This window comes from Thermobia domestica, chromosome 15, assembly GCF_964235325.1.
Source record: "Thermobia domestica chromosome 15, izTheDome1.hap1.1, whole genome shotgun sequence".
Taxonomy (NCBI): Eukaryota; Metazoa; Arthropoda; class Insecta; order Zygentoma; family Lepismatidae; genus Thermobia; species Thermobia domestica.
Window position 1 is genome coordinate 24,794,536 of NC_137468.1, and position 121,896 is coordinate 24,916,431.

Below are 121,896 nucleotides of genomic sequence, written 5' to 3' on the forward strand. Positions count from 1 at the left end.
AAGTGATAGCAGAATTACAAAATAAGAAAGAAAATATGTAGTAGAGCAGAAAACAAATGAAAGTAGACCCGCATTTATAAGTTAATTCTTATCTTATATAGATAATGAAGGTTTCTTCTACAGTAATTTGTGAACCAAATATTAATAAGTCAATATGTAGAATCCCCCCCCTCTTTGGATAGTATTTTAGTATATACATATTTCTTTTATAAAATAAGTATATTTTATATTCTTGATAAAAGTGTATGGTGGGGAACGCCACATTGAATTTGGGGCTAGTTAGCAATGCTCAGAGGCGTAACCACGAGGGGGGGTCCACCGGGTTCGGACCTCCCAAAAATTTCGAAACTTCACTAACATTTGTAGACTTTCCTAACGAACTATACTTGTTTAACAGGGAAATGATTGACGTAGGCTAAATATTTTATTTTACGTCTCATCATGTACTCTTTCTTTTCTTATAAAAATAATCGTTCTATCATTTTTTTTCTAAAAATATAGGTGACAGTAATTAAGAATTACTTATCTTTTCGGGTACAGTATAAGACAGGTTCGATATTACGTAGACGTATTGGACCTCCCTCAAATACTTCGGATCCCTCCCAGCTAACATGCTGTTCCTACATCTGGCGGGTTTCAGGGTTGCTTTCCAGAACGTATAACATAGATAAACATTGTTTCGCCTCATGTGGAAGTATATTGTGTTCATCGTGCATTGCGTAACAACTAAGACGGATGATTTGGAATGTATTTTTTCTTTTACGCACATGAATAGGGCTGCCAACTCTGTAAAATAAAAACATAAAAAAACTAGCACTTCCTTAAAATTCCCTATGATATATGTCTAAGCGTGAAGTATCTCTGGAACTATCCATGGAAAGGAAATGTACGATCGTGAACAAAAGTGCACTAACACATATATTCTGTATATCCTTAGAGCATACACTAATAAGCTTAATAGATACACTGTGCTATAAATGAGAAACTGAAATTGATCAATCGGCATTGATTAATTATTTATTGTATTTATCAGTAACTACCATTTCTTTAAAATTATCAAAATAGATGAACAAAAGTATAATAAACTTTACGTGACAATTTTGGATTTGAAAAATGAAACTCACTCTTTAAACATATAGCCTTCACTTCAACTATAGGAAATTGCTTTAAGAAGTCGTTTCCCACTGTCGCATACATGAGGAATTCACCGGTTCTGTTTAATATAATGCGCAAACGCGTTTTGTTAAATAACTGAACTTATTTTTTCCTCGCAACTAAAGAGCACAAAGGTTTAATATTGCCAACTGTCTTATATGCAAGGCATATTTCAAGACCTAAACGCAAAAAGTGCAATTCATCCTGGAAAAGAAAAACACAAGAAAATATCCAATAGCTTCCACACATCACATTCACTTATGTGCACTGCACAATTTAACCTTATCTAATAAAAAGAGTAATTTCTTGCAATAATCAAAAGAGCCTTTAAATTTCAAACAATTTATTATAATTTATCAAAGTTATTATTTTGCAGGAGGAGAGAAAACTTCTTGTAAGGTGAATTATCTTTCAGAAACAAAAAACTTAATGTAGTAATATATCAAATTGCAAATGGTAAAGTTCCACTGTTATCGTGCTTGAAATTCCAAAAATATCAACTTTAACAATCTTTAGTTCGGAATTCATTCACTCAGTTTTTAATTTTTAAGATACTTTATCGTTTAATTTATAATCTCTCTCATTCAACATTCAGTGCAGTGTACATCCAAACTAATATCTACTAAAATTTTATAAAAATCAATACTTACCAAAACTCAGCAGTTACGTACTTACTTCCGTGTTATAGAAGAAATGGATTGCCAAATTTGACTCAACTCACATACAACTCTTTCACACAATTATTTATGTATATCTTTTAAATCAGAAGTTTCAAAGCAATTAATTAATTTTAAGGAACTATTGTGCACGACTCATTTTAATTAAGTCAAATGAACCGGATTTAATTTGCATCTGGATTTTAAGTAAATTTTATGTTTCACAACCAGTTTATAATTTCTAACCCAAACAACAAAACCTAATTTTAATTTCCCCCTGTATTTGAAGAAATTACTTCTTGTATTTTCTAACCGTTTTTAACTACAATCAATTACTCCCTTCTTTACCATTTTTACCGTTTTTTTGAAGTTTTTAGTTCTATATTTAATCTGGTTTTAATCAAAAGACGTATTAGTTTTAAGGAATAATAATTCACTTTTTAAAAATCTTAAACAGCTTTGAAAAATTTTTACGCACAAAATTGCAAAAAGAGAATGAAAACAACAAAGTTTAACAAGAAAATACTCGTTCTTCAACGTGAGTCGAATAACATTACCTACGTCTTTATCTTTCTATTATCCTTATCAATTTTTCCTAATAGTTTATAACGACAAATTTAAGCACCTGATTTTTAAATCTCGAATATTTAAATTGAATTAATTTCACTAAACAAGTTTCATTCTAGGACAAAAATCATCCTTTTAAATCGGTCTTGTCAATTTAATCCCTTTGTTTAACCTAAATGAAGAAAGCCATTTAAAGAATTTTTTGTTAAAAAGAAGTAATTTCAACGTATTCAGTTTCAAGCTAATTTAGATTTTTAGTTACGTGTTACAAATTTATGCACTCCATTTTTCTTCTTTCCGTTTTAACTTAACACTCACACACACACCATGACGGAAGCCAAAATCACACTTCGTGTAACGAAAAACACGTAACAGAAGACCCATCTGCTCTTATCCGATGTTACTTTCCCTTATGAACAAACAACAGGAACGGCACTCGAAAGCCGCGGGGAAGAGAAGGCGTGGTCAAGCACACCAAGCAGTGAGACTACTACTGCTGCCATCTCTTATTGAATAGGCAAAACATTACCACTTGCAATAAGATTCACAAACTTTTTTTTAATTTCCACTTTTTAATGTGACTACACGTCACAACCTCTCTCCTGCCCAATAAAAATTTTTATATATGTAACAAGAAAAATTTTTATAACAATAACAACTTCAAGATAAACATTTCAAATATATATATATATATATATATATATATATATATATATATATATATATATATATATATATAACTTTTAATATCTGAAAGTCTCTGTCTTATTTTTTTTCTAGTTTAATTCTTAAAGATTCAATTTTCAAACTAATTTTGATAATTTTTGAAGTCGACTTCATTCTCAAATCCTTGAATCTTCATCCTTGGTACCAAGTTTAACAAAACATTCCACAGGACAACCAATAAAATCAGGCGCATGCAATTCTGCATCAGCTCCAAATTAACAGGCACATGAAAAACAAACAGGAAATGAATACATGACTAGGACACACACACCTCATCAAGGACCAGCCTCTGTGAAAATATTAAGAAACAATGTAATAAAAATATTTACAAAACATATATACATTATTATACACATAAACTTAACTTTATTGGATAGGTCGGATATGAGAATTATAAACATTTTTACTACCAATACTATAAGAATCAAACTTAACCTTTTATTCTTTATTCCTTACCCTTTACATAATTTGTATCAGTCAATAATTAACTGGTTGCTAACCTAGCACAAGAAACCCAAATTTAATAGTAATTTTACAAATCTGTGCACAACTCAATTCTGATTTCTTCTAGGAAAGAACTTTTTTACGTCAGATACATGGACCCTTCTTTTTATGTTTACATCAGAAACATCTTCAACTAACAAAGTGTTAGTTGTAAGAAAACGAATTATCTTAAATGGGCCCACCCATACATAAGAAAGACTCTTGGCAAATTTATCCTTTAAGGAAGATTTTGCATGATTTTTAATCAAAACTAGATCTCCAATTTCAAGATTTATTTCCTTTCTATTTTTCTCAAATAATATTCTACGTTTCTCCCAACTCTTTCTCATGTTCTCCATAGCTTTCATCTAAACCTCTTTCTGATTTCCCCCATCAATGTTTGAATCTGATATTTTCCATCTAGCTTCTAATGGACTAAGGAGAGAACGACCTAAAAATATTTCTGAACTAACAGCCTTCATTCCTTCATGTTCGCACAAATTCATACTGAACTGTAATTCTTCCAAAAAATAACTCCATTTGTCTTGACATTCAGCGAAATATGATTTCATACTCACTTTCAAAGTTTTCACATAACGTTCAGCAATATTCGCCTCCGGGTGATACGGACTCAATTTAATGTGTTTCATCCCCAAACGGAAGCAGAATCTTTCAAATAGTTCCGATGTAAAGACAGAAGCGTTATCCGTTGAAATAGTTTCAATAAATCCATACTTAATGAACAAAGAATAAAGGCGATCACAGATTAATTTTGAATTTAATTTTCTTAACTTTTCAAGCATAACAAAACGCGAACAATTATCAACTACAATTAGTATAAATGAAAACCCATTAGACTTAGGTAGGGGCCTTATAAGATCTATCATCCAATTAGCATTTACCCTTGTTTCAACTACTGAACCTAAGCGTCCCATTTTTGCTACATTAGAAGGTTTAGATTTTTGACAAATCTCACAAGATCTAACATAGTTTTTTACATCATCTACTACCTAGTCCCAAGTAAACCTTTTTAGGATCTTCCTTAACGTTCTCTGCATCCCAGAATGTCCCCCCGTTAATTTTTCTTGGTGAAAATATTCTAAAATATATGACTTTAATGCAGAAGGAACAACAATCTTCATAGGTACTCTTGCAGCTCGTGTTTTTTTTAACAAAAAACCATTATGGAAATCATAACCTTCAACAGGATTACCTTCTTCAAAACTTTCTATTATATGCTGTAATTGCGGATCCTTACGTTGATAGTTTTGAAGTGGTTCCTTAAGGTATGGCAAATTCCAAATATTTATACAAGAGATATATTTATTCAGAAGATGCAGTCCAACTATCTCCTTTTGCATTTCAAAATTATAAGGGTCATACACCCTTGAAAGGACGTCAGCTACAAGGTTCTCCTTGGTTCCAATATGATGAATCTTAAAGGAGAATTGAGACAATTGTTCAACCATTGAGCCGTATTTTAGGAGTCTCTTAGGATTATTAGTTATCCAAGATAACGCCCTATTATCAGTATAAATATCAAATTCTCGAAAAAGATAATGTTTGAAACGTAGAATAGTTTTAACTAGACTTATAAATTCTAGTTCATAAATCGACCTATGTCGGTCAGCTTCCGAAAGCCTTTTAGAGAAAAACCCAACAGGTTTTAATTCATTATTTTCAGTATATTGTGAAATTACCCCTCCAATTCCACGAGTTGAAGAATCTATATGAATAACAAACCTTTTATTTAAATCTGGACTTTTTAGGACAACATTTTCTGAAAACAATCTTTTTAATTCATCAAAGGCATCTTGCTGTAACTTACCCCAAACAAAAGGTTTCTTTACAGATCTAAGTTCTGAAATAGGAGCAATAATATCTTGAAAACCAGATATAAATCGAGCATAAAATTGCATTAACCCACATTTTTTTGAACTCCTTTTCTAGTTTTAGGAGGTGGTAATTTTTTTATTGCATCAATCCTACTCTGATCCATTTGAATTTCATTTCCATCAACAATAAACCCTAAATACATTAATTTCTTTTTAAAGAAAAAAGATTTAGTTGGAGAGATAGTAAGACCAACTTTTCGCAAACGATCAAGAACTAACCTTATCATTTTCATATGTTATTCCTTTGTTTCGTGGGCAAGCAAGACGTCATCAAAGTAAGAGTAAACGCCCTTATCCTCTAAATCCCCCAGAACATCTCTCATACATTTGGCCAAAACACTCGAGCCAATTTTTATTCCAGCGGGTAATTTGCAATATTGATAAGATCCAAAAGGAGTAACTATTGTAGTGAGGTCTCTGCTGTCCTCATCTACCTCAATTTGAAAATATGCCTTAGATAAATCTATTTTACTAAAGAATTTACACCCTGTAACATTTCCTAAACATTCCTCCATGTTAGGAATAGGATATAAGTAATCTGCCAAGATATTATTAAGTTTTATGTAATTAGCAACTAAACGAAAAGATCCATCTCTATTCTTAACAATAAAGCAAGTACTGCCATAATTTGAATGGTCTACTTCTTTTAGAACACCCTGTTCAACCAACTCTTTAATAACCTTAACAAAATTTTCACGCTTATCACGAGGTACTGGAAAAGGATTCTCTTTTATAAATTTGTTTTCCCTCAAATATAATTTACATTTATAACCTTTAAGACACCCAATTCTTTTACTAATAATATCAGCATATTCAGATTTTATTTCATTTATAAAATCTCTAACATCAGCTTCAATCCAATCGGTCTCATCCGAATACTCGTCTTCTTTCTTTAAAGACTCTTGCTTTAATTCAATAGGAGTTTCCGACGATGTTGGTAATTCTCCACGTAACTGTCCAGTAAGTCTATTAAAACGAAGTTCAAACTCCTCCTCAAAACTATCTGTCCACTCACTCAGATGATTATTTCCACCACTCGACGTAACATATGCCATCGATGAATCATTCACAGTTTGAGAAGACACACTACGTTTATTTTCAATTCTATCTACCAAACCCTTTGATCCAGACGATGTTGCACCATGATAATGTACCTCCTCACTACTATCACCAACTCCCAATTTAAATGAATTCTCAGGTCTATTCAAAATTTCAAATACAGGAGAGGTAGTCCCACAAAGCTTCTCCGGTAAAATACTCTTAATTTGAGTATTTAAACCAGAAGGACAAGATCTTCCACGCAGATATACGCACACCAAGTTTGACGGATGCACCACCTTATCTTTCGATGTTACAGTCTCTCGAACCTCTGGATCATCTATTCAACACAAACTAGCGGATCTCCCAGTATCTTTGTAAATTAATTTTTCATCGCACAAATCAATTATGGCATTGACCACAGTTAAATATGGCACCCCTAATAGAATGTCACATGGTAAACTATCCACCACAATGAATGACACAGTATTTCTCATCCCTGCTATTTCGACTTGAAGAGTAATCACGTGGTTACTAATAAGTTGTTTCCCATTTGCCAAGTCCACTTTAACTGGTTCACATTGCTGACTTACAACTCCCCTATTACTAAGATTCTTGTCCAAAAACTCTTTACTGGACAAATTTAATGATGATCCTGAATCTACACAAAGGGCTACACGAAGACCATTCACTTTGCCAAAAACAAATGATGCGGATTTTCCTTGAATATTGGCAGGCACCACTCTTCTATTTGACCGTTTATTGAAATCTGAGTCAGAGGTTTTATAACTATTATAATTATAACCTTGTTTTGAATTTCCATTATCCAAATTTAATTTTTTACCATCATTCCTAAACTGTTGTTTCGAAGGACAAAAGTTACCAAATTTTTGAAAATTTCTATCGCCATTAATCTTATTCCCTTTATTTCCAGCATAATTTCCATTCATCGAAGAATTTCTAAGATAATTTCCCTGATTTGAACTTGACTTCCTAACATCAGGTCGAAACTCGAACCCGGAACCACCTTGAGTTGACATGGTCAACATATTACTACCTTTATTTCCAGAAAAAATCTGTTTCTCATTTCTTGATTTAGAATTAAATTTCAAAAATTCTAATTTAGAACGTTTATACAGATTATATGTTTCAACTCGTTGTTCTAATTCATGTAATGTCCTAGGCCAATTATTACCAAAACATTTAAATCGATAACTAGGATGTATACCATGTAAGATTATAGAAACGATATCAAACTCAGTTGAACCAACTCCCAAAACTTTAGCTGAATGAGAGATACTATTAATAAATACCATAACATCTTCATTTAATCTCATACACCTGTATACTCTTTCCGAAATAAGCTTTGACCTAGCATTCATAGACACAAATCTGTAAAAGATTTTATTTCTAACATCATTCCATCCCAACTGAAGGCGAATACATGACCTAATTTCTTCCAACAGAAGACCTCTAGTTTTAGTTGTAATTGCAAATAATATTAATCTCAAGGGAAATTCATAATTTTCTATCAACTCGTTTAAAGTTACCAGAAGCTCAAACACAAGGACACTATCTGAGCCATCAATGTTTTTTAAATGACCAATCCTTTCGTTTAAATTCTGGGTAATTTTGTCAAAAATAAATTTATCTATTAATTTATTCGGTACACCAAATCCACCAGTTACCTCGAAATTCTGAACAGGGTTCTGAATATTTGAAGCATAACCTACGTTTGACTTAAAGGGCTGATTTATTTTAGTTTCAGCCTGGCCATATTTAGAATCACATCTTACTTTCGACAAATTTTGATTTAATGTTGTTTGAACCTGGCTACTATTAGTTGCTAAACTTTGTCCACCATTTTGGAACCTTCCTATAGTTGGGATTTTAAAATCAACTTCTTTAACTACTGTTTCATGATCCTTAAGAGCACTAGAAAGGGACAAGTTAGTACCTATACCGGACGATCTAAAAGGAATTTTTAAGTTACAGGCATTTCCTTGATCATACTTCACAAAAGGATTACCTTTCATTGGAGACATTAAAATTTCGGATTTCACCCTCCGTAATTCATGATTACTAGTTAAATTCCTATTTGTATTGAGTTGACTTGATCCTTTATGCCTATAAGCACTCATTAAACTAACTCTATTAGGATCAGAGTAAGGCACATGACTTGACACCCCGAGACCGCCACTACACCTCGAAACAGCATTAGCTACTTCCGAATTATTTCTAACAGTTAAGTAACTTTGCTGTAACTCATTCGAATCAGAATCAGAATCATAACTAGGAATAGTATTATATAAATAAGCCGTCTCATTTAATCTAGCTGAGCTAAAAGGCATTCTAGAAGAACTAGACGCACTATCTGAAGTAATTAAAGGTTCGACTTCCCCCGTCCTATCAAGAGTATAGAAGGTTTCAGGTTCTAAACTCATATTGCTGCGCGAAAAAGACGAATACTCAGCCATTTAATTTTTTTTAAAGGAATCAGGAAAGGGATTACAATGCAAAAATTTATAAATATGCAACCAGAATATAATAGTACTAATCTACTTCTAACTACTCTCTCACACATACAATCACACAGTTCATAAATATCAAAATTAACTATAAATAATGTCTAACAATCAAGATTACCAAACAATTTATAATCAATTTTATTATTTTATTATTAACACAAAATATAATATTGCTGCTGCTCCACACCAGACTCCAACATGTAGACGTCACGCATGAGAGACCATTTAACCAGCCTTACTCAATTTGTTTTTTTTTTACGGAAACCCAGTTACTAAATCTAAGGGCAGGAATAAAGTTACAGACCAAATTTCTTGTACTTCAATGGGATATAAACGAAGTTCTATTCCAACAGTCATTTAACCAATTTTTTTCTATATTCTCTGAGCAAGGCAATAGCATATACTGCATAGATGGTTAATCTAAACAACATTCAAAGCCGCAAATTTAATAGAACCTCAAAACTTAATGCTAATCGCAATTACCAAACGATACAATCAATTTAATGATTATTCCAACTTCTAAATATCCAAACAATACTCCGACCTATTCAACAATTCTTATTTGCTGATCAATTTCTTATAAATGTATTTAACTTGAGCACTATACCCTTGAAAATTGTAGTTCTAATCAAAACTAATATTTACTTTACTTTAAATTACTCAAACTTGCAAAATAGATATCTACTGCTATGACACCCTGTATATTATTCATTCAAATTCCGTTGGCGTTCATAAGGGAAAGTAACACCTATTAATTGTCGCATACATGAGGAATTCACCGGTTCTGTTTAATATAATGCGCAAACGCGTTTTGTTAAATAACTGAACTTATTTTTCCTCGCAACTAAAGAGCACAAAGGTTTAATATTGCCAACTGTCTTATATGCAAGGCATATTTCAAGACCTAAACGCAAAAAGTGCAATTCATCCTGGAAAAGAAAAACACAAGAAAATATCCAATAGCTTCCACACATCACATTCACTTATGTGCACTGCACAATTTAACCTTATCTAATAAAAAGAGTAATTTCTTGCAATAATCAAAAGAGCCTTTAAATTTCAAACAATTTATTATAATTTATCAAAGTTATTATTTTGCAGGAGGAGAGAAAACTTCTTGTAAGGTGAATTATCTTTCAGAAACAAAAAACTTAATGTAGTAATATATCAAATTGCAAATGGTAAAGTTCCACTGTTATCGTGCTTGAAATTCCAAAAATATCAACTTTAACAATCTTTAGTTCGGAATTCATTCACTCAGTTTTTAATTTTTAAGATACTTTATCGTTTAATTTATAATCTCTCTCATTCAACATTCAGTGCAGTGTACATCCAAACTAATATCTACTAAAATTTTATAAAAATCAATACTTACCAAAACTCAGCAGTTACGTACTTACTTCCGTGTTATAGAAGAAATGGATTGCCAAATTTGACTCAACTCACATACAACTCTTTCACACAATTATTTATGTATATCTTTTAAATCAGAAGTTTCAAAGCAATTAATTAATTTTAAGGAACTATTGTGCACGACTCATTTTAATTAAGTCAAATGAACCGGATTTAATTTGCATCTCGATTTTAAGTAAATTTTATGTTTCACAGCCAGTTTATAATTTCTAACCCAAACAACAAAACCTAATTTTAATTTCCCCCTGTATTTGAAGAAATTACTTCTTGTATTTTCTAACCGTTTTTAACTACAATCAATTACTCCCTTCTTTACCATTTTTACCGTTTTTTTGAAGTTTTTAGTTCTATATTTAATCTGGTTTTAATCAAAAGACGTATTAGTTTTAAGGAATAATAATTCACTTTTTAAAAATCTTAAACAGCTTTGAAAAATTTTTACGCACAAAATTGCAAAAAGAGAATGAAAACAACAAAGTTTAACAAGAAAATACTCGTTCTTCAACGTGAGTCGAATAACATTACCTACGTCTTTATCTTTCTATTATCCTTATCAATTTTTCCTAATAGTTTATAACGACAAATTTAAGCACCTGATTTTTAAATCTCGAATATTTAAATTGAATTAATTTCACTAAACAAGTTTCATTCTAGGACAAAAATCATCCTTTTAAATCGGTCTTGTCAATTTAATCCCTTTGTTTAACCTAAATGAAGAAAGCCATTTAAAGAATTTTTTGTTAAAAAGAAGTAATTTCAACGTATTCAGTTTCAAGCTAATTTAGATTTTTAGTTACGTGTTACAAATTTATGCACTCCATTTTTCTTCTTTCCGTTTTAACTTAACACTCACACACACACCATGACGGAAGCCAAAATCACACTTCGTGTAACGAAAAACACGTAACAGAAGACCCATCTGCTCTTATCCGATGTTACTTTCCCTTATGAACAAACAACAGGAACGGCACTCGAAAGCCGCGGGGAAGAGAAGGCGTGGTCAAGCACACCAAGCAGTGAGACTACTACTGCTGCCATCTCTTATTGAATAAGCAAAACATTACCATTTGCAATAAGATTCACAAACTTTTTTTTTAATTTCCACTTTTTAATGTGACTACACGTCACACCACTCTTAATAAATGTATAAAATCCCTTGAAAGTAAATTTCAAAATTTCCCTGATACAGTCCCTGAAATCTCATCTCTCTAAAATTATCTAAACAGGTGAACAAAATATATTAATCGTTGATACATGGTGAAAGATAACAGTTACGGGGTTACAGAATGACAGCTACTTTTCAATATCTATACTTCGAACTAGATAAAAATTTGAAAAAAAACGGTCATAAAAAGGCTGGTGAGAAGTTTGTACCCGTCACCGGCTTTAATCAAAACAACAGCAGTTTTTCCGAGCAGGCCAATGAAAAGCCGGCCAGTTGGCAGCCCTATGTATGAATATGTAATATTCAAAATTCATATACCAGTACCTCTTTTGTATCAGCAGTTTTGGTTATTAGTTATTAGATTTAATTTTATTGTGTGAGCTTTAATTCTGTACATAACCTACAAATTCTGAATGAATTACATATCATGATTTCTGTAAATAACTTACAAAAAAAGTGCCCAGCTTTTAACTGAGGAAAAACTTGAAATTAAGGCTTAGACAAAACAAGCAAAGTGCAATTCAGGATAGTGTTCGAAAAAAAAAGAACGGTTTAAATTTAAAGGACATTTTATGGCAGTAATGTTGTATGCACTAAATACATTTCCACAATTTATTTTAAATTTTCCTAGATAGATTATGAATAAAGCGTGTTCAATGTAGGTATTTTTATAACACTAATCTCTGCTACGAACTCTCTTCAGTCTACACTGAAGAGGAATTCGGATCACTGTCAGGGACTGAGTTTGCTAGAATGAATTGTTCGCAATAATCTAGAAAAATTATTTAATGAATCTACAAAGCTTTTGAAATTAATATTAACTGTACCTATGGCGTCAGCAAAAGAAGAAAAGTTTTTTTTCGCATCAAAAAGAATTGACTGAATGTCCCAAGAAAGGTTATCACCATTGGTTATGATATCCATTGAAACAGACCTGACAATAAGAATACTAGAGTTCAATCAGCATATATTATGCAGATTTGTTCCAATCGAAGAGAGAAGAATGAACTTACTAATTAAATAAGGTGATTAATCGGATTAAATGTTCTGCATTTTTTATTTTAAAAAAAACAATTTTATTTAATTTAACATGTCACATAGCATTTGCATCTAAATTTATGCTGATTAGTCAATGAGTCCACTTTATATCTCATATCTCCGATCGTTCGTACTGCAACACCCGAAACCACAATCCACCGGCCGCCACTGATATCGAATGGAAATCAACATGGAAAAGTCGAAAGTCATGAGAACATTCCGTGGAAACACACTCTTATGGATCAAAGTAGTACAGAGAGAACTTGAAGAGCGATAATTTCAAGTATCTGGGAAGTATTTTGACGAGACACTGCAACAAAAAGATCAGGTCAAGAATTGCCATAGCTAAAGAAGCATTCAACAAGAAAAGATCACTCTTAATTATCAGGTTCAATATTGGACTTAAGAAGTTGGTCAAGTGCTACATATGGAGCATTGGACTGTATAGTTCAGGGACTTGGACATCACGGAAGTTAGAAAAGAAATATTTGCAGAGCTTCGAAATGTGGCGATGGAGGAAAATGGAGAAGATAAAATGGACAGAGAGACAGAGAGAGAGAGTAATACACCAAGATGTTTTAAAACGGATAGGAGAGGAAAGGACACTTTTATCCAGCGTCCTTCGTAGGAAGGCAAATTGGATTGGACATATCTTGCGAAGAAATTGTCTTCTTCACACCGCCATAGAAGGAAAGATAGAAGGAATGCGAGAAATAGGAAGAACACAGCTGTTCGATGATTTGAGAAATAGAACAAAATATTGGGAGTTAAAAGAGGAAGGTGAAGATCGAGAAACGTAGAAGAAACATTTCCAGGCCCAAATCTAAAATTCAGAAAAAATTCTCAGTAGTCCTAGGATCTGCCGAAAGACAGAATACTTAATAATAAAAAATAGCGTGAAATAGGTTAGACGCCGGGTTCAGTTCTGTACGGTAGGCTTACTGAGAGTAGCTGTTCTTAAAATTTGTACATCACAGCAACTTGATCCTTCGCTGCGTCCCACGGCAAAGGATCAGTTGACGCAATTGGTGGGACTGTTAAAAGATCAGTTTGAAATGCTGTTTGTTCAAAAAAGTACAATGTTGATGACGCAAATTATTTTATTGCATATGCCAATGAACTAATCAGAGATGTTTGCTGCATTCTGGTTGCGAAGGAAGAAATTCAGGCATGCAAGCCGATACTCAACGAAGACTGGAAGAATTTGCACCCAATCGAAGGTTTGAAGTCGCTCTAAGTGTTCTATACCAATGACAAAACCTCCCTTACTGTAGGAGGAATTATCAGTTCTCCACCAAAAACCCTTGTTTTTTTCTCGTTCTTCCATCAGGAATGTGTCGTCTTTTGACCTCGCAGATGTCTACTCAGATTCTAACGAGTCAAGTGATGAAGTAGAATCCTGTTCCTTAAGGTACTGAAATAAGTGAAGAGGATTTGCAGACAGGGAAATTCATGATGGTGGAATTGTGTAGTGACAAACCTAACACAAAGAAAAAATATGTTTGCACTTGCCAGTTGGGCGTGTCTGAAACGAAAATGATGAAAGTGATATTTCATGAACCTTTTGGAGGGTCGCATTCGGAATACACAGCTGGTAATAAAGAGTGGGTGATTTCTTTAAATGAAATTAGAAAAATAATTTCTCCTCCGCAAATTAAAATGCAAGGCATACAGAGTGGTGTATACTTTTACGGAAGTTCCTATGTAAAATACTGTTACAAAACACACAGAAACTGCAATTTTTGTGATACTAGTGTACATTGTGACACAATAATTATTTAAGATTACACTGTACGACAAGTTCAATATTTAGTCATTTTTCTACGAATAAGTGCATAAACTAGTTAAATTTAAGGTGCTTAATTAGTTACTATTTAAAATGTTTTTAATAATATAGAAGTCAAATTCACTGAAAAGTAGCTTCAGTTTATTGAAGAGATGTTTCCTTTAGTAGGTAGTTTTTAATAATAATATTTAAGTTTATTACAAGTTTAATCGTTTTTCTAAAAATAAGCTGATAAATTAGTGAAATTTAAGGTGGTTAATTAGTTAATATTTAAAATATGTTTTTAATAATATAAAAGTCAAACTCACTGAAAAGTAGCTTCAGTTTATTGAAGAGCTGTTTTCTATACTAGGTAGTTTCTAACAATAATATTTAAGTTTAATATATAAGTTTAATATTTAATCATTTTTCTAGGATTAAGTTGATAAACTAGTTAAAATTAAGGTGCTTAATTAGTTAATATTTTACATGAGTTTTTTAATAATATAAAAGTCAAATTCACTGAAAAGTAGCTTCAGTTTATTGAAGGGTTGTTTTCTATATTAAGTAATTTTTAACAATAATATTTAAGTTTAATATAAGTTTAATATTTAATCATTTTTCTAGGATTAAGTTGATAAACTAGTTAAAATTAAGGTGCTTAATTAGTTAATATTTTACATGTGTTTTTTAATAATATAAAAGTCAAATTCACTGAAAAGTAGCTTCAGTTTATTGAAGAGTTGTTTTCTATATTAAGTAATTTTTAACAATAATATTTAAGTTTAATACAAGTTTATTATTTAATAATTTTTCTAGGAATAAGATGATAAATTAGTTAAATTTAAGGTACTTAATTAGTTAATATTTAAAATGTGTTTTTAATGATATAAAAGTCAAATTCACTGAAAAGTAGCTTCAGTTTATTGAAGAGTTTTTTTCTTTACTAGGTAGTTTTTAATAATAATATTTAAGTTAAATACAAGTTTAATATTTATTCATCTTTTTATGAATAAGCTGATAAATTAGTGAAATTTAAGGTGCTTAATTAGTCAATATTTAAAATGTGTTTTTTAAATAATATGAAAGTCAAAATCACTGAAAAGTAGCTTCAGTTTATTGAAGAGTTGTTTTCTAAACTAGGTAGTTTTAAAGTCTTATGTGTATTTCAAATTCGGTGTTAAAAGAAGGCTATGTATAACCTCCTTTTAAACCGTTTGCTCAAACTCGTAGGTAAGTAGGAAACAGAGTTAACTTTTAAGGTCTTCTCAGAGGTCATACCCGGAACCTTTTTCTAATTTTTTAAGAGGAAAACGTAAGCATGCTTTCTCGAATATAAATGCATCGTATGAAAGCTTGAAATCTCCTTATTGCTCTAAAGTGTTTGATTGATTTGTAAAGTGTGAATATTTACAGATTTTTGCGATTGAAGAATGGTAATCATGGTTTGACTGCAAGTGTGCGTTACACCCGGAACGCAAATTATTATTGAGTTATAAGAGATTAAATCTGAGATGAAAACCGATATTTTGAAGATAATAGAATACAAATATTTTGTCATTGTAATACCAACAAAAACTAGCCTAAGAGCCCTTGATTTTTAAAATATTTAGCTTTGTAGTGTCAGATTGCACGGGCCCGCAACCAGACACAGAAGTTTGGGGGGCATGAATAAGGTAGGGGCAAATCATTAAAAATTCTCTTACAAATATCTAAATTGTGATTTTTTTAATTAACAATAGCATTTTGTAGTGAGGTCTGGAGGGTCCATGAAAAGTGTAGGGAGAGTCAGGCCCCCTTGGTCCCCTGTAGTTGCGGGCCTGGATTGTCACAACTGGAACTCCTGGATTGGCCGTTTTATTTCGTAGTAGATGGTAATTCGTAATGTAAGTTATTTGGAACTGTTATCCCTTAAAAATATGAATGTATGTAATTCTATTAAACTTCGAATCAATAATGTAAACAATCCCGGATCCCTGCACCATTTTATATAACGGTAATTTCGTTATATATATTTTTCCCCCAAGTCCACTATTTTATAACACTCAACGTGACAACACAGTTTGAGATTTAATTAGTTCATTTATTTAATATTTCTTCTCTAAACATATGTAAATTAGATTAATAATTTAGATATTACATTTGTTTTTACATATCATTCAATTTCAATAATTAGTCTATATTTATACAAAATATATTTGTTCATCTTCTAACTACATAAATAATATGGCACTTATATACGGGCATTACTTTTCGTTATATTCCATACGGAACCTTCATGTGGTTCGGATTCCACGTTAATCAGTAGGTCCACGTCTCATATAGCCTCGCTGCTGAAAGGGACGCTAAACTAAAATCAACTCAACTCCATACGGAACCTCCGTGGCGGCTTGATAGCATGGGGAGCGAACTAAAAGGAAAAACATCACAGCTGGGGAAATCAGAAGACAAAGGGAACGGATTGGAAAAGGAAAATAAAAGACGGAAAGAAGAATTAAAGAAACTAGATTTCGTGGTAAAAAGCACGGAGATGAACTCATTACGACAAATTTCCATTTTAGAAGAAAAATTGGGAAATACAAATCTATACGAGGAACTAAGGGAAATAGCAAATAATAATAATAATAATAATAATAATAATAATAATAATAATAATAATAATAATAATAATAATAATAATAATAAAATCGACAAGGGCTCACCGACATCAGATGACAAAGGCGAAATCCTAGATGTTATTCTACAAAATGGTCTAAAGGTTATAAATAAAGGTAATAGACCAACATTCGTAGGGCTGAGAGGGAAGTCCTTCATTGATGTAACTATAAGCACTACTGAATTAGAAAAACAAATAGTAAATTGGACAGTCCAAGACAATGTAACAAAAAGGGACCATGAAGTAATAACATTTAACATAAGATACTACCCTTGGAACAAAAGGTGAAAATTATACCATACGAAAAATAGATTGGGAACTTTTCGAGAAAAGCCTGTGTTTACCACAAATTGATGACATCGATCTAGATAAACTAGTAACAGAGATAGAAAATAAAAAAATCTATAAGGAATCAATTTCGGAAACCACGACAAGGAAAAAATGTAACGACTTTTGGTCCCCAAAACTAGAAAAACTAAAAAAGATAGCAAAACCAAAAAGAAAAAGCTACCAATCTACAATAATTGCTATGCTTAAAGAATGAAGACTAGAAAACCATAGGCTAGCGATACAAAATTATATAGAGGAATTATTAGCTTCCCAAAAGAAGAGTTGCTAACAATTTCTTAAAAATAATATAGAACTGGATCAGTGGGGGCTTCCCTACAAACTAATCATGCAGAAGATTAACAACATAACGCTAACTACACTAAAGTATAATAATAATTCATATACAAAAATCAGAAATGAAATGAAATCTTTGAGTTTTACGTCCCACAGTTATGCCGGTGAGGCTAAAGGAGACGGTGAAGATGAGAGATGAGTGAAATGGTGGAATGAAGAAAGTGGGAGGAAACGGGAGAACCCCGAGAAAACCCACGATACAAAAATCAGAGAAGAAACTATGCTTAAACTGTCAAATAAATTCTTTCCAAGGGATGACGTAAATGAAGAAACAGATCAACAACGAAAATTAAGGGAAGACTACAACCAAATTATTAAAAAAAAAAAAAAAAAAACACGAATACCAAATAGACCTAGTAACAAATGAGGAAATTGAACAAATAATAAGGAAATTGAAATCAGGAAGAGCCCCTGGATTAAACGGAGTAAAATTGAAATTTATAAAAAGAAAAATATGGATACCCTATCTAGCTAAATTATGTAATACTCTACTAAGGAAGGGGACATTTCCGCTCCCTTCGAAGAAATCAAAATTAATAATATTAATGAAAAGTGAAGATAGAGACCCAATAGATGTGAGCTCCTACAAACCGATATACCTCCTCCGAAATATTTCCATTTTTTTTTAAACGATAGCTTTCAGATCACACAAATATAGAAATATTGAAGGAGATAACTTGTAATACAGCTTCAGAAGGAGGAAATCAACTGGGAACGATCTAAATGCTTTTGTGTAGAAAATGTTGGATCGCAGGAGGGCAAAAAGTACGTATTGACCTTGTTTGTAGACATAAAAGGGGCTTTCGACTATCTGTGGATCTCCTCGCTGGTACGAAGACTGAAAGAGCTAAAAAAAAAAAAAAAAAAAAAAAAAAAAAAAACAGAATATCTAGTAAACACAATAAAAGATTATTTTGAAGACAGCAAAAGAATAATAAAAGAAGAGAATGGAGATATAAGCATTAATACACAAAAAGGATACCCACAGGGATTTATTTTAGGTCCATTGATGTGGGACATTGAATTCCACCCATGCTTGGAAGCATTAAATAAAAGCAATTACGTAGATCGAGTAATAGCCTTTGCAGATGACCTGGCAGTAATATCAGCAAACACAAGAAGGAAAATAGAAGAAAATTGAAAAGAAATAATACGAATATTGCCAGATTGGTTAGAAAGTAAGCTAAAATTATTCAAGAAAAAACAAATATATGATTTTCAGAACAAAATTGGCAAGGGACCAAATCATCAAAATTGGAGAAGAAAAATAAAAAGAGTTAGCGAATTCAAATATCTTGGCACTCAGGTGAACGATAAACTAAATTTTGGACATGACAAATTATATTAGTGATAAAGGATAGAACATTACCAAAAAACTAATAAATATAGCAAATAATAAATATAAGCTTCCTAGCAAAATAATAAAAATACATCACGACTCAATTTTAGGGGCAACTATGAACTATGCTGCCAGCGTTTGGGCTCACAGGTTGTTAGAAAACAATACGCTAAATCAGAAAGTATAAAGACCTCAAAGAAATACAATGTTCAGACTAAGCGTGGCATTTGGCACTACACCCTACAATGCACTAGCTGTATTGTTGGGATTAAAATCAATGCATTTCTTAATAATCCAATGGGCGGCAATGTACTGGATTTAAAAAGGAAACAAAAGTAGGGTACAGGACTTAAATGGCAATGAAATACATAACATACAAGACATAGAACAGGTAATATAAAAAAAATGGCAACAAGCTTGGAATAACTCAGAAAAGGTCAGAAGAACATAAACTAATCCCAAACATAAGTGAAAAACTAAAATGGAACCATTTTGAACCATCTGCAGGTCTTGTCCACTTCCTCATGGGACATGGGCTTTATGGTCAATATTTTCAAAGGTTTGGCTTAAAAGAAGAAGACTGTGGTTGTGGTGAGTTTGGAACCCCAGAACACTTTGTAATGTGTTTCCCCTGCAAAAAAACCGAATGAACGAGAGGAACAATATAAGAAAAGGAAAAAGAAGATATTATCACCGAAGAAAACGACTTTAAAGTGCTGAATAGAATTACGGCTGAATTTTCCGAACGTAGCAAAAAACAACATAAAGAAAGAAATATAGCAAACAGAAACCAATAAGAAATTAACAGATATATAAATGAATTAGATTGAATGTGTGAACGTGTGTGTGGGTCGTTCCTTTCGGACCGGAGGTCTCCTCCAGGATTGCTGGTATTCCGCATGCCCAGAAGAAAGCGCTGGAGTGAAAGTGGGCTGGACACATCCCCAGGACAGACCGGATCGGAACTCCGAATGCGTCGGGCCAGAGTAAATTTCATGTTTCGGTGGTGGGTTGTAGTGCATTTTAAGATACAACATAGTAATCTCATGCAACTAATAAGACAAATTAGCTTAACTAGCAAAGTGTAAAATAAAACAGTGACTGTCCGCGATCTTGTTGCGTACGCGCCACTTCCAGTACAGTCACGACTGCTTTCGTGCCTCGCACAAAATTGTCAAATGGGAGCTCTGTGCACACTGTTTGAATCTCATCCCAAACTGTGTCCATATTGCATGGTTTACGAATACACCTCATCTTTTACTGTGACCCGTAAGAAAAATCATCGAGCGGTAAGGTTTGAAGAGTGTGCAGAAAACCTAGTTGGCTCCCTACGTCCTGCACTAACCTGGTACACTTGACCCAAGTTGCTCGCACATTCATATGATAGTGCGACGAGGCGCTATCTTGTTGGTAGTAAAATCTATAATTACTGTAGATCGCACAAATGGTAGGGTAAATGGAATAAACAAGCATTTTTAGATACTTTTCTCCAGCTATACTGTCAAAACGGAAAGGCCCAATGAGTTCCTACGAAACACACATTTACCCAGATAAACTCGGAGCCGGGTCATTGTTACTTGGATGTGGCACCAGCCTTGGAATGTACACACGCAACTTACCTTTCTTCTATAGTTACACCGCTCTCACGTGACCATTGCCTTCAAAATTTTTGCTCTGAACACTGAAACAGTTTCAGCAGTGCAACCACGGATTATGCTCTTGCGGCCATGTGAGATCGGCCTTTATGCACATCACATAATGTTCCAATTTATCTCGCAGGCGTGTAATTGTTATCCTTGAACGTGGATCAGTCCCATACTGACGTATCCGCTTTCTCTGAACCGCAGCAACGTTCTCAAACACCCAGTAACACTTAGGTAATAATCTATTCCGACTCTTCAATGCTCAAACGTCCGACTGCCATAATTACTCTCTCAGGTTGCGCAGCTAGAACGGCCATTTTGCTGCTACTTGTGCAGGAAACAAAACTTTATTTTTTCCTAGAAATTTTGACCTTGTAGGTTGATTAATACATTTTCTATTACAGTTCAAGGTGTGTACACTTTTATTTATATCCGCACTCGGCATATCCGCAATATCTCTATCAGCATCATTGGATGATGAAAATATGTTTAACAACATTTATTTTAAATAATTTTGTCAATGTATTCTTTTAGTTTCGTGATTCCTGCGTAATTTCAATCAAGTTCAAGCTAATCATTAGATACAATCTCTTCCATTTTAAATGTAATTACCATAAATAAAACGCAGTGAAATTCGTCCAGACACAAATCACTAAATTAATAACAAAAAAATACTATTTCCTTAAGGTCCTCTCGTACTTATTTCTAGTAAGTTAGTAAAACCGTGGGCCCCATTCCATGATGTTTTACGTCAATGCAACGCAACTTCTTCGTTTTAGTTTGATAATTACTTATCATATTTTTTTTTTGGGGGGGGGGATGTTGCGAACCGAAACTTTTGCCAACAGCCTTACGTAAATAGTCGTTGTTTGTATCCAAAAAATTGCAGAGCACCGCTATTCTTTTCTAAAACAAATCTGATTACATGCAAAGCATGAGCTTCTTGGTTCAGAATACAGTTGAAATTACAATAATAAAGAAAAAAGGTCTTCGAGGAAGAAGGATAATCCACGTCAAACGAAGATTAAACAACGCATCATTCTTTATCAAAATGCTTTAAAATAAATTAAGAATCAAATGAAATAATGGGGAGGGTTTTTTATTATTAAATTACGTTTTTAATATTTAAATTAAAAAATAAATGTGCAACATTGATATAAAATGATCTTTGAAATACCTTTTTCCTTTTCAATATTTGGAGATATTAAGGAAAGTAATAACGTGCCAATTGACTCGAAAAACAATGTATAGCTGCACGTTATAAGTGCACCTGCTGTCGTCATCTGCCTTTGCCCACAGACACCTTGGTATGGTCCCGAATTTGATTTTCTATGGGAGAACACAAATATTTTAAGTTAATCATTATTTACTGTCAGCAATAATTTGCGCCATATACCTAAAAGGCATATTCGTAGGACGTTAAACTAATTTAATTTCATTTTTACGAAGAGGGAAGTGAACAAGAAGAATTTGTTTAAACAACCTCAAATCCATGTTAATTATTATTTCATTTAGCCATATTTATTTCGAATCTCTGTAGATCACCCTGGCTTAGTGGTAGAGCATTCACTTCTGGTGCATCGGGTCCCTAGTTCGATCCGACTTTGCACCAATTGAGCGTTGTTGTGGACAAACACATTGTGCATTTTTTTTTGGATTCTCCTGTTTCCTTCCACTCCCTTCATTCTACCACTTACTTCATTCTCTTCAACATCTTTTCCTTTAGTTTATATTAGGGCCGCGGTGGCTCAGTGGTAGAGCGTTCACCTCTGGTGCTAGGGGTCTCGGGTTCAAACCCTGCTCCCGCCAAGTGAACTTTGTGGTGGACAAACACCGCGTGCGTGGGTTTTCTCGGGGTTCTCCCGTTTCCTCCCACTCTTCATTCCACCCTTTTCATTCATTACTCATTATCGCCGTCTCCTTTAGCCTAACCGGCATAACCGTGGGACGTAAAACTCAAATATTTCATTTCATTTCATTTTTCCTTTAGTTTATACGACATAAACGTGAGACATAAAGTGAACGATTTAATTTTTTCGAATTTCTGTAGTAATAGGTGTTTAAGAACAACTCGGGTTTTGTTTGATTTCAGAATTAGGATGATTTCACAAGAATTTACGATATAACATTTTCATATATTTTAATATTAAAGCATTATAGCAAATGGTGTGAAAGCGAAATAGTGTATTTGACGCTGTACACTTTACGCACAGTGTAAACTGATCTATACAAGTAGTAATTGTGGTCTTTTGATTTAAATTATATTTTATGAAGCAAAATCTTAAAGTGAAACCCTATATAATTAGCCGTGGAAGTACCAAGCTAATTATATGATTTGTTAATATGAATGTATTAACAAATCATTCGTAATAAATTTGATTCGGCATCTCTACAGTTTGTATCTGAAATAAATGAATATTACATACAATGAGGAGATTCAATGTCTATTATAGTACAATCAAACACATACGAGGGTGGGCTGATAAGTTCTCGGCCCGACCCAGAAGGACTTGAGCTGCAAGCATGAAAGTGTGAGGCTATTCAACATAGTCCCCTCGAAGGTCAACACACTTGGCACTTCGATGTTGCAACTTCTCCAACCCCCCCCCCCCCCAAAAAAAAAGATTTCTCAAGGTCTGCAAAAAACTGTTCCGCAGCTGTTATCACCTCTTCATCACTGTGAAATTTTTGTCCTTTCAGTGCTGTTTTGAGTTTTGGAAACAGATAATAATCAGAAGGGGCAAGATCTGGCGAGTAAGGTGGGTGGTCAACGCACTGAAACCCTAGGTCCGTCAGAAAATCCATTGCTCTTCCAGCCTTGTGGACGGGAGCATTGTCCTGCAAGTACAAGACACTTCGTGTCAACTTTCCCCGAGGCCTTTCTTTAATAGCTAGGGATGGGCACGAGTCGAGTCAAAGGCAGTTTTCTCGAGTCGAGTCACTATTTTTGAGGTCGATTTTCGAGTCGAGTCGAGTTTGATAAATGGCTCGCTTGTTTAGCTCGTTTTAACTCGTTTTGAAATCATGGCATGATTAGACTGGAAAGCGAAAGCCATGAGAAATGTAAGCAGTAATGTGTTATATTTTTAATGTTGCTCATGAGAGGGAACACTGCTCGCATCTCGTCTCGTCTCGATAACGAGACAACATATTTTTATAATGAGACAGCCTCAAATGTTGTGAGCACAATGACAATACAGGGTGGCCCAAAAGTAGGTATACAGTCCAGTACTGATCGGCTCATGGCATTTTATATCATTTTCTTATTTTCCACACAGGTATTAACTTAGTTTCTTCATTGTTTGTTCTTAATGTTTTTCACTTATATCTGAAGCTTTGAACAGACCGAAGTAAATAAAAGCATTATCTTAATAAATTAAAATTTCATACTTGATCGGTGCTGACCTATATACCTACTTTTGGGCCACTCTGACTGCAATTCTTACCATCTAGGCTGTAACTTGCACGGTCGAATTTTTGAGCCCAAACCGACTAGTGATATCAACTGGATTGGAATGAGCCATCGGCTCGAGCCGGCTCGCTTGAGGTGAAGCATCGGCTCGGTAGGCGTGACATGTGGGCGGTCATTCTGATCTCAGCTCTGTGTTGAACAAACCGTAAGCCGATCCATTTAAACCAATTGCGCCATTAGAGTCGGCACAGATCATACAGCACGATCAAATGGATCGAAGTTTTTTCGCTAGAGGTCAGATATCGATTTTAGGAAATTACTATATATCCGGCTCAGTGGGTTTCTTGTATCTGGATTCTCGTTTAAAGAAATCCTTTTTTTGACTGTAAAGAAGACTATTACGAACTAAGTTTTTGTACAGTCAGGTGTAAATTTCTAACTCGATAAATTTCTTGTATAGCTATCTTGAAAACTAAACGGATAGAACCAGTGTTTAGTAGTTTTCATTGGTTCAGGTGGGTGGGGCGATGGGTGCTTGCCGCTCCTTTGGGTATAACCCTGGTACCTTAAATCGTCTCCCTAACTTTAAGTTTTCTATACATACAGAAAATCGACTAAAAGAATAATAAATTTGGTCCTACTCCTTGTTAAAACTGAGGCAAGCAATATCGCCGAGAATAAATAGACTCGGGACTGCACATATAGAAGGCAAGTATATTCGCCATTTGGCAGCGAAGAGGCAGCATTACTTGAGTGTGAATGATATCAGTAACAACTATCAACTTGTGTAATTTGCGTCATATACTGTATATAAGGAAAAGTTGATGACAAAATAACGCGTTACATTTTAAAAGTAACTTAACCAACTGATTGACTCTAGACAAGATATTTCATGTTTCTGTCAAATTATGTTTTGATATCAATGAAATATTTTATCATTTTGTTTTTAATGTGCCCATATTATTCAAAATTACCCAAATCCTAGTCAATTACCTTTATGATCATTTATGAATGTTCACGCTTACTCTGTGAAGCCTAAGAGAACCTCAGTTTGTCGTTGCTTCCCAAATTGGTACTGATTAAACGCTTTTACTGATAAATCCAACAGAACAGCAGAGTTCAATAGGAGTAAAGAAAATGTGAATTAATTGTCATTGGTATATATTTTGTCCAATGAAAATGTTAACAAGTCAAGGCACTATCTAAGGATTTAAAGACTAAAATCATAAAACAATTATTTTGCCTGTAGTGGTGTGTACGTTAATATAAGAAAGGACATTAAAAGCTTTTGAAAGCGAACTCTTGAGATCAGCTTCTGAGGGATCGAGCCGACTCGGCTGGATGAGCTGTTGGTTCTGCTCACTTCTCGGTCCCGCTAGATAGTGAGCCGAGTCGCTCGAGTCATTGACGACCCTAAACCCAAGATGATCAGTTTTGAACATTTTTGGCTGGCACCTTATAACTTATAGCAATCCTGAAAGCAAAATTAGTTCCTATAGCAAATTCAGGTTTTAATTAAATTCTCAAACACAGATTCCACTAACAGTCACAGTTCCAGGAGGTCAATTAACCTTGAGGGAGGCTTCACCCCTTGACCCCGTCTGCCAACGGGTCTGATGCTTCTCTGAAATATAAATCCGGAACAACCCGAAACCTCCTGAACGATGTCCTCGCCTCCTAGTCTTCACGACTACCGAGGTCGGTATTATTATTATTATTATTATTAATAATGATAATAATAATAATAATAATAACAATAATAATAATAATAATAATAATAATAATAATAATAATAATAATAATAATAATAATAATAATAATAATAATAATCAGTAGTAGTATTAGTAATAGTATCATTGATAATAATTATATTGTCTATATAGGACACTTGAAGAGAGAGTATTTGAAACTCCATACAGGGTATGGCTCGATTTGGCTCGTTTCGGCTCTACTCGACTCGAAACTCGACCCAAATTCGAGTCGAGTTGGAGGAAATTTTTCGAGCCGAGTTCTCGAGTCGAGCTCAAAGATGTCTGTTTCGAGTCGTGTCGAGTTTCAAAGAAGACTCGCTCGTGTCCATTCTTTATAATAGCCTCCTTAATAATAGTGTCCTTTACCTTAGCCAGCAGAGTGCAGTAATACTCTGCAGTTATGGTTTGGCCCTTTGGAAGGTAGTCCGAGAGCAAAACACCATTCTTATCCCAGAATATTGAGGCAAGCACCTTCCCTGCGGACTTTTGTGCTTTGAATTTTTTGGGCTTTGGAGATACTGAGTGGCGACACTCGCATGGCTGCTGTTTGGTTTCCGGATCAAAGTAATGCAACCACGTTTCATCCTGGGTAACAAGCCAATTCAAAAAATCGTCCTTGGAGTTCGCAAAATGCCGTAAAATCACCTGCAATGATCTCACACGTTCGCGTTTCTGATCCGCGTTCAAAGATTTCGGAATTAATTTTGCAAAAATCTTACGCATGTCCAACTGATCATGGATTATTGACCCAACACGTTCTTTGGATATGTGCACTTTGTCAGCTATCTCCTGAAGCGAAATCCGTCTGTTGCTGAAAATCAGGTCATGAATCTGGTCCACTTTTTCCGGAGTTGACGCTGACACTGGCCTGCCACACCTTTCACCATCTTCTGTTGAAAATTGACCACACTTGAAGTTCGCACACCATTTCTTCAAAGTGGAGTATGAAGGGCACTGTCCACCCAATGTGTCTAGCATGCAACCATGGATTTCCTTGGGCGACTTCTGTTGCAGAAAGAAGACCTACATTACACCTCGCAACTCCTCTTTGGTGAATTTGACATCTGGCTCCGCCATGGTTCATTCAATTACCTGTAAAATAAAAGCCGTTCATGGTAGAATAGTGAAATTTGCTACTTGAACATATAAAGGTCAACATTTCACATGACATCAATTACGTTCAGGGTAGTACATTCAGAAGGGGGTCGGGCCGAGAACTTCTCAGCCGACCCTCGTAAGTAATGGAATTATAATAGTCAGGGTTCCAGTACTTATGTGGGTGACTGTACATAATTTAAACTTGTCTCTATAATTGTGGAATTGGGAGATCAGATCATGGTGTACGCTTGTCAAACTCATTGAATTCAGTCATAGGTGCTATAATTAAAATTTTTATGGCAAGAATACCTTTTCTTTAATATAAGTGGTAGAAAAGAAATTAGTGTATGTGCAGTTTTACAAGAAATCCTCAAATTACAGAAAAGGCAAACTCCCTCTACTTGCTCCATATCCAGATAATCCCTTAGATCTCCGATAGACTGTTAAGAACCACTTACTTACTTTAATTCCACAGGAATATGGAGCGGGATCATTTTCAGTGGGCGAAGCTTAAAGGACTTTTCAAAGTTCAATTACTTCGTTATTATTCCATATATGAAGAAAATAAATATATATTTAACTATTCTATACGCTATTCTTTCGAATTCAAATAAATAAACATAATTGTGAAAATTTCCATTTAGCTCTGATAGTTACATTTCAGAAAGAGGTACTCATACTTTAATAAAAAGAAGTCAATAATAAATAAAATTTCGAAGACTAGTTACGAATTGTTTGTCATTTCTCGCATTCTCTTTTCATCCACAATCCACAAAGAAAACAAAAATATATCTGTAAATAGCAGAGCCGCATTAAGGGAGGGATTTAGGGGAGATATAGCCCCGAGCATCCAGGTGGACAAGAGTCTCTACTATGATCAAAATCCCAACTGGCTATCTAAAAAGAATAATGAAAATACAATCATCATAATAAAATAAAACATGGCCAAAAATATGAAACATATTCCCTTAACTTTCCTACTGTACTTTCACAGAAATGTATTAGGTGAAGTCAGCAGAGCCACACATTTTTTCTAGCCCCAGGCCTCCAGATGGGTTAATCCAGCTCTGATAAATAGCTATGTTGATGTGGATCCTCGCAGACTTCTAGCCACAGTCCAAAACGGAATGGTCGAAATTAGTAAGCTTGTAAATTTTTCGAAGATTATTTGTAGGTTTTATCATAGAACATTTTTGTTAGAAACTTAATGAAATATAGAAGTTCTATGTATTTCAATGCATTATTACTGTGACTTCATTTTTGGAGAACATTATTTCGCGTGTAATACGATTCATGAACGAACTCTTACAGCACGATTCATTCATATTCAATCATAAGTCACAGTCGAAGTCGAAACGAAGAAAGAAAGACATTCGATGAGTGTCTGTCGGTATTCGATAGTATGTCTGTAGAAAATTAATGGAAGAATAAATGGATTTGGAGTATGTTATTCTTACATGATCTAAATGGCTGAAGAAGCTAAAATGGGACATAACGAAGGACCTATTCTTCATGTCGTTGTGGTTGGTTTTCATCATAAAAAAGGCTGTCAGGTAAGTTTCTACCCTATACTTGACTAAACGCTTTAAACCGTACTTCACTAGGAGGTCGCATAATACCGTCTGTCAAAACAATGTGTAAGGATAAAGACTTTTAAACGAGGCCGTTTCACTGCATTAGCGATATAAAGTAATAAATGTGTACATATGCGTATATTAAAATAATATTTGGCAGCAACTAATTGAGCACAACCAACATATCAAATCTTCAAAATTTCACACCATGAGAGGGTGAAAATAAGGGTTGCTGTTATTAGCTACAAATACGAAGCTCATTGAAAACATTATTGTCATATTGCTATCAACTGTTCTACTGTCTTCGATTTTCTTCTTTTGTTTTCATCTCTTTGACGTAATTGACTCGGTCATCCCATATAATGAAATCAGTCGTACTCTAAGGTAAGAAGTAACATCAATACATTGTAGTAAATAACTCGACAAAGTTGACCTAGTGCAGTGAGACGTAGGTAGTGCTTGGATGAGGTTTCGGACAATTTGCCACCAGTTCTTTAGATAATATGGCGTACAGTTTAAGAATACGGTTTCTAGAGTTTTTTCATGATGACACTTCGTTGCTGTATCATAAACAAACACACACACTCGAAAAGGGTACTAGTGTAGTTTTGACGCAGACATTTTGGAAGATTTGCAGATAAAGTTCAACACTTTGCATGAAAAGACATGTTTATAAGGAACAGAATTAAATTCAGGCGACAGTAATACAGCTGTATTTTATGTTTACTAGTGTAAAATCATTACAAGTGCTTTACGAGAGAGAAAATAAGGCAATGTGTATGAAAGATGACTCTTAATAGGTGCTATTTTCCACCGGTTGTATATATCTGTATAGCCTAGTGTACAGGAGCTGTATTTTGTGTTTACAGGTGGAATGTTACTAGTATGAAACCATGGCAGGCGATATTGAAACTCGTGTCATTGCCAAAAACCCACTTCTTTACGCTACTCTTGATTACGCGCATAACCTCCATCGCTGACCTGCCTGGTCTCTCGATGCGTTGCCGCGTAGGCCTACCAGTTACTCCCTGCCCTGACTCGGTTAGATAGCATTCGTGCTTTGTGATCTCCTTCCATATTATCCAACTCGCAAAAGAGCTAATTATCCATTTCTTCCCAATAAATTTTCAAAATTTTGCTAGAGACTGACGACCAACTTTGGAACTTTATCCTTATTTCGCCTAATTATAGGATCACCCCAATAAAATGTAGCTGTTTTTTATACTTCGCTTTAGGCTAAGTTTCCGCTAATGGCTCCCCCGTGGTCGGACGAACAAAGATTTTTTAAACGTTATTTTCCTAATTACTTACAGCTTACGTTAATATATGTTACGTGTCAACTGCCGCAGGTAACTACCCCAAAATATAATATTTACGGTAAAATGAAGATAATCAGATGAAATGGGTCAACTTGAAGAGTAACAAAAAAGGTAAAAGTGTCACCATTGTAGGGTCATTAATTAGGGAGAAAAATTGAATTCTGGGCTAGGAGTTCGCATATTGATGCAATACAGTATTAGGTGAACAGAGAATAGAACATAATGTGACTATCTCAAACCCACTGTTTTATTAACTAATATGTGTTGCAGAAATAGAGTTAAATACGAAATGTAAAGCGGAAACTAATAAGAAGAGAGTTTGCATGTGAACCAAATGTGATAAAATGGTGCAAAATTTTGGGTACTATCCCATTTTATGGAACTATAAATTTGTAAAATATACGGAAGAAATATGTTAGGTCTACTTGATTTCACAATGGGATTGTGTGAGTAATCAAGATATATCGGGATCTTGCCCCTTACATGTATAAAAAGATAGAAATGCGAGATGGAAAGTGTGTCCTTTACCACATACTATTCCATAAGAACGACATGATGAAGTAAAGTGCTTTGTAAAAGAGGTGCACGTAGTGTTCATTGAAGTGTTGCAGTGGTGTGCCACACACAAGTCGTGATTGTATGCTATATGCAAAAATAAGTCATATTCTTGTTTTTTCACTATCCTTGTTTATCCATGCACCCACCGTTGCTGACGCGCCTGCTCTCAGTGGACCCACACTTTGGCTACTGCCCAGTTTCTCTCGCTGCTCAGCTGCCCTTACTAGGTTAGGTAGCATACGTGCTTTTTATTGGTTACCTAAAAGAAGTTGGTTTGTATTTAAAGTTGTTTCGTTGTTCATGCACTGCAGTTTTTATGAAATTTGCACACATTGTAATTATACTGTTCAAAAGTCAGTTTACACCCAATAATGTCAAACTTCTCCCTTAAGAAATACTTTCTAAAGCAGTAAAGATGATTTTCCTGTTAAGAGCAATGCATATTTCATGAATATAAATATCCCTTTTGTGTCAGCCTAGTACATTTTCGTATGCGTTTTGTAATTTTTGATGTTCCAGGGACACGTATTTGATAGGGGGATAAAAGTTTATTTACATAATACTGTGTTGCTGGTTGGAAATATGAGAACGTAAACATTTCTTCTTTCCATAATTTCTGAATAGTGTGTAATTTGCAACACAACAGTTGGAAGGTAATAATTTTGCTCAGTAATACTGTACAATACGGACGAAACATATGTAGCGAAGAGCAAAGAAAGATTGAAAATTAGAAATATTTGTGATTAACAGTGCGGAATAAACGACAAAAATGAAAGAGGAGTGATTCTAGGTAAGGTATATTAAAATAAGTAAATATAAATACAACGTTGAAAACATGTTTATGTGAATTTAATCAGGGACAGACATCTCCGTAGAATAGGCATACGGTACTCACAGTTACTCCTGTTTCGTTTCCCTACTTAAGTTGTAATGGAATCGAATATTTTTAATTTTATGATCTCTTTATTCTTTACTTACTTCATATGCATCCATATTGTATTACAGCTCAAAAGTAGTACATTTCAACTGTTTAGTGTTGCAAACTCTTACCATATTCGGAAATAACGAAAATAATCTTTCAATGGAATTACGAACTTATTTCCTTACTTTGTCACTGTGAGGGAGTATATAGCTTGGCAAAAAAAAAAAAAAAAAAAAAAAAAAAAACTACAGTGCATAAAATACGAACTGACTGTAAAAACAAACCAACTTATACTAGATAAATAGAAACTTTAAAAAAGTAGTTACAAATGCCATCTAACTAGGTCAGGACACGAGTGCAATAGGAGGACCTGCATGTGTCTATAGGGAGCAGGCGCGCAAGCGACGATGGCTGTACGCATAAACGGGGATGGTGGGGAAAACATTTCATATGACATGAAAACACATGCCTTGCTTGTGGCACAGTTTTGCTACATTTGTATAGTTACTTTGTAGACTGTCGTCATAGCATTTCACTTCATTCTGTCTTCCTTATGGAGTACTAGTGATAAGGAATGTACTTTCTGATTCGTATTTTAGTCACATTATATGTATGAGAAGTGCGAGCCCGATTTATTTTGATTATTTATGTAGTCTTATTTTGAAATCAATTCTTCTGTAGATTTTACAAACTTGTCCCCTTTAAAAAAGCATAGCTCCGAGTTTCAAGGAGCAATACGTTGTGAGGGACTATCGAGTGTTGCTAGAATCAGTTGGCACCTTTCTTTCCGCTATTGCATCATATACTTGCTAGGTTAGTTACTAAGACACTGGGTTTGAAATACTGACACATTATGCCATATTGTCAATTTTCCTTATATTGCCTCATTTCACACCTTCACCTTCCCCTACATCTTCATGTAACGGACCAGTTCTACCTATCCGCTTACATAGTAATGTATATTGAACTATTTTGTTAATTTTCATTTTTGTTTCAAATTTTAAAATGTCGACTGAATTAAATTTATTTTTTTATTTGTTATACGTCGACTTTATGTTAATCTGTGCCTGTTTGTGTTCATTTATTGTTTGTTTATTATCTTGTATTTATGAATAATGAAATTTATATTTAATCTTAGTTGTTAGTGTCTCTAGTGATACGCTATGATATTCTTATTCTCCATCTAGAATGGTGTAAATTGATTTTCTAGGAGATTTAAATAATCTTTGAAAGTTTTGTAATTAAGATTGAAACAAAATATAGCGTGATATAAATTGTGTCGTCATCGTTAAAAAGGTTAACGTCAAATTATTCTGAGACTAATCTTGTTTAATATTTTGGCTTAAGAATTTTCTTGAAAATGATGTATCTGTAAAACATATTTATCTCGGAATCCTAAAACTGACATTAGCCGTACCAAAACATATGGGATGAATTTGTCTTTTGATGTCATTAAACCAAGTAAGTTTTCATAATACTTATTGCACAAAATGAGAACTGAAGATAGCGTAATCGTCCTATGTTCTTTCTTTAACATTGGATGTAAGTAAATGTAATAAGTTACATTAAGTTTATTGGGCATATAGAACGTTTAGCCTGCAATTATGATTAATAAGTGATATTGGTATTTGACTGTTAAAGTACAGGTGTATGTATGTGTATGTTCTCCGATATCTGTTATAAATATTTTAAAGATATTGATTATCAGAGAAGTCTACGTATTATTAATTAATGGTATATTGAGTTACTAATGCGACGATTAATGGAAGTAGATATTTCACCGTGCATTTATGAAGTTTCGTCAAATGACCAATGTGCAAGTAAGTGTCAATAATTGCAGAGCTGAGATAATGTGGTTTGCAACTCGAGATAAGATATGTATTTGAAATTCATCATTAATTGCATTAATTTCCAAGTCTCATTGAATATTTTAAGACTGCTATGTATCTACAACTTACTTCAGATAAATGGGCTATGAAGCTGCTATTTACATTTGGAGATTTAAGATGTTCTTTTATTTGTATTTATACAACTTATCTATTTGTACAGTATACATCTGATTTATAGACTACATCCGATTATCCACTTCTTTCCGAGGGTCACACCATCGTAGTTTCGACTTGCAATCTTGATACAGTCTTAAATTTAAAGGAATTTCGTTTTCGCAAAAGTAGAACAGGACAGAACAATCAATTAGTTACTGGCCTTGACTTTATATTGAAACTCGTCCACGTGAGGAAGAGGAGGGTGTACAACAAAATGGCGACCGTGAACAGGATTTATCAGGTTGCTTTAAGAAGAACTTTCTGATTGAGAAACTACGGTGGGAGTTCCAACTAATTCGCTATTGTACCAATGTTTACTTAGAATTCCGGGGGTGTCTTATGAAGATAGAAAAGACGTTGAGACGTAATAGACTTTCTAGTGCTAATATGCAGGACAGTGAGTACGTGTGATCTTTCATCCTTTCATTTTCATTGTTCTAAAGATTCAAGTAAAATATCACTATTTCAGTATTCAAATAAGTATTTCAGTATTACTACTCATGTACATAACAAATAAAACAATACAAACTTCATGAAAATATCACTCACAATATTATAACATCTTCCTCCGGCAAACACAAAGGGTAAAACTACGTGCTCTCAATATCACAGTTATTATCAGTGTATGGAAGAGGCTGAAAGCTGAAGTTGATCTGTGAACTGGTTTCAAAATTACTGACACAGAAGTTCTCAAAATTTACCATAAATTGCGTAAGTGACATTGAGGCTGACCTAAAGAACGTAGAACGCTGTCATTTTAAAGCTTACGAAAATAGCTATCAAATTGTATATATCAGGATAGATTTTTTTTTAAAATGTTTTTTCCGAAGAAATCAAAACTAATTTTCTCAAATATAAATAATTTTCTAAAATATAAATAAATATTGTTAATTATTTTATGGTGAAATTCAAATGTTTATTATATTTTTCCATATGTGATGTAGATTACCTTTATTTAAGTTGAGTTTAGGTTCTTTAATCCTAGGGCTGCCAACTCTAGAAAATAATAATAATAAAAGAAAGGGCACCCCCTCAAATTCCTATGATGTAGGTCTAAGTGTGAAGTATCTCTGTTCGAACCCATCCATGGGAAGGAAATCGGAAGGAATCATGAACGAAAGTCCATTATCACCCTGTATTCTACATAAATCCTTTTCTAAGGATTTATTGTGCCACTTACATTGTGCTATAGATGAGAAACATTGTGCTGGTAGATACTTACATTGTGCTATAAATGAGAAACATTGTGCTATAAATGAGAAACTGAAATCGGCATTGATCATTTTATTGTATTTACCAGTAACTGCCACTTAAAAATTATCCAAACAGATGAGCAAAAGTATAGTCCTATATTTGACTATTTTCTATTTGGAAAATGAAATTTATTCTTTAAACGTATACTTCAGCTACAGGAAATTGCTTTAAGAAGTCCTCTTTCACTTTCAATAAATGTATGAAGTTTCTTTCAAGTAAATTTCAAATTTTCCTGATACGGTTCCTGTCATCCCTTTAAAATTACCTAGACAGATAAACAAAAATATTAATCGTTGATAGATGGTAAAAGGTGACAGTTTTGGATTTACAGAATGAAAGTTCTTTATAAATCTATACTTCGAACTAGATAAAATCTAGAAAAAAAAAAGGTCACTTTTAAAGGGGCTGGTAAGAAGTTTGTACCGGTCACCGGCTTTAATCAAAATAACAACAAAATTTCCGGCCAGGGCGATGAAAAAACCGGTCATGTGGCAACCCTGTTTAATCCTGATGAAAAACTACTCAAAAACATGTGTTTTTGTATTGTTGGAACATACGTGTAAAACCGTGATGCGTTCTATGTTATGTCCTGTATGCTACAGATGTTTCAAGAGAGTAGGAGTGGCAGGCTCTTCTTCCTTAGCGTCCTTGACACGCTCTTTAACACTGGTTGTAATGATCCTCTTTGTCATATCAAAATAGGATTCATTACACACGCACAAAATATCGAGATTCCTGAAGAAGCCAATTCATCCTTGATATAAATTTTGTATGTTGATAAGAAACTTGGTACCAGATTTTACTGAGAAGTTCATTGCAAAGGTATTGCCTATTTCTTTAACTATTCAGAAATGCATGGCAGAGGGGTAAGAAAACAACTTTTTTTTGTCAACTTTTCTGTTATTGTTTGTTTTTTTGTAATATGACAACGTGATAATTACATATACAACATTATTAATATTACAAGAACAAGAACATATATATTTTTCTTATGAAGAACTTCAATTTATGCGATTCTAAACTCCACGTTTGGAAGTGGAAACTCTTGTAACAAATGATTTCATACTGATTCCAAAATCAAAATATTGGGATACATTTATAACAGTCCAAATATTGTTTTATAACGTTTAAAAAATCAACATTTCTTTTTAGAAAATTAAACTCAAAATTTAAATTTTTTCGAAAAAAAATGTAACACTATCAGAAAACTGTTTTCATAAGCTTTAAAGTGGTACTTTAACTAACGTCCTAGATCCTTCAGATCAGAAGCTGTAAATGCTAATCGAACAAATATTACGCATTTTTTGGTAAACTTTGAGAACTTAGGAACAAGGTTGGCTGGTTTAAACCTTTGTTTAATCCATTTTTTTTTAACTGACTGGTTTAAACCAAAAAAACGAAAAATGTTTGTGAAAGTGTAAGTGTTCATAAACACACATTTGTGAGTTATCATGTTTCACTCCCGTATATTATTCGTATTATATTCAGACCTAAATTCCCCATTCATTACTCAAAGAGATTATACTACAAAAAGAATTTTTGCTTTTTATTATGAGTTTATAAATGTTTGTTTTGAGATTTTTTTTATAGTTTGTTATTATTGTTATGCAATTGAAATCAAAGAAATTCTAAATATTGTTTCCTTTTAATAATGTTTACTATTGATAAAATACATTGAAATACCGTACTTTCCTTAAGGGGGGTCATACAAACCCCAAGAGAGGCATTTATTGACATCAGAAGTGTCTTTTGTAACTATTTATGTATAAATGGGTCAGAGCCAAAGTGGACTCAAATAATTCGTATCTTTATTAAATTTTCTTACTGATATGCAAATTAAGTCGTTATATTTCTTTAACTTGGACTGATAAAAGTCGTAGTGAACTCACTTGGACTAAATTAGTTCTTCTGTACTCTGCAGTATTTGGAAATTGTCCATATGTGATTCTGTATAATGGTTTCACTTGTGCAACTGTATATCTTTTTTTCTTTCTGCAATGACTCTTAACAATTATATTAACAAGTATGTAAAGATTAGTACAATGTATTTTTATCAGGAGTCCTTTGTGAGTGAGTCGGCAGACGTATCGCATTTGTGGCCAATTAGTCCCTGTTTCGAGTTCAAATGGAGGACAATTTCTCTTGGACGTAAGCCGAGAAGCGGTTCGGATTCCACTTTAAGCTTATTTGACCGCTTCCAGCATAACCCGGTTGGTTGCATAATAACACCAAGGCGAAACAAACTTGTTTCTGTCCATATGTGGTATAAATACATGGAACAAATTATTTAAACCAAAAAACCCGTTTTTTTTTTTTTTTTTTTTGTTTTTTCAATAAAAACCATGTTTTTTGGCAAACCCTGCTTAGGAACCTGTGATTTCGAAACCAGATCCCATATCAACCTGAAATATCAGGGTTTATCATTTTCCAGTGGTACAAAATTTCATCAAAGTTTGGGAAGGTAAGGTAGAATTTGTTTCAAAATTCTGTTGATTTGACATGTCCCGAAGTGTGTAGTAACTGGATGTTAAAACATTTTCGTTGGAATGAGGGAGATAATACAGATCTATGAATAAACACCAAAACTAGCAGTTATATTGAATTGTGTATTAACTAAGCACCGAACATTCCTCAAGAAAGCAGAAGTAGGTGAAATAGCAGAAATTGATGACAAAGTAAGAGAAGACTTAAAGTTCAATTTACAAATTATTTATATAAATAAGGAATTTAACAGCTGAGGTAGTAATAATATTTCTTATATTCATAATCAGTTTGTTTTATCGTATATAGCCTAACTACAGTGCGTAAAGTAGCTTAGACATTGAGAGAGGGCCCCCTCTACTTCTGAACAAGTATACTAAGTTGAAATTACATTTTTATTCTATTCATTTAAAAAGATTTAACTACATCGAATTGTATTTAAAGTAGAAGTCACCATGTAGTTTAAATATTGAGGAGGGCAAGTCCTTCCGACCCTTCACACAGAATAAATAACAATAACATTAATATCATAGTAATTTTTAAACTATGTTTAACAGCTTGAAAATGACAACGCAACACACCGATTACCGAACTACTTTCGTGTGGATTCGCTGAAGTATGCCAAGAAAGAAACTAGACCTGAAATCCATCCGTAAAGAGGAGGCCCAGTGGTAGAGCGCCCACCTTTGATGCGTCGAGTCCATGGTTCGATTCCATCTCGGGCCAATTGGGCTTTGTGGGGGACAAACACTGCGCGTATAGATTTCTTCGAGGTTCTCCAATTTCGTACATTACCATCATCACTGTCTCCCTCAATGTTGGACGTTGAACTGAAAGAAGAAAAATCATCCATAGTGAATATTATTTGTTAGTAAAGTAATTGATTCTTCCTTTATTTCTCAGTTCTTTGAATTAAAATCATATGTGTCTTAATGAAAATTTTAATATATGTGATTTCAACCATAAATTATTTTCAGGTGGAGTACTCCTTTCCGCCCCTGATTGAGGGAGCACCATATGAATCGAATGAATGTCCAACAGCCTGGAAATATTTGCCAACTCTCGCTCTCCCGGATGGATCCCATAATTTTGAAGAAGATACAGTATATTTTCACTTACCTAGCCTCAAGGATCCAAAGCAAACAGTATTCGGAATATCCTGCTTTAGACAGATTCCAGTAGAGGTAAGATATTGTATCGAAGCTCAGTTATAAATCGGTTTACTCAGTAGTGCGAAGGGTTTCTCGTTCGACACTTAGCCATGTGAACGTTCTTTCGTGGAACAAAATATGTTCGAAGGGGTTCGGTTCTTTTATTTCTTCTTCTTGTATGTAGTTCACTAGTTGTTTTATCACCTTACTCTTGCATTTATCATTACTCTGTTTTAGCCCTGAAGCACGTAAGTGTGGGACATTAAACTGAAGATTTGACATCCTGTATGAACTTTATTCGAGTGCAGCAGTTGCATTTAATATGGACTTTATACAGAGAGGAAAAAAGATCATTCTGGTTGTCTGGTTGCTGACGTTCCTATTAAACATCGAGTAATCAGTTATTCTTTTTATTTTTAAAAGTGAACTATAATTTGTTAGGGTATTTATTTTATAAACCATTCTCTCTCTCTCTCCCTTTATATATATATATATATATATATATATATATATATATATATATATATATATATATAACCCTTAAGTGTTTAAATTGAATCTTCACGTGATAGTTTTCTCCGTTGTGACAAACAAAACTTAAAGACACTCCTGAATCCTATAACTCAAATTATCACGCTTTTAACCCATATGTGACCTTATCTTTTCTGTTTTGTATTTTGATTTAATTTGGAAAATATATGGTTTTCGACTAATTTAATGTCTTTTTTGGCTGATCTCCCATTGGCTAATTAAGATACTGGGTCGAAAACGACCCAGATGGCAAATATATATGCTTTAGCAATAACAAAATACGTAAGTAAGTCGTTTTCGATCTGGGGGCTTAAATCGATTAATTCACTCGAAAATTGCTGCGAATTATAAAAGTATTTTCTTGCACATGTCTGTGAATTATAATTTACTCAATGATAGTATTGACGCGTTCTAAATATAATTATTAAAGAGACTGATGGAATACGTACCGAAAGCTGTAGGTCTTACATCTATCATCAAAGGCGCATGGAGAAATGCATTTTCGTATATTGAATTTCCAAAATTTAAACCATATATAAAAAATTACATTCACCTTTTATATTGCTGATTGAGATATTACACCCTCCATTCCAAAAGAAACCGAACTTTTGAAAACAAATAGTACCACTAGTGCCATCTGTTGTAATATTTTACCGGTAGATGGCGTAGTCCCTCATTGACAACTGGTATAAATGTCATGACATTTGGATGCACGGCAACAAAGTTATTGCGTTTCAACTGTCAGTGTGTTGTGTACATCGGTCGGAAAATGAGTTTCAAACAATGAGCTGCAATTAAGTTTTGTGTTAAACGGTAAAACTTTTAGTGAAACGCACCAAATGCTACAAAATGCATATGGTGATGAGTGTCTATCCCGTACGCAAGTTTACGAGTGGTTCAGGCGATTCAAATCGGGTAGAGAGACGCTGGATGATGACGAAAGATCAGGCCGTCCCAGAACCGGATTATCGGAAGAAAACATCGAAAAAGTGCGTGAATTCATCAAACATAACAAAAAATCGTCGGTGAAAGTTATTGAAATGGAATTAGGCATTCCTCAAACAACCGCATACCGCATTTTGACCGAAGTTTTGGGCCTTAAGAAGGTTAATTCGCGGTTTGTACCACACAAACTCACCGAAGACCAAAAAGTTGATCGAATTGCGCATTGCAAAGACATCGTTAAAAGTGCTCGGCAGGATCGAAACTTCTTGAAATCGATTGTAACTGGTGACGAGACGTGGTGTTTTGAATATGAGCCCGAAACAAAGCGGCAAAGTGCTGAATGGAGAGCGCCAGATGAAGGAACACCCAAAAAAAGTCGCTTGGTGAAGTCAAAAGTTAAGGTGATGCTGATTTGTTTTTACGATTCAAAAGGAATTATCCACAAAGAATTTGTTCAGCCCGGCCAGACAGTCACTGGAGAGTTTTACTTGGGCGTCATGAAGCGTTTGCTGGCAAGAATTCGTCGTATTCGGCCCGAATATCGCGAAATCGGCAGTTGGACTCTTTTGGACGATAATGCACCATCACATCGTTCGCGACTTGTAACTAAATTTTTGGTCAAAAATCACATTATTCGGTTGCATCATCCGCCCTATTCACCAGATCTCGCTCCGTGCGATTTCTATCTGTTCCCGAAACTGCATTTGGCGATGAAAGGAAAGTGGCACGCATCGATTGATGCCATTGAGAAGGCGACGACCGCCGTCCTAAAGACCATTCCAATAAAGGACATGGAGAAGTCGTTTGACAACTTGTTGGAGCGTGCAAATATGTGTATCGATGCAGAAGGGGAATACATTGATTAATAAAAATGATTTGTTCCAAAATGTACATTGCTTTTTTGTTTTTTTAAAACGTTCGGTTTCTTTTGGAATGGAGGGTGTATTTACATTATATACATTATTTATGAAATAATATCACAGCGTTATAATTGGCTACATTACAAATACACTGTAGTCTTCAATATTTTTTTTTTTAATTTTTTTTTCTTTCAAAGCAAACTTACAAAGCTCCCAAATTATTAGTGTATACAGAAGAATCGTTGAATATACAGTTGTTTCATAAAGATATCGCCATGACTTTTTGTACATAAACAATCAGTTTGTGAAGCGGTTTTGTTTCAGTGTTAGGGCCCTTGCACCAAAAGTACAAAATGTGTTTATATTGATCTTCATGTAAGTGACTTAACCTTAGCCTAGTAATAAAGGCCGCATAATAAGTTGTTGAGGCCATACAGAAAAACTCGTACAGAAGCAAGGAAATTCATTTTTTCACTTATCTGTTTACGAATTTAAAAGAACTATAATTTCGTGGGAACACGAAACCCACCATTATGGGTGTATAACAACCGAATATACGTACCTGGTAGGAAATCTGGAAATGTATCTACGAGTACCTTTTTTATTATTAATGTTCAAGAATAATCAGAGTAAAATGGTGGCTTGATATTAAACTTCTTAGTTAGCTTCTTCACCAATTCTAATATTTTATTAGAATATTAAATTCCTAATATTGTAAGTTATGCCCTAATATCTTTATATATATATATATATATTAGAAAATACAAAATACACAGACGTGAGAACACAAAACCTGTAAAGGAAAGAAACTGATAAGAGAAACGAAAGATTAATAAAATGGTTTTTGGTTTCTGTTTTCACCTTTTGTTTTACGTATTTCTTCTTCTATGTGATTTCTACTTTCAAGAAAGTTTGAGAATTCCTCCTTTTTTGCAATAAGAAAATCGAACCACAATATTTCCTATTAAGGTAAATCCATATCAAGTGATCCAATGCATGTTACCTCAACAATTTTTTAAAGAAATCTGATATTTGATGTGCAGTTACCTTATCATGTCTAGTTCAAAACCATTATTTTAAGTTCAGTGACTTGAGGTTTCGAGTGGTAGCCATATTTGTTTTCGAAGGTGTGCCATTTGGTGATGTTGTTAAAGGGTTACCGAATCTGAAGTATCTCAGCCCCTAGTTGTTCTATCGATATGGAACAACAACCAAAATGATCAGCAAATTGTAAGCTACAAGACTATGTATTAGCCATTATCGTCCATGAAGTATAGCAGGATGAAAAGTAGATTTGAAGATTATAGTATTCTAAAGTACAGAGTTCTAAATTACAGTATTTTCCTGTGCGGCATCTACGTTTTAATCGTACACCGTATAAGCAGCAGTATTAGAGTATGCATGTAAGAGTAATTATTGTACAATTTTTAATCCTATCAGTGATGAAAATGCAAGGAAAAAAGTCAAACGTAAGGGAATTCGTATAGATCTGGTATCATTTTTCGGATTGTAGTCGGTATAGGTTTTTGTAACCAGAAGTGTACAAAGATATGTCTACTGGTGTTTATGTAATGTGTACCCTATAGCTTTAGTCAGTAGAAATTACCAGAAAAGTCTGCTCGCTGAATTAGAGCGTGTCACCGTCAGGTGGGAAAATTGGGTTTATAGCTATGTCCGTCAGTCAAAAGATCAAGATTTTTGTTTTAAGTTATATTGTTGAGAGTTATAGTTTGTATGATGAGTCATGTTGTTTAACCAACTATAGCTAGATTAACTCCAGTATTTCTGTATATATATATATATATATATATATATATATATATATATATATATATATATATATATATATATATATATATATGTGTGTGTGTGTGTGTGTGTAAAATACTAAAATACAATGCGTCTTTTTAATCCAGTAATTGATGTATAACTGAATACGAATATCTAGAACTTTTGCCCGCTGCGCCTAATGTAGATTTCGCACAGATTGTAAACATTTTATCCATCTGTGCATACATATACATATTTACTATATATGATTAATTTGTTATATTTGTTACATTTATTTAGTTGAAATAATGTCAGTGAGTATAATGCCTTTAAGGTACAAATGAATTTACGTAAACTAAGAAGCAATGATGATTATTTCTCTTTTTTTCCCCCACAGAAATTGACTAACAGGACGGCCGATATAACTCGTGGAACTGTTCAGAAATCGGTATGTGTACTAAGTACTCTTCCATTGTATGGTCACATACAAGTGAAGATGGCGCTGATCACGCATGCATATTTTCAAGAGGGTGATTTCAGCAAAGTGTCCCTTCTGCAAGATACTTATCATAATCTTAATAGCTGCGTGACGCAGGACATGCTGGATTCCTCTCAGTTATTTGTAGGTGAGTATACAACAAATACTAATATCTGTTTTCGTATGCACGAAATAGTATCTATCAAGAACGTACTTCAGCATTCCGTAGTTCTTTGAAGACTACCAAGATTTCTACACTATTTGTTTATCTTCTAATAGGCTAGGAAAGATAGTAGAAAAATATATTTGTGTAGCGAAAGCAGATTATGGGTCAAAATTAAAAACGAATTGAAAATTCACGTGGCATGTGCTGGGACCTCACGTACCAGAAGTGAAATCTCTACCAATGAAACATAGCTCTCCGTCAAGGAGTTAACAAGATCACGGAGAGAGGGGCCAACCATGAACATTGTGCTGGTAATTAAAAGTGGAGTTTCTGTAGAAAAGGACAATAATACAACGTTACCGCCTTCTAACACGTGTTCGGAAGTGTTCGTCAACCGACATGGAAGAAGCACAGCGGAATACTTACAACGTGGCACCAGGCCAACACGTGTTCCTCCAAATGTCAGTTTGTTTCTTATTTTGATCCGAGTATAGTTTTCTACACGTAGTTACTCTACATGGAAGTTAGAGGTAAGATTACTTATTATTATCATTATTAAAGTGGTGGCACATCTACTATGTGTTGAAAGTTATACTATATGATTGTCTTAGTAATAGATAGTTATTTGTAAATTATGGCATTCATATATATATATATAAAAAAAGTGTAGATTGCATATTGTAAAAGCCTGTCCCATATAGGTTGTAGGTAGAGCGTTAAAAAAAAGTGTGTCCGGAATCGACTCCTACTACCGGCTTTTATTATAAAATTCCACTATAAACAGTATTTTACAAAAATACTATAAAGATAATTTCTCTAAGTTTGCAAGGTTAGATATAGGTAGTCTTTGGCCGCAAGGTCGCAGACAGGATCTCCACAGAGCCTCGTAGCAGGCTAAGTGACTGAGATTAGGATTCCCGACAGAGTCCCGTTGCAGACTAGAGACCTGGGGTTAGATTACTCCTAATGTTCCCTTGCAAACAGTAGGAGGGGCACCAGAGAACTAGTACAGGTTCGCTGTCGTCCATCAAATTTATAGGAGTCCTCGGACGGCGGTGGCGCTGCTGTTCCGTTGTGGTATGCTTCGTGGGAGGAGCCAGAAGTCCGTCGTCTGTAGGCGATAGTAGATATTCATCTGGTGTGTAGAATCATCTTGTAAAACCATGTGGTGGTGTTTGTAAACATAAGCATGAAGTTGTTTGTATACAACACCACGTGGGACATTACAATATAGTAACGTTTCTCAAACTGTGGTTCTCTTTGAATGAACTTTAGTCCAAATAAAATAGGTAAAATAAAATCCAAATGAACTGGCTATCACACATTATTATCGAGAATCTCAAACGGGTCACATTACATAAATAATAGATTAGACAATTTAATAAACTAGAAGCTATAGAAACTGTAATACTTGTATAGATGTATGAGGGTATTTCTGTTAACACGACAGAAGTTTTCGGTATGACGCCAAAACTTTTGTCGCTACTGGTAATAAGGCGTTGGTGGTATATAGTCCTGTATATGGAAGAAATTGTGTATTTCTTTCAAACGCACAGAATGGAATACAGAAGCATATATTGAGGGAAAATATATTTATGGTACAAAATAAAATCTTTGCGATATGAAAGTTTTGAGTTCGAAATTTGTATGGAGCTACTTCAAAGAAAGAAGTAGCGAACGCTATATTGTAGCTCCTTCACGAACAATGTCCTTTCTTCGTTATATAATATAACGTTCGCCACTTCTTTTTTTCAAGCAGCTCAAATTTCGAATTCAAAATTGATAGTAATAATGATGATACCTTGATATTTCTTGCTATCTCTGAATACTCTGCAATCATTTTGTAGCTGTTTTGTATATACATTTTTTTTTTTTTAAAAATTTTAATCTAATCATTTGTTATTCATTCATAATATGCGTAAGATCGTTAACAGTTTCCCCTCTTGTTTCAAAAACTTAGCAAAGCTAATTTTTACTTGACGTTATTGAGCCAGTCACCAAAGTGTAAAATCCGTATTTTAAGAAGTTTAGGTTAAACAGTTTTGCGTACTGTATATTTGAATGGTTTATTTTAGTTACAAACTATAAGTAAAAATAAACCAAAATTTCACATTTGTAATAGTTGAGTAGCGCTGATGATATTTAATAACGGCTTCATATGTGTACTGTAACAGTACCTTTTTGATTTTATTCCAGGGCTCTCTCTCCGAGACTTAATTCTTCACTTTAAGCACAAAGCGTTGTTAATGTTCAAACTCATATTGCTGGAGCGAAAAGTGCTATTCTTTAAATCTCCAGTACAGCAACTGTGCACAACTATACTCTCTCTTTTATCACTACATCCTGGAATGCTGGAGAAAGGACTCAAAGAATCCGCGTGTGTCAGGTGAGTTTGTTTTTAAACTATAGTTATATTGTGCTAATCTCTTCCATGAGAGAAAATTATTTTCCGTATATTCGGTAGACAGAATTATCACATAGATAGATATAGATAGATAAGTAAACAATCTTCTCCGGGGACCAGTTTTAAACTTAAAACATCTCTGCATCTGTATCTTCCGACGATAGTGCCAATAACTATCTAGCGAGTAGATGACAAAGAACAAGGATTGCTAGCATGTGTTTAACGCTATAATGCACAAACCTACTTCGTACATGATACACCACTTACTGCTGTTCCTTCTATAGCGTCCTCCTTCTGCTGGCTACTCTTCTGGAAAGCGACATATGATGGCAGCACTCCCCAAACATCAGCAGGAAGTGTGTCCAAATGAACACAATGTGCAATAATGTCGATTAAACATTTATTTATTTATTGTCAACACAACAGGCTATAGCCCAATTACAGTGTTGTAAAATACGCAATTACATGTTCGTAACTCTTGATAACATAACTTGAATTCACAACTCTTGATAACTCATGATAATGGCATTCCGAAATTTCTTAGGCGACATATCACATATATCAAATTCATTGTTATTTGTACACATTCTATTATACAAAGCTGTTGTCCTCCAGATTGGTGATTTCATCATTATATTAGTTCTTGATTTTCTGCAGTAATAAAGACCAGTGTTTCTACGTACTTTTAATGTGGGGACATGAAAATTCAATAAAGAAACTAAGTCAGGACAATCCAAAATATTTTGCGTTACTTTTTGAATGAATAATAAATCCATCATATGTCGCCTTTGTTCTAGTGTAGGAAGATTAAAGTTAGCAAGTATGGTTTTACAGCTGTCAAATGTAGGATAAATGAGAGTTTCTTTATATGTTAGAAATTTAAAAAATTTTGTTTGTATTCTTTCTAATTGCTTGCGATGTTTTATGTGAGTCGGATTCCAAATAGTAGAGGCATACTCTAACTTTGAGCGAACATATGCATTGTACAACTTCTGTAATGTTGCACAGTTCTTAAATTCTTTTCCCGTTCTAATTATGAATCCTAATAGCTTGAATGCTTCGTTTGTTATATTTACAATATGATTGTCAAACGTTAACTTAGAATCAAACGTAACACCAAGATCTTTAACTGAGTCATGCCTATTTACTATATATTTATTAATTTCATAATTAAAGTGACGAGGAGATTTGCTCCTAGTGAATGATTATACTTTGCACTTGCTTTCATTGACCCCAAGATGATTCGAAGAGCACCAGTTACCAATATGATTTAGACCTTGCTGTAGCTTTATGTTGGCGTCCACAGAATTGATTCTAGCATATATTTTTAGATCATCGGCATATAGTAATTTTTCATGGTCAGGAATACAGTCAGGTAAATCATTAATAAACAAGAGAAATAATAATGGTCCTAAATTTGAACCCTGGGGGACTCCCGAGGATGCAATATATTCTTTAGATTTGTATGCATTAAAAAAAAAAAACGGATTGTTTACGATTAGATAGGTATGATGAGAAGAATTTAATCAGGGACGGAGAAAAGTGAAAAAGCTTTAATTTTTCTAGTAATATGTTATGATTAACTTTATCAAAAGCTTTTTCAAAGTCAATATAAATCACATCTACTTGGCTGCCTACATCTAATGAATTCGCTATAAAATCTGTAATAATTGCCAAATTTGTTATTGTGGATCTTTGTGAAATAAAGCCATGTTGTTTAATTGAGATTACCGGTTTGACGTGATTAAGGATTCGTCGATACAAGATATGCTCAAATACTTTGGCAAAAGCAGGTAATATTGCTATGGGTCGAAAGTTGGTAATATCTTGACTATTGTTGGACTTCGGAATTGGACAAATTAAAGCTGTTTTCCATTTGTCTGGAAAAGTGCTTGTTCTTAGTGATAAATTGAATGCAATTAATAGGGGATATTTAAATATATCAGCGCAACCCTTCACAATGTAGGAGGGAAGTCCGTCAGAACCAACTGCCGTTTTGGACTTAAGGTTCTTAATAGCCATTTCTATTTCATTCAAATCTATATTTTGCAAATATTTAGTGCTCCTATGCTACTATATATATCTCATCTCCCAGATCTGTGTTGGGATCAACTATCGTTTCTGAAGAGGAAACATACACTGATCTAAAATACTTCGCAAAAGTATTGGCTATTTCCTCGTTACTACAAAGATTATGACCCTGAAACTTTAATGATTTGGACGGTAGATGTCTTTTCCTATTTTTAATAAAATTCCACAATTCACTTGAATTCTTAGTAATAATATTTTCAGTATTATTTAAGAATGTTTCATAAGCTAATTTGATGTCATTTTTAACTTCTTTTCTCAAACGAGCAAATTCCATGTAATATGAGGTACTATTGCTAGTTTTTAGTTGAAATTTCCTACGATAACTTGCCTTAGCCTTCAACTTATTAATTATGTCTTTAGTGAACCAGCACGGAAATTTCGAGGCAGAGTTTTTCCTGCGAGGGGCGCAAGTATCGAATATTTCATAGATAATATCATATAGCCTACTCACTAGGTCATTAACATTATTGTATTCCCTTAGGCATTCCCAATCGACACCCATTAAACTAGTATACAATTTCATAAAATTCGCCTTTCTAAAATTGTAGCCAAAAATGTTAGAATTATAACCTACTTTTGAACGACTTTCATGATGCACATTTATTACTATAGCGGGATGATGTTGATCTTCTGGCACTAATGGTAGTAATTCCCTGATAATTTCAACAGATTCTAGTGTAGATAAAACTAGATCTAGAGTACGATTATTATTGTTTTGTATGTGATTAAAAGATTTCATATCATAAAAAACCATGAAATTATGTAAATTTTGACATTTTGCGGTACTATTTTCCAGATTAAATTCATTGTTTTCTGTTTCTCTAATGTTAAAATCACCAACCAGGAGAACAGAACAGCCTTGGGGACACTTACTTTCAATACGTTCAAAAAAACTTCTATTTTGTTAAAGTAATAGAAGCCTACGAAAACTATATCGAAATGGTTACAAATGTCTCAAAGGGTTAAAGCACGACATGGTAAGTCGGACACCCGATTTTGAGTCCGGGTCTTGTCGCATATGTTTACACTAAAAATGATTGTATCTTGACTGATAGAGAATTAGATACCGAATTGTGATCATTGGTGGGAATATAATCTTTATTTTCTATAGTGAGATAACTTGGACGTCAAACTGAAGATTCGATTTCAAGTCTTATGGTCTTATATGTGTAGTATTTTATTATTTAGAATAAATTATGCGTAATTTCAGTGTCAGATTTCTAGGATTCCCTGGTAGTAATACAATTAGGGAGTAAAACAACTGACAGGAAAATTATGCAGAGAGCCATGTGAGACTAAATATTCTACAATCACTGGCAGGTTGATACAACTTGAGATTTTATACACTTGGATCCTTGCGACCACTTCACCTTGACATAAATATTTCTCTTTTAAATACCTTCTACTTGTCGTTATATTCACATACGTTTTCCTTCCACTGTATTATCCATTAGGTCCCTAGAATACAATTCAGATAAGTTCCTGTTGAGTGCCATGTGTTTTCATGAGTTTCTGGTGCATAACACCCTGTTGGTAGGTCAATTTCTTCTTATGATAGACAGGATGGCTCAGAGGTTGAACCCTCACTACTGGTGCAAATGGTCTCCCATTCGATCCCAGTACATGTGAATTTGTGGAGGACAGCATCGTGTCCGTGTGCTTTCTCCAGTTTCCTCCCAAATTATCATTCCACTAATTATTTCAATTTCATTAATCACCTGTCTTTTGTAGATAGGCCATAAACGTTCTTCTCACTGTCTTTATTCCATCAGTTCTTTCGTCATCACGCATGTGCAGCTATGATCTATTTCTCTTAGCTTACAGTTCATAACTGCGGGCATTGAACGAAAGATTTAATTTCATTTGTGTTTTGGAAATTATGTTATGAGAGTCGGTGTTATAAGAACAGCACATCATAAGACGGTAGTTAACCCTTAACGGTTCACTATCTTTTCTGTCTGTTTCCGGCACTGCTTGCAAAATAATATATCCACAGACTACCTTCCGCGTAAAATTTACCAGACTTGTCACCAGGAGGCTATAGCTTCTCTGGATCGCGGAAAGCATGTACACAAATAACCACAAGGAACAATACCTGAAAATAATAGTCTTCAAACGCAATAGGCAAGATCAAAACATGTGTAGCCAAATGGTAACGAAAACTCGTTAAGGGTTAAGGTACTGGCTACGCGCTACGTGGAAGCAAACTGGGAGAAAGTTTAACAACTTAAACTGACGCATGACTACTAAGGCCCGGATTTGTATGTAAAAAACACTTTTTTCTTTTTTTTTTCGAAACACGTACAAGCCCAAAACAAAGTTTATTATTCCAATTAAGAGTCTGCAAGTATAAAAATAACACATAAAAATACACATTTTCTGAAAAAAGTTATGTAAATACATACTTTTAACATTTTTGTAATAAATACATATTTTAAATAATTTTCTGTTACTTTATTCTAAATTTCACAGCGAATTGTTTTTTCTTTGTCTTGAAAGAAATTATCATCGGGAAAAGAATAGGCTGCATAAATCTATCCATCGTATTTACATGCAATTTCCCACGTGCAGAAACAGCGCCGTCATAAATTATGCTTATCAGTGCTGGTGTAACTTGTGCCAAACGAAGAGCTTCTAAAGGAGCGCTGTTTACTTTCAAGCCAAAATTGAGGGGAGGACAAGTGACCGTAAGTGAAGGAGAGGTATCGAAGACACAGCACTATACTTCATATTATTAACGAAGGAGAAGGGTTTCATTGCAGTGCGTTATCATTGCCTCCACCACCATGATTTGTCAGACGTGATGATGCTAGGGCTTCCAGTCCGGCTTCAAAATCCCACCCTAATTGTTGCTCTTTTACCAGAAGCTTTTTGGTGCCAAACGTCTCTTTCCTTCGTAATATTATCGTGTTTTAGTGTAGACATTTGACCCCAGTGCCTTATAGGCTATACAGAACCACGTTGTGTGACTCTTCTTAATTGAGTCAGTGTCGTATAATGATCAAGTTCATAATGATCTGTGAGTTAACGATGCCCAAAGTATAATCCAGTACGCGTGAACATTTAGAATACTACGCATTGGAATTTAAAAATATTTTTACCGCCAACGGTACAATCTTATTTTGTCAACAGTGTTCGAAACGTGTAAGTACAGATCAACGTTCGCAGGTAGTGCAACATTTGTCAGGTAGTAAATATATCGTTGCTGCGTCACATATTTCATCACGACGGAGAACCTACTGCACCCTCATCTTCCAGCGTCACAACAAATACACAGTACTATTTAGATTTATGTAAAACATTCGTTTCTGCTTACATACCCCTGTATAAGGTAAACAATCCCGAGCTCCGAAATTTTCTTACCAAATATACGAACTTAAGTCCTTTAGATGAGTCAACGCTTCTGAAAAATTATCTACCTAAGTGTTATGAAGAAACATTAACACACATTAGATCCGTATGTAAAAACGAAAAAAAAAAAAAAAAAAAAATGGGTGAGTATTGATGAAACTAGTGATTCAGTTAGTGTTAGAAAGGTGGGAATTGTTATAGTAGTTGTACTGAAAAATGTTGAAATAATTTCCAAACATTTCTTGCTAGCCTCTAAAGAACTTTCAGTTACGAATCACGTGACAGTTGCCAGGCTGTTCAATGAATCTTTGCACATTTTGTGGCCGAATGGTATGAAATATGACAATATTTTGCTTTTTCTGACTGATGGTGCTCCTTATATCAGGAAAGCTGGTGAAGTTCTTTCTGTATGCTATCCTAATATGATTTACGTGACATATGTTGTACACGCCCTACATCGACTGTGTGAAAAAATCCGAATCCTTTATTCTAAATTGGACAAGTCAGTGTTAAATTGGAAAAAAAAAATCGTAAAATCGCCAATTAGCATTGAACTTTTCAAAGAAACATATCCCAATCCTTCATTTCCTCCAACACCGTAAACATGCGGTGGGGTATCTGGTTTAATGCAGTATTATATTATTATGCGGAGAATTTTGAAGCATTTGTATCTGTTGTAACTAACCTAAGCCGAGACGATGCTTCATCCATTGAAATTGTTCAAAATTTAGTAAGTGGCAGTGGCTTGAAATGTAACTTGGTCTTCATATTTGCCAATTTTGGTTTCTTGACTCACCCTATAAATAAACTAGAAACTACGCGAGATTTATTGAGTACTTCGGTTAAAGAAGTATAATGCATTGAAAGAAAGCTGAATGTTCTTTCTGCTTCGAAAGTTGAAGTCGTAAGAAAAAAAATTAAGGATTTATTTGAGAACAACATTAGCTATAAAATATCTGAATTATTGAAAGGCCAAAATTGATGATGTGAATATTCGTGGTGTGCCCCTTTTCAAATGCGCGACGTTAATATCGTGTGATGTAGAATGTTCCTTTTCTTAATATAAGACATTATTTCATGACAATAGGAATGGCTATACGATGGACAAGAGTTAGTTATTCGCATGGAATTTCGACATCTAATAAATAGAAGCTATTGTTGAGTATCAGTATTTTTCTTGTGCTGTGCAGTTTCCCATACTTTTCCTTGTTATTTTTTGAAAAAAAAAAAATTTTTTTAAAATTTTAGCAAATATTTATTCATTTTTTAGTACATAAAAAATAAATATTTTACAGTTTTTAGCACATAAAAACCGGTATGTGTGTGTCATTTAATGATTTCCGGAATGTTCAATTTATGTTCCCATCTTCTTCAGTTGCGTTTTCTTAAAACTAAACTGCAACACTTAATTACATCTTACGGGCTTCAGTCAGTCATTCCTCTCTCTCTCTCTCTCTCTCTCTCTATATATATATATATATATATATATATATATACTATCTACCAAAAGGTCACAGGCCAGTCTGCCAGGACATCGCTGTAAGGAATCCAGAGCAACCTGCACGACTTCAGTCATTTCTTTCGGTGCAGAAGGCATTATTGGTGATCGTGCGTCAGGCAAGGAATCAGTTGACTGAAAATGGCGCAGACAAGAACTTATAAGCGTTCAATAGGGGAGTCATCATCGGCTGTCATATCGGCGGGTTTGTCGAATCGTGCCATTAGTGCTCAATTACGCCACCCAAAATCAACGGTGGGTGATGTAATCCTGAAATAGAAACGTCACGGTGTCACAAGTGTCCCTAAACAGCCCGGACAACCCAAGAAATTGAGGACAGGGACCGTAGAGTGCTGAAACGAGTGATATCCAGCAATCGCCGTCAAACTGCATCTGCCATCCAGCACGAGTTGCACACTGCATTGAGCACATCAGTTTCACCGAACACTGTCATAACAGAACTGCATGCACTTGGTTTCCATGGTAGAGCAGCTGTCCACAAGCCACACATCACTCCAACGAACAAAGCTAGGAGATTAGCATGGTGTAAGGCTCATCGAAATTGGACCCTTGACCAATGGAAACATGTGTTATGGAGTGATGAATCACGCTACACGTGTTTCATGTCAGATGGTCGGGTGTGAATGTAGCGACAACCTGGAAACGCTTCTTACCAGACTGCATTGTGCCAACAGTGAAATTTGGTTGTGCTGATGGTGTAATGCTGTGGAGTGCATTTTGATGGTTCGGCCTAGGCCCGCTTGTTGTTGTTCCTGATAACATGACGAATGCAAATTATCTGAACTTTTTGGACAATTTAGTGCTTCCTACATTGTGGAAATTGTTTGGAATGGACGTATGTTACTATCAGGATAATAATGCCCCTTACATGAAGCTGCCAATGTTATGCCGTGGTATGACGAGAACAATGTGTAGCGACTCCAGTGGCCTGCTCAGTCGCCTAATTTGAACCCCGTGGAACATCTGTGGAATGAATTGGAGCGGCGTTTAAGTTCCAGACCAACTCGTCCAAATTTACCTGCCGCACTTGGAACCGCCTTGCAGGATAAGTGGGCTGCCATTCCGCCTGATAACTATCAGCAACTGGTGGAAAGCCTTCCTTGGAGGATACGTGCTGTGATCCGTGCCAAAGAAGGCCCTACCCGATATTAGGTACGTCATGATTTGCTTCATTCCGAAAGTTGTGGAGTGACCGGTGACTTTTTGGAAGATAGTGTATATTAGGGGGGTCCTTATTTTCACATATCTGAAATGTCAACCTCTGACCCTTTAATATTGTTCCTTTCTACGAAAAACAATTTTCTCTAAAATTTGAATCAAATTGGTTAATATTTAGAGATGTCTCAAGCGATTTAAAATTATTGCCAAGTGTGCTGCAGAGCACAATGGAAGTTGTACATGACATGCTGTCGCGTTATTATAATTATTCATTCCATCATGTATAAATTAATGATAAATAATATTAAATACAAAGGAAAGTAATAAGCAATATATTATATCGCAATGATTTTATAGGTAGAGACTAAATGACGTCCGGGCAAGTTTTTTCCCTTCACCAGTTTTATTACAAAATCGCTAATTACAAAACATCTTTGATTACAAAGAGTAAATAGTGTCTTTCCCTTTATTGACCAGGTGAAGGGATATCGATGTTTTGCCGGGTGAGTCTTGAAGGAAAACCCTCAGCCCAAGGCAGCTTCGTGGGGCGTGGTTGTAGTGAGGATCCCTAGTCCAGTGTGACATAGGGTATAGGAAAGGTGTACTCCTAGTTCAATGCGACCTCAGAGCAGGTGGTGGTTAGTTGATCAGTTGATCGACTGATGCCAGGTCCCTCCGTGGTTGCGCTTTTATTTGTCCTCCTCGAGTCCTTTCGTGAGGTCCGTCATCTTTCCGCTTCCTCCGGTGTCTTCCGTGTTGACTTCTCGTCTGCTTCATTGTTTGTAATCAATAACACGTGTTTTATTAACATGTGCTTCTGTTATGATGTGGGGATCCTTACACCCCCCCACACTGGACAAAAAATAATTGCAAGATTATTTTTGAGAAAAATACACATTTGTTATAGGTGAAAGTGAGTTGCACTATAATGCTGACACATTTGCAGACACTTTAAAAGACACTATAGAACACTATAGACACTATAATACACTGTAAAATCACTATGATACTTTGTTGTGATATTTATATATATGTAATGGTAATAACACTATGTTTCTGTCCTATCTAACCAGGATCAAAATAGTCACTATCATTTCCCTCAAAGTGGGCAGAAGTGCTATCACTGTAATTAATAAATGTATACCAGTTCATTAATGGTTAAAATTGGTATCTATGTTTATGTCACATTTGGTATTTGTAGCCTGTATTGGTTGAGTCTCAAAGTTAGTAGTAGTCGCCGGTGAGTTAAGTCTTTCTAATGGTAAAGATATGTTTAGCAAATTAGTTGAGTTTTTGTTTTGTAACGGAGCTTATAAAAGATGAGGCACAGATAAATTATTATTAGAATTAAGAAAAGGATAATTGTTGGTTTTGAATTTGGAAAATTTTCGTTAAAACAGAAGAAAATAGAGATCGTGAATTTTTTGGTTACTCTGTATAATGTTATTAAGAGCCTGATTTTATGAACATCCTGTATAAGGAGAAAAAATGGCGTAATAAGCATTCATGTACTTTCGTATTAAAGAAGCGATGCTAGAAACAAGAAAGCATTGTATTTCGACCTTGCAAGGATTAATGACTTTTTTGAACTTAAAAAAAAAGAAAAAGAAATGTTGATCTTGCATTTGCTAGAAGAACGGAAATACTGAGGTAGTGAAGTTAAATAACAGAATGAGATACAGTTTATAATTGAAATAAAGAAGTGGGATATTATGTTAGTGCTTTTTTTTTTTTTTGTTTTTTTGTTTTTTTGTTTCTTCTGTTGTTACTTCATCATCCGTTCCCGGTAAGTACTTGGAATTATGTTATATTCTTCTTGTATTTGTGCCTCTGTCTTCTTAATTTTGTGTTCCCTCTTTTTGGTCCTCGTAGAATGGCTTCCAGCGGTCCACCGCAATTTCTTGGATTCTGTTTCGAAATTTGGAAGGTAATTCCAGACGATATAAATTTGGGTTAAGCTTCTCTAAAATTCTGACTAGTCCTTTGTAATGAATAGTAAAGTGCTCAGGTAAACCGATCTTTCCTGTAGGGTAATATACTAAAACAAGGTCCCCTGGGTTATAAGTTGTCTGTTTGTGGCGTTTGTCATAGAACTTCTTTTGTTTAACATATGCCTGTTCCAGGTTAGTTTGTACTTTCTTCCTAATTGCTGTTAATTTATCCCCGTCAACTTGTATGTGTTGTTTAGATTCGAGCGTACATTCTGTCGGGATCCTAGGTTCGTATCCAAATAATGAGAAACTTGCTGAATATTTGATCCCACCTTGTATATAAGTATTAATGCCAAAGATAACGTGTGGTAGCCATTTCTCCCTATCCGTATTGTGTTCTTGTACAAAAAAATTGAAACAATTTTGTATAATTTTGTTGGTTTGCTCTACTAATCCTATCGAAGCGTGGTTATATGCTGGCAATATTTATAGGTGAAATCGTACTTCTGCGCTAAGTATTGCAAACGAGCCGCTCCATGTACTGGATGTTGGTCCCAATACAGCAATGTAAATACTCCGAATTTTAGAATATCATATTCTAAAAATTTCTATATTTTCAGCATTAATTGTGTATACTGTCTTTGTAATAACATAACATGTAGCTAATTCTTTGTCTACTAACATGTATTTATTTCGTCCCTCTTTGCTTGAGAATGGCTCCAGTTCATCATATACCCATGTTGTTGCTATATCTCCTACAGGGTGATGTAGTAATTCAGCCTGTTTCTTTTGTGGTAGCTTCTTTAGACGTTGACAGTCCTGGCACGTGCGTATTTTGTGAGTATGAGAGTTTCTGAGATGCGGCATGTAAAATTTCTTTATGGCGGTTTTATAGGATTTTGAGAAACCAAAATGAGAGTTGGTTGCTTGGCGTGGAAGGTTGTGAACCACAAGTTGGCTAACGATTTGGTTATGCATAGAAGATATAATAAACCATAATCAGGATGGTTTTGTTTCCTATATAATATGCCGTTTTTGAGACCAAAAATCTTGCTGATCTAACTGTGGAGATTTTGTCAGGTTCCTTACCCTCCAAGTCAGAAATGATGTCCTTGTAGTTGTCGTCCTTACGTTGCTCTCTTACGATGTTTGGTAGAAGGTTGTTATTTTCTACTTCTATAGTATTGACTTGAAGACTATTTGATCTAAAGGCATGATAGTCTTCGCCTTTTTATTCGCTATTTTCTTCATTCTCTTCTTCCTTCCTGATATCTTTTGTTTGTTCAAGCCTACTAACTATATCTGCTAGATGTTTGGACCCTGGTAAACACTGTATATTGAAATCATAATCGGCTAAGAATAGTTTGTATCTGGTATATTTCCCAACTTTATCGGGTTGTGTGTTCATAGTTGCTATGCACTTTGCGTCTACGTAAAGATTGAATTTTCTGTTTAGTAGAAAGTTGGGAAATTTTCGCAAGATATATATGAGCGCGTATAATTCTTTTTGCCACATACTAGCTTTCTGTTCACTTTTCGTCAGTCTTCGAGAACAATAAGCGACTACCTTCTCAGTATCAGTTTTTGGGTCATAGCAAGCGAGTATTCCAGCTATTTGCATTGCATCTGACTACTGTCGCTATACACGCGAATTTCTAGAGAGTCGTCAAAATGAGCGAGTGAAGAAGCTTTTAGTATGTCTTCTTTCAATTGTTCGAAAAGAACATCATGCTTCTCTGTCCATTTAAATTTAGATTTAGAGATTACTAATTGCTGGAAAGTCTCGATTTTTATTGTGAAATTTTTGATATGCTCTCTAAGATATGAACATAACCCGATAAAACTTTTGAGAATCCGCTTTGTAGTTGGCTTTTTTAAATTTCGTATTTCTTGGCTATCTTTGGAGATATTTTAATAGATTCTCCACTAACGAGGTGTCCTAACACATTAAGCTCTTGGTAACCTGTGTATGTCTTCTTGGGAGATGCCCAAAAATCGTGTTTTCTAAGCTTCTTAAATAGTAATTCTAAATCTTGTAACTGCTGTGGAAAGCTATAAGCGCTGGAAATAATATCATCTGCAAACTTGCAATCCTATCGGGTAGCCGTTCCAAAATCATCCTCGTTGCGACAGACAGGGATTGTGAACTTGTTTTATGTCCCATTGTGCACCTCAAAAATCCGCACGACTTTTTGTTATGATTGAGCTCGAAGATCATATATTTTCGGCTCTTAGGATGCAACAAAATTTGGAAATAAGAACTAGAAAGGTCAGTAATTGTTATGAAGGTTTTTCCCTTTATAGAGTTTAGAACATATTCTGTAGATTGAAATGGGACTGATAAATACTTGGTATAGCTGTTACACTTCTGCAAATTAAGAACTATCCTAAATTCTTGTGTGTTATGTTTCCGGAGTACCAGAAGTGGAGAACAAAATTCATTGTTGTCTGTGGGTCTAATTATTTTTGCATTGATAAGTTCTTGAATCTGTTTGTCTACCTGGTTCCTGATATATAATGAAATTGGTGGGGAACGGTCGTGAAATACAGCAGACTTAGAAATCCTAATTTTATGAGCATACCCCCTAAAATATCCGGTGTCATCAGGGGCATACGTAGAAACATCCATATACTTGAACAATAATTTATAAACTGCTTGTTTTTGCTTTTCGTCTAAATTGGGGTGACGTCAAAGAGCTCTTTATTGAAGAGTTTTTCTGTGTATTTTAAGCGTTCTTCAGTTTCTTCTTTTGTCTTAAACTGGTATGCTTTTTCTAGAAAATTTGGTTCTTGTAGGGCGTTAAAAGAAATTTCGTGCCTTTCCTCTATATCAGCCACTGGGGTATTCCTCTTTATAGTGACGGTGCTACTAAGATTTGATATTAAAATTGTCATTTTGCTTGCCTCTATCTTCTGGTCGAGAGCATTTAATTTATGTTTCTCGAGTATTCCAGGAAGAATGATATATACAAGACTCTAACACAAAACGAGCTATGGTACAATCTTCAGCACAGATATAAGGAGGAGAAGGTATATCAATCCGAGTAGAAGTGGATTTGCAGTTGGTAGAAAGTAAGACACACGTCGATTTTGTGACAAAAAGAAGCAGAAATATGTTTGCTCTTCTTGGCATCCCAGATGGTTTCCTCAGTGAAGTCCCTGATGTACAGAGTGATAGGTGTGACTTTAAAGGCCGCTAAGGCAATTGTTTGCTCATAAGCAACGACAAATGATCATACAGAGCGTGGTGTCGCCCTAAAACAAGAAGCGATTCAGTCAGAGCGCCGTAAGACTGAAGAACAGTTGCAATATGCGATGCAAGTAATCGAACATACACAAGAAAAGTTTTCTGTTGCAAGGAAATCAACTTTTCTTCAGGATCAGTGATTGCAAACCTATAAGGGGTTACTCAAATCAGAATACGTTGTTCTGTAGTAGTTCAGTGGAGACTATTCGAAACTTTTACAGTTACATTGATTTACTGTGAGTAACTGATTGTATGAAACATATAGAATACTGGAACAATTAGCATTAGGCTTTTACATGGCAGAACTTAAACATTGTTAAGCCAACTCGAAATATCAAAATTTTTACATAATATTTTACACATTTTTTCTCTATGAAAAGGAAACTTTTGAGAGGGTCAGAGAGTGAAGTTTATTTTGAAATTTCATTTTAATATATCTATCTATCTACCTATCTATATACCTAGTTACATCATAAATACTGTCACAAAGTTTGGAGTGGCGCTGTAGGCATTCGGAGTGGCACAGTGCTGCCATCTCTGTATAAAGCGGAAGATATATGTAGTGTGTGTTTGACTGTTCATGACATTCGTTGATATTGTACTGAGTTCTGACGGAGTGGGGCGATTACGAAAATCGTGTAGCAGTAATTGCACTACACAAGGTCGGGAAGACAGCAGGTGAGATTTTCAACCTCCTGAAACCCCTACAAATCAGCAAGAGGTTCGTGTATCGCGCCATACAGCGATACACCGAGACTGGAACGGCAGCTGACCACGCAACTAGTGGCAGACCACGAACGGTACGAACCCCACAGGTTCAGAAAGCAGTCGCAGCAAGAATTCGAAGAAATCCTGTTCGAACACAAAGTGTGATGGCTGCTGAGATGAACATAAATTCCATGTCTCGTGTTCTCAGGAGTGACCTACATCTACGGGCATATAAGAGGCGGACTGGTCACTTTCTGACTCAAACATTAATGTCACAGAGGGTTCTTAAATCAAAGAGACTGTTGCGGCGTTACGCCAACAATCTGCGCAGAAAGATTGCGTTCACTGACGAAAAGGTGTTCACAATTGAGCAGGCCTACAACGTCCAAAATGACCGTGTGTATGCCACGTCATCTACTGCAGCTGCTGAGGCAGCTCCAAGGGATCAGAGGGCACATCATCCTGCCTCAGTGATGGTTTGGTGGGGAGTGAGCTACTCAGGCACGACCCAGCTGCATTTTTGCAAACAAGGTGTTAAAACATCTGCCAAGGTGTATCAGGACACAGTGCTAACACCTATAGTGAAACCACTGTCTGCTACTAGGTTCCCTGGAGAAAGGTGGACCTTCCAGCAGGATTCCACTCCAGGTCACAAAGCGAAAACAACCCAGGACTGGTTGGCATGGAACGTCCCCGACTTCATTTCTACCGCTGATTGGCCTTCTAGCAGCCCGGACCTTAACCCGTTGGACTACAAACTTTGGGCAGTCCTTCAGGAAAAGGTCTGCCGTAAACGGCATCCATCTATCGACAGTCTGAAACAATCCTTAACCCAAGCAGTGAACAATTTTCTCATGGACGTGATGCGTAATGCCATTGACCAGTGGCCGGACAGACGTCGTGCCTGCATCAAGGCCAAGGGAGGACATTTCGAAAAATGATTCGTGCGTCAGGTGTACAACATATCAATGTAAAACATGACCAAAATAAGTTGCCTTGGTGTTAATACTCTCTGTGTTGTTCACATTCAAACTTGTGACAGTATTTATGATATAACTAGGTATATATATATAGATAGATAGATAGATAGATAGATAGATAGATAGATAGATAGATATCAGGGATAGCCAAACATTTTCGGATCCGGATATCCTGGACCCAATGAGATCGGGATCTCGGATCTCAGATCTAGATCCGAAATTCGAATCTCAGATCTTGATTGGTATCCAAATCTACATCTGAAATTGTGATGATAAAATTGAATATCTAAAATTCGTCAAAACATTTTTCGGATTCACTAATATAGTAGATTGCTATGCTTTCAAATGTTTCCATAACACGTTTGTGCTACCTTTGTTCTTTATTTCATTTTAACCTTGCAATATTTACGTGTTGCACTTTCTGTCGAAGTCTCTTTAGTAAAATGTTTCCAAGTTTGACTTCTTCCCATTTCAGAGTGTAGTGAATTGTCTGAAAATGATGTAAATGATAACAAATTCTTCTTTTTAGATCCTCTTCTAAACTTAATGTTAGCTTCACATTGAAAATATTTATTTTATTCTTAGAAAATAAATTTTACTATTTTCTCATATACAAATGAAATATTTTTTAGATAAGGCCCTTCTAATCGCAGGAATACTAGACAAAACAAACTCTTTATTAATTGTAATTTCTGACTTACTAGAGTCCAACAAATGTAATGATGAATATCTTTCACTTCGAAGGTACAACAAAAAATATAGACTGGTTGGCATGGAACAACGGTAGATTTTTTAAACATACATACGAGAATTTCAGGAGAGAGAAATGGTTGTGTAGTATTATTAGTATTAATAAAAGTGTTTGTTGTATGCCTTTATTACCTAACTTATGGCTTGCCCTTCTGAGATCGGGACTTTGTTGGAGTAAATAAAAAAGAGATTTCTGGTATTTTTTTTTTCTTCTCCCTCCAGGTTTCTTTAATCGTACATTGCAGGGCGTAACCAAAACATATTCATGCATCGTATCATTGAAGCGTTTTGTGTTTTGTATATTAAAGTGTTCAAAAATATTTAACATATTCGCATTTGTTCATGTGATCTCAGGTTCAATTCTCGGTGGAACATACATGAGAAAATTGAAAGCTAAAACAATATGAAAATAGTATTTAAATTCAGGAAATTGATATTAAAACTTTATTTATCTATTGGGACTGTAAGGCTGTAGTTAAATTAACCCACACGTTTCGTGAAGATGTATTATGTCGTTATTGTTTATTTACTATAAGCTACCAGATACATCCTTAGAGGCAACTTTACACTGTAGTAATCAATAGATGAAAACATTGGAAAAGGAATGGAAGGAAGGTCTCCAGAGCCTTAGATTAAGGTACTAACCTAGCATTTGCCCAGTATAACTGAGGAACAACCCTGGAAAATCTTGTCAGGATGGCTGGTCTCCGAATTCGAACCCGGTATTACCCAATTACGAAGCAAGAATCCTAACAACTATCCTAAGCTTGCTCCGTATTATTATTATTATTATTATTGAGCTAATAATTAATGTAATGTTCTGAAATTAGTGCAAATTAAACCCTACTTTCTTTATTGCTGATGTTACGGTTAAGCCTACATGAGACATCAGTCCCCCATTAAATGGGCCTTGTTCAAGAAAGAATATTAAAATTGGAATTCGGGAAGCGGGGGTGAAGAGATTAAAGAGAATGAGGAAACTATGCACGATGCAAAAACTGAGTAATTATGTCTTCATTGCAGATATATTCACTTACATGCGTCAATTAATATTTCTCTGATACTGGGCACTCTTACTTTTCTATAGTGACAGGAAAATGGCCCGCTTTTGTAAACGAATACACTAAGCACGTGCGTATAGGCGCAATGTCCGTGCAAAGAAACATAGGTAAAACTAGAAAAAATAGGGAAAACAAGGGGAAAATGATAAAACGACCTTCAACTTTTAAAAAAGCTAGAAATAACTAAACTTAGAGCTACGAAAGACGCGAGACGAATTTTATTGAAAACATTGTTTTTCTTTAGTGATTACTTGTGCTAACTATGAACATGAATTAAAAAGAAAACAAGTAGCTAGCTCTGAGTTTCGCAAACCAGTTGAAAAGAAAATATTAGATAAAATTTAATAATAAAGAAGGCATTTATGATAATTAAAACAAACTAAACTCTTGCACGACAGTCCTTTGGTTCCTACCAGCGGGCTTACGTTCAAAGTGAGGATGTGTAGTCAACGCATCGACACCCGAAGTCCGTAATGCCAGCTTTCTAGATTGGAGTCCGCTACCTCTTACTTAAGATAACTCCTCAATTGTCCTCACGATGCTCACGATGCTGGGTCAACATCGAAATTGTTGATTACCTCTCCGGAAATTGAACTCATGACCACGGGCACCGAAGGCACGCGCTAACCACTGTTTATATATATATATATATATATATATAAAGGTAACAGCTTTTTATCAGATTATTTAACCTGTTGATCGCTTTGCACGGATTACACTGTAACCATTATGACACCACACAAACATAGAAGTAAACGAGGACAGTTAAAAGCACCTATGCCCGAAGCGGGATTTCTATCCAAGACATTCACAGCAAACGATCCATAGTCTAATGCCGCAGACCACTCGACTATGGCTGTCAGGTTTTCTCGGCTAAGCCGTAGCACATTTAAGGTAACTGATTATTTTAAAAGTTGCTCCTAAATACTGTCAATCTAAGTCTTATGTACCAAACATTTTCTGCCATAATACCATACACTCTTCGTCTTCTACAGACGAAAAGCTATAGTAACCCACATTATCTAGTACAGAAATAAGTTCTGATTGTCTAATAGCTGCTGATGGTGATAGTCAAGATTCAGCGAAGCATGATCCCCAAACCCAAACTGAGATATTGATGTTACTGGTACGGCTGAAAATCATTGTGGGTAAATGAATTGCCCACTTGTCAGGATGTGAAGGGCGATGGTGATGTGAAATGCGGGGCTGTCAGAGGTACTACTTCTAATAATTGGATTTATAATTTTCTATGTTGCCGTAAACCCTCTTCTAGAAGATAACTGGTAATCTTAGCTTTGAAAATGTTACATAAGGAGTTTTATTGCTATCATTAGGTTGCATATAAATTTCTTCATTACGGAATTATCGGATTTATTTTAACGCTTAACGTTCACATCTCTTCTGATTTACGAATATTTAAATCACGATTATAAGGTCAATTAGTGATATTTTAACTCTTCTCGAACCAACTATATATATGGGTTAGTCTTGTTGTATGGGAATAATTGAGACCAGAAGCAGTCTACAGGCTAAGTCCAGAAGAATCTTGGCCTGCCTCCTGATAAACCACGTCTTTCAGCAAGGTGAATTGTGGCAGTCCGATACCCACATGAGGAAATCTTCCGGTTCAATGTGAAAGCTTCCATAAGAACCAGCACTAATCAGTGGAATGTGCTTTGCTAATTTTCCCCAATGTGAAAGTACGTATCTTTATTGTTAAAAATGAAAAGGCCTTTATTTCAAACAAGTCGCCATTACAGTTTTCGTCTTTGAACACAACATTCATGAAAAGTCATGTTAAAGCGCGACTTACCCCTAAAAAAGAATATTTATCTTTTTTAAGCTTCTCGTGTTCTCCAAAGTACATGAGGAATTAGTGCAAGTGCCTTCCGCTCCCATTACAAAGCTACAATCTTGGTATTAGCACATGTTTCGGTTTCCAGATCTCAAATATTTATCTTTCAGCCTGATTCTATGTATGAATCCGAAATTTCAAATCTAGATAAGGGACACCAAAATTCATAGTTTATTCTCGGTGCTCATATTGTGATTTACTAAATACTTATTAAATCTAATTGTAAGGTATACATTTGATATTTTGAGCATACTGAGCAAGATAAATATACGTACAAATAGTCAGTACTTGTTTTAACTGTTTATGGGCGGACCTAGATTCGACATTCGAACTCTCATCCGGATCATTTTTTTAAAGTAAGGCAAGCATTTGATCTTCAGAGTAGAATGAAAGAGACAAATAGACTTGTCAATACTCGTCTTATTATTATTATTTTTTTTTTCTTCACTGTCAGGACTTCGTGAAATTTTCTTTCGGCGAATTTTTAGATATTCAAGTTCATCACAATTTGGGTGGGATGTGGGTTTGGATAAGAATCAAGATCTGAGATCCAGATTTCGGATCCAAATCCGAATTTCGAACCCAGGTTCGAGATCCGGATATATATATATATATATATATAGATGATGATCAGAAAAATGGAAACACCTGAACGAAATTCCAACTTACCAGATTAATATGGTGTCGGGCCACCTTTCGCCTTCAGAACAGCCTTGATGCGACGTGGGATGGAGGCAAAGAGGTCGTGAATGGTAGCAAGTGGAATTTTACACCATTCCTCGTGCAGGACATCGGCCAGTTCTGTGAGAGAGGATGGAGGTGGAAATCGTCGACGGAGTCGTGTTTCCAAGACGGACCACAGATGTTCAATTATGTTGAGATCTGGGGATTGGGCGGACCAGGGGAGGTGTTGAACTTCATCCCGATGTTCCTCAAACCACGCTGCAACAACGCCAGCTCTGTGAATGGGTGCATTATCATCCTGGAAGATGGCGTCATTGTCCGGGAACATAGGATGCAACATCCGGACCATAGGATGCAAGTGGTCTCCTAAAATTGCGACATAATCGTTGGCAGTGATTCGTCCGCTAAGTGTGACCACAGAACCCAATGAAAACCATGATATGGCGGCCCACAGCATCACCGAGCCGCCGCCATGTTTCACAGTTGGGCGGAGACACTGCAGATCATAAGCTTCTTTGGGCGTTCTCCACACATAAACACGGCCCGTGGTTGGGAATAGGGTGAAGGATTACTCATCCAACCATATCACACGTTTCCAGTCCTCAACGGTCCAAGTTGCATGGTCGCGGCACCATTTCCGGCGTGCGAAAGCGTTATGGTCCCTGATGAGCGGTTTGGCCCGTGCAACACGACCCCGTAAGTTCATGTCATGTAATTCGCGACGGACTGTGATTGTCGAAACAGGGTGGGTGAGGTGCTGATTGAGTTCCTCCGTCACTTGCTCCGCAGTGGCACGACGGTTCTGCGTGACAATGCGCTTTAATACTCGGCGTGACCTGTCACTCATGATTTTCTTCCGCCCACTGTTCCGCTTCCCCGATGTGGTTTTCCCGGGTGTTGTGTAGGCCTCATCACCTTCGACACTGTCCCATGCGACACACCTAACACAGTAGCCACTGCCGTCACAATCACCAAACATAACCGCGCACCAACAATTTGCTCTCTTTGAAAATCGGAGAGGTCTCCCATTTTACACTACCTCCGTCTGCTGCAGCCACTGGACACTGCTGTTCCACTGCGCCTGACGTAGTATGGAGACCGACCTAACACACCACCATCAGCGGTCCGGCGCTGTGGGCGCCACGACACCACTGCCAACCCATACATCAGACGTGTTGCCAACTACAGATGTTTCCATTTTTCTGATCACCATCTATATATATATATATATATATATATATATATATATATATATATATATATATATATACATACACATAGGGGCGGATCCAAGGGTGGGCTGTAGGGGCTATAGCTCCCCCTTCACGCTCCGTTATACACTGGATAAAATGAGCTTCAGTCCTGCTTTACACTGGATAAAGCTGCAAACTATGGTTTAGCCCCTCCCTTGATCATGTCCTTTATCCGCCACTGTATATATATAGCCTATATGGTTACAAAAATATGTCGAAATATTTTGGGAAAAGCTCACATAAAAAAAGTGCATATTGATCTGTGCTCCAAAGTAGATCGTTTCGGAGTTATAGCGTTCCGAAAACGTGAAACAAGTGAACGTCATAGCTTCACAAATATGGAACTTATCGTAGTCAGGTCAAAACATCACTGAGGAACTGGTATGTGAGCTATCCAAATATCCATGTTTAAGAATGCTCCAGTACTTACACACCAATTTTTAGAGAGGTAGGTGGAGAGTGATCAAATACTCCCAAACAGCCTCTCTAAAAATGATTGTGCAAGTACCGGAGGTTCTGAAATATGGATTGGATAGTTCACATACTAGTTTCGCAGTGATGTCTTGACCCGACCACGATCGGTCTATAATAGTGGAACTATGGACCTTTTAAAGTCCATTTTTTCACGTTTTCGTCACCCTGTAACTAAGAACCTATGCACTTCCAACCACAGGTCCATATGAACTTTGTTTGCAAAAGTGCCTACTTCCGATCTACGTATTGTTATGTCTATAGTTGAGGAGCAGGTGAATAAATAATGATTAATTTTCGGATGCTGTGTACCTGAAGGCACAGCACAATAACAATATAACCATACAGCATATCTGGATGCTGATCTAGCGGGGACTCGAATTCCAATCGCCCATTTCTCTAACAATTGCTATGTATTATCATATATTGCTCATTGATCTATTAGGTCAATAGGTTAGAGCAGCGTTTGTCAAACTTTTTACAGATGGAGACCACATTTCTTAGTCAAAATGTTCTGAAGAGTACCCTACCCTTGTTTTCTTCGAAAGCAAATTTATCTTATTTTGCTTTGAGGCTGTACTTGTATGTATTTTTTAAATAATAATAATTAAAATTCCCTTAATAATTGTATTGATAAAATAATATATTTTTAATATTAATTGAAGGTTATCAAGAATATTTCATAACAATATATAGATGTATTGTCTGTATAACCTGTGTAGTCTTTACCTTATTAAATCATATAATCTGTTATTAATACAATAAATACCCGTTTGAGACTGACTGTCAACAATAGTGTGTGTCACTTGACTTTTTTTTTAATTATTAATATTCAGTCTAAGAGGACTACAGGGCAGAACTCGAGGATCACTTGGAGTCCGCAGATCACAATTTAAAAAAACTCTTTTTAAACCAATCACTCAGCAAACGGAGATCGCAGTTAGAAACCCCATTAATGTAGCGTAAAGATCTTTGTATGCAATACTTGAATTTCAGTGATTTTTATTCACAAAGAAAGAGAGTATGTAATCATCTGTAAGTTAGTGTAAATTACACTAGATTGACATATTAGTTTCTCAGCTGTTACTTTAAGAATATGTTTGGTGAGAATGGTGCAAGTTTATTGGTTCTTGCCACACGATAATTTGTATAGAGATGACCTGAGTCACCAGACCACATACTACGAATACTTCCATTTGTTTATAATTAAATCATTCGATTTTTTATTAATCATCGGTCAGTACTGCCATTAGTTGAATTACGTTCCTCGCACAATTACAATAACGTGCAAATAAGACGTATCTTTATATATATATATATATATATATATATATATATATATAAAATATGGGTGGGTAATGAGTATGTACAGAGCAACTCATCTGAAAAAAAAAAGTTCATATTTTCTATTTTATGATTATGCTTTCGTATTCTTAACTAACTCATCTTCAAATATAATAATGGAAGTTAAATGGTGTTGTAGAGCTCATATTCATGTGATCTTTTTTTCTTTCTCCATAACTAGAGTTAGTCAATGAACTGAATAGTTTTATCATTACTACTACAAGTGCGTACATATTAGTTAACGCATAACAGATCATATGTTGATTGTAATTGGTTTGCCATTTTTTTCTTTTTAATTTTTCCTTATGATTTTCATGATATTGAATGTGAAAATGTTTTGTTGAGCGGTGCGTGTCTGGGTGCGATAGGACGTAAAGTTTGGAATATTGTGAACAAGCCAAGAAGTAATTCAGTATAGTATCGCATATGCATACATGCGAATACGTTCTACTAACATGTAATGTTGTAATCATCCACTATCAACACGAAATAATAATAGTAAGTTACGCAGTGTACGTTGTAGTTCCTTTGGGTTAGCATTCTGTCTTAGTACTGATATGGCTTTCTTGGTATTCTGTACTTTCTATCACGTTGTAGCATTCATATGATCAATGAATTCTTATATCCTTCTCAACAAAAAGATCTCATTCTATGATGGTAGCTCACCTAAATTTGAAGATTCGAGAGGATTAGAATGGCTGTTGCAACGTTTACCGTACTTATTTAATACAATTCGTGATCGATTCATAAACGGTAATAATAATCATATGCTCATTGCTCATTCAGCCTCTCCCCACTCATCTAGTTGCTGGCTCCTGTGTCTTTGGTTAACGTGATCCCGGTGGAAAAGCACAAAAATTTAAATTCGCAATTATTCACTTTCATTGATCATTCATCTCCTTTGGCCTAAAGGCCATAACCATGGGACGTTAAATTTTTTAAAAAATCATAATGCTTTCATTTTGTTCACGCAATCATATATCATATAGAAAATAAAAGTTTTAACATCCCTTGCATTGTTTTATTTTCTTTTTGACCCAATAGTTCCCTTCCTTTACACTAGAAGCATCACCTAAGGTTAGATCTCTAAAAATATATCAAGACTCGATTAACATATTTGCCAAACTGTCTTTTTCTTTACTAGACTTCCAAACTATGCTATCTATAAGTGTCGAAAGTCTTATAGAACGGCTATGTTCGTTCGTCTGTTGACAGGTATCAGAGGAAAAACGGTAAGAAAAATCGAGAAGTGGTTTTTCGCATTGTATTTAGCTTCCCAAGAATAGGTTCCATCTTGAATGTTAACTTTTTATTTAAACCAGGAGTGATAATAAAATAATCATTTCTGGTTTCAACTCTCGTCATAAAACAAAACCGGTAATAGGTAGTGACAAGCGGATTTTTGCAATCTACTCCGCAAAACACTCCCGAAAACAGAAGTGCTTGATATTTACTACTACTTCCGGTTTCAATATTGAAGCGGATTTTTTCAATTGATTCAGCGTCTCGAGAGTAAGATTCACCTCCTCTGTTAACATTATTCATACCGGAAGTAGTAGGAATCCACCGTTTCCGGTTTTAACATTGATCGCAATGGATCAAAAAGCGGTAATAGAAAAAAAAAGCAGATTTTAGCAATCGATTCAGCGTCTGAATAGAACATACCATCACCATTCGCAACATGCTACGAAACCGGAAGTGATTGAAATTTACTGGCTGTTCCAGTTTCAATACTTAAACTTGCATAGAGCTGAAACGGTAAGTGATATAAACAAAACTGTTTTTGACACAAATTCGGCGCCCCAAGAATGAATTTAGTCTCTACTTTCATCTGTTTGTTGAAACCAAAAGTGATATAAAAATGTACGATTTTTTGATTACAATATCGATCGCATAATGGATAAAACGGAAATAATTAGCGACAGACATTTTTTTTATATGGATTCAATACAAAAAATATATTTCATCTCTGATTTTATTCTTTATTATTGCAACCGGTAGTAATAGGTATCAAGTACCACTTCTGGTTTCAATGTTAATCTCCATTGAGCAAGAAAAGTAAGCTATGGAATCAAGAGTCCGAGTAACAGAATCTTTGATCTTATTCCTATTTGCAACCAGTAATTATACAGGTACTACTACCACTGCAAGTTTAAGTATTGAATTTGCATACTTTAGAAGTTTACCGTAGTTTCATACTGGAACGAAACTCACTTGTTTAAAGATACTTCTGGTCTTTAATTTGAACCTGCAAAAATTCTTCATACTAATTAACACACTAAATTAAAAATTTATTATTTACGTCCATTACATGAAAAATATTAACTGGTAATACAAAAACAGCAATTCTTCGAACTACTACAATTGGTATTTTTGCAGTAACATTTAAGTTTACATATAATGGTCGCATATAATACATTTTTCATTTAGTCTATAAATTAATAGGAATATTTTTAGGGCGCAAATTTGAAACTAGAAGTATCCTTAAATAAGGCAGAAGGCAGTTTGGCGAGTATGTGATTGGAATATTGATAATTCTTCAGATGGTGGTTCTAGCAAAGGAAGGGAAACATTGGGTCAAAAATTAAATAAAAGAACTTAAAGTATGTCAAAACTTTTATTTTCTGTATTAAAAGAAAAAATCATTTTCCGGTACAAATCAGTGCTTAATATCATAATTTTCCAAACTTTTGTTTGTTTGTTTGTTTGTTTCCTCTTGTTGATTGTGTGCGCGTGTGTATCTGTGTTGATGGGGATGTGTATTCTTTGATGCAGGCCATCTCGACCCATGTCTCCTGTACCAGACTTCAGCGTGAATGGAGATGGTGATTCATCTAAAAATTCCCCTGTAAAGGAAGTACCTGCAGTAAACAGGTAAAGATGATTTAAAAGGTCTTTGAACTTTTTGTCGTCTTTCGTGTGTGCTTGTGGTTTGAAGTTGTGGTGGTAAAAAGTTTCTTTTATGTGGAATTAAGTATCATTGTATCATCACTTTATAATAATTATCGCTTTGTTTTTCAGAAATCCTGATCAATCACTTCCTAACCGATTTTGAGAATAAATGAATGAGGAACTATTGTGTACATAGTTTATTCGAAGCATGGATCGATTTTGATGAAACTTTCGTAATGTTGTTTAAAAGAATCTTGAGAAAGTCTTAATCTTAACATTTTAAACATAATTATTCCCGAATTTGGAGTTGTTTTAGTAAATCATTTTTGTTAGTATATTGTTATGCTATGCATCGGTTAAGTAACGTGCCTGTATACAGGGCATATTCAAAAGGACTTTACAATCTTGAAAACTTATATTGACTTATTCTTTTATCTTACAGACATGGTTTTGGTGTCATTTTATAGCAAAATACATAGAGTTTTGACTCACGTAGTACACTGGTTCAGAAAGAAGCCACCGCAAGCGCTAGCAGCAGTTGCAGCAAAGATATTAGCCCTTGCTGGTCCCGAGCGAGCTAGCTGTGTGTTTTGGTTTGAAGAATCCAAGTGTCTTTTAATCCTTGCACCATTTGTAATTTGTGTGGTTTGAGATACAACCGTTTTCTCAACACACGTCAAACTGTCATGTGTGGGACGCCCAGATGTCGAGAAGTACGCCGGATTGATTTTGTAGGACTGTTTACAAAACTTATTCGTTCTACGTTGTCTTCAGACGCACGGGGACGACCTGAAGGTTCGTTGTTTCTTACCGAACATCCAGTTTCAATAAAACATGCTCCTGATAAATAGTAGGCCTACTGGGAGGATCTTTACCATACTTTGTACGAAAATTACATTGCACAGTTGTCACAGAGTTGGATTCTTCAAAGCAAAACACACAGCTAGCACGCTTGGAACCAGTAGAGGCAGTCATCTTTGCTGCAACTGCCGCTAATGCTTTCAGTGGCTTCTTTCTGAACTAGTGTACTACGTGAGTCGAGTTTTCAAAGTTGCAAAGTCCTTTTTGATACACTCGACATCTAATATATATATATAATCTGCCTGGTGAGTGAAATATGAAAATTAAAGGTTCATGATGATTATGTACACGGGCGCCCATGTTGTGGTTTCCAGGGGGAGCAAGTATAAGCGATATTCTTTGATCGAGAATCCCAAGTACCTCAGCTATAAGCTTCACCAATCATTATTACCCAGATTCCCGATTCACTTGTTATCAAACATCAACTATTGTAACTCGACGTTTGACCGAACTTTTCGTTTTTCATCTCAAAATCGTCCCATTCAAGCTCTCCTATTCTTAAAAAGAGATGGGAACACACCGATATTTTCATTCGAGTCATTGACCTGTTAGTAATGAGCATGAAACTCAATTGACATGAATTGTTACACTCGATCCACCACGATGCTCAGCTACTCAACATTGTTAAGTGAAATCTTGCTGGGATAACTAGCCCATCTTGTCTCCAGAGAGATCACCTACAGCATCACTACCGCCCGTGTGTGGCTAACAAAAGGTCTAGATGCTATAGCCCCCGACAATAATCGGAGTATACACGTAGTCCTGTCGACATTGGGAATCCAGATTTATATAACCAGCCAACATGTTTCCAGTAGTTTACAGTCCAATAATAATGAACCCTTGTCGATTTCATTGTGCTGTCTTTGGAGTGCAGTTAACATCAACATTGAACTAGGTCTGTAGTTCACAAACCCATACGTAGAAGAGTAGATAAACTGTATGTTAGGAAATATTGAGCTGTGAGTAATCTGACAGACTGCTTTATTCAGGAAGAATGATTACTAAAATGTTGAGGTTAGAGGTGTTAACCATTTTCTACGTATGATTCTAACAACCTTTCTTTGCGTTTCAAGAAACACGGAATTTAATGTGTAAGTTTATTTTATGAAGGGAATGCTTTACTATGGATTAATACACACACAAAAAAGAATGTATCTTAGCTATGTCACTCCATTTCTTTCTTGATTTATTTATGTATTGTCATTCAATTTTTTCTTTAATTGTCAATCAACTATTAGCACAGCTATAACATAGAAGCATGATGTTCTGAGAGCATAGAAGCCCTATGGTTACAAGAGACACTGAACTCCAAAATTCATTTTTAATGGTTTCGGGAACTCCTAACTCTTCAAGAATAGTCAGTTTTCTAGTGGTCACTTTTTTCATTCCGTGTGAAGTTTAATGGTAGAGTATTGTGGATGGTATCATTTTGTTCCTTGTAAGGTAGGGAATGAGAAAAGTGACGATGGACATGTCAGACCCGCGACTGAGAAGACGGGGTGGGGGGAAATGATGAGTCATCGTTCGCTTAACCCCTTATAACTTCGCTCCTAATCATTCGATTTTTTTTTTTTTTTTTTTTTTTCAAGAAATGTCTAAGTACGTTCTACACATTATGTTATTAACATCTTTTACGTAAATGTAGCCGTTTTGCTTAAAATTTCTAAAAAGGATTTTTCTTAAGAAAAAATATTTCATTTGAAAAAATAATCATTTTTGTATTATTTATTTATGCCAAATAGCTAAATTTATAAAAAGGAACATGAAATACGAATAAATTTTTATTTTCAAAATCGTTGTTATATAAAACGTAAGGAAAAGAACAGTATACAAAATCTAATATTTCACTCAAGAGAAGCAGTTAATATTTTTCTTAATTATGATTACATCTATTCCTACAATTTATTATTATCTGATCTATATTAATATTAATTCTGTAGATGTTCATAAGTATTTTAGAAATATGTTTTAATTATCATGCAGGGGCGGATCCAGGGGGCCTCCCACAAAAAAAAAACTTATTTTATATATAAATAAAGTTAATCCCAGAGTTTGGAGCTCTTAAAAGTACCTCTAAGTAGCAGTATTACAACCCACCGCCCCCCAAAGTCCGTCCTGGATCCGCCCTTGTTATCATGAAATAAGTACTCCAGTCACATGTTTTTTATTATATTCATATACTGAAAAATAAAGGATACCCTTCTTCTGGTGTGAATATAATAAATTGTTGGAATAGGTGTAATGATAATTAAAAGAATATTAATTGCTTCTCTTGAGTGAAATATTAGATTTTGTATACTGTTCTTTTCCTCACGTTTTGTATAACAACGATTTTGAAAATAAAAATTTATTCGTGTTTCATGCTCTTCTTTATAAATTTAGATATTTGGTATAAATAAATAATACAAAAATGATTATTTTATCAAATGATTTTTTTTTTTTTTTTAAATTTTAACCGAAACTGCTACATTTACGTAAAAGATGCTAATAACATAATGTGTAGAACGTACTTAGACCTTTCTTTATTAAAAAAAAAAATAATAATAATAATAAAATCGAATGATTAGGAACGAAGTTATGAGGGGTTAAGCAAACGATGACATCATTTCCCCCACCCCCTCTCCTCCTCTCAGTCGCGGGTCCGACATGTCCATCACTTTTCTCATTCCCTACCTTATAAGGAACAAAATGACACCAGCCGCAATACTCTACCGTGAAATTGCACACGGGATACCACTAGAAGTCATATTTGACTGTTTTTACTTTTTTTTTTTACATTTGATTAGAAAAATTCCCGATATTAATGTAAAGGGTTTGCAAATAAGAACGTCAGAACTTTAAAGTGAGATAATGAAATCTACTTGCAATAATGAAATGGGGGCCGCGGTGGCTCAGTGGTAGAGCGTTCACCTATGGTGCAAGGGGTCTGTGGTTGTCGCGCCAAGTGACTTTTGTGGTGGATAAACACCATGTGCGTGGGTTTCCTCGGTGTTTTCACGTTTCCTCTCACTTTCTTCATTCCACCATTTCATTCATTTCTCATTATCACCATCTCCTTTAGCCTAGCCGGCATAACCGTGTGACTTAAAGATTTTATTTAATTTCATTTCGTAATAATTAAATATTTTTTATTTTATGATTATTGTGGAAAGCAATCATTTGAATTGTCTTTTCAAGATAACGTCGTTCAAAGGTCCTCTGCTTCGGTAGGTTTATTGGATTCTGAAGGTCTAATTTTGCACCACTTTTGCGCACATATTGTACGGCAAACTCCTAGTGATGCGTTCAGTGTTTCCTTTCAGTGAAAGAATTGTTCTGGCTTATTTTCACAGACCTAAGAAAATAAACCAGGTAGGAGAAAGAACATGACTTGGCGTCGAATTCACATAAAAAATTTTCGACTGAACACTTCCGAGAAATTCATGCAATAAGTCCAGAATAATCAATAAGTTACATCCATTGAAGCAGAGGAGGACATTTGAATGACACCCACAAAACTTAATGCCAAAAAATATGTATTTCATTATCACTTAGTTTTCATTCTATCTCAGTTTGAAACTAACCATGCCATGTTTATCAATGAGCAAACTGAGGGCATGCACCAGAAGACGCCGTGAATGATGTCCCAAACCAATTTTTGAGAGTAAAGATGGAAAAGTAAACTCAGAAATGAATATTAATATGAAATTATATATAGAAATCCAATGTTGCTAAATACGAAATTTCAAATATTAGAAAATAAATTACACTTCGTCAGAACGTAAGTAACGAAAGAAATACTTATCGCTGTCACAACTGGACTAAGCGTAACCCAGTTTTCAGAGAGTTCTGTGAATTAGTTCTGACGTTCTGAGAGTAAAGTTTTCTGGAACAGATTCTTGCCCACTGCGCCTCCTTTTCTTCTGTAACAGCGAAGTTAAACTCCTCCTCTTTCTCTCAGGCCGGCAAATGTTATTCGTTAACTAGCAACACAGTTAAAAATTTATTTTTCAAAACTTCCAATCTATGACAGAGCCGGGATATATGTGGTGGGTACTGGAAAGGAGTTCTGTTGTAGGCTTATGGGAGAAACTCCGCCCGGACCAAAACTGGAATACGACTGTTGAGGGAGGGGACGCTATGATCCGTGCCGAGAGCTCTGTTACTGCTAATAAGGATCTGATTCTGACGTTCTTATTGCTAAATCTTATACTGGCCATGTGGTATTCCTGTTTATAGGTATTACAGGATATTTAAATACTTTAAGGTATTATTGGATGTAATTTGTTACTATTATGTACACAGTGTTCACTTTCTCTTCACAGGACTGTAATTGAAGTGAAGTCTAAAGATGACTCAGAGCAGATAAATGAACAGATTAAAGAGTCTGATAATAAGACAAAAGACGTAAAGAACGAAGAAAAGGTTGAAGAGAATATGTTAATAAACGATGTAAATAATGAAACCAATTCAATAGACGAGAAAGCTCAGATAGAATTGAAGATGAAACAGAAGGAAAGTAATTCAAACCAAGAATCAATGCATGGTAGCCGAACTAGCTTGGCGTCAAGTAACTCTGGCAAAGATGTGATACCAACCTCTGACAGTCTATCCAACATCTCCTCGAAGGTGTCTTCGTTCAAAGGGAGGTTGTCGGGAGCCCTCAACTACTGGTCTGGTCGAGAGAAGTCGCCTAGTCAAGACAAATTAGATCTCTTTGAATCAGGACAGTCTGAAGAGAGAAATGTGTCCCCAACAGAAGAGGAAAAGGAGGGTAGGATAGGAGTAGAAACGCCGAAACCTCAGCCAAATTTAGTGGAGGTTGCGCAGCTAAGCTTAGAAAACAGCGGATTGCCGTTAACTGTTTTTTCCAAGGTAAAGTTTTGTACATTTTTGCTGTAGTATTAAAGTCTTTGGGGACTACGACAAAGTAATTTCTCAAAGATACAAAGGAGTGGATGGTTCAAATTATATTTGATACCAAAATTTTATTATTATAAGAAAATAAGCACCCCGGACAAAGTGGGCATTTTAGGGGCCTTGTAGAAAGTGGACTGGCATAGCAATATCCTTGTAGACCGCGAATGTAAGTATTGTATGTTATTTGTGACAGTGTGAGGGTGGTAAGACGTGCATGGTGATGCGGTATCATTTCATTACAGATTGAACCATGCACCGAAGAAGGATTTGATTGAGTGACGAAAGGGACCCATTGTCTTCGGACGTGAACATTGGCATACTCTTCGGGAGGCAATCATACATCTCTGAATCTTAAAAACTTCAAAAAATATGGCTCTACAAAACCTCTAAATGTCGTATAGAATGATCAGCTTTCTTTAATTTACAGTAGAAAAATGGTCCTTCAGTTTGTGAATTCGTTATTAAATTATTGATGTAATTGTTCAGAAGAGTTAGTCACTTCTGGGTCAATCCATGCTAAGTGGTCGAGAAAAAAGAAAAATGGCCGCTCGACCTTTCCAAAAAAATCTAATTTTTTCATGAGTGTTTATCCTATATCAGGGTACTCCAAAACCACAATTAATTATTTTTTAGAACATCCCATGGCAGCGCAGTGGCTGGCATCATTTTTCATTTTTTTTCTTCTTCGATTTTAGGCGTGTACGTTGTTTTGAATATCTCAGCATGTATTTGTCCTACGAAATTGAAAATTGCTGGACGTCTCCAACTCGTGCAGAGCTAAAACTTCGATCTCTTAACATTTTTGCCTAAAACCACTTGAAGGGGATGAAATCAGGGCCTACAGTAGCAACATTTTTGGACATTGAAGACATGTTTGGGAAGAGGAAACAACTGACGTAGAGATCTGAATTTGTGTGCGCATGTAGTCCGGGATTATAAGTTAATACACAAACATTTACAGACCTGTAGCTGCTCCCAGAGGCCTGAAAAAAATCGTAAAGTTGGGGAATTATGCCAATTTGGCATGTTTCACTGTCCAATATCTCCAATGGGGCTGGATAAAAAAATCTAAAATTTTGGGAATAGTTAGTCCTTGAATATACCATAACACACAACGAGGCGCGTTTTGTGTTTTTGAGCAGAAGGGTGTCAAAGTATTAAGTAATGACGTCATACTCTAGGAGATGTTTTGTTCACAAATTCAACTGGAAATTCGTTGTTGTGAAGTAAAATAAAGTAGGATGAATGGTTAGTAAAGTCAAGGCTCTCAAGCTCGTTTCTTTCCTCTAGTTGTAACACTGTCTTATCACACCCACAGCAGCACTGGTGAAGAATGCCGCTATCAGCAAAAGGCGAGAAAAGTCAAAATGCACACTTGACAAAAACTTCGTAAGTTCTTGTTGCTCTTGCTGCTTGCTATATCAATGATATTCAGTCATGTTTATTCTTGTTTTAACTGTTAACTCATGCAGGAGACTATTGTCCTTTGGTCTGATCTATATTTACCAGTCATTGTTTACAGCGAGTGAGTGTTCACTGACTGGGGAATGTACTATATGCCCTGACTTCATCCCTTTCAAGTGGTTTTAGCCAAAAATGTTGAGATCCAAGTTTTAGCTGTGCACAAGTTGGAGACGTCCAGCAGTTTTCAATTTGGTAGGACAAATACATGCTGAGATATTCAAAACAACGTAAACGCTTGAAATCGATAAAACGCAATATGACGGCAGCCGCTGTGTCGCCATGTGATGTAAAAAAATAATTAATTGTGGTTTTGAAGTACCCTGATATAGGATAAACATTCATGAAAAAAATAGATTTTTTGGTGGTGGTCGAGCGGCACATGCTTGATCACTTAGAATAGATTGACTTTTCTACAACTATTGGAGACACACTATATTTAAGAAGCATTTATTTTCAGGTGTTACTCTTGCTTTCACAAAGTGGGCTTTGTGGTGTGTGGTGGTTTTCTTGGAATTTTTCCGTTTCTTCTCACTTTCATCATTCCACCATTATCATCATATCATCATCACCGTTTCTCTTAGTAATCGTGGATCGTAAAAAAAAAAAAAAAAAAAAAAAAAAAAGTACCCTTAGGCGTAGTGTAATAATAACAATCCTATATGTCATTTGTACCTATTTTCTTAGCCCTTTTAGTGTTGATAAAGATTACAGGTAAGCAGTTGAAATATAAAACACTTCGGTTCTTTATTTCACTTGTATAAGTATTTCAATTTTCACCTTTATTTTCAGTAAATTTTCTTTGCACAGTATTTTGCACCAGTTTTGGTACAGAGATTACGTATAAATTCACGATATCTCACCTTAATTTCTCAAAGGGCCGCGGTGGCCCAGCGGTAGAGCGTTCACGTCTGGTGCATGGGGTCCTTGGTTCGATCCCAGCTCGCGCCAAGTGAGTTCTGTGGTAGACAAACACCGTGTGCGTGGGTTTTTTCGAGGTTCTCCCGTTTCCTCCCACTTTATTTATTCTGTCCTTTCATTCATTTCTAATCTCATCCTCCTCTCCTTTAGCCTTAGTGACATTTTACTTTTAAGTCATCAAAATGTGGCAAAAAAAAAAAAAAAAAGTGAACTTTTCGAATACTTCTTTGTTCTTCTTCGAGAATTTATTTCGGAAAGTGTGTTGTAATTGAAATAAGCATAGAATATAGACATTTACTACCCTTTAAGATCACATGTATTAAATATACCAGTTTTTTCAAACAATATATCGTCTTGTGGAATTGTAATTCGATTTTACTGTTTTCCATAGGGATACTTGTGCCATCCGTACCTCTCGTTGCCGTATTTGGATTTACTTGTAGACATTAACGTTAGGGGTTACATCATTGGAGCCACAAATGTATTATTTAAACAAAAGAGAAGATTAACCGATGTATTAGTTGAGGTAAGTGCATATGATATCGTCTTTTTAATCTTGTCTGATCACATTGATACCAGTTATTGTAGAATATTGTAGAATACCTTGAATAAAAGCATTTCTTTTTTTAAGTGAATTTTTGTAATATAGTGATAATGTTTTGTCTTCAACCGAAAGGTGAAAATATTGAGTTTTCTATGTGCTTAGTACAAATTATTTGACTTGCTCGACCAGTTTTGGGTCGTCCGAATTCGGCATCGTTGTTCAACGTTTCAGCAAATTAAAATAGACGCATCCACTGGTGTCGTGCTTGTAGGGTACATCTTAGACATTATTTCAAGAGTTCAAGATTCAGTTCGTCAGTTGAAGTTGAGAAACAGAAGTTTATATTGATAAATTCACATTATACAAGATATTTCTTCCTCTAACAGGAAGTAGATGGTGGAAGATATTCCAAAATCAAGCTGGCTCAGTTATTAGTACAAAGAACACTTAAAATCACAGAACTGGTTATAAACAGTCTTAAAAAGAATGTATCACGAAACTTAGTACAAACACTGAAAGTTATTGCTTTTATTTTTTATTTACATATTTATTTTTACTTTTTCCGTTTGGGTGTTTTTTTTTTTTTTTTTTTTTCACTACTACAATTATTACTCATATCGTACACATGAATATATAGTGTAATACCTGCATCGCACTTATCTAATAAACTCAGCACAGCTCATTCATTAAACGTTGTATTTGTTAAATTATCAATTTCTGTGTTACCAGATGCGAAAGACTGATGTTATTAACGAACAAATTGTAATAATAATAATAATAATAATAATAATAATAATAATAATAATAATTATTATTATTATTATTATTATTATTATTATTATTATTATTATTATTATTTTAGGACGAGTGGATTTACCAAATATGATTTTACTTATTTTGACGAGATTACAGAAGTGGGAAAGATTGAAATAAAATTTTGTTTCACGATTATTATTCTTAGTTTAAAAGTCAAATTTGAATTTTACTACTTCAGAGACTACTTTTAGTTTAATAATAATAATAATAATAATAATAATAATGCCTGGCGAGATCGTGCTGTTGTCCAAGTAAATTAGATAATACGGAAAATTCCCACTGTAGCATATGTTACAGACTTAAAATAAAATGGTTTACAGCTGATATTTAACTTACACTACGTTTTAAGAATAGTAAACGTAGGAGGGGAGAAAATAGAACAAGTGAATAGTTTTCGATACCTGGGTAGTGTTCTTAGTAATGACATGAAATGCGAACGTGAAATAAAAGCAAGGATAGGAATGGCGAAAGAAGCCTTTAAAAGAAAAAAAAGTCTGTTTTGTGGGACCTTGAACAAAGAGTTGAGAAAAAGACTCATAAAATGCTTCGTGTGGAGTGTTGTACTGTATGGGGCGGAAACGTGGACCTTACGTAAAGGTGACGAAAATCGACTGGAAGCCTTCGAAATGTGGGCGTGGAGAAGAATGGAAAGAATTAGTTGGGTCGAGCGCAAAACGAATGAGAGAGTGTTAGAAATGGTGGGTGAGAAAAGAACACTTTTAGAAATTTTTAGGAAGAGGAAGAGAAACTGGTTGGGACATTGCCTAAGAAGAGATTGTATCATGAGGGACGTCCTAGAGGGTATGGTGGCGGGAAAGAGAGGGAGGGGGCGAAAGAGACTACAATTAATGGATGATATTAAAACAGAAAGATCATACGCGAAGACGAAAAGGCTAGCAAGTGACCTGCCAATAAAGGCAGAATACCTATGATGATGATGATGACGTTTTAAGATAAATTGTGTATGAAAAGTCAATATGTTCAGTTAGTTGGCGAGACTGTCACACGGTTAATTAGTTTCTAAGAAATAAGCGTTGCTTTGATCAGTGATTTGTATTTCTAGTGTAAGTTATTTAGGATAGTATAGCTAATATGAACTAGTTAATAATAAATTTAAATATTGTTATGACTGTTGAACATAGTTAAAATGTTCATTTCTATATCTCACCCAAGTAATAAATACGAAAGGTTTTATGTTTCGTAATAAAACATATTGAGAAATTATAAACTCACCTTATGTTTCTTAATAAAAACCTATTTTTCGAAGGTTAATGTTTTGACCATTAAAATAATAAAAAGAATGTGGAGTGAATAAGTACCATAGACTTCATTTTCCTTCAATCTGTGGAGGTTGTGAACGAAGGATAGCGTAAGCCCAGTCTTGATGGTGTCTGGCGACATCACTGATTGTAGTACATTAAATTTCATGTGTGTATTTATTTATTTATTTATTTATTTATTTATTTATTTATTTATTTATTTATTTATGACTTCTTTTACGTGGCGAAGTTAAGGTTCTGCAGCTTCTCCGAGCACTTAACCACGTGCATACATTCTTTTTTTTTTCAAAGCACCAATACATACAAAATATTAACAATTACTAAAGAAAAGTATTGAACCACATAAAAAAAAAAGAATATACTACTTAAGTAAAAAAAATAGTTAAACACTTCAAGAACAAAAATTGAAAATAATATACAATAGAGGAAACAAAATAACATGGAGAAACCTAAATTGCATATTGCATATAGCGGTACTAGAAGTGTGAATATATAAGCAGTACGTAAGTTACCTATTGGTTGTGTGTTCTGTTGTAGATCGATGATGCGAAAATTGAGACTCAAGACAATGATCTCCGGCGCCAGCTTCATTTAACAACGGAAGACCTTCGATTTGCTGATTACGTTTTGAAGCACGTAACGGAAGAAAGGCATGACGTATTCCTTGATGGTGTTGGATGGGAAGGAGGAGATGAGTGGATAAGAGCACAGTTTAAAATATATCTTCTCTGTTTATTAAGGACATCTTTACTAGAAGGTAATATTTAACTTAAGATTATTTAAATTTGAAAACAGAAAGAAACCTGTGATAAGCGTAAAGATGAATAGTACATGCATAAAGCAGATTAGTAGAACAATGTTTCAAAGACTTCTTGACAGTATGATCTCCTAGTAAAGTGAAAACTAAGGAAAAATACCATTCTTGTTTCTAGTCCCCATTGTTGCTTCTAGGATAATTCATTGCTTGGTGTGAGTAAAGTTAACTGAACTAAGCTGAAAGAGCACAAAATAAGTTAAAATAAAATTTCACATTATGTAAATTTCGAAATTTTGGAAACCAGTACTTCCGACAATAAGGGAGACGGAATAGGTGTGCTTCGATTGTATGTGCAGAAAAGTTAAATTTTATTTTTTCTTAATTTTAGGTTGTAAAAAAATACCGTATTGATTTAGGATATTAAGATTTCCAAATACATTGTTCTCAAAGACTAAAACAAGAAGTAATGAGTGATTCCATTTCAAATCGTCCAGGGTGGTCCACACGACTATCTCAGATTTAACTTATTTTTTAAAATAAGAAACTACATACAAAATTATTAGACCCATATTTTTTCTTTTTGCTGAAAAAAATTTTTTCTTCGATATACAGCCTTCCAAAATGGCCGCCCTCCTCTCGGATTGCTCAAAAAATGGAAAAACATGTCAAATTAAAAATTTTATTGTAGAGAAACCAGTGTACTTAGTAACATAATCGCAATAGCAGGAAGAGTAAAAAGTTGTATGTTTCGTTGGAGAGTAAAAATTCATCTATTGGTCCAATAGGAATCGCGCAATTCACTCGCAATGTTGCCAACTTTGATGAAATTTTTGCTAATTTCAAACATTTTTTTTTCTGTCCTCACGAGCAATATCAACCATATGCTTGTAGCATCGAAATCTACTCCATAAGGTCTCTTGAAAATGTAAAGGACTTACGTTTCTGATTATTACATCCCACGTTATAGCATGATGAAAAGCTGAAAATTTCATTAAGACGCCATGTTTGGACGCCATTTTCTCAAAAACCCCACCTTTTAAAAATCTGAATTTTTTACATGTATTGGAAAAGTACCTAAGTATTTAATATCCGTTAACCGTTCATGCGGCTGAAGCCCCTAACATTCGCAATTAATTATTGAAATTTCGATTTTTGTACTTGCAATGTAAATATTTCCTATGGGCATTTAGGTCCTATACACAAAGCGATTTGAAAGGGAGTATGAAAATTTTGAGAGATGAATCCTGACATCAAATCCAGTAAAAAAGTTCCTATAAACATGAGTCGAATTCCGCTTCGTTTTCGAGTTACAGGGTTTCCAACTCGGGACCAAAAATCGGCTCGCGACAATGGAAAATAAAATATATATTTCGCGTTAAATCAGAAACTGCGTGCTAAAGTTATGATGAAGTTCAGAAAGTTGATTTGTATCAATATCAAAATTTTTACGTGCGTTGCAATTCGGTTGGCAGTGTTGCCAACTTGGTAGAACTTTTATTTCTTTCCAAATGACACTACGTGGTTTTTATTTGATATTTGGTATTCATTAATGATTGCAAACATCACATGAAGCACAATTTTCCCAACATCACCACAGTTTTCAAAAACTTACATGTATTTCATTAAAAGGTTTATCACATGCGTTATTGATAGTTTGTGTGATTCGGTGTCGTGAACATCGTCCTAGTGTTCTCTGGAACCATGAAAATTGTTTACACTGGTAGTATGACAATCTAGTGCACTAGTTAAGTGTTTGTGTGAATAACAATGGGGAAGTCCTATTAGAGTAAGGACCGTATTAAATGTGTTGTTTATGCTAAAAGCCGTAAGAGAATTGTGCACAGAAAGAATTCTAGAGAAAAAAATTATCTTGCGGTAAAATATATGGATTGCGTACAGCGTGTCAGCCCAAACGTACTATTAGGGGGAGGATGATTATCTGTGTCCTGTACACAAGGCGATTTGAGAGCCAGTATGAAAATTTTTGAGAGGTGAATCCTTCACCGTAGTCTAGGTTTCACCGATAACGGCCGTTTTAATGGGGACACTTTCTTGTTTAGCATGTTAACTGTCTGGTTAATGGTTTCAAAATCTACATTCAGAGGAACAAATTCTTTATCCTGCTGGTGCATAATTTTATATTTACATCTCTTTCGTGGTCACCAATATCTCACACACATTCACGTTGTTCACGGTAAATACTCAAAGCACCCTTTACACAAATAATCATCCTCTCCTAATGCTACGTTTTGGCAGACGCGCTGTACGCAATACATATATTTTACCACAAAATAAAATGTTTGTCAAGAATTCTTTCTGTACACAATTATCTTATGCCTTTCAGAATCAGCAACACATTTAATACGGTCCTTACTGTAATAGGACTTCCTCATTGTTATTCACACGAACACTGTAACTAGTGCACTACAATATCATGTTACCAGTAAAAACAATTTTCATGGTTCCAGAGAACACTAAGACGATGTTCACGACACCAAACCTCGTAATAAACTGTTTCGTGGTTTCAGCAGAACTTCTTGAACAAGTTCGAACTTGATGCGTGGAGTTATGAGAGGTTTTGCAATAATAAAGAATATTTTTTCTTCTTTTTATTATTATTATTATGATTATTACAACTTACACAGACGTAGTTTTTATTCGACATTTTGGTTTTACTAATGATGACAAACATAGAGTGAAATTCACACTTAATTTTGCAAACTATCTATAACGCACGAGATAAACCTTTTAATGAAATCCATGTAAGTTTTCGAAAACTGTGGTGATGTGGGGAAAATTGTGCTTTATGTGATGTTTGCAATCATTAATGAATACCAAATATCAAATAAAAACCACGTAGTGTCATTTGGAAAGAAATAAAAGTTCTACCAAGTTGGCAACACTGCCAACCGAATTGCAACGCACGTAAAAATTTTGATATTGATACAAATCAACTTTCTGAACTTCATCATAACTTTAGCACGCAGTTTCTGATTTAACGCGAAATATATATTTTATTTTCCATTGTCGCGAGCCGATTTTTGGTCCCGAGTTGGAAACCCTGTAACTCGAAAACGAAGCGGAATTCGACTCATGTTTATAGGAACTTTTTTACTGGATTTGATGTCAGGATTCATCTCTCAAAATTTTCATACTCCCTTTCAAATCGCCTTGTGTATAGGACCTAAATGCCCATAGGAAATATTTACATTGCAAGTACAAAAATCGAAATTTCAATAATTAATTACGAATGTTAGGGGCTTCAGCCGCATGAACGGTTAACGGATATTAAATACTTAGGTACTTTTCCAATACATGTAAAAAATTCAGATTTTTAAAAGGTGGGGTTTTTGAGAAAATGGCGTCCAAACATGGCGTCTTAATGAAATTTTCAGCTTTTCATCATGCTATAACGTGGGATGTAATAATCAGAAATGTAAGTCCTTTACATTTTCAAGAGACCTTATGCAGTAGATTTCGATGCTACAAACAGATGGTTGATATTGCTCGTGAAGACAGAAAAAAAAAATGTTTGAAGTTAGCAAAATTTTCATCAAAGTTGGCAACATTGCGAGTGAATTGCGCGATTCCTATTGGACCAATAGACGAATTTTTACCCTCCAACGAAACATACAACTTGATACTCTTCCTGCTATTGCGATTATGTTACTAAGTACATTAGTTTCTCTACAACAAAACTTTTAATTTGACATGTTTTTCAATTTTTCGAGCAATCCGAGAGGAGGGCAGCCATTTTGGAAGGCTGTATATCGAAGGAAAAATTTTTTTCAGCAAAAATAAAAAATATGGGTCTAATAATATTGCATGTAGATCCCATATACAAAAAATAAATGAAATCTGATACTATGATGGGGACCAATTGTGGTTTGCCTGGACGATTTGAAATGGAATTGTTCTAATGAATTATACTGCTAAGTGTGAATACATGCACAGCCACTGGCAAAAATAATAACTCGATTACTTACCGTACATACTCAGTTTATAGTAACTTAAAATTATAAACCAACTAACTCGGCTTATAAATTGATCAAATTTAAGTAGTTTCAAAATCATCTCAGGGCTCATAGCGAGTAACTTTTTTTTTTTTTTATAACTAAAAGTTACATTTTTTAAGTTGGTCACTAAGTTACTTTTTAAAAAAAAAAAAAAATTGTCACTAAAAGTTACTTTTTGGGGAGGCAAAGTAACTTTTCTGTGTGATGTATGTTTTGCATTGGCATTTTTCTAAGATAAATATAAATGGAAAAGGGCACAAACTTGTTACTCATTACTCTTCTGAAAGCTTCAGTACTTGCTGCCACATGTGAAACAGTCAGCTTTATTCTCACTTCAGCTTTTATTCTTTCTAAAACATAGTGGATGGTTGGTGGATGCTTAAGCTCTCAAGGTAGGGTTGAGAACCCTTCTGTGTCTATTCTTTCTTCTATCATAATAGTCTTTTAGTTTTCTCTCGTAATAGTTAACGCTCCGCTCAACGTTGTGTGTGTGGTTCATGTTCGTCTTGTGTTATGCTGCTTAAGTGTAGGTGATGAATTTGAATATTTCAAGTCCGCTTACCGTAACTACAAAACATACTTAGAAAACCTAAGAAAGGAGAAAGTTCAAAAAGAAGAAAAGATGAAACAAAACAACAAACAAAGAGAGGCGATGGAGAAATTGACAAAGGGAAAAAGGGGCATGATGAGATTTTGGTCACTTTTTCGTGCTTTTGATCCTTTTTCGTGAGCTTTTGGTCACTTTTCAACTACTTACAAGTGACCAGACCACTATGAGCTCTGTCATCTTAATGTTTTAAAAAAAAGAAAAAGCTTTGATTGGTCCATTCGTTAAAAAAGCTATTAGAAAAATATTACGCATGGGAGGAATGTATTTCTGCTAGTGGCTAGGTGAATTCTATGTATGTATAAAAGTTAAAAGTATCCTTCGAACCTCCTGGAATACACCTAAAGAACCCTTCGAATCCGCAGACCCTAGTTTAGACTCCTCTTTTAGTAAATGGATTATGTTCTAAAGCTATATCTTTCTAGCTGAGCTGTAATCTTCATTTCTTTTTGATGCTACAATTACACGAGACCATATCCCAAAGAGATTGCAAAGGATTACAGTGTATTAAAATCTGTTCATTGTGCATAGCCTTTTGAAGCCCTAGTATTTGTATTTTTTTTTTTTAAATCTAATTAAATATAACCTAATTAATATTTTAAATTTTCAGAAGGAAGCAAGGAGCTCGAACACTTCAATTCTAGTTTTATCAGCGCATGGAAATCAACGCATAATTATAAGATGTGGCAGAGTGGAGACTACAGCACAATAATGGAAATTGTACCCGGACATCCTTTCTCTGGTCAACTCTCTATGGCAGACATGAAACTTCGATTATCACAGTAAATAATCTTCGTATTTTATTATTATTATTATTATTACAATTAGATATTTCAATCTTTTTAAATTGATAATGGTTCACTAAACTAAGAGGAACAATGTTGACGCACCGGCATGGTAATCCCGAAATCTAAGTTCAATTTCGGTCCGATTGCACGTTTTGCTTCTTCAGCTCCGTAGGTGTAGTATACGCAAAAACTGGTTGACTCCTTCGTTTCTTATATTTTGTTTCCTGAAATATTGAAATGCAGATTTAAGATATTTTATAGAAACTTCGTACAATAAATAAAACAGCAGAATAGTGCTAAGAAGACGGATCCACCAAATTTAATTAAAAGCGAAAGTTTTACAGCTGGGCCGCAAGATGTCGCTACTGTCAGTAGTAACTGTGCATGGTCCAGAGCTGTAGGTCAAGTTTTATTCCAATAGAGGTGCTGGCGGCGATTGTAGCTGAAATCTGGATTGCTACCATTCGTGAGATTTGTAGTTTTGTATTCGCTGAAGAATTGGATTCTTTACAGAATCAATGATTGCTTATGCGAACTGTCCAAGGCAGCGATAGGATGCGGTGAGACGTGAGGGGATTAACCCTTTAACTGGCACAGTTTTCTGGAAATGTGTGCTTTCAGGTGGCAGACGTAGTACTACGTCGTAGCCACAAGAAACGTAGAACAATGAAACAATGATGAAACAATGATGTATGTTTCACACAAACGATAATAGAACACAACAATAAACAAAAGAATGTTACAAAGAAGTCCGTGCCTCACCAAGACATTTGCTTGCAGTTTCTGTGTCTTTTATTAATCAGCAGCAATGTTCTTCTTACGAGCAACAATGTGGTATCTATTATGTGGGGCATTCAGAGCTATCTATTGATTTGTTTCAGATTTGAATGTAAGAAGAAAAGTTTTCAAGAGAGACCTTCGTCATTACCACTGAACATTAGTGACTTTTTAGTCAAGACGTAGTACTACGTCGTAGCCGTTTCTACTGCACATATACCATGACACGTAGTATTACGTCATAACCATTTAAAGGGTTAAACAAATTAATGCCTCATGTGAAATCGGTTTCAGTAGTGATTTTATGAGGGATTGATTTGTTCGTCCTGGCACCGAATTCAGAATTTATTATTAACAATAGTAATAAATTAGTGTCCAGTTTGAAGCACGTCATTATTATTATATTCTGGTTTTAGCGCTTTTGTTGAAGTCTGGTAATACTTTTTTCAAGTAATACGAGTGGACCATGACTTTTTTTTTTCTTTAATCACATAATAGGCATAGGCGTTGGGAAAGAGATGACATAAAAATAAGCGAAAATGACAGATATTAAGTGTGCATTCAATAGTTTTCGGGGTCGCTGAGAAGAATAGTGACACACTCAATGGTGTTTAAGTAGACATTCATTCGCCATCGGCGGCGTGGGAGACCCAGATTCGATTCCCGGCGGGAGCTCATGTGGTTCGGATTCCACGTTAATCAGTAGGTCCACGTCTCATATAGTCTCGCTGCTGAAAGGGACGCTAAACTAAAATCAACTCAACTCATTCGCCATCGGCATTGGAAGGTGAGGAGAGAAGGAGGTAAAAATAAAAATAATCGGAGACGACCGATATTAGTGTGCAATCGAAAGCTCTCTATGTCGCCAAGAAGAATAGTGACTCAATGCTGTTTGAGTCTACATTCATCTCCTGAGGAGATGAGCGGTAGGAGAAGGGTTAACAAGTAAAAATAATGCGAAACGACCGATATTAGCGTGCAGTTCAAAGTTTTCAGGGTCACTGAGATGAATAGTGACACTTCCGATGCCGTTGAAGTCCCAAATTCAGTCTCCATCGGCATGAGGGGTGGTGGGAAGAAGGGTTTGGGGTGTGGATGGGAAGGAGTAACATTACGGTGGTAGGGAATACTGAGTGTAGTAGGGGATTTAATTCCTGCCTTATGTTATATAGAATTACCGATCTCTTTGTTACTCTACAAAAATGCATATCTAGAAATCGAAATATAAGCGAGTGCCAATGGTGCAAAGTGTTTCCCATGAAATGCGGATGGATCTTATTGACTCTTCGTGCGACAAGGAAATTCCACAGTTTCATGTGTATAATAGAACATAAGTTCTTAAATGAATTTTTAAGTAGAAATACGACTTTAAATGTACGTACAAAATTTAATAAAACCGAAATTTTGCTCAATAAAAAACAATTATACCCAGTAAAACTCACTTGGCTTCTTTTAAACCGTGGGTTTTTTTTCAATTCTGGTTGAATTACGAGGTTATCTTTTTAAGTGAGGTCCTCTTTGCAATAAAAATGAAACAAATAAACATTGTTAAAAAAATCTGTTTTCAGAATTTACACAGTTTTAATTTTCTGTCCTAGGAACAGAAAACAGTAAGTTCATAACTTTCTGAAAACGCATTTCTGCTGTTTAAAAATTTCCCGAAATACATTTATCGTAGCTAGGAGACTGTGAAAGAGAAATTAACTTTGATTTTGTTTCTACTAACTTTGCATAAAATAACTGAAACTGTAATTAATGGGCAGTAATAAACAAACATGCTGTAACTAGTGTTATCGAGATAGTACACACTAAGAGATAACTAAATGCTTCCGTTATTGAAGTAGTTTGAAACTCCAGCCAATTTGTTCTAGTTTGCATGTTTCCTAAACTTTTATTATTACTCTTCTTTTCAGTACTATGCAGAATACGGAAAGCGGTCGCAAACTGAATCAGGCAATGGTGAGCACAGGTAGAGCTGTGGCTCACACGGGACGTGCAGTCGGTAAGTGTTTAGATATTTAGGTTAGAATCAAAGCAGTAAATACTGATATTCTTTTGTATGCACCAGTTTCGATAAGGGAAGATGTAAAGAGGAGCAGAAATTGCCAATGATGTGCAAAAGTACACTTAAACCTATGTTGGCCACCAGCAAGTGCATTGAAAAGAGGCCAGTTTAAAGAAAATACGGTAAATTATTTTGAGGCAAAAGCTACTACAGACTGTAAGTGCTTGCATTGGCGGGGCGATTGGAGGTTAAAAGTGTGTGTGTGGGGGGGGGGGGGGGGCAAGACACAAATATTTGTATATCAATGTTAGTTTTCCTGGTTGTTTCTAACACTTTGTTTGACGAAAGGTTGTATAACTAATAGGATACTATCTTTTTCAGTTAAAATACCGTATATCGTATTTCATATTTTATTAAATAAATTAACATGAGCAACGCAAGTAGATACTAGCCCTTTGTATTCTTAAACAACGAAGGTGTAAGAAGAGATTCGATTCCTTGCTCATGAACATCTTAAAATTGTATCTGGAAAATATTGTGTGATCAGATTATTTAATAAATTGCAAAACAAATAAATAGAAAGAATAATATTAATCATGGTAATGAATAATACAATTTTGAATACATGTTTTGCAAAATTGTATTTAAACCAGGGATTAATGAACAACTTACATCTTTAATTCCACACATACTATTAAATGTATGTTATTACTCTTAGAAATACAGTAAATGCTACAAGCATATGTTACGACATTTAAAGAAATATTTTTGCAGTTTCCGAAAATTGTTCGTTGCCATTAGGTGCCGTTTTCACTTTCTTGAAATACATCAAAACTTAACAAAACTTAAAAACACTCCACACTCCAGTTTTACAAAATAATCCTAAAACTTAGAATTATGTCGAATTTACTAAATTTAATTGTATATACACTCGTACACCCCTAAACACGCCATTTCACTCGTATATTACATTGCAAAACAATGATAAAGGTAGTTGTTTCTTATTACTCTCTTTTTAATCATTTGGAATGGGATACCTGGGTTCGATTCCCGGTGGGAGCTCATGTAGTTTGGAGGTCCTGTTTCATATAGCCTCGCTGCTGAAAGGGACGTTAAACTCAAAATCAACTCTCTTTGTAATCAATATTCCATACTATTAGAAAGAAGAAAAGACATTTTAGGAACTATCAATTTTTGTGTAATTAAAGAATAACTTGTGAAAGACCTTTTTGATTTATTTATTTATTTATTTTTTATTTATCTATTTTTATTTATTTATTTATTTGTTTGTTTGTTTGTTTGTTTGTTTGTTTGTTTGTTTGTTTGTTTGCGAAATGTTCTCTCAATTAGTTTCAAAGAGCCTCATTAGCATATAGAATCTTTGTAAGAAGAAATGAAAGTACGCTGGAATTGTTGCGCTCCAATAGGTTAATTTTTGGACCGTTTTCTGTGGCAATTAAAACGCAATTCCTGTAGCTTTCTTAACACCACGGGAAGATAACCAATACGAACTCTCGCAACGGCAAATATTATATCGAACTATTTTGTTTCTGTGAACCAGTAATACATACAAAAACTTTACATTTCCAAATGAAACTATATTCATTAGTGGGTCACTTCAAAAAAAAAGTGGGGGGCAACTGCCCCCCTAGCCCCCCTGATCGCCACCCATGAGTGCTTCTAATGCAGTAAGTAATTTTGTGCACGTATTAATTTGTATTTTATAAAGATAATACTATATAATAGTATTTTATAAATGGTAATAGTTTATAAGTGATGATAGACAGTCCTATCAGACGCACATACACCTACGCCTATCATGCCTATATCACTTGTAATGCAAGGCAATGTCAGAACACTCTTAAGTAGAGAACTTCGGACTATGCTGAGGCGGTTAATTTTACAGCTTTCTTGGAAATTTACAGCTACTAGTACAAGCTTCAATTTCCCGTTTAAATTTTAGGTTCAAGATTGTGTAAGAATTACAAGAAATTGTGTCAGACTCGTACGGTAGTTCTAAAACTAAATATTGAAAACACCCTGGGTCTACAGGTCATGCGGAAATATACCTGATAATGCACCTTTTTAAAGTGAGGTTCACCACATTTGCTTCCAATCCCATTACGTGTGCCTTTTTAAACCTTTAAATTTAGTTATAAAACCAGCTCTAACGCCATCTGTTAGCGAGTAGTTGAACTACGTTCAGCCTAGCGAGAACACTGGTCGCGTCTTTTTTCCTCTAACAGGCACATCAGGAGCTTTCTGGATCTACAATAGTGGTCGTGGCGTCTTTTTTTCACGTGACTCTTCAGTTTGCCTCGACGCTGGTTGGATGTCAAAATCAGGGTGCATCCCGGAAATCGAACCCGGAACCCGTGGGTTCAATATTTTAACCAGTAGACTACGAAACCCCTTTTAATTCAGTTATATCTTTATATTCACATGCTGTTGGGATATAATACCGAAAAATATGCGTGCTTTACCGTGATCGTATGTAGGATAATACGCACATATCAACGTACGAATGTCACAGAATTATACGTTACGAAAAGTACAATAAATTAGATTTCTTTTCTGTATACTTGTTTTTAATGTACATATTTTTTTCTTTCAATTCTGCAGGTGGAGCTCTCTCTCAAGCACGAGGTGCTTTGTCTAGTTGGTGGACAACTTTCACAGCTGCATCGCAGTATCCCGAGTTAGAAAGACCAGCACCAGCTTTGGAATTTCTAAAGAGTGATTCATCCACGACAGAAGAGAACCAAGCAGACACAAGTAAACATTCACCTGAGAATAGTGTGAGTGATCCCGTTGCAGAACAGTGATCATAGTTTATAGGTTGAATGTTAGAAAGTAATTTATTTAGTGTGTGTATGTGTGAGCGAGTGAATTACGAAATTAAGAAATTAAAAAAAAGCCATCGTAGCGTATCTCTAGTGGTATATGAAAAGCGGATGAGTAAATGTACCATCAATTTAAGTTTAGTCTTTTCGTTTGCTTAACCACAAAATAGTCGAGCCTGTGATTTGATTTGTATTATTTATAAATATATATAAAATATTTTTCTTCATGTGCCGTACATGATAGTGATATATTGGTGGAAGGAGTATAGTAGGTGCTGCATAACTGTGCGTCTCGTATATGAACAAATGCATTTCAAGAGGAAAATATTTTGTTCTTGTATATAGGATATCATTCCTTTTATTTTCTCAAATAAATGAATGTTTTGTTGTTTATGTGTAGAGAAGATATATATTGTGCTTTTGATATGTTATGTGTTGTTGATATTTTAGATTTTTCTTTATGTTGTTTTAATGTTACAGAGGATATACGTATATGTAAATAATCTGTAGTAATGTATTACATGTATTATTTCACTGTAGTTACATATTGTCTGATGTATAATAGTAGTCTAAGTTTGATAGGTAATATTTTTGAAGGTTTGTTTTTGTAAAGAACAAGTTAATTCTCAGTACGTGTTCATGAAAGCTGGAAGTTGAATTCTGTTCTGATTCCTGTTGAGTTTGTAATTTGATGATAAGTATTAAATTGTTTTGACTTTGAATGATCGTCTGGTAATAAAAAGTGTACACAATAATTGTAAAATTGTGAAATTCGGGCGAGATTTTGACCTTCTTTAAAGTTTTGAATCGATCTGAAGCACACTCCTAGAGCAATGGTACGATTTTCTTTTCCTTTTTCATGTTCAAAAGATTATTCACTATGCAAGTAAAGGTAACTTTTAAGCTTCCCTGTGACAGTCGCGGTCGTTCGCATCCTTAGAAAGACGGTCTAGCTCTTTTCCCGATGGTGAATACATGAGTTTTGAATCCCATGTTAAACTATAGTTTCATATTGTCTCGGGAGGGAATGTCAACATTAAAGTTAATATTTGAAGGACTTGACTTAGAAACCATGAAATAGATTGGTGTTTTTTCCTGATAAATACGTTATGCGTAGGTTACGACATTATGACATATTAGTGACGAATATAAGAACAGTTCTACCTTTTATCTCGAATTTTTGTGATTCACTGTCATCTGACATTCTTTCAGTGACTTCTAAAAATTGCTAAACTGAACACATTAAGATTCCTCCCTTCTTGCGAAACTCTCGTCAGAAAAAAGTGGATAATCTCACTCCTCGAGATCATGTGTATTATATATACAGCAACCAGCATAAAGGTAACTTATAGTTTCCAGAAATGCATTTCAGTTTCCACGCACAAGATAGAGTTTATACAAGCCCAGTGGTTAGCTCTGGCGCAAATCCCGGGGAGGATGAGGGGACGTCTCCCCAGTCTTGGAACTGGGGGAATGTCCCCCCAAATAATCCGATTTTAAATGTGTTTTTGGGGCAGAAGTGTTATGATTTATGTCCGACTGCTACAGAGGAAAGTAAGATGAAATTGATGTCCCTTGCTGTGTAATATCCAGTAGGTTCACCTCAGAAATCATCTCCCCCTTCCCAGAATAAGCCTCAAATCTCCCTGCCTCCCAATGTTGAAGACAACTCTGCTCCCCTGATCCTCCACAGCATTGTTTTTCAACTTCGTAAATATTTTGAATATCGCTTAAAAAAATAAGAGTATGGAAACGGTCGTAAATCCCCCTCCCCCTCCTCCCCAATGTTAAAGACAGATTTCAGCCGATGGCACTGGTTAGCATTTATTTGTGTATCATACTTTTTCTTTAAAAAAATAAAAAAAAATAAAGCCTGTTTCGTTTAAGTAGCGGAAAGTAATCAGCAGTTACTTGCAATGTCGTTACTCTTTTGCTCAAGCAAAAAAATAGATCTAAAATTAATGACAAACATTATTAATTATACAACATACTAAAAAAATGTTTCTGTAATGTTTCTGGACGTTTTCTTTGAGGAAAGTTTCACAGGAAGGGAAGAGCCTTAACAATGCGTCTATTTAACAATTTTTAGTCATCACTGAAGAAAACGTCAGAGAACACTGAAATGATATGAGTGAATCACAAAAATTCGAAATACAAGATAAGACTTCTTTATTGAAGTTATGTATCCCATAGCACCTGTCGGCAAATATTTTTGACGTTTTTCTCAGCTGTAAAAATTGTAGCTTGACTTTTTGAACTACTAAAGAAACGCATTATTGTAATTGAACGGGTACAGACCTCGCGCCACGAGTAAACTCTATACAGATGGGGACGGGGTGAAGAGAGGCACGAAGGTCAACTCTATTTTCAGAATCTGGGGGTGGACGACGGTTTATGTTTGGCCTTTCCGCGTTTAAAAGATGTGGTATCAAGGGTTGCCAGTACGGTGAAGTGAATTTACAGTACATTGACCTTCTAAAATTTACCCGAGGAAATTATCAATTGGGATAACATTTCCAGGATGCGGGGAGGCAAATATATTAGAACGTTGATTGTAACATCTGTATGCCAGTTGTAAGGCATAAGCGTCACAAGCTGGCTAGAAGGCCGTGGTCCTCTAAAGATTGTTGCATCAGAAGTACAGTATTTTATTTATTATTATAGTTGTTTTTTTGGTTGAGAAGCAATCGAGTCTTTATGTGATTTTGCACCTCATGTAAATGAAATCTTTCAGTTTAACGTCCCACGATTATGCCCGTAAGGCTAAGGGAGACGATGATAAAGCAAGTGAATGATAATGGCAGAATTGGTGGAATGAAAATGTGGGATTGAACGAGGGTACACCTACAGACACGATGTTGTCCGCCACAAACTTACCTGGCCGGGAATCGAACCAGAGACCCTACACACCAGAGTTAAGCAGCCTATCACTGAGCCACCGTGCCTCCCCTTTGTACCCCATGTGAACGTGGAACTGAAATAAAAAGTAGGATTAATTTCGAGTGTGTGTGTGGGGGGGAGGGGTTGGTTCGGAGATATCCCAGACAGTGGTTTTCCCTCTCCCGCAGAATTTTTTTAAAAAGACCAGAAATCAACATGTGTAACACTTAAGTTTTTCCCTCAAATATAAAAATATCAACCAAACAGTTTTTCAAAGAAACTCCGAAAGTAGCCATTTTTCAAGTTTATTTCTGGGCTATGTATCAGTGAAAATCATATGCCAAAATGTATTCAATGGTTCTTTGCTAAGTGCAATATTATTTGCTACAGATATTTTCTTTTTCCTAATCTTAACAATTACTCATAACGTGGCAATCCTGAATCTCGTTCTGAGTACAGCCTGTTCGTCACACGGTGTTTTGTGCCCGAATGTAACGGCCTCCCCGCGCCTGTAAAATCGACAGCGTGGGCACATGTGATACATCTACGTCAGAGTTTTTCTCGTGGCGCGAGGACAGTACTCAGAAGTGAGTGTAAATATTTATTAATACAAAAATTTTCAGTAGCAACTTAGACGCATTGCTGAGTTTAAATTAATCGTTGAGTTGAGTTTAACGTCCCTTTCAACAGCGAGGCTATATGAGACGGGATCTACTGATTAAAGTGGAATCCGAACCACATGAGCTCCCACCGGAAATCGAATGCAGGATTCCCACGCCAAATGTGCGTACGCTAACCGCTTAGCCACGCTTTAAATTAACCGTGTTTTATGTTCTAGGACTCGTGTCCTTCCCAAATTGTAATTTTGCTTTTCGTTTTATTTTTATTTTATTTTATTTATTTTTTTTCTAGAAAAGTGAAATGGAGAAAATTTTACTTAGAATAATTATAACAATATAAACAACCTTTAGTTCCTGATAAGTTATTTTGTGCGCACTTTTTTTGTATTTAAATACTATGTAGAAGACTAAAATGAGAAAATCGTCTGTCTTAGTCCGTAAGGTTGCACAATGGTAATATCAATATTTTCTAAAACAGTTAAAACACCAAATGAAAACACCACGTTCGATTGACTGGTTCCTCAAGCTTAGAGAGAATGATTTTTTTAAAAAAAAATACACTATCGTCGGTTATTTTCCTTAAGTTGATATTTCAGTAAACGCGAGACCGATCTAGTACGTCGAAACGTAAGACAATACAGTATCAGGAGCGTCTACCAATATGGGTTTGCTGCAAATTGTAGAATCCTTGAGTCGGCTAAAATTTAAGGATTGGACATGGAAAATGGTCGAAATTCAATAATTAATAGGGAAATTCACCAAATTTCAGGATACGTGAAGAAAAGCCATCTCTTGCGTCTTTTAATGCTTAATGTACTGCCATATACGGAAGTATCAGTGAACTAGAATTCAAAATTCTATTGCAAACTACATATAAAATATAAATTACCTAAAAATACTGTTACCTAACTTCGGGAGATAACTCTTTATAAAATGAAAGAAAAAAAATCTATTGAACATTAATCGAAACACACATTGCACAGTTATACGTTGTTAAAAGTGCTGGTAGTCAGTTTTGAAGCGCCGTAGCTTGAAAACTGTAGGACCAAATAGAGAACTGTCTCCGTCCGCACATGCGTAACACTCAGTAATAGAGGGATGCCCCTTCCAAGCTTTTATATTAACGTTGTCAGTGTAATGTTATCAGAATTACCATACATAGTAATTTCGTACTACATGAAGCAAAAAATAAGTAATGGTGAGCCTTCATTGAAGCTGAAATATTTCAATTTTCTGACACATATAAATGAATTAAAATACTGTCATTGTAATGGGGATTATTTTTTCCCATAAGATAAAACTAATATATATTTTTATTAGTTTAACGTCCCATGATTATGAACAGAGGTAAAACGAGACGGTGATGAGATGGATGATGAAAGGGTAAGAAAACGGAGAACCCCGAGAAAACCTATCCCTTACAGTGTTTGTTCACCGCCAAGACTACGTGACGGAAGCTGGGATCAAACCAGGGCCCCATACGACAGAGGGGAACACACAACCGTTTAGCCACCGCGGCCCCCACTTCAGTTATTAAATGAACCGATAGGGTACATAGCTATTAAAGAAATACTGACCTTGAACTCTATTTAAGCATCCGTATTCTTAATGTATTTGTAGATGTTACGATTACTGCTTGTCATCATCATCAATGCGTGATTATTAAAGAATATTTACCTTGATTAATGATTTCCATAAAGCTAAATTTTCAGTTTTTCGAAAAAGAAAAAAAAAAATAATAATAGAGACCATTAATCGATGTAAATATTCCTTAATTATTACGTACCGCTGATGACAGTCATCGAAATGTTTTCGAATGAAAAACAATACAGATGCTTAAATAGTGTATCTTTAGTAATAGTATTTATTAAAAAGCTACAGTGTTATAACTGGCTGTACTGCTATCAACCTTATTGCGTACTTGCACATGTAGCATTGGGGACGTAGTAGTCAATGGAAGACCGCTCACCTTTGGTGCGAGAGATTCCATTCTCAATCCGAGGTCATGTGAGTGGGTGGTGAACAACATTGTGTCCGTAGTTTTCTCGGGGCTTCGTCCCACATTCTCATTCCACTAGTTTTGTTAGATATACACAGCAGAATGGTCAGTTATGATGAGTGTGGAGTGTGTTCATATCCTCGTCACATGCATGAAAAAATTTGACATTTTAAAACATGGGAAAAGCAGAATATATCTGACCATGTGTATCAGGAACACGCCTGTTCATTACACCAGCAGATAAGGCTACGTATCGTGTTCTGATCTGATTGTTTCTTAAAATATTCTTGTTTGGAGACAAGGAATGAGAGTTAGTGACGTAATGAATTTTACATACAAATCATAACTTGGAGTTCACACAGCACTTGGTTACAGTCCAGAAAAGTCTTGTACTCAGTAAGCTAGTGGTTTTCAACTGGTATGCCATGAAACTTTCGAAACAGTGTGACAGTGAAAGGGGAAAATGAATAAAAATAATATAATTCAATATATTTTTAAAAAGGGAAAATATTCTGAAGGCGAAAAAAAATATTTATTCCACATATATTCAAGAATGAACCTAGTAATTAATGAAAAAGTTGAGCTATCTCCTCGTACGCTAGTAATCTGCTCGTACGCTTAATAAAGCATGCTGTGCCATGACCCACAGTAGGTTGAAAATCACTACAATAAGCCTAAAAGCAAATATGATAACTATTCAAATACACAATATCAGTGTAGGAGTTCTTCTTAGATGCGTAACTCGTCAGAAGAAAACCTAGATATTTGTTTCAATATGCGGAGTTCTGCTCTCCTCCTCCCCCTTTCCCTTTAAAGATAATTTGCCCTACTTATGTAAGACTCACTCTAGAAGTTGAAGAGCGTTGCCATATATCCGCTTCACGCATTTATCAGATATTTGAAGTTTATTTTTGACGAGTATTTGAGCATATTCGCTTGTAGACTAATATCCAGATGTTTTGATTTTTCACTGTTATAAGAGGAAATCAAACTATACATTCACCTAATTAGCTTTAAAAAATGATTAGTTTTCTACCAGCGTGTTTAGCGATAGGGAGGAAGTTTTTAATTGAAGAGTCTTTTTAACAATTAAGCTCGTAAATCTTGAACCATACATTGGTTCTATTAGAAAGTAGCCAACTAATAGAAAATAATATACGATGAAGGATAGTGTCGAAATGAGAATCATGCGTATTAAACTTCCGTAATTTTCCAATAACATAAAAGACAGTTCTTGTTCTGGAACAGATTTTGACAGCATGCGAAACACACATCGATATGCAGCGTTATAACATACGAAAAAAGATCTTAATTTTGTTTTAAAACTTACACATAGTTACTCCTAATTCTTTTATATATATATATATATATATATATATATATATATATATATATATATATATATAGATAGATAGATAGATAGATAGATATAGATATAGATATATATATATATAGATATAGATATATAGATATATATATATAGATATAGATATAGATATATAGATATATATATATATATATATACGCTTCTGTATGCTCCGTGTAAAAGTTGCAAATGAAGTCAAATAAATATAAATTATTCTTTTAATTTCAAAATTTTAGTCAGTCTTAAAAAATAATGTAATATTTCAGTTATATGAAGGATGCAACAGAGTACTGTAAATTTAAAGTTTTGGACTTTTACTAAGAATAAAGCGTACTTATTTTAATCATTGAGCTTTAGAAAATTTCAAGTCACGCTGTATTATTATTATTATTATTATTATTATTATTATTATTATTATTATTATTATTATTATTATTTACCATCTTTGTTAGCAAATACTTTTTAGGAAACATAAAAAGGTTCCACGTAATCAATACTGTGATTTTTTTTTTTTTTTAATTAGAGGCTGTTGTGGCTCAGTGGTAGAGCGTTCACCCTTGGTGCATAGGGTCCCTGGTTCGATTCCAGCTTGCGCCAGTGAACTTTATGGTGGACAAACCGTGTGCGTGGGTTTCCTCGGAGTTCTCGCGTTTCCTCCCACTTTCTTCATTCCACCATTTCATTCATTTCTCATCATCACCGTCTCCTTTAGCCTAGCCGGCATATCCGTGGGACGTAAAACTCAGATTTCATTTCATTTCATTTCATTTTTCCTTTTTTTAAAATATTATTATTACCACTGTTTCCTTTAAGTAAACAACATTACCGTAGAATGTTGGCTACCTTAGAAATAATATCTCTTGCTTCTTACTTCCACCATTACGAAAAGAGGGGGTGGGGGTTAAATGTTTAATTGGCCGCCCGACGCGAGAAGGTGTTTCCTGAGCAACAAAGTTACAGCTGAAACAGTGCAATTTCTAAATGATCATGTTTGAAAACTTTCTGGTACTTACACAACAAATTTTAAGATAAAACCGAATATCAGGGGAAAGGAAGTGTAGTTAAGATGGATATTTAAATAGAACTTACACCAGGTCGTCCATAATTTCTCTAACCACTTAAGTAGATCATGTAGTTATCAAGCTAGGCAACTTCAAAAAGTGATATCTTCTTTTGCATTTTTGCAAGTATGTATTCTTAAAGTAGACGTTCATTCGGTTCATTTTTATTAGAACTTTCTTCTTTCGTTTGACAATGAATCCTCTTGAAGTTCAGTGGCGGTATTTCTTGCTAGGCTCTGTATGTATACGTCAATAGAACTCAATAGATTTTAAAATAGCAATCTTGAGAGAAGTACGTTTAAAGTATTGAATTCCAAAATAGCCTTGACACCATAAAGACATAATTAAAGTTAATTATGTTTATATGTTAAAAAAATATTTACGTGTAATTTTGTATAAGTCGATGAACGTTATTATTTAGTCACGTAAACTATGACAGTTCATGTGAAAATCCAGGGTAAATCATTTCTAAAATTGTGAAGTAGTCCAAAATAAGTCTACTGTTATCAACAATTTGAATAAGGACTTCAGAATACTTATAATTTATCTATTCACCTCCTGGCCAAAATTTGAAATTTGCAAGTAACGTATTTCGATGAATTTTGTTTGTTTCTACAATCACCTTCAGTTTGAAAGGTGAGAAGGAAACCGATTCCTCTTGAGAGAACCGGTCGATCTACAATATGTACATTAGTATTAAAAAAAAAAAAAAAAGTCTTTTGAAACACACCTTTAAGTATGGGAAGTAGGTAGAGCAGATTTTTTTTAAAATAGTTGTTACTTTGAACCAGCATTTAATGTAGAGTTCCTAAAAAGATGTAAAATATCTGAGAATATTCTAGAGTGGAAATTCGACAGCTTTTTGACCAGTTTTTTTTTGTGACGAATTGAAAGAGCATTAACGTCTAAAAAGTAGTAATAAGATAAGATGTGAAACCCTTGCTGTTGTATATATTTAGGATGTCTTGCAAACAATTAGTTATTTATATGGCAGATGTAAATGTTTTTTTAAGTCCAAAATTAATATTTTAAATCCTTGTGGAAATTATTGTCACAAATTTGTATTCACCATCAAGAAATAACCAAACAGTAAGGGGTTAATAGAATTTTGATTATCTATTAATGTTATTCTTCTGTATTGGCGATAAGAGGATTATGAAAAGCAAGCAAATAAAGTGTGAAGTAACTATAAAGATCCTCAGTTATCAGGATTCTCATTGCACAAAAATGTGAAAAAAATTACCTTGTGAAAATCTTGTACAGTAAGGGACACTTCTGAATGGTACACCCATATGGATATTTACGGCAAAAGTGTACCATCCAGAACTGTCCCTTACTGTACAATATATGTATTAGAAACAGTATAAAAGGGCAGAACTGAACTTAATTTGATTAATTATGATGCAGACAAAAAAAAAAGTATTACTTGTATTATGTAAAAAGAAAATACTTATTGTTAACATTAAGTTTATCTATTTTTAAAATATTTTAAACTTTCGTTTTCGACACATTGAAAGGACGTATTATGAGGCGTTTCATCTTGCCACTGTTAACGGACCTTCTATTGAGAGGTGACAATGAGGTAGTTTTCTATAAAGGTTCGTATTGACTTTAGAATAGGTTTCATTTAGACTAGTTATAACTTCATTCTTCCAGACAATAAGTTTCTATTTTCACTTGTTAATGAATCATGACCAAATGAATAATACGTTCAAGTTGAAATAGTGAAAGCAAAAGTAGAATTCAATTTAGAATATTTGAAGTGAGATCATCAAATATAGCACTATATATAATAGTGATATGTATATTTTTAATGATAAGACGAATTTAATAATGTAATTTACAAGAGCGGAAGAACTGCTTGAGTAGAAAACGTTCATGACATCCACAGTACTTTTGTACATATTTTATTGTATACTCTTTCTTGTGTTAAAGTACTTAAACTGCGTAAGATAATGTTGAGATAGTGTTTTGATGGTTAAAAAGCATCCCTGTTGTGTTTTGTTAGAGGTCATAAATAATATACGTAGACTGTTCGAAAGTGTAGCTCCCGAGAGATTGGTTATTTTGTCGCAATCTAGGCCAGAAGATATTGGTATAATAATAGCTAGTAGAGAAGTTAACATCATTGTGATTAGAAATGAGATAAAATGACTGAACATTAAAACAACAGTGTATAAGGAAATGATATATATTGGCCAAATGACTAAACATTAAAACAGCAGTCTATAAGGAAATGATATATATTGGCCCTTTTGGATCGGAAAATTGATTATACTAATGGATAATCTACAAACTGAGAAGAAGAAAGAACTCGTATCACAAGTGTTCTATTTAAACTGTGAATGCAAAACGTACAATACCTATGAGAGTTTTATATACATATATATATATATATATATATATATATATATATATATATATATATATATATATATATATATAAAATTCTTTATAGTGTATTAAAAGTATACAGAGAAAATAACAATATATATGACGCCCGAACAGGGACATACAGGTTCGATCCCCGGACTGTTATAAAATTGAATCCTTTCAAACAGGAACCTAAAGCATCGAACCTAAGACAGATAGAGTTGCCCTTAGCGAACTGGGATAGAACGTATCTAACATTTTTGTCATAGGATTGCCCCCTATCGAATAGGGACAGCTTGGAATCAAATCAAAGAGTGTTATATATATATATATTCCAAATCATATACCACCCAGTTCTTTCAAAATTTGGTTGTCCATTAGTATAAATGACGGTGTACAAAAGCACAACTAAAATTGAACGCTTCTCAGTATCTTAAATCCCTTATATTACACTAATATATTTATTTTTAAGGTAAATGAATTTCAGAAGTTACATTTTGAACAGACTTCGTATTTATAATTTAGCTAGCTGGTTTGATTGGGCTGTAAAAAGACAGCTTGTAAATAGAAGTAGAAAAAACGAAAGCTATGTATGTACGTAGGAGGAAAAACGAGTTCCTTTAGCAATATTGGTGTTTGTACAGTGTTATTTCTCTTCGAGACAATAGATGATCAATTTAAAAATAACTAATACTTAAAATTAAACATACGTTGATTTTTGAAGTACTGAAATTAAGGACGCTATTAGTACCAGTCTTCATTCTAATATATGAGATAATGCTTTGCACGTGTTATTGCTATAATATTTTTTGTTCTATATTACAATTGAAAAATTGTCACAAATTTAAAATAACGTATAGCGTGCCAATCTCAGAGGTTAAATGGGTTTGTTTTGAAAATGCATCATTTCTAATTGTTCTTTGAGAAGTATATACTGCAAATATTATACTTCAAAATAGTATCTGAATGCTATGGATAGAGCAGGTGTAGACGAAAACTGATAGGAAATGCTAGTATGATACGCGTAGTATACGTTCCTTAATATGCCTTTTGAAGCAATTATTTGTAAGGCTTAGTATTCATAAATTGTGTACAATGTTCTTGCACACAAACACCATTTTTTTGCTTTCCATGTTCTGCATAATATATATATTTAATAGTTAATTATTTTTTTTTTTAAAAAAAAACTAAGCCGAGTAAGGGTACTTTTTCGTAATGGTAATATTTATTAAAGTTTTAAAAAAAACTTTCAATTTATAAGGTGAAATTTTCCACAGAATGATAATAGTTTCCTGCACTAGATCCGCTTTACAGTAATAATGAGAAATTGTCGTTTTTATAAGTAATAGCAACTGTACCTAAAAAATAAATAATAATTAATTGTAAGTGTAATTTCATTTTTTGTTAAGCTCAGTATACATGAACAAAAATCCAAAAGAAAACTATGTCTGTCCCGAAACTATCGAGTAAGTATTTATATGAGAATAGTTCACATAGCCGTGATGTAACGGCAGCCAGTGAGAGCGAAGTGCAATGCATATACGTGAATGAGGTTAGTTGGGAGTTAGATGCCGTCAAGTGAATACATGTAGTTTGTGATTGGGACATTTGCAGACTGAGCGAGCAAAGCAGCGAATCTGCATAAAATTTTGTTAAAAGCTGGAATCAGGTTTTCGAAACGAGTGCAGCACAAATAAATTCATAGTACAAACCCTTCAGAGATGGACGTGGCTCTGTTGTAAGCAATCCACGTTCTGGAAGACCAGTAATTAGTAGGAGACTGGAAAACGGTGAATCGTAGTTGAAAGGTGAGCTACTGCTACGATCGGAAACGAAAGCTCAGTTGTCCAAATGGAAATCGCCTGGTTCGCCACGTCCGACGAAAGTGCAGAAAAGTTGCATCAAAGTTAAGATCATTTTTTTTAAAATCTAGAAGTCATTGTCCATCATAAATTCGCTTCTCCAGAATAAAAAATGATCTTGATATCCTTCGCAGTTGCGAGGTCCGCTTCTTTATGCAGTTTATGATAGTCTCATTACAACAACACATTATGCCACACACATTGTGCTCATTCATCACATTTCGTCCAGAGTTTTTGGCAAAACATCAAATCCTGCAGGTGACTTAGCCACCCTACAATTCAGATTTGTTGCCTGCGACGACTGGCTACTCCCAAAACTTAAATCGCCTTTGAAAAGGAAGAGATTCCAGATCGTTATTGAGATTTAGACTAATATGACGAGGCAGTTATTCGCAATTCCAACGTAGGACTTCGGAAATGTTTCAACCAAGGAAATTTCCTGGTGCTTACCTTGAAGGGAATTAAGGGATCTTTGCCCAAGTATGCCTAATCAGAAAGAATCGTTGGTATACAACTATTAGAAATGTATGCTACAGTTATCACATTATGCCTGCGCGTTCCAGAGTTGAAAGTTTTTCAACTCTAACACAACTGGTGATCATTTCCCAGTAAAAGATTTAGAAGGAAAGCGATTCAGCAAAATATACCCTGCAAATTGTGTATTATATGGCTAGTCAGAATTTTTGAGACTGTGGCTAAATGGTGTAGAGCAGGTATTGAAGTTTATGAATCAACTGAGTCCAAACAGTAATGAGGAATGTTGTACTGGAAAAAGAAAGGCAGATAATGCCACACACATTCTAGGTAACAGTTCGAATGGGACAATTGTGAAAACTATGAACCAGTAAAATAACGCTTCATAAGGTTGATAAATTCTCCGAGATTCTAGAAACTGTAGAAGTTGCAAGTAGCAAGGCTTCTTGTACCTGATCGTTCAGCGATTCATAAAAATGTAGGTGTTTACTATATACTCAGACATGTCGTTCTTAAAAGTCTAAATGATACCACAGCTTGGGAAGCAATGGTACGATATTTCGTCGATATGTTGTCAGGCACTAGTCAGAGATGGTATGACAAATAAAGGTCTAAGAAATATCAATATTCTACGTTCTATAGTAACTTGTGACGGTCAGCTTAAAGTAGTACGGTTCATTCTTCGGTAAGTTCTCGCCACTCAGTTACAACGGATTAAATTCTAAAAATATAAGCGCTTTCTTCACAGTTACATTGAAAATTTGATTAGAATTCTTTTCATTGTCTCACGATCAATACTAGCCACTTTTTTCATCAACTCTCTAGCACAGCTGGCAGGCCTTAAACGGATGCCGACACAATTGAGCGATCGATGATTCGTGGAACCAGCAACCTTAATATACACCATGATACCTGTGTTTGCCTCAATACAACGTCCTTCTCGCCCTCATGTTTAAAAAAATAAGTTTTACGATATATTTCGTAAATATTATTCGACTTTATCACAATATGATATGGGCTCTAGGTTTTCACATAACTTCCTTCCTGTTACAAAGTCAGTCAAATACCAGGAGTCACTTCACCCTCATCCCGAAGATTTAAAGAAAAATTGTATGGTAACTTTTCTTTAAAAAAAAAAAAAATACAATTGTGCTTAATATTGTGTAGTTTTTAGATTTACAAACTGTTGGCTTTAAGTCTTACAAAATGGCCCTCTCTGTCCGTCCGTTTGTCGACAGGCATCAGAGCAGAAACAGTAAGAGATACAGAGTTTTCTTTTCAATCGATTCAGCGCTCCAAGAATTGATTCCACCCATCTGTTCCGTTGAAGCCCTATTCAAACTAAACTGGTTCAAATTAATTGTTTCCGGTTTCAACATTTATCGCCAGAGAACGAAAACGGTAATAAATGGCAAGATTTTTAGTGATTCAGTGTCATTATGACTGTTCAGAACACACTTCCGAAACCAGAAGTGGTTGAAATTTACTTCTATGCCCGGTTTTAATACAGTTTTCTATGGTGCAAAAACGGTAACTGATATCGAAATGAGTTCTTTGCAAACGATTCGACTTCCCAAGAACAGGCTTCATCTTTTCCGTTAACCCTCTATTGAAATCAGAAGTGGTTCAAATTAACGATTTTTGATTTTAACCTTTATGACCACAGAACACAAGTAGTAAGAAGGTTTAATGGCTTTTTGATATACAGTAGATGCGACATCCAAGATACACGTTCTGTTTTGATCTTATTCCTCTGTTGCAACTGGTAGTTACAGATGTACTTCTTTCAAGTTTGAGTATTGAATTCCCATAGTTTAGAAGTCTTTGGAAGTCACACTATGAAATGAAAGTTACTTATTGAGATTTTCAATCTGTTCAATTGCTTGCAGTTGAAATAGGCCAATAATAAGGGAACGCGTTCTCTCCAATTATATATAACGTATTTTCCTGAATATTTATTAAACACATTTAAATTTTTATAGTACATTGCGTGTGTTTTGTCTAACATTGGAGATTTACTCGTATAGTTTGGAGCTGATTTAGTGAGAGGAAGGATCGCTGCTTCAACAGTGCACTCAGGATCACTCTTAGTTATAAATTAGCTGAAATCCTGAAATTTTTCATATCGATGGATAATCTTGTCACTGGATTAGACGCTGTTCTATGTTGAATGGCTACCCAGATCACCTACTTCACATCATTGGATTTTCTTCAATCGAGTTACTTAAAAGATATTTAGTCTAAGGAGACGCACATTATTAGGCTTTGTTTCAGAAAATGTCTGTGAGGAGGAAAGGAAAAATCAGAATTTAGAGAGCTGCACTACGACATTATTTTGTATATATATATATATATATATATGCAGTTGTGGTTTATCTTAAATCAGGGACGCACTCAGGTGGGTGATCCAGCAGGTTCGAACCCCCTGCCCCCCCAAAAAAAAAACACTGTAACCCAACACACACAATCTCATAACAAAACTATATTTATTTAGCAGAGAAATTGTTAATGTAATATAAAGATTTGATCTACTTCATCTGTGCTTTTTCTGTTCTTATAAAAGCAACATAATTCTATTATTTTTCTAAGAACATAGGTGGCAGTATTTAACAATTATTCTCTTTTCGGGTATAACACCGGTTCAATACTACATAGACGTATCGTCCTGGATCCCCTCCCAAACTTTGGACTCCTTAAAAAAAAAAAAAAAAAAACTGTGCATGCCAGTCAGATGCTTATGGAGGTCCATGCAGAGTGGATCGTACTCCTTGAGCTGCGAGGACTCAACATATTGTACACACACATATTCTTGGTACCGCAATCTCAAAGTGAAAAATAACTCCTGAACCCTTGTAGGTAGCAAGAAACAAACTATGGCATTACATATATGTAATGCTTCAACTAATTTCCTCAATGTCAGGCGATGAGGAGTATTTAAATCTCATGGGGAGATTTTTTTTTTTTTTAAGTTCTGTTTCATTTATAAGATTGGGAGTGATCCTACGAGTTTGGGGATGGTATTTTCCCGCTCCTAACATATCTATAAAACACTGGATTTATGCTAGACAACTTGTGTTGCACACGAGACAACACTTGAGGCTCTCGTCCCGAAACTATATAATGAAACTGATATCTCGTCGAAGAAAGTACGTGTGTTTTTATTGGAAGAATTATCTCGTCTCGAGTCCTGGACAAGCTTAGTGTTAAGATACCTCACATCAATTCATTGTCATTTACAAAATGTAACATTGATCTAATATGGCGGATTTCAAGATGGCAATCCTAGTCCTAGAAATACTCGAGTTCTTTTTACACAAGTGAAGGTGGTTCTGACCAGTGTCGTAACTTAGATTTATTCTGGGGGGCAAGCATTAATATCCCCCCCGCAAAATTCGAAAATAGGCCCCATCTTTCTCTTACTCTTTGTGTCCTGCCCCGGAGCCTGTGGGCCCTCCCGTAGGGCCGTTAATTACGTCCCTGGTTCCGTTCAATACATGACAAATTAATTAAGGGGACAATATTGACAAATCTCAAAGCCATACGAATAAATATTATTTAGGGCCCCTAATGGTAGACATTTTTTTACTGAAATGAGTCCACGACTCATTTTTTTTTTTTTTTTTGTTTAATTTTCCTTTTGTGTGCTGTTTTGTTTATGTAATGCAGTGAACCTGTTTGATGCTTCATTTATAATTTCATGTTCGTATCATATATGGAGTAAGAAAATTTTGTCTTAAAGTGAGCCCCCTCGAACGGCGGGGAGCCTCCCTGGGGGGGGGCAGTTGCCCTCTCACAAATTACGGCCCTAGTTCTGACGGAACCTCATCTCTTTCGGAGAAAAAGAGTGCTTGAGAACTCTTGAATCACTCTAGTTAAACAATATATTTTCTTCTCAAAGAAATTTTCTCATGATAACTAAATTCCTTTTTCATCTTACAAGGAGCATCACCCAAGCTGATTTCAATCAAAGTTGACAGTAGATACTAGACAAGAAATAAGCAAATACGTTTTTTTTAATTTTAATTTTCTACAGATAAAACTTCTTTGGGGGAGGGGCATAAGCTCCCGCCAAAAATTTGAAAGTCGACACCAAGAGGACAGGAAGAAGTAAATCGAAGCGAATGAAATTGTTCACAGATATAGTAGACGTAAAATAAAAGAAGTGTGTGTTTCGTATTTTCCTTCACAGTGCGTAGCTAGGCTACGGGAAGCGCTCCCCTTGCTCACCGGAAGAAGTTTAAATTAATTTCTTTGTAGGCTATAGGACTACCGGTGTTCGAGTTCGTACAGAAAGTGGAGAATGAATAATGACAAGCAAATCTCTCATAATTACAACAGTCCGGGACTAGATGTAGGGTTGTAAACGCTCATTTTTGAACCGAACTTAGCTTAGCTCCAAGACAAAGTGTAAAAAGTGTGTTAACTCACGTTCAAACTCAAGCCTTTTAAAATAAAAGTGCTCAACTCAAGATCATTTTTTGAGCTACGCTCAATATAAACAAAATACGCTCTCATGATTGTACAGATTGACAACTGTCCAATTACAACTGGAAATTTTAATGTAAAATACTGTATATTACTTTACAAAGAGAGAATAATGTCTAAGGAACTCATTTATACAAATCGATAGTTACAGTAATAAGGTAGAACGTGACCCCGATATTTACCTCCAAAAGAGAAGCACTTTACCTTTCTTATGTACCCTGACACCAAATTAGCATTTGTCTGAAGTTTTGTAAATCTATGTGAATTCATATAGTGTACCCTCTCACATGCAGTGCCTTTACATTATGCCACTCGCTTGCCTTTGCTCCATTAGTGTCTTACACCTACCTGTGGGTTATGAAACAAATATCTTTGCCCAGAATGTTTACTAAATAGCAATCTGCTAACAGAATAAATGTTTAAAGCATCAGGAGATTTGTTTGGTCAAAAACATTTTCCAGCTATTATATTTTTTTTATTGCTAGGCAGTTCTTAGCCTGTACGATTAGATTAAATCCGTCTGCATTATGCAAGGTTTCAAGTACAGCGAACCAGAAAAGTATCCCCTTCGTCCTAAGTGCTCTAATTCTGTTACTTGGGTCCAGGTAATTTGCAGTTGTGAGAACGCCTGGACAGATGCAACCCAACTTACACGTAACTTTTCTCGGCACTGACAGCAGCTGGTAGCACTGATTCAGGTCTTTATGCAGGTAAAATTGTAAAGTAGGTGACTAACGAAACATTTCTCCATTCTAAGATGAATCTCTATGGTTCGGATCGTGTTTTCCAAAGAACACCATATATTAATCTCAATATTGCTGTGCTTGTAATGTATTACTTCTTTATATACTGTATGTTTAGAGAAATAAAAATACTGACCACGCATGAATCAGTAAATGCTTGAAAGTAGACGAAAATATCTAATCTAGAACAACTGCTGGAAATAAGTTTGTAAATTATTGTCTCAATTGACAGACCTCCAATTATCCTTATTCCAACATCTTTTTCTTTCTAGGGAAGAGATCTTGCTTGTCACACTGAATATGCATTGAAATTGAAACATTTGAAAAAGTTTCAGCTTGGTCGGGATTTGAATCCCTGTCCACCGAATAGAAGTTCAATACGCTAACCACTCATCTACCGCGCCACCTCATCTTCCACCCAAACTAATACCTAGTGAAATTCGTTTCATGGAAGAATATACGCAAGATACTAATGCTTATGTGTCTTAATGACTTATTCGACATTTCCTTGTTTAACTCAAAAACAAGTTGTATAGACGTTCGTCAATGAGGAAAATATCACGAAACGTTCTTCAAGTTGAGGCTACGTCATCGGTTTCAGGAGCGGCCCGGTTTACATTACTACTATTCTTCCTCATCGTAGCTTCTAATTTCCAAAGAAAAAAAACTGGCAGTATTTACGACAATTCCAAGAGTTTCAGTATTCCCGCGCTACCCTATCCAGCTGTTTGACGTTGGTCATGTAAAATGTACAGAAAAATTGGGACAAGAGAACAAATCCTAACCAACCCCTGCGGGGCTTCTAACTCGTTACTACTACTACTACTACTACTACTACTTTTACTATGGATCCGTATAGTAAAACTGCAAGTTTATTTTAATGAGAAAAGCGTTATGAAAAGTTAAAAAACCAAATAAAAATCTTTCCTTGGGCAGAATTTGAATCCACGGCAAATCATTATCATTTTGTGTGGTGACATAAATCTAAATTGGATGGTTAACACTAAAGTTAAAACTGATTTACAAAACCTATTAACTTCATTTAATTTCAAAGCTATTGTTAATACACCTACCCGATTTGGAAAATCAGCAGTTGACAAGTAATAGTAAGCAGAGAGTGTCGTAACCACGAACTTGAAATATTCAACCCAGGTATTTCTGATCATGATGCGCAATTAGTTAGCTTATCACTTCCATCAACAAACTTACCGGTGTTGCAAAATACTATTAGAATTGAAAAAGGTTGTTTTCACCGAGTAACATTAGTTACTTTTATTATATGTTGGCTCTTGAGACATGGGATAGAATCTATTCAGCTTTCACTATGGACAAAAAATTTAACTCCTTCTTAGATGCATACTTGCACTGTTTTAATATAGCTTTTCCTCTCATGCCAATTAGTAAATATAATAAAATTAAGAAAAGTTGGATTACAACTGGTATTCGTAATTCCAAACGAAATTTAATTAAATATGCTAAACTGCTTAATGATACAAATGTTTCTGATGTATTCAGAAATTACGTTAAAAAGTATAAGCAAATATATAAAAAAGTTATTAAGACAGCAAAGGTAATGCATAATTCGAAAGTGATTTATAATTCTAGAAATAAAATTAAAACTATGTGGAATATTATTCACCAGTTCATACAAAGAAAGGTGATATTGCTAATTTGAATCACGTCATTTTTTAAAATAAAAGAATTACAACCCTTGCTGAAATTGCAAATAAATTTAATAATTATTTTATAATTTCTCCTCAGGTAGCTCTTGGTGCTCTATCCCACCAAGCTGGTACAAGTGGTTCTTCAAATATGCCTTCTTCTCCAAAATGTATTTTTGTTACCCCGGTAACTATTGATGAAATATTAGCAATTATAAGAAAGATGAGAAATAGCAGTTCTGCAGGTCTTGATGAAGTACCGTCCACAATTATAAAACAATCTGCTTCGATAATTGCTCCCCACCTGACTCATGTAATAAACTTTTCCCTTCAATCAGGCATTTTCCCACAACGGTTAAAAGTGGCTAAAGTGATTCCCTTGTTCAAAAAAGGCAGTCGTTACAATATTAACAATTATCGCCTTATCTCAGTTTTGTCTTTATTTTAAAAAAAAAATTGAGACGGTGATGTCAAATAGGATAAGGAATTAATTACATTCCGATAATCTAATATCATTATCACAACATGGGTTTTTAACTGGCAAATCTACTGATTCTGCAATTTTCGATTTTCTTAGTACTGTTATGCATGCAATAAATAATAAAAAAAATGGGCAATTGGACTTTGTTGATCTTACTACAGCATTTGACACTGTAAATCATGATCTCTTACTTAAAAAAATATGCTTTTATGGTATAAAAGGAACTGCCAATGAATTGATCGAGTCTTACTTGAAGGATATGTATCAGATAGTTCAAATTACGAACGAAAATAATGGCAAAATGCATAAGTTTAGTAGTTATAAAGGTACAATACTAACTGGTGTACCTCAAGGATCAGTGCTAGGTCCATTGTTCTTTCTTATTTACATCAATGATTTGACACATGAAATGTTGCCTAATAAATTTGTTTTATTTGCTGATGACACCAATGTTATTATTACAGGTAACTCACGACATGATATTGAATATAATCTAAACACTGCGTTTTCACCATTAAGTAAATGGTTAAGTAGCAATAAATTAGTTTTAAACAATGATAAAACTTTCTTGCTAAATTTTTATTACCCTCTTCAAAATAAATTTATTCCTTACGTAATGGTAAATAACAAAAAAGTTGACTTTTCTATTTCAACTAAATTTCTTGGTGTCACCATTAGTTCGAAACTAACTTGGAATGAGCATATTTTTCAATTCAACAAAAAATTTAGTAGCATTTGTTTCGGCCTTCGTACACTAAGAGGTAATGTCACAACAGAGGCTTTAGTTTCGGTGTACTATGCAAAATTCCATTCTTTAAAAACTTACGGTATTATTTTTGGGGTTATTCTCCTGAATGTATTAGCACGTTTCGCTTACAAAATAAATCACTAAGGGTTGTGTTTGGATTGTCACCAAAGTCTTCTTGCAAGCCCATCTTTCGTGGTCAAAAAATATTACCATTACCTTGTGTGTATCTATATAAAATTATCTTGTTTACCGTAAGTAACAAACACTTATCTATTGAAAACAGTAACGTCCATAAATATAATACTCGATTCTTTAATAATTTGCATGTTATCCCCCAAAATTTCTCGTTCTTTCAAAAAAGCGTATACCTCCACAATATTTTGTTAATTATATTATGAATGTGTAAGCTTATAAAAGTCATAGTTATGTATGTATTACTGTATCTGTAAGTTTTTTATAGCATATATGTAATTATTTTGTAATTTTGACAACTATATGCGTACTCGAGAATACTCTCATTTGTATGCAAAACAGGCAAATAAATCAATAAATAAATAAACGATTTTCATTACTAGCAGGTTGCCCTAGCACGCTCAGCTACGAGGGCCGACAGTATTTGACCTTTACTTTCCGTTATATGCATGTCATGATCTTGATGTCATATCTGCATCGGCCAATAAAATCAAAGGATATCTGAAACTCTTGGGATCCGCAAAAATGCAAGCCGGCAGACATTATTTTCGCATTCTTTGAATTGCATCGACACATGTAGAAAAAGAGTTCTATTTTTATCTTTCTTAACTACTAGTTTAGTTTTTACCTTTGTAAGAGGAATTTGTGGTAGATTGGCAAATTATGAAACTCGTATGGCAGAGACACGGGTTCAAATTCCGTCGTGGCAATTATTTTTTTCTTAATTGGAAAGTATTGTTTACGTAATTGCTATTCTAATTCTGTTATTCCTTTATTATTATTATTATTATTATTATTATTATTATTATTATTATTATTATTGAAAAGTTGAGACTTGGCTACATATTTTATATTACATGAAGTTTTTGACTATTCAATTTGAAGTCTTTGTTGATATGGAACGTATCTGAAATGGCAAATTGCTTAAAATATTAATATTTCTAGTAGTAGTAGTAGTAGAAGAAACATAACCAATTTTTGTGAAATAATAACCTTTGTTTTTGATCAGTCGTATTTATTACCTATACTAACGATATGCCTTACGTATTCGTCAATTGTTCGCAAAACACGTTACATTCCCAGACAGTACGAATCAAGGCTAATACGCCTGACGTCATCTTGTAGGCTACTGTTCTATTGCAAGTGTACTGAAGAAAGTCATATCAACACTAAGACCGAGAGAAATTGAATATTTTCTATGTTATCTTACATTGGAAGTATCAACGTTACAATTGATAATTTAATTACCCGATGGGAATCGAACCGAGGACCACCGAAATGTGAAACTAACGTTTATTCTCCTACTCTAAGACATCGCTGTCAATGAAGAAGGGGAAAACTTGATTTGAAGTGTCTTAAGTAAATTGCACACTTTTACCATTTTAATGTTGCAAAACTCTTATTTCAGTCATAACAAAATATAAAGTGATATGTAGTGTTGTGTTAGTTGAAAATGAGTGACTAAGTAGAATTAGTGGATGTTGTTGCAGGATTTAGATATGAGGAAGTTTAACGTCCTGCTTGAGCATCGAGGCTAATGTTATGTGAAACTGTGTACAGTTTAAATATATCTCTTCGAGTGTTTCTTTATAATTATATTCTTTCACGAGCCAGTAATATACATTACAGATTGTCGAGTTCAACGTTTTATCCAGGTTACTCGATATTGGCGAAATAACTGTCTAACCGTTGGCCCTCGAAGACGTGATGTGCGTCCCGAACACTCAAACGTACATTTTATGTATTTTTCTGTCTATTGCGTTATTTTGTATGGAAGCTTTTTTGGTGTGTGAAAGATAGAAAAAGAAACCTGATAATGTAAACAACCCTAAACTCAAGCTATCCCATGCTGAGAGCGTCGGTTTACCTGCGATGGGCAACTAGAGACCTCTCGGCAAAAAATAGATGTCCCGCAACGACGATCTGCTATGGCCTCATTTCCATTTTGAAAATTATGCCACCAACATTCCACCAGTGGCAGAGACGCGACGAAACGCCAATGAATCACAAAATGACTCCCCAAAATATGTTAAATCCCCTATATGTGTGATTTGTTTACATTACAGTGAGTCTAAAAACATTTTAAAAAGTACCCCGACGCGGTCGCGAACCAACAACCTTACGATCCGAAGGCGCGTGTTCTTCCTACTTCCCCACGTAGGCGATGAAGGAGACGTCGCATGTAAAGGGATACATCATTGAGGTCTTTTTAATTTGGCCAATAAGAGTGCTCCTGTAACCGTGTATATTCGAGGATAACCGTTTGGGATCAGAGGAAATGCGTTCGCCATATACCTTTATAATAAAATTACACGCATCTATTTACCTTATTTCATAGTTCTCGCATATTTACTTTCTAATGATCGGCGGCATTTGTCATGGAAATTTAATGATCATAAGAGAGTAAGTGAATAAGTGATTAGATCAATGAACTTTGCATATTAACATTTGAAGTATTGTCTAAAAAGGCATGACGTATTTCGGTAAAATATGAGAAATGATGATTTGTGGATATACTAGAGTTATTCGGATTATGCAATAGTTATCTCATGAATAGGTAAAATGTGTATTAATATTGCTCTTTGTTTGGTTTGGTTTTACAGATTTTACAACACATAGAAGATGGAAGACCAAAAATTGCATTTTCACCGTATTTTATTTCTACTTCAGGCAAGGGAAGAACGCGCGAATAGTTTTTGTGATTTTTACTGTTCTCTGAAACTTTTTCAAATGTTTCAATTGCAATGCATACTTAGTGTGACAAGCAAGATCTTCTCTTCCCTAGAAAGAAAAATATGTTGGAATAAGAATTGGAGAAGGTCTGTCAATGGAGACAGTACTTTACAAACTTATTTCCAGCAGTTGTTCTAGATTAGATATTTTCGTCTACTTTCAAGCATTTTCTGATTCATGTGTGACCAGTGTTTTTATTTCTTTGAATATACAGTAAATAAAGAAATAATACATTACAAGCACAGCAATATTGAGATTAATATATGATGTTCATTAGACAACACGCTCTGAACCAGAGCGATTCATCTTAATTGGAGAAATGCTTCGTGCGTCATCTACTCACAAATTTACTTCCATAAAGACCTGAATCAGTGCTACCAACTGCTGTCAGTGCCGAGAAAATTTACGTGTATGTTGGGTTGCATCTGTCCAGGCGTTCTCACAATTGCAAATTACCTGGACCCCAGGTAATGGAATTAGAGCACTTATGGGGGGAGATACTTTTGTGGTTCGCTGTACCAGATTTAATACTTTAAAAATGGGTCAATCCATATGAAATTGATTGGCATCGATGAGGATTTATTCACCATATACCATTTACAAGGAAACCAAAAATACTTCTTGCTGTCGCAGTGATAAACAAAGAGCAATACAATGGACGGTACATACCTTTAGGTTTCGAAGTAATCCCCATCATCATCCAACACCTTTGGCCAACGTTCCTGCAGTTTCACAATAATCTGGTGATAAACTCGCTGATCGTGGATGCAAAGAAGTCTGTGAGTGCATTCCGTAGGCATCCCTCATTTGCGAAGGATCTCACACGGAGGTGGTTGTCAAGGGAATGAAATAGGTGATAATCTGTTGGCGTAAGATATGAATGTGGTACATGGCATAGTGTCTCCCAGTAGCCAAGTTGCTGAAGGTTTTCCCGGATCCTCCTTGCCACATAGACATGCTCTTGGTATTATCGTAGAAACAACACGTACTTGCGATTCGCCAATGCCGGCTCCTTCTGCTGCAATGCAAAGTGCACCCTTTGTAACTGCTGAGAGTATATGTCTGCAGTGATGGTCTGGCCAGGTGGAAGGAGTTCGTAATCACCACTTGGTGGCAACCTTTAATGGGTACAGATGTGGTCTTGAGGAGTGAGGAACAGGGATCACGTAGCAGCAACCAATGTTTAGTACGCTTGGGAGTGTCATAAAGGATTTCCGTTTCGCCAACAGTGAGCAAGCAATCAAAGATGTGTGTGTTCAGGTGCCGAGTGAGCAAGAGTAAATAAGTTGTCACTCGTTGTTCCTTGTTGGCTGAAGAAAATGTGTGGGGAACTTCTATAATTTCCCTATCTCATGCAGTTGCAGTCTGAGTATTTCAGCGGAAATATAGAAATTTTTTGCAAGTTGATCACATGTTGGAACGTTGTCTTTCTTGATGGCTGCTTTCAGAACCTCGATATCCAACACATTTGGTTGTTTGCGAGGCGAGGTTCATCCGAAATGCTAACATCTCCCGAACGAAATTTTTGGAGACATGCCAGGCAGAGAGTTCGTTCACGGCGTTCTCCCTAAATGCCTGGCATATGTGGTGACTTGGTGTGACAGCTTATAGTCATACAACAAACACATGCAAACAAGCTGCTTTGACACCTTCGTTTCTCTTCAACTCTAGACGAGCTATGACTGCTGTATGTGCGCAATTGCCTATTTTACTGAGTCGATGGTCAAACTAACTCCTGATCGTCAAAAACGGCAAAAACTTTTTTGGATACTTTGTACTTTTATTACGTTTTTTTTTTTTCTAAATGTTTAATCCTAGCCAGTATGTGAGAGGTGGTCATTTTACTTGAGCATTGTGTGCCAATAAGGCCTTTATAAACGTTAGCGTAAACTTCTGTATCTTAGAACTCGCTATTCAAAAACATTGCAAGAAACAATTTTCTTCAGTACTTTCTCTCCTTTATTTTTGTCTCAGTATTGAAAAGCATAGTAGAAATTTCAACTTTGACTGAACGAAGTTGTTAATTTTCAAAAATTGTATAGAAAACGCATGTCTATACTACTCTCAACCATTTGTTTCTGAACTAGATACTTACGTAATCTACTTGAATCATAGAACACATTGTTTAATATAAAGGTAATCAAGAACGTTCTGATGATTTTTTTGGAAGTCTGTTCAATTGGCCTTCACACCAGTGGCGGCTAATGTTAGTGTTGCACGTTGCGCAACGACCAAAGTATTTCAAGAAAAAAATATTATTATCAATAGTAGTAAAGAACAGAAAAAATACTTTTTTAATACCTGCATATATACACTTTAAATAACATTTTTTTACTTTTGTAACTGCCCGTTCCGTTAATCCGTTTTAAAAAGCGAAAAATAATCCGTCACAGAGTCTCTAATTTATATTGTGTTGCAGCGAGCATACAACGACCAGATTCCTTCAGCGCGGCAATTGGAGCAAATGTTAAGTCTCCTTTCCCCTATCTCAGAAGTTAAAGGGACTGGTCGTTGCAGTGCTTCTGCAACACAGCACGGTTTCCAGTGAACGAGAAGGTTTTTCACGCTAAATAAGATTTCTGAATTTTTTTCCCTAGCAATTAACAAATGGAATTTGTTTTTATGCATTCATATTTTTAAATTACGGGACCATACTGAAGCAAATCAATATAATGAATTAAAAAAAAAAAAAGTGATTGCAGAATTACAAAATAAGAAAGAAAATATCTAGTAGAGGAGAAAACAAATGAAAGTAGATCCGCATTTACAATTCTTAGCTTATATTGATAATGAAAGCTTCTTCTACAGTAATTTGTGAATCAAATATTAAGAAGTCAGTACCGGTATGTAGAATCCCCCCTCTGTAAATAGTATTTTAGTATAAACATATTTCTTTTATAAAATAAAATAAATGAAATGAAATCTTTGAGTTTTATGTCCCACGATTATGCCGGTTAGGCTAAAGGAGACGGTGATAATGAGAAATGAATGAAATGGTGGAATGAAGAAAGTGGGAGGAAACGGGAGAACCCAGAGAAAACCCAGGCACACGGTGTTTGTCCACCACAAAGTACACGTGGCGGGGGCTGGGATCGAACCCGGGACCCCAAGCACCAGAGGTGAACGCTCTACCACTGAGCCACCGCGGCCCCCTTTTATAAAATAAGTAAATATACTCTTGATAGTTTCCACATAAAACTGTATGATGGGGAACGCCACATTGAATTTGGGACTAGTTAGCAATGCTCAGGGGCACGAGAGGGGGGGGGGGCACCGGGTCCGGACCTCCCAAAAATATCTAATATTTGTAGACTTTCTTAACGAACTATACTTGTTTAACAGAGAAACAATTGATGTAGGCTAAATATTTTATTTTACGCCTCATCATGTACTCTTTTCTTATAAAAATGATCATTCTATCATTTTTTCTAAAAATATAGACGACAGTAAGTAAGGATTACTCATCGTCTTTTCGGGTGAAGTATAAGACAGGTTCCATATTATGTAGACGTATTGGACCTCCCTCAAATACTTTGGACTCCTCCCAGTTAACATTTCTGTGTGTAAACCTCGCAGTGCTGTTTGTTTTGATGTTCTTTGATTTTTGGCTTCTGTTACATGGTGATCCTTCATCTGGCGGGTTTCGAGGTTTCCTTTCCAGAACATATCACATTGGTAAGCATTGTTTTGCCTCATGTGGAAGTATATTGAGTTCATCGGGCATTGCGTAACAACCAAGACGGATGATTTGGAATGTAGTTTCTTTTGCGCACATGTGTGTGTGTTGATGTATGAATATGTGACATTCGGAATTCATATACCAGTACCTATTTTGTGTCAGCTGCACTGGCGGATCCACGGGGAGGGCGGAGGGGGCGACCGCCCCCTCCAAAGGGTTTTTTGAACTTTCAGCATTTATCATTGGGAAATACTAACATGGTCTTTTTCCCGACCGATCCAATATGTGTGACAAGCGTAGCAGAGTCTAATCAAAATGTGTGGTACTTAATAGTACTTAATACAGACATATTTGAATTGTGAATACGTTTCTCCCTAGTTCCTTGGGGCGGTCACCATAAGCCCCAAAGGAGCGAGAATATGATTCATTCGTTGGACGAACAGCTGTAAGAAGAAGGGCAAGACAGCTCACTCTTTGAACTAAAAACGTATATTTTAAAATTGTGTCCTAGAAAAAGGATATGGGAATGGAATTCGGGTCCTGAAACTTCAAGTACCTTTACCTTGAATAAAGAGAAATATAGAATCTTCAGCGCTCCTTACCGGAAAGCTCTCTGAAACTGAGACTTTTCAGTTGGTTGATTGATTAATATGTATTTACGTCGTTTGCCAAAAGCGATGCTTTACAGAACGAGGACTAGAGTTTACAGTTGGATCTGAACCACTGTAGTGCGTTCGATGTTCACTCACCGGGAATCAAACCACAGAACCCCTTGCATCAAAGATCAAAGTACGTTCGCTAGCTACTAGATCAACAAAGAGAGCCGTGACTTTTGGGGTTCAACACGGAAATATTAGGAAGGAACCAGGGATTTATTATGACTTCAAATGGCATTTCATATTTTCTTGAGAAATAGCACAAATTTGTTATTGTAATTCATACATAAAAGACAAAATCCTGAGTGAGTAACTTCGTACAGGCCAAACCTAAGCTAGAAACTTGAAATTAGGACAGTATATACGATTTGCTACGTAGGGTATTACTAAGGAAGGTTTTTTTTTTTTTTTTTTTTTTTTGAAATTCGAAGAAAGGAAGGGAGAATAGGGTGGAAATTACTTTAATAAGATGGCCATCTCTTCGAATCCGTTACGACTAGACTTGAAATTTGGCATTTGGATTTCTCATTTAAAATAATTTGA

At 35.1% G+C, this 121,896-nt stretch overlaps 1 protein-coding gene across 2 annotated transcripts; it reads left to right on the forward strand.

Moving 5' to 3' along the window:
- The first annotated feature begins 28,355 nt into the window (after window positions 1-28,355).
- On the forward strand, window positions 28,356-102,332 carry LOC145672132 (late secretory pathway protein AVL9 homolog). 2 transcript variants are annotated; one of them, XM_081741432.1, is made up of 11 exons: window positions 28,356-28,565; window positions 38,143-38,349; window positions 42,820-43,048; window positions 45,263-45,452; window positions 70,649-70,747; window positions 75,931-76,480; window positions 79,299-79,433; window positions 82,085-82,304; window positions 87,538-87,709; window positions 90,406-90,494; window positions 93,120-102,332. In XM_081741432.1, the coding sequence occupies exons 1-11, from the start codon at window positions 28,479-28,481 to the stop codon at window positions 93,320-93,322; spliced, it is 2,181 nt and encodes a 726-aa protein (XP_081597558.1). In that variant the 5' UTR covers window positions 28,356-28,478; the 3' UTR covers window positions 93,323-102,332. The 2 variants fall into 2 exon arrangements, with proteins under 2 accessions (XP_081597558.1, XP_081597559.1); XM_081741433.1 differs by lacking the exon at window positions 70,649-70,747.
- The last annotated feature ends 19,564 nt before the right edge of the window (window positions 102,333-121,896 follow it).

What these genes read in the sequence shown, in the direction of transcription:
- LOC145672132 (XM_081741432.1), top strand. Translation starts at nt 28,479, where the DNA reads ATGGCTGAAGAAGCTAAAATGGGACATAACGAAGGACCTATTCTTCAT. An exon ending in TTAGACAGATTCCAGTAGAG is followed by an intron (nt 38,350 to 42,819) that starts GTAAGATATTGT and finishes TTTCCCCCACAG; the next exon opens with AAATTGACTAACAGGACGGC. An exon ending in CGTTAACTGTTTTTTCCAAG is followed by an intron (nt 76,481 to 79,298) that starts GTAAAGTTTTGT and finishes TGTTTTCCATAG; the next exon opens with GGATACTTGTGCCATCCGTA.